The 107,341-nt window shown below is 49.4% G+C and overlaps 2 protein-coding genes and 1 non-coding gene across 5 annotated transcripts; all 3 read left to right on the top strand.

Annotated features, from left to right (window-relative positions):
- The first annotated feature begins 41 nt into the window (after positions 1 to 41).
- On the top strand, positions 42 to 152 carry LOC142246890 (small nucleolar RNA SNORD89). The gene has a single exon (XR_012724936.1). It is a non-coding gene; the product is annotated as a small nucleolar RNA SNORD89 (small nucleolar RNA).
- Positions 153 to 25,729: 25,577 nt separating this feature from the next.
- Positions 25,730 to 42,671, top strand: RETREG2 (reticulophagy regulator family member 2). Its single transcript, XM_075317098.1, has 9 exons — positions 25,730 to 26,494; positions 26,837 to 26,943; positions 30,190 to 30,220; positions 31,228 to 31,366; positions 31,879 to 31,963; positions 32,040 to 32,171; positions 37,230 to 37,324; positions 37,471 to 37,606; positions 39,979 to 42,671. Exons 1-9 carry the CDS (start codon positions 26,223 to 26,225, stop codon positions 40,434 to 40,436), a joined length of 1,455 nt encoding a protein of 484 aa, XP_075173213.1. The 5' UTR covers positions 25,730 to 26,222; the 3' UTR covers positions 40,437 to 42,671.
- Positions 42,672 to 57,165: 14,494 nt separating this feature from the next.
- On the top strand, positions 57,166 to 99,910 carry ABCB6 (ATP binding cassette subfamily B member 6 (LAN blood group)). 3 transcript variants are annotated; one of them, XM_075317095.1, is made up of 20 exons: positions 57,166 to 57,236; positions 67,053 to 67,592; positions 68,352 to 68,489; positions 71,611 to 71,794; positions 72,226 to 72,318; positions 78,419 to 78,611; positions 78,695 to 78,816; positions 81,055 to 81,164; positions 81,291 to 81,356; positions 81,616 to 81,741; positions 81,821 to 81,897; positions 83,174 to 83,237; positions 83,608 to 83,693; positions 85,860 to 85,917; positions 87,641 to 87,745; positions 87,821 to 87,995; positions 88,211 to 88,323; positions 88,561 to 88,655; positions 96,800 to 96,868; positions 97,797 to 99,910. In XM_075317095.1, the coding sequence occupies exons 2-20, from the start codon at positions 67,074 to 67,076 to the stop codon at positions 97,951 to 97,953; spliced, it is 2,550 nt and encodes an 849-aa protein (XP_075173210.1). In that variant the 5' UTR covers positions 57,166 to 57,236; positions 67,053 to 67,073; the 3' UTR covers positions 97,954 to 99,910. The 3 variants fall into 3 exon arrangements, with proteins under 3 accessions (XP_075173210.1, XP_075173212.1, XP_075173209.1); XM_075317094.1 differs by lacking the exon at positions 57,166 to 57,236 and adding an exon at positions 57,791 to 58,500; XM_075317097.1 differs by lacking the exons at positions 57,166 to 57,236; positions 97,797 to 99,910 and adding an exon at positions 57,790 to 58,500 and having other exon boundaries at positions 96,800 to 96,872.
- Positions 99,911 to 107,341: the final 7,431 nt, after the last annotated feature.

Genomic DNA, 107,341 nt, shown 5'->3' with positions numbered 1-107,341 from the left:
TGGTCACTAAGGGGTGCAACTTCACATATGTAAAACTGAATGCTGAGGAATGATGACATAAAAGGCCGAATTACAGTGCCCCCAGAGCAGCGCTCTCTCTGTGAGGGGCATAATGACAAAAACCCTTGAAGCGAAATCAAACTGACCTCAGCTCGGCCTGATCGGCTTCACTTGTTCCTCCTGAATGCGTCCATGTTCACGTGTCTTCTCTCCAGCAGGACGGGGCTGATACGGCAACTTCAACTGGTGAGAATAATCACGGGAGCCCCACAACAGGAGGGGTCCTGGGGTCCAAGATCTGGGCCGATTTCCTCAACCGGCTCTCACATGGCTTTATTTAATTGGCTGCAGATTTTCAGCAGGAGGGCTGCAAACCCGAAAATGGCCCCCAACAGATGGAACAGTGAACCACAAATATGGTGTTGTGCGACAGCTCCGAACCTTGTATCTGCTCCTCTGTGGAATGTGAATAAAATGCATTTAAAACAAAGTTTTGGAACTTTTTTTGTTTATGGGGGGCTGACTGCATTACACTTAATGTAGTAATGTTATTTATATAGCACCAACATATTCCGAAGCACTTTACAGTTTAGCAAGGAAACATACAGACCATACTGACTAACGCACAGGGGGAGTGAGGGTCCTGCTCACAATCTATAAGGAAATTGGGGGACATAGGTAGAACGCACTCATCACGTACGGCCATCATTATGATAAATAGGGGTCTTTAGTGTTGCGCGAGTAGTGGACAGTACTCACTAACTACTTGCTCAATACTACTTTTCTTACCGGCTGATGACTGCTCCAGCAGCTTTGTATCAGTATATGTAACAAAAAAATTGAGGTTTAGCATACAAAAATGGCCATTTCTTTGTCGCTCCATTGGGAGACCCAGACAATTGGGTGTATAGCTACTGCCTCCGGAGGCCACACAAAGTATTACACTTTAAAAAGTGTAACCCCTCCCCTCTGCCTATACACCCTCCCGTGCATCACGGGCCCATCAGTTTTATGCTTTGTGTTGAAGGAGGCACACATGCACGCAAGCTCCACATTTTAGTCAGCAGCAGCTGCTGATTGTATCGGATGGAAGAAAAGAGGGCCCCTAACAGGGCCCCCGGCATGCTCCCTTCTCACCCCACTGAGTCGGCGGTGCTGTTAAGGTTGAGGTACCCATTGCGGGTACAGAGGCTGGAGCCCACATGCCGTTTTCCTTCCCCATCCCTTAGGGGCTCTGGGAGAAGTGGGATCCTAACCGGTCATCCAGGCACTGGGACCGGGCTCCATCCGCAGCCCCTGGGGGAATCTGACGGACAGGAGACTGGATATCATCAGGGACAGGGCCCTGCATCCATGAGGTACTCTGTGTCCCCTTAGGGACGGTACATGCAGCGCCTGTGTTACAGAGGCCGCAGCGGCTCCTGTGTGGTTTGTGAGACCGGGACTACCGCGCCTGTTTGCCGGCCGCGTTTTTAACTTTAGTCCCCGGCTTTTGCGGCCTAGTACCATATAGTCCCGGGCCTGCCAGTCAGGGGTAAGGGCGGGACGGCCGACTGGATGTCGGCAGTGAGGGCTGGAGCATACTTTGGTATCCTCCTCCCCCCTCACTGAGCACTGTGGGGCACCAGTTTCCCGCACTTTATTAGGCATGCCCACGGCTCCATCCTCCCCTCAGAACGCTGGCAGCCATTGTTATAATCACTTCTGCCGGTGGGGGATTTCAGAACGGGCTCCGCAGTTCTGGGAGAAGTGGGATCCTAACCGGTCGCCGGTCACTGGGACCGGGCTCCCTCCGCAGCCCCTGGGGGAATCTGACGGACAGGAGGCTGGATATAATCAGGGACAGGGCCCTGCATCCATGAGGTACTCTGTGTCCCCTTAGGGACGGTGCATGGAGCGCCTGTGTTACAGAGGCCGCAGCGGCTCCTGTGTGGTTTGTGAGCCGGGACTACCGCGCCTGTTGGCCGGCCGCGCTTTTAACTTTAGTCCCCGGCTTTTGCGGCCTAGTACATGTACTCCCGCCCCCGGGCCTGCCAGTCAGGGGTAAGAGCGGGACGGCCGACTGGACGTCGGCAGTGAGGGCTGGAGCATGCTTTGGTATCCTCCTCCCCCCTCACTGAGCACTGTGGGGCACCAGTTTCCCGCACTTTATTAGGCACGCCCACGGCTCCCCTCAGAACGCTGGCAGCCATTGTTATAATCATTTCTGCCGGTGGGGGATTTCAGAACGGGCTCCGCAGTTCTGGGAGAAGTGGGATCCTAACTGGTCACTGGGACCGGGCTCCCTCCGCAGCCCCTGGGGGAATCTGACGGACAGGAGGCTGGATATCATCAGGGACAGAGCCCTGCATCCATGAGGTACTCTGTGTCCCCTTAGGGACGGTGCATGCAGCGCCTGTGTTACAGACGCCGCAGCGGCTCCTGTGTGGTTTGTGAGTCGGGACTACCGCGCCTGTTGGCCGGCCGCGCTTTTAACTTTAGTCCCCGGCTTTTGCGGCCTAGTACATGTACTCCCGCCCCCGGGCCTGCCAGTCAGTCACTTCTGCCGGTGGAGGATTTCAGAATGAGCTCTGCAGCTCTGGGAGTCCCAGGCAGGGAATCTGGTGGACACACCACCGCTTGGGGCGGTTGGTAAGCCACACCAGTTGTCAGGTGCTGGACCCCCTTGGGTCCCGTAGTGTGTATATATATATATATATATATATATATATATATATATTGTATACATTTTCTCTATTCGGCAGCATTATTTGCTTTCTTTGTCGCTCCATTGGGAGACCCAGACAATTGGGTGTATAGCTTCTGCCTCCGGAGGCCACACAAAGTATTACACTTTAAAAAGTGTAAACCCCTCCCCTCTGCTATACACCCTCCCGTGCATCACGGGCTCATCAGTTTTTATGCTTTGTGTTGAAGGAGGCTGACACTCACACAATGCTACACATTTTAGTCAGCAGCAGCTGCTGATTATATCGGATGGAAGAAAAGAGGGCCCTAACAGGGCCCCCGGCATGCTCCCTTCTCACCCCACTAAGTCGGCGGTGTTGTTAAGGTTGAGGTACCCATTGCGGGTACACAGGCTGGAGCCACATGCCGTTTTCCTTCCCCATCCCTTAGGGGCTCTGGGGAAGTGGGATCCTATCCGGTCATCCAGACACTGGGACCGGCCTCCCTCCGCAGCCCTTGTGGGATTCTGCCGGACAGGAGACGGAGTATCATCAGGGACAGGGCCCTGCATCTACAGGTACTCTGTGTCCCCTTGGGGACGGTGCATAGAGCACCTTGACCTCAGACGCTGCAGGGACTGCGGTGATTGGTATGACGCCGGGACTACCGCGCCGACCGCGCCTGCTTGCCGGCCGCGGTTTTAACTTTAGTCCCCGGCTTTGGCGGCCTAGTGCCTTACACTCCCGCCCCCGGCCCTGCCAGTCAGGGGGAAGGGCGGGACGGTCGGTCTAACGCCGACAGTGAGAGCTGGAGCACACTTGGCTGTCCTCCGCCCCCCTCACTAAGCACTCTACGGCACAGATCCCCGCACAGGTACTCAGTGTCCCCTTGGGGACGGTGCATGGAGCACCTTGGCCTCAGATTTGGCAGCGACTGCGGGGTTGGTACGGGACTACCGCGCCGACCGCGCCTGCCTGCCGGCCGCGGTTTTTAACTCTAGCCCCCGGCTTTTGTGGCCTAGCGCCTTAAACTCCCGCCCCCGGCCCTGCCAGTCAGGGGGAAGGGCGGGACGGTCAGTCTGAGGCCGACAGTGAGGGCTGGAGCACACTCGGCTGTCCTCCGCCCCCCTCACGTTTCACTCGGGGCACCAGATTCCTGCACTTTTGGGGTTACGCCCACGGCTCCCTCCTCCACTGTAAACGCCGACAGCCATGTTTTTAAGCAGCACACACTGCTTGAGCGGTCAGTACGCCAGGGGGCTTCTTCTCGGTGCTGGGCCCCCTAGAGTGCTGAACTGTATATATAGATATATAATGTTTGTATGCATTTTCACAGTTCGGCTGTACATATGTATCCCTCAGTGATCACTGTGAGCATTGCTCGGGCCATGTGGCACTCGCTCAGCCGGAGCCGGGGGCACTGGTTGAGCTCCGCCGGCGTCCCCTGTCCAGGCGGCAGGGACAGAGTTGCAGCTTTTGCTGAGAAACTCTCTGAGTCATTTTCACTATCCATGTCTCAGGCTATGGACAAATGGTCTGCTAAGATACTAGGAGCTTGCAGTCCAGACCGGCCCCTTACACAGGCCCCGGGCACTGCGGGATCGCCCCCAGGCCTCTCGCGGTCTGCGACGAAGCGTGCTCCTGCGGTGGCCTCTAGTTATTACGTGGTGGACTCCGGCACGAACCGCAGTCCCAGACCGGCTAAGCGGCCTTGCTTAGAATCTTCCCCGACTTCATCAAGGGTCTCAGCTTGAGGACTCTATAGAGGATGAGGCGGAGGTCGCAACCCAGGACTCTGTCCGGACGTGGCTCTCAAGGCTTCAGAGATGCTGTCCAGAAGCACAGGGCTTTCCCGGACAAGCGTTTTTACTAAACGCCTTATAACACACGTTGTCCCTTCCCCTCTGACGTTGTTAAGGGTTGGGCTCAGTGTCCCAAGGTGCCCCTCCAGTCTCTTGACTGGCGGCTAGATCAGTAGTAGCAGTGGCTGACGGTTCAACGCTCAAGAATGCCACGGACAGGCAGAGCTCCTAATGAGATCCATCTATGAAGCCATAGGTGCGTCCGTTGCCCCAGCCTTTGCAGCAGTGTGGGCACTCCAGGCTATCTCAGCTTGTCTGTCTGAGATTAATGCGGTCATACTCTGCTCCGCAATTAGCGTCTTTGACGTCTCAGGCGTCGGTATTTTCATCCTCCGCCGTGCATGCTGTCCTGGACTCGGCTAGCCGTACAGCGGTAGCATCCGCCACTCCGGTGGCAGTCCGCAGGGCCATGTGGCTACGCGAATGGAAGGCAGATTCTGCTTCCAAGAAGCTCTTGTCTGGTTTGCTTTTTCTGGCGACCGATTGTTTGGCGAACAATTGGATGAAACGATTGAGCAGTCCAAGGGAAAGGACTCGTGCTTACCCAGCCCAAACCAAAGAGACCTCAGCACCTTCAGCTAGGTCCCAATCCTCATCGTCCAACGGGCCACAGAAGAGCCAGAGAACCTCTTCTGCATGGCGGTCCAGGTCAGGGGAGCGGTCCCCACATGTCCAAGACCGATGGATGAGACATTCTGCCTTACGGTTACAGGATAGAGCTCAGTTCTCGTCCTCCGACTCGTTTCTTCAGAGCATCTCCGCCCCCCGAGCGAGCCGATGCACGTTTTCAGGCGGTGAACACTCTGACGGCAGGAGGAGTTGCGATCCCCGTTCCCCTTCAAGAACGTAGTCGCGGTTTTTACTCCAGCTTGTTCGTGGTACCAAGATAGGACGGATCACTCCGCCCCGTTCTGGACTTCACACTGCTCAGCAGACAGAGAACCTGACGGTTCCGGATGGAATCTCTCCGCTTTGTCATCGCCTCGATGGCCCAAGGAGACTTCCTAGCATCAATCGACATCAGGGATGCTTATCTCCATGTGCCGATTGCACCAGAGCATCAACGCTTCCTGCGTTTCGCCATCAGGTCGAGTCTTCACCAAAGTCATGGCAACAGTGGTGCCGGTCCTACGCTCTCATGCCTCGGGATGGAGTTTTATACTCTCTCAGCGATAGTGAAGCTTCCGCTGCATAAACAGCGCTCACTACAGACAGGGGTGCACTCTCTCCTTCGGACCCAGTCACACCCCTTAAGTCGCCTCATACACTTCCTAAGGAAGATGGTGGCAGCAATGGAGGCAGTTCCCTTGCGCAGATTCGTCTGCGTCCGCTTCTATCGGACACCGCAAATGGGACAGGAGGTCGACGTCCCTAAACAAGAACGCCTCTATTTGCCTTGCAAATCTTTCCGGCCCCAGCCGGGGCTGTGGTCACGACGGACGCGAGTCTGCCAGGGTGGGGAGCGGTCTTCCTCCGCCACAGGACTCAGGGAACCTGAACTCCGACAGAGTCCTCCCTTCAGATCAATGTTCTGGAGATAAGGGCAGTGTCTCTAGCCCTAAAGGCGTTCCAGCGGTGGCTGGAAGGCAGGCAGATCCGAATTCAGTCGGACAACGCCACGGCGGTTGCGTACATCAACCACCAGGGCGGCACACGCAGTCGTCAAGCCTTCCGAGAAGTTCGGCGGACTCTGCTGTGGGCGGAAGCCACAGCCTCCACCACCTCCGCAGTTCACATCCCGGGCGTAGAAAACTGAGAAGCAGATTTCTCAGTCGCCAGGGCATGGAAGCAGGGGAATGGTCTCTTCACCCGGACGTGTTTCTAGAGATCTGTTGCCGCTGGGGAACACCGGACGTCGATCTAATGGCGTCTCGGCACAACAACAAAGTCCCGGCATTCATGGCTCGGTCCAAGGATCACAGAGCTCTGGCGGCAGACGCGTTAGTTCAGGACTGGTCGCAGTTTCGACTTATGTATTTCCTCCTCTGGCTCTACTGCCCAGAGGGTTACGCAAGATCAGGTCAGACTGCCGCCGCACCATCCTCGTCGCTCCAGACTAGCCGAGGAGATCGTGGTACCCGGATCTGTGGCACCTCACGGTGGGTCAACCGTGGGCACTCCCAGACCGACCAGACTTGCTGTCTCAAGGGCCTTTTCTTTTTCGCTCCTAATTGGGAGACCCAGACAATTGGGTGTATAGCTACTGCCTCCGGAGGCCGCACAAAGTACTACACTTAAAAGTGTAAGGCCCCTCCCCTTCTGGCTATACACCCCCCCGTGGGAGCACGGGTCCCTCAGTTTTTGCTTTGTGCGAAGGAGGTCAGACACGCACGCATAGCTCCACTGTTTAGTCAGCAGCAGCTGCTGACTATGTCGGATGGAAGAAAAGAAGGCCCATATAGGGCCCCCAGCATGCTCCCTTCTCACCCCACTTTCTGTCGGCGGTGTTTGTTAAGGTTGAGGTACCCATTGTGGGTACGGAGGCTGGAGCCCACATGCTGATTCCTTCCCCACCCCCATTAGGGCTCTGGGTGAAGTGGGATTTACCGGTCTCCAGGCACAGGAGACCGTGCTCCATCCGCAGCCCCTGGAGAAGCCGCTGGATATGGAGCTGAGTATCGTCAGGGACATGGCCCTGCTCCGTCAAGGTACTCTGTGTCCCCGTGCATACGCGCGCACACCGCAGCATTGCTGGGTGTGTTAGTGCGCCGGGGACATCAGCGCTGCTGCGCTTGTGCCACTTCCTCACTACAGCTCGGCTGAGTGGGTAGATCAGGGCGAACGGTCGCGCCGGCCGCTGGGGTCAGTCGCACTGTGACACAGCTGGGACTTACAAAGGAGGGGTCAGTCTGGTTTTCGGTCCTTTCGAGGCTCAGGCAGGTCCCAATTCTCCTCGTCCAAAAGGACTCAAAAGGATCAGAGAGGCTCAGATTCTTGGCGGACTCAATCACGCCCAAAAAAGACAGCAGGAAGAACCGTTACCAAGACGGCTTCCTCATGACTCTCAGCCTCCTCTCTCCGCATCCTCGGTCGGTGGCAGGCTCTCCCGCTTTGGCGACATTTGGCTGTCACAGGTCAAAGACCGTTGGGTGAGGGACATTCTGTCTCACGGGTACAGGATAGAGTTCAGCTCTCGTCCTCCAACTCGTTTCTTCAGAACTTCTCCACCGCCCGACCGGGCCGATGCTCTGCTGCAGGCGGTGGCCGCTCTAAAGGCGGAAGGAGTGGTGACTTCCGTTCCTCTTCAGGAACAAGGTCACGGTTTTTACTCCAATTTGTTTGTGGTGCCAAAGAAGGACGGGTCGTTTCGTCCCGTCCTGGATCTAAAGTTGCTCAACAAACACGTAAAAACCAGGCGATTCCGGATGGAATCTCTCCGCTCCGTCATCGCCTCAATGTCTCAAGGAGATTTCCTAGCATCAATAGACATCAAAGATGCTTATCTCCACGTACCGATTGCGCCAGAGCATCAGCGTTTTCTACGCTTCGTTATAGGAAGCGAACACCTACAGTTCGTAGCGCTTCCTTTCGGGCTGGCAACAGCCCCTCGGGTCTTCACCAAGGTCATGGCAGCAGTAGTAGCAGTCCTGCACTCACAGGGTCACTCTGTGATCCCGTATCTGGACGATCTGCTGATAAAGGCACCCTCTCTAGAGGCATGCCAACACAGTCTGAACGTGGCACTGAAGACTCTCCAGAGGTTCGGGTGGATTGTCAACTTTTCAAAGTCAAATCTAACCCCGACCCAATCACTAACATATCTTGGCATGGAGTTTCATACTCTCTCAGCGATAGTGAAACTTCCACTGGACAAGCAGTGCTCTCTGCAGACAGGGGTACAATCTCTTCTTCAGAGCCAGTCGCACTCCTTGAGGCGCCTCATGCATTTCCTAGGGAAAATGGTGGCAGCAATGGAAGCAGTCCCTTTCGCGCAGTTTCATCTGCGCCCTCTACAATGGGACATTCTCCGCCAATGGGACGGGAAGTCGACGTCCCTCGACAGGGATGTCTCCCTCTCTCAGACAGCCAGGGACTCTCTCCGGTGGTGGCTTCTTCCAACCTCATTGTCAAAGGGAAGGTCGTTTCTACCCCCATCCTGGGCGGTGGTCACGACAGATGCGAGCCTATCAGGGTGGGGAGCAGTGTTTCTTCACCACAGGGCTCAGGGTACGTGGACTCAGAAAGAGTCCACCCTTCAGATCAATGTTCTGGAAATCAGAGCAGTTTTTCTTGCCCTGCGAGCCTTCCAACAGTGGCTGGCAGGCAAGCAGATCCGGATTCAGTCGGACAATTCCACAGCGGTGGCGTACATCAACCACCAAGGGGGAACACGCAGTCGGCAAGCCTTCCAGGAAGTCCGGCGGATTCTGACGTGGGTGGAAGACACAGCATCCACCATATCCGCAGTTCACATCCCAGGCGTGGAAAACTGGGAAGCAGACTTTCTAAGTCGCCAGGGCATGGACGCAGGAGAATGGTCCCTCCACCCGGACGTGTTTCAGGAGATCTGTCGCCGCTGGGGGATGCCGGACGTCGACCTGATGGCGTCACGGCACAACAACAAGGTCCCGGTTTTCATGGCACGGTCTCACGATCACCGAGCTCTGGCGGCAGACGCCTTAGTTCAAGATTGGTCGCAGTTCCAGCTACCTTATGTGTTCCCACCTCTGGCATTGTTGCCCAGAGTGCTCCGCAAAATCAGGTCCGACTGCCGCCGCGCCATTCTCGTCGCTCCAGACTGGCCAAGGAGGTCGTGGTACCCGGATCTGTGGCATCTCACAGTAGGCCAACCGTGGGCGCTACCAGACCGTCCAGACTTGCTGTCTCAAGGGCCGTTTTTCCATCTGAATTCCGCGGCCCTGAACCTGACTGTGTGGCCATTGAGTCCTGGATCCTAGGGACCTCAGGTTTATCTCATGAAGTTGTTGCCACCATGAGACAGGCTAGGAAACCATCCTCCGCCAAGATCTACCACAGGACGTGGAAGATATTCCTATCTTGGTGCTCTGCCCAGGGAGTTTCTCCCTGGCCATTTGCATTGCCTATTTTTCTTTCCTTCCTGCAGTCTGGGTTGGAAAAAGGTTTGTCGCTTAGCTCCCTTAAAGGTCAAGTTTCCGCGCTATCCGTATTTTTTCAGAAACGCCTAGCGCGACTTCCTAAGGTACGCACGTTCCTGCAAGGGGTTTGTCATATCGTTCCCCCTTACAAGCGGCCATTGGAACCCTGGGATCTGAACAAGGTTCTAATTGCTCTCCAGAAGCCGCCTTTCGAGCCTATGAAGGAGATTTCTTTTTCTCGACTTTCACAGAAAGTGGCTTTTCTAGTGGCGGTCACGTCTCTTCGGAGAGTGTCCGAGCTGGCGGCGTTATCTTGCAAATCTCCCTTCCTGGTGTTTCACCAAGATAAGGTAGTTCTGCGTCCAATACCAGAGTTTCTTCCCAAGGTGGTATCTTCCTTTCATCTCAATCAGGATATCACTTTACCATCCTTGTGTCCGCATCCAGTTCACCAATTTGAAAAGGGTTTGCATCTGTTGGACCTGGTGAGAGCACTCAGGATCTACATTTCCCGCACGGCGCCTATGCGCCGTTCGGATGCACTCTTTATCCTGGTCGCTGGTCAGCACAAAGGGTCGCAAGCTTCCAAATCCACCCTTGCGCGGTGGATCAAGGAACCAATTCTTCACACCTACCGTTCTGCTGGGCTTCCGATTCCATCTGGACTGAAGGCCCATTCTACCAGAGCCGTGGGTGCGTCCTGGGCATTACGGCATCAGGCTACGGCTCAGCAGGTGTGCCAGGCGGCTACCTGGTCGAGTCTGCACACTTTTACCAAGCATTATCAGGTGCATACCTACGCTTCGGCGGATGCCAGCCTAGGTAGACAAGTCCTTCAGGCGGCGGTGGCCCACCTGTAAGAAAGGGCTGCCTGACAGCCCGATCACGAGGTATTCTTTTACCCACCCAGGGACTGCTTTTGGACGTCCCAATTGTCTGGGTCTCCCAATTAGGAGCGAAAAAGAAGAAGGGAATTTTGTTTACTTACCGTAAATTCCTTTTCTTCTAGCTCCAATTGGGAGACCCAGCACCCGCCCTGTTTTTTTCTTAGGGTATTTGTTTTTCGGGTGCACATGTTGTTCATGTTGATAAGTTGTGTTCTCCGATATTGTCTATCGGATTGAATTTGTTTTTGAAACAGTTATTGGCTTTCCTCCTTCTTGCTTTTGCACTAAAACTGAGGGACCCGTGCTCCCACGGGGGGGTGTATAGCCAGAAGGGGAGGGGCCTTACACTTTTAAGTGTAGTACTTTGTGCGGCCTCCGGAGGCAGTAGCTATACACCCAATTGTCTGGGTCTCCCAATTGGAGCTAGAAGAAAAGGAATTTACGGTAAGTAAACAAAATTCCCTTCTTTTCCATCTGAATACTGCGGCACTCATCCTGATGGTGTGGCCATTGAGCCCTGGCCCCTAGCGTCATCAGGGTTATCTCAAGATGTCATCGCCACCATGAGACAGCCAAGGAAACCAACGTCCGCCGAGATTTAGCCCAGGACTTGGAGGATCTTCTTATCCTGGTGCTCTGATCAGGGTTTTACTCCCTGGCCGTTTGCCTTGTCCACTTTTCCTTCTTTCTTTCACTTCAATCCGGAATGGACAAGGGCTTGTCTCGGCTCTCTCAAAGGGACAAGTATCGGCGCTTTCCGTGTTTTTTCAAAAGCGTCTAGCCAAGCTTCCGCAGGTCCGCACGTTCCTGCAGGGGGGTTGACCACATAGTCCCATATTACGAGCGTCCGTTCGCACCCTGGGATCTTAACAGGGTGCTGATGACTCTTCAGAAGCCATCTTTCGAGCCGATGCGGGAGGTCTCTCTATCTCGCCCTTCGCAGAAGTTGGTCTTCCTAGTGGCAGTCACATCACTCAGGAGAGTGTCTGAGCTAGCAGCGCTATCATGCAGAGCCCCCTTCCTGGTGTTCCACCAGGATAAGGGGTTCTGCGTCCGATCCCGGACTTTCCCCGTTTCATCTCAAGCAGGATATCTTCTTACCCTTGGGCCCTCATCCAGTTCACTAATGTGAAAAGGATTTGCATTTATTAGATCTGGTGAGAGCACTCCGGCTCTACATTTCTCGCACGGCGCCCCGACGCCGCTCGGATGCACTCTTTGTCCTTCTCGCGAGCCAGAGTAAGGGATTTCAGGTTTTCAAGTCAACCTTGGCTCGGTGGATCAAGGAACCGATTCTTGAAGCCTACCGTTCTTGTGGGCTTCCAATTCCTGCAGGGCTGTAAGCCCATTCTACCAGAGCCGTAGATGCTTCCTGGGCATTGCGACACCAGGCTACGGCTCAGCAGGTGTGTCAGGCGACTACCTGGTCGAGTCTGCACACTTTCACGAAAAACTATCAGGTACATGCCTCTGCTTCGGCAGATGCCAGCCTAGGTAGGCGACTCCTTCAGGCGGCAGTTGCCCACCTATAAGAGGGGGCCGTTTTCGGCTCTTTTTATCGAGGTATTCTTTTACCCACCCAGGGACTGCTTTTGGACATCCCAATTGTCTGGGTCTCCCAATGGAGCGACAAAGAAGAAGGGAATTTTGTTTACTTACCGTAAATTCCTTTTCTTCTAGCTCCTATTGGGAGACCCAGCACCCGCCCCTGTTCCCTTCGGGCTGTTGTTCTTTGTGTACACATGTTGTTCATGTTGAATTGTTCTTTTGGTTCATGGTTTCAGTTCTCCGAACATCCTTTGGATTGAATTTACCTTAGACCAATTTATAAGTTTTCTCCTTCCTGCTTTGGCACCAAAACTGATGAGCCCGTGATGCACGGGAGGGTGTATAGCAGAGGGGAGGGGTTACACTTTTTAAAGTGTAATACTTTGTGTGGCCTCCGGAGGCAGAAGCTATACACCCAATTGTCTGGGTCTCCCAATAGGAGCTAGAAGAAAAGGAATTTACGGTAAGTAAACAAAATTCCCTTCTTTGGCTATATCTCTAAGAGGAGACAACAGCATGTCGTCCGCAGAAAGCAAGGGTGCCAAGGCACAGGCTTATTTTCAACCTGTACCTCTTGTGCGGCTATGTTACCTGCAGGTCCCACCTACCCTCATTGTGACAATGCTAGGCCCCTGTGGCACTCACTCAGCCGGAGCCTCCGGCACTAGTGGGACCCTCGGCTCAGGTGGTACCGCCGGTTTCCACTGCACAGATGGAAGGGACAGAGTTTACAATTTTGACTGAGAAACTCTCTGAGTCGCTTCACATTCCATGGCTCAGTCTATGGACAGATGGTCTGCTAAGATACTAGAAGCTTGGCAGTCCAGACCGGTAACACAGGGCCAGGGCACTGTGAGTTCATCGTCCCCAGGCCCCTCTCGGTCGGTACAGCAAAGGGCTCCTGGGGTGGCACCCAGATCCCACGGTGAGAACTCTGACACGGACCGCAGCCTCAGACAGGCTAAGCGGGCTTGCTGGGAACCTTCCCCGGCTGCATCACGCGGTTCGGGGTCTCAGCATGAGGACCCTCTGGAGGATGAAGCGGAGGTCGCAGCTCAGGGCTCTGATCCTGACGTTGCTCTCAATCTGGATACACCTGAAGGGGACGCCATAGTAAATGACCTTATAACGTCCATCTACCAGGTGCTAGTCCTTCTCCCCCAACTCCACCTATAGAGGAGTCGGCTTCACAGTAGGAGAAACACCAGTGTAGGTTTCCCAAACGTACCCGGGGTGCGTTTTTCGATCACTCTAACTTCAGAGATGCTGTCCAGAAGCACAGAGCATTTCCGGACAAGCGCTTTACTAAGCGCCTTAATGACACACGTTACCCTTTCCCCCCTGACGTAGTTAAGGGTTGGGCTCAGTGTCCCGAGGTGGATCCTCCAGTCTCCAGACTGGCGGCTATATCCGTAGTATTAGTGGCAGATGGTTCATCGCTCAAGGATGCCACTGACAGGCAAATAGAGCTCATGATGAAATCCATCTATGAAGCCATAGGCGCGTCTTTTGCTCCGGCCTTCGCAGTCGAGCGGGCACTCTAAGCTATCTCAGCTTGTCTGTCTGAGACTAATGCGGTCGCACGTACCTCTGCTCCGCAGGTTGTGTCTTTGACTTCTCAGGCGTCGGCTTTTTCGTCCTACGCCATGAACGCCGTCCTGGACTCTGCGAGCCGTACAGCGGTAGCATCCGCCAATTCGGTGGCAGTCCGCAGGGCCATGTGGCTACGCGAATGGAAGGCAGACTCTGCTTCCAAGAAGTTCTTAACCGGTTTGCTATTTTCTGGCGACCGTTTGTTTGGCGAGCAATTGGATGAAAAACCGATGGGTGAGAGACATTCCGTCTCACGGTTACAGGATAGAGCTCAGCTCTCGTCCTTCGACTCGTTCCTGCAGATGGAGTTGTGATCCCCGTTCCGCTTCAAGAACGTGGTCGCGGTCTTTACTCCAACTTGTTCGGGGTACCAAAAAAGGACGGATCATTCCGGTCCGTTTCCGGGCCTCATTCTGCTCAACAGACACGTGAGAACCAGACGGTTTCGGATGGAATCTCTCCGCTCAGTCATCGCTTCGATGTCCCAGGGAGTCTTCCTAGCATCAATCGACATCAGGGATGCTTATCTCCATGTGCCGATTACACCAGAGCATCAACGCTCCCGGTGTGTCGCCATCCGGGTCGAACACTTTCAGCTCGTGACTCTGCCTTTCGGCCTGGCGACAGTCCCACGGGTCTTCACCAAGGTCATGGCATCAGTGGCGATGGGCCTACATTCTCAGGGACACTCGGTGATCCCTTACTTAGACGATCTCCTAAGTCAAGGCACCCTCCCGGGTGGCACGTCAACACAGCCTGAACATTGTTTTGGAGACTCTCCAGAGGTTCGGGTGGATCATCAATTTCCCAAAGTAAAAATTGACACCGACCCAATCACTGACTTACCTCGGGATGGAGTTCATTCTCTCTCAGAGATAGTGAAGCTACCGCTGGACAAACAGCGTTCGCTGCAGACAGGGGTGCACTTTCTCCTTCGGGCCCAGTCTCACCCCTTGAGGCGCCTCACGCGCTTCCTAGGGAAGATGGTGGCAGCAATGGAGGCAGTTCCCCTTGCGCAGTTTCATCTGCGTCCACTCCAATGGCACATTCTCCGCAAATGGGACAGGAGGTCGACGTCCCTAGACAGGAACGTCTCTCTTTCACTGGCAGACAAAACCTCTCCTCAGTGGTGGCTTCTTCCCACTTCTTGGTCGAAAGAAAAGTCCTTCCTGCTCCCATCCTGGGCTATGGTCACGACGGACGAGAGTTTGTCAGGGTGGACAGCGGTCTTCCTCCACAACAGGTCTCAGGGAACCTGGACTCTGACAGAGTCCTCCCTTCAGATCAATGTTCTGGAGATAAGGGCAGTGTAGCTAGCGTTAAAGTCGTTCCAGCGGTGGCTGGACGGCAGGCAGATCCGGATACAGTCGGACGACGCCACAGCGGTCGCGTACATCAACCACCAGCACAGAGCGCTGGCGGCGGACGCATCAGTTCAGGTCTGGTCGCAATTTCGACTGCCTTATGTATTCCCTCCTCTGGCGCTGCTGCCCAGAGTGTTACTCAAGATCGGGTCCGACTGCCGCCGCGCCATCCTCGTCGCTCCAGACTGGCCGAGGAGGTCGTGATACCTGGATCTGTGGCACCTCACGGCGGGTCGACCGTGGGCACTCCCGGACCGACCAGACTTGCTGTCTCAAGGGCCATTTTCCATCTGAATTCTGCGGTCTTCAACCTGACTGGGTGGCCATTGAGTTCTGGCTCTTAGCGTTCTCAGAGTTATCTCTATCACGCCTTTCGCAGAAGGTTGTCTTCCTAGTGGCAGGCACATCACTTCGGAGAGTGTCTGAGCTAGCAGCGCTGTCATGCAAAGCCCCCTTCCTGGTGTTTCGCCAGGATGAAGTGGTTCTGCGTCCGGTCCCGGAATTCCTACTTAAGGTGGTATCCTCCTTTTCTTCTCAATCAGGATATCTCCTTACCTTCTTTTGGCTCTCATCCAGTTCACAATTGTGAAAAGGATTGCACTTGTTAGATCTCGGGAGAACACTCCGGCTCTTCTTTTCGCACACTGCGTCCCCGCGCCGATCTGATGCGCTCTTTGTCCTGGTCACTGGCCAGCGTAAGGGGTCGCAGGCTTCCAAGTCAACCTTGGCTCGGTGGATCAAGGAACTGACCCTTGAAGCCTACCGTTCTTCTGGGCTTCCGATTCCTTTAGAGCTGAAAGCCCATTCTACCAGAGCCGCAGAGGCATCCTGGGCATTGCGTCACCAGGCTACGGCTCAGCAGGTGTGTCAGCACTACCTGGTCGAGTCTGCACATTTTCACGAAACACTATCAGGTGCATACCTATGCTTCGGCAGATGCCAGTCTAGGTAGGCGAGTCCTTCAGGAGGCGGTTGCTCACCTGTAAGAGAGGGCCGTTTTTTCGGCTCTTTTTATCGAGGTATTCTTTTACCCACCCAGGGACTGCTTTTGGACATCCCAATTGTCTGGGTCTCCCAATGGAGCGACAAAGAAGAAGGGAATTTTGTTTACTTACCGTAAATTCCTTTTCTTCTAGCTCCTATTGGGAGACCCAGCACCCGCCCCTGTTCCCTTCGGGCTGTTGTTCTTTTGTGTACACATGTTGTTCATGTTGAAGGGTTCTTTTGGTTCATGGTTTCAGTTCTCCGAACATCCTTCGGATTGAATTTACCTTAGACCAATTTATAAGTTCCTCCTTCCTGCTTTGGCACCAAAACTGATGGGCCCGTGATGCACGGGAGGGTGTATAGGCAGAGGGGAGGGGTTACACTTTTTAAAGTGTAATACTTTGTGTGGCCTCCGGAGGCAGTAGCTATACACCCAATTGTCTGGGTCTCCCAATAGGAGCTAGAAGAAAAGGAATTTACGGTAAGTAAACAAAATTCCCTTCTTCTATACCTGTGCCAAGACATATCTCCTATACTGGGTACCTACTGTATATGTGAAGTCACCATGTGCTACTTTTGTGCATAGACGATGTGTAGGTAGATGCATAGGAGGGTCAAGAGTAACATATAGGAGGAGGGAGAGGTGGGTCAGTGAGGTGATATCTGAAGAGATGGTGTGTGTCTTTAAAGCATGCTTCAACATTTGGGGGTTAGATATTAGTCCCAAAAAACTGAGGCAGCACGAGAAAAGTCTTGAAGTGAGGTTTGGATTATGGAGATGTTAGTTTAAGGATTTGCTCACATGAGCGTATAAATAGGACGAGTGCCATGTAAGAAAAAAAAAAAAATTGCATTGCACTTAGACCAACGATATTCAGTCAGGCAGAGCCGACCTGGGATTTAGTTATTCTCGTCTGTATTTGGGATGCGAAAGAAATCGCTGCACACTCTGGAGGCGTAAATCAGACACCCCTCTGCAATGCAAGTCTATGGGTGTGAGGGTTAAAATTTGATGTCACACAGACCACCTGTCTGTTGTTTTTTTATGGATACATTACCATTCTTTAGCATAGAACACTGGTCCTCTAATGATGGTGGAATAATGGCTGCTGAAAAAAGAAAACCCGGATGCTAGGACAGGGGAAAAAATTCCAGACCCTCACATGACATATGGAATACAAAATGGATTTCATACTCTCCTGGATGAAAGTCGGGGCAGTTTCTCACCCCTCCTGTTTGCAATGGCTATAGAGCCCATGGCAGAGATCCTGCGTAGACATCCAAAAATAACGGCCTTCAGAAGAGGGGATCGAGAGGAAAAAGTGGCTCTGTATGCGGACGATACTCTCCTCTTTTTGTCAGACGCATCGGATTTGTTGCCAGTGGCCATGGAGGTAATTCAGAGGTTTGGGAGTTAACTCCGGGTTAACTATAAATTGGGGGAAGACTGTATTACTCCCTGTGGATAACTTGGCTGATATTCCTAGATACACTCCTTCAGGACTGCAGATATCTCCGCAGTTTAAATACTTGGGAATTAATGTTACCGCCAGAGTGAATGAATATACCACACTTAATTTGTCCCCAATCCTTAAAAAATTTAAGGATAAAATTGACATATGGACCCGGCTACCTCTATCGGTGGTGGGACGGGCGAATCTGGTAAAAATGATCTGGATGCCTCAGCTGCTGTACGTTCTGCATAATTCTCCACATTGGATACCCCAGAGATATCTTTATAAAGTTAACTCGCTCTTCAGGGAATTGATTTGGAGGAGGCGTAGTCCAAGAATTAAATTAGAAACGTTACAGAAGAGCAAATGTGATGGAGGACTCTCTGTGCCAAATCCATGGGCATACTTTGCAGCCGCCCAGATGCAACATATCCGAGGGTGGGAGGACCCGGGGGGGGGGGGCTCGCAAAGACTATTACTGCAGCAATATTTCAGGTCACTTAGTCTTTATGAGACCCTAGAAGCAGGTGGTAAATTTAACACATCATCGGAATCTATGCCTACCCTTCTGTTGATACATAAGTTGTGGATTAAAATCAGAGATATACAGGACATTAAGGGGCCAACGCAGTTCACCTCTATCTGGGACACTCCGTGGCTGCCCAATGTAAATAAGCTGGAGGGGTTTGGAGGGAGGGGGCTGGCTCGACTCACACAGCTAATGGAAGGGGATAACTTTAAAGAATTCTCCACGCTACAATCAGAGTTTGGTTTTTTGAATAGCGAATTCTAAAAATACCTCCAATTAAGACACGCATACCATGCTGAGGCTGGCATGGCTGGCCGCACAATTCATAGTAATAAAATAATACAGAGAATTGCTTCTTCAGGAGGCTCATCAGGCTTGATATCAGTATTATACGGCAAAGTACTGGACAGGTTATTAACACATCATTTACCAAACTCTAAGCAGAGGTGGGAGCAGGAGATAGGGCCTATTGAGGACAATCAGTGGGCGGAAATATTGGAAAGAACACCCGCCCTGTCCCTAGGGGAAGCCTACAGGTTGTCTCATCTATATGTCATCCATCGAGTCTATCGAACACCAAAATTTCTATTTGACATAGGTGCCAGACCGGATCCCACCTGTCCACGATGTGGGGCGGACTCAGCGTCCATGCTCCACATGTTGTGGTCCTGCCCTAGCTTGGAGGCGTTTTCGATGGGGGTGACTTCAATTATTAACAGAGTGTACATCACAGATCTAAGTCTTACCCCCTTGGTGTGTATCCTGGGATATATTGAAGACCTGAAATTGGAAGAAGAGGGTAAACTGGCGGCTGCCCGTATGCTATACATGGCTAGAAAATTAATTGCACAATACTGGATTACTGATCAGGTCCCCACCATATCAGAGTTTGTTAACAAGGTCAACTGGATAGTAAATGTAGAGAAAGGAATAGATTTAAAAAGAAACTGTATGGCCAAATTTGAAAAGATCTGGGCCCCGTGGATAGACGACTCTGGTCTGGCATCTAGAGATTTATTTAGGTTCCGGCTGGGCTTGTTTTAAAATCATGGATAAAATTACTTTCTGTCTATTATAGCGCAATAAGGACGCTTGCTGGTATTATTTGTTGTACTTTAATGAGTAAGTACTCCTATCAATACTCATTAAAGTACAACAAATAATACCAGCAAGCGTCCTTATTGCGCTATAATAGACCGAAAGTAATTTTATCCATATACCCTCTCCCTAATGGGAATCGGTAATAGCTGCAAAGGACCTGCTGACCCATTATAGAATCCAGCTGGAGGATCGAGGAGGAAAACCTGAATTCCATGGTGCCGGTGGAGCTCAGGAGCCGACAACGATGCCCCAAGTCTGGATTCTTTAAGCCTGAACACAGGATTTAGATCGGAGGATAACTCCAGACTGATAAGCTTTCACTGAAGTTGTGCGGGGGCGCACAACCTGCAAAGGTGAGCAGTTCCCATTATTTAAATGCTAAAAGTTTTCCACGGATGCTTCTCATAGTGCGCTTGTTCCCTTATCTATATGTTTTAAAATCATGATATAAATAGCTGAGAGGCAATATGACTATAGGAACAATATCCCTCTACCACGAACTCTTTTCCTGTCTGTGTCCGGCTATGAGATATACATGATGGTACTTGAGATAGGAGCATGGAGGATCCAGATCCTCTAATATTCCATAGGTTAGAGGTTTCATGGGGGGAATTATGGCATCTATATGACACATGTATGATATGGTCAGATATATGTTTATGGTTTCTAGGTTTCTCATGTGGGGGGGAGGGAGGGGTGGGACTGTAGGGGTTATGTTGACCCCGAATTGTATGTTTTATGTACTTTACAAAATTTCTAATAACATTTTGGTTAAAAAAAAGTCGGTGCAGTTTATTATATGCTCATGTGACCCCGGCCTTAGTGCAGTTGCAGAATGGAGAGGATATGTAAGTGATAAACCGGGATAAGGGACTAGATGTTTCTTATAAATGAAATGAGCTCCCTCTAGTGGTGGTTGAAGGCTGACAGAATCTGTCATAAATGTGTTTGCTGCAGGGCTGATGAGTACCTCTCTAGTTGTGACCACCGCCGGCACACTGCAGGGCTGATGAGTACATCTCTAGCTGTGACAATTGCTGGCACACTGCAGGGCTGATGAGTGCCTCTCTAGCTGTGACCACCGCCGGCACACTGCAGGGCTGATGAGTGCCTCTCTAGCTGTGACCACCGCCGGCACACTGCAGGGCTGATGAGTACATCTCTAGCTGTGACAATTGCTGGCACACTGCGGGGCTGATGAGTGCCTCTCTAGCTGTGACCACCGCCGGCACACTGCAGGGCTGATGAGTGCCTCTCTAGCTGTGACCACCGCCGGCACACTGCAGGGATGATGAGTGCCTCTCTACCTGTGACCACCGCCGGCACACTGCAGGGCTGATGAGTGCCTCTCTAGCTGTGAACACCGCTGGCACACTGCGGGGCTGATGAGTGCCTCTCTAGCTGTGACCACCACTGGCACACTGCGGGGCTGATGAGTACAGCTCTAGCTGTGACAATTGCTGGCACACTGCGGGGCTGAGTGCCTCTAGATGTGACCACCGCTGGCACACTGCAGGGCTGATGAGTGCCTCTAGATGTGACCACCGCTCTCACTGATCATCTGGGTGGTGGATCACAGACACATCCTGCCTGTGCTCTAATAGGCTGACTGGATCCCACTATTGCACTTTCTATGCTCAAAGATCGGATGTTATGAATGTCCAGCGTTCTCATCTAGCTATACAATGTGATAATTTACGGATTGTGGGAGAGCCGGCTGCCAGAACCCGCACCGGGGCACTAACTTCTCTTGGAATGATGCAGCAGTGAGCATGTGCGACCGCTGCTCCATGGGCCAATCACAGCTCTGGTCTGCCTCATAAAGAGTGGAGCGGAGGTCGTGTGCACTGCTGCTGCAATGTAACGGACCAGTGTCCTGCTCTGCCAACAGCCTCGGACCCCCACCATCAAAATCATCACCTTTCCCCTTCACTTGACGTCCCCTTAATGTCAAAGCCATGAAAAACACTTTACGTTGCAGTATCTTCAGGCGCGTCTTGCCCTGCGCTTTCTTTGTTTGTTCACCAGTTTTACAGTGAAATATAAAAGTGTAACATTTCTTTTTGCAGATTTTCCATTTTATTTTAGATTTATATATAATGTGGCAGTGACGACGTTATCACACGGACTCTGCAGTGTGTATTGTGTCTCAGGCTCCAGAGCGATACTCGATTCCACCATGTGTCTGATATTTAGTGGCACCGAGTATTCCCAGGCCGCACTGGTAAAGTGAAAATGTAAATGGTGTTCCCCAAAAATACCCCAGTTTGTAAGTTCCACCCCACTAATAATTCATTGTGCCTCCAAGGTGTGATTCCCCCCCCCCCCCTTATATACAGTATCCCCCTCCTCTTGTCAGGGCAGGTGATAAATTTCTACAGCCGGCATCTGCTCCAAATGGAAGTGACCGGAGAGTGCTTTGATTTCTGCTGGTTAACCGTTAAGATGCCGCTATCAATGGCTGACAGCGGCATTTAAACGGTTGTGATTGACACAATTGTAGCGCACCGATTGGTTGCTGTGGTTCCCTCCAACTTGTGTCTCTGGACTTTAAAAGAGATCGGTGTGTGTGTGTGTGTATGTGCATGATTTTTTTTTATATATATGTATATATATATATATATATATATATATATATATATATACTGTATATATAATGTCATAGCTGAAAGTGTTGGCACCCTTGAAAGTTTTCCAGAAAATGAAGTAATTGGGCATCATGTCTATCCCTCATGAAGCCTCCTGATGATCCGCTAGGGGGAAACGCGTGGAGGAGAGGCAGGAGGACGAGGCAGCGCTGCTCCCTGATAAGTAAAATTGTCTACCATCTATTTTGCATTCTCTTGGATTTTGGCGGGTCACTGCATTTATCTTTAATCCAGATATAGGGTAATCCAGGGTGAGTGACGGACAGCCGCCTTGTAGCGAGGACACCACTTGCCTAGGGTGTCTAACCTCCGCTGATTGGAAGCCTTGTGTGTGATAGGTCTACGCTCAGGGTCAGTAGAGTATCCGATATCTGGCATTAGTGACGTTCATCTATTTCTATGTGTTGTTAGTCCAGTTTTCAATGTAGATCTATTAAAAAGTGTTTTTATCTTTGTGATGGCGGAACATGGGGGGTTGTGCATCATTTTGCGTAGGTTCGTACTTTAGGCGTGGTGCACTGTCCATTCTGTGTACATTGTCCTGTTTGCAGATTAATCACCCCCTGCAGTGCTTTTGTCCCTAAGGGGTGCTTCACACACAGCGAGCTCGCTGCCGAGATCGCTGCTGAGTCACGCTTTTTGTGACGCAGCAGTGACCTCATCAGCGATCTCGCTGTGTGTGACACTGAGCAGCGATCTGGCCCCTGCTGCGAGATCGCTGCTCGTTACACACAGCCCTGGTTCGTTTTCTTCAAAGGCGCTCTCCCGCTGTGACACACAGATCGCTGTGTGTGACAGCGAGAGAGCGACGAAATGAAGCGAGCAGGGAGCAGGAGCCGGCGTCTGGCAGCTGTGGTAAGCTGTAACCAAGATAAACATTGGGTAACCAAGGTGGTTACCCGATATTTACCTTAGTTACCAGCCTCCGCAGCTCTCACGCTGCCTGTGCTGCCGGCTCCGGCTCTCTGCACATGTAGCTGCTGTACACATCGGGTTAATTAACCCGATGTGTACTGTAGCTAGGAGAGCAAGGAGCCAGCGCTAAGCAGTGTGCGCGGCTCCCTGCTCTCTGCACATGTAGCTGCATTACACATCGGGTTAATTAACCCGATGTGTACTGTAGCTAGGAGAGCAAAGCTAAGCGGTGTGCGCTGGTAACTAATGTAAACATCGGGTAACCATACCCGATGTTTACCTTAGTTACCAGTGTCCGCAGCTTCCAGACGCCGGCTCCGTGCAAGCGCAGCGTCGCTTGCACGTCGCTGCTGGCTGGGGGCTGGTCACTGGTCGCTGGTGAGATCTGCCTGTTTGACAGCTCACCAGCGACCATGTAGCGATGCAGCAGCGATCCTGACCAGGTCAGATCGCTGGTCGGATCGCTGCTGCATCGCTAAAGTGTGAAGGTACCCTAAGTCTGGGGGAGGGGGGCCTGGGATCCACCAAACTCTCTGCTTACCTGAGGGATTTTTCAGTCTGGCTGAGAAAGACACGAGAGAAGGAGTAAGATTGATCCTCTGAGGGAGAAGCTGACACCCCAAAGAGACTGAGAAACCTCGATTTACCAGGAAATGGACTACTGGAGGATTATGCCTGACCTCCTGGGACATTTATCCCATTACTGGACTAATTTACCCTCTGTGTGCTGGATTATATTATGGACATTCTGATTTGCTTAGAATAAATATTCTTTGGATTGCTCAATCATCTCTCGCTCTGTTGTGTGATATCGGAGAAGGACCCCGTGACAATCTTCAACTGGGTTTTTTTCTTTGTAAGTTAATATTATTTAAACCTTTAGATATTCATATTCATAGTCATTGTCCTGCTGGAGACCCCTGACCTAGGACTATATTCAGCTTCTAACACTGGGCTCTACATTGCCACCCAAAATCCCCTGTTAATCTTCAGATTTCATGATGTCTTGCACACAGTCAGGTCCTCCAGTGCTGGAGGCAGCAAAACAACCAAAACATCTCTGACCTCCACCATGTGTGCCTGTAGGTGCTGTGTTCTTTACTTTGTAGCCTCTTTCCGTTTACGGTAAACAGAATGATGCGCTTTACTATAAGGCTTTATCTTGGTCTCATCTGCCCACAAGACACTTTCTCAGAAGGATTTTGGTTACTCAGATACATTTTGGCTTTTTTCTGTCCTGTCTCTGTGTCAGCAGCGGGGTCCTCCTGGCTCTCCTCCATAGTGTTTCATGTCATTCAGATGTGGATGAATAGTTCTCGCTGACACTGATGTCCCCTGATCTGCAGGATGGCTGGAATTTCTCTGGACCTTGAATTGGTCTTATCCACCATCTGGACTATCCTCCGTTTCAACCTTTCATCAGTTTTTTTCTGCCGCCCACATCCAGGGAGATTAGCCACAGCGCCATGGGGTGTAAACTTCTTTATTATGTTGCACACTGTGGACAAAGGAACATCAAGATCTGTGGAGATGGAATTGCAACCTTGAGATTGTTGATAATTTTCAACAATTTTAGCTCTCACATCCGAAGACATTTCTCTCCTTCTCTTTCTGTTCTCCACGCTTAGTGCGGCACACACAGACTCACAATGCACAGATTGAGGCAACTTCTCCCCTTTTTATCTGGTTTTAGGTGTGATTTCCATATTGCCCACACTTGTTACTTCCCACAGGTGAGTTTACACGAAAATCACATAATGGAAACAAAGTTGTTTTCCCACAATTTTGTACAGATGACAACAATTTTGGGAGTTTTGTGTGAATTATGTCCAATTTACCTTTTTTCTTTTTGTGTTGTTCCAATAAACAGAAAGGAAATAAACATATGTATAAACAAAACGTGTGTAATGCAATACTTTCTGGAACGAGTTCATGGTGCCAATACTTTTGATTCTAGTGTAAATGTCACGTGGGACTGATGCAGAGTGACCTGTTGTGTTTTGGACAAGCCCTTTAAGGTGTCTGGTCGATAAGGGGTTAATGCTGACACTACTAGAGGACGGTTCTGCGCCGTCACGTGACACCCGGAGCTCCTCACACCCCGCCCCCTCCTGATCTTTACTACACACGGAAGGGCCGCCCCCGTCCGGCCATGTGACCCCCTACGTCATCAGGAGCGCCGGCACAAGCCGCAGACAGCGGTCACGTGGTCCGGAAGTAAACCACAGACTGACGTCACGTCCGCTCAGTATCATAACAACAACATATCCCGGCTGAGCGGAGACCGCGCACCTGGGAGCCGTCACTACCGGGGGTCAGATCTGCACCGGGGCTGTGAGGGGACGAGGCACGGGGAGGGTGAAGGAGAACCAGTGAGGGATTAATGGGGCAGAGGTTGGGGGTGTAATGCAGTGACCCCTATACAGTCATGACAGGCGGCAGCGGATAAGGGAAAGGCCAGGACGGGGGAGGAGGTAGGGGTGTAAGGTGAGGAGGGGGGAGCAGGCACGGGGCAAAAAGGAGAGGAGGGGAAGGTGACAGGGGGCAAAAAAGAGGAGGGGGTGCGACAGGAGGCAAAAAGGAGAGGAGGGGGTGCAAAAAGAGGAGGGGGAGCTGACAGTGGGCAAAAAAGAGGAGGGGGTGCGACAGGAGGCAAAAAGGAGAGGAGGGGGAGCTGACAGGGGGCACAAAGGAGAGGAGGGGGAGCTGACAGTGGGCAAAAAAGAGGAGGGGGTGCGACAGGAGGCAAAAAGGAGAGGAGGGGAGCTGACAGGGGGCACAAAGGAGAGGAGGGGGAGCTGACGGGGCACAAAGGAGAGGAGGGGGAGCTGACAGAGGACAAAAAAGAGGAGGAGGTGCGACAGGAGGCAAAAAGGAAAGGAGGGGGGCTGACGGGGCAAAAAAGAGGAGGGGGTGCGAAAGGAGGCAAAAAAGAGAGGAGGGGGAGCTGATAGGAGGCAGAGAGGAGGGGAGCTGATAGGAGGCAGAGAGGAGGGGAGCTGACAGGGGGCATAAGGAGAGGAGGGGGGAGCAGGGAGGGGGCATAAGGAGAGGAGGGCAAGCAGGAGGGGCAAAAAGAAGTGAGGGGGCAAAAGGAGGAGGAGCTGACGGTGCAAATAAGAAGAGGAGGGGGAGCAGGCAGGGGCAAAAAGGAGAGGAAGGAAAGCAGACTGGCAAAGAGTCAGGAGAGGGAGCGGATGGGCGTAAGGTGAGAAGGGGCAGTGACAGGAGTAAGGTGAGGAGGGGGACAGACTGGTGTAAGGAGAAGAGGGGAGCAGACAGGGGTGTAAGATCGAGACTGAGAGCAGAAGGGTGTACGTTTGGAACAGGAAGCATTACATGTTCGGTTAGGCGGAGCGGTCAGAGTTGATGCCGGTAGATGCGGCGTGCCAGTAAATCCCTTTCATTGTGATGACATGTAGCAGGAGCCTCCGGCCGCTCACACATTTCACACTTATGTTGGTGGAAGCTGCAGGGAGGGATTAGCACAAGGGGGATGTTGCTGGAGACTCGGGAGGGGCTGCGCCGTGTCGGAGGATTGATGCTGCGTTACTTCTGTGGAGATATAGAAAGTGCTGGAATCTGATATCGGATTCACCCATCTGATCACAATGAGCGGCGCTGCTGAACCGTCAGCTCCTGGGCTGAGGAAGATGCCCAAAGAGGAGGTGATGCTTTGGTCTGCAGGAGATCCGGCCCAGGGTGACGAGAAAAGTGTCCGGGACTCTGGTGCCTCTGAGGAGGACATGAAATCCTTGGAGGCCAGTCTACACCAGCAACTCAGCGAATGGGCCCCGCTGATTACGGCCGTACAGCGGCTTTTAGTGTGGGAGCAGCCGTTGCCAAGTCTTCTAACGGCCGCGGCTCTACATGGGGCTTTCTGGTGAGTCTGCACCCCACCAGCCTAAAATGGCTAAAAGCTAGTGATGGGAGAACGTGCTCGCCACTGCTCATTTCTCGATTGAGCATCGGGACTCATTGACACAATTCAAGTACCAAGTATAATGTAAGTCAATGGGAAACTCGAGCATTTACAAACTCACATGCTCGAGCGAGTAATGCGCAGTGGTCTCACGTTCGCCCATCACTACTGATAACAGGGAACAGTAGATTGCAGCTGCATAGTGTCTCTGTGCATGTCTTGACCTTTATAACATGGGGGCCCCTTTAGTCTCATGAAGTTGTTTCCTCTCCTTCTGATGCAGTTTTCTTGTCTGTCTTGCAGGTTATTTTCTTACCTGTCGCTCAGACCTGTTTTTTTATTGAGCTTCTTTCTGCTGTGTCTGCTGGGTGTGGAGCGCTGGAAGCTGTGGCTGCTGCGTCACTGCAGAGGTGACTCCCTGACATCTTATGTAATGTGTGGAGAAATCTAATAAAGCAGTGCAAAGTAATGACAAGATCATTGATTAAATTATCTGTGTGTTAAACTCTTCCTGATCAGTGCCATATAATTCTGGCTGGTGGCACAGCCCTGTATGCAGCACTTGAATGGTATCGGACTGAAAACTGAGTTTGTAAGGCTAGGTTCACACTTCCGTTAAATTGTATCAGTCACAATCCGCAGCTCTGGTAAACAACGGATTCCGTTGTTCCCATAGACTTGTATGAGCGGCGGATTGTGACTGATGATGCTGCGTTGCACCCTCCGCCCGACTGACCAGTCGTGGAACGACTGACCGCCGGGCGGGAGGAACGTAGCATGTAACGTTTTTTGAGCAGCGCGATCCGTAGGATTTTGCTGCGCATGCGCTCTCTGGCTCCCTGCACCCGTAACCAGGATACACATCAGGTTACTAAGCAATGCGCTTTGGTTAGTTACCCGATATTTACACTGGTTACGTGTGCAGGGAGCCAGCGCTAAGCGGTGTATGCTGGTAACCAAGATAAATATCGGGTAACCAAGCAAAAAGTGCTTTGCTTATACTCGATATTTACCCTGGCTGTGCAGGGAGCCTGACACTTCCCCGCTCGGCTCCGCCCCCTCCCGCACTCCGCATGTGTATACACTCACACACACTCACCTGTCCCCAGCCCTGCAGTCCCCGCGGCACTGACGTCCTCAGTGCCACGGCCCCGCTCGGCTCCACCCACCCCGAACTCAGTCCCCCGCACACAACGGAGTCCGACAAAGAATTCTGTTCTTTGTCATCCGTTGTACAGCGCATCAGTCACATGCGTCAAGCGACGCATGTGACTGATGCAAAACAACGGAAATGTGAACTTAGCCTTAGTTGAAACATACCGTTGAATGCGGTGGTAGATGGCGACTGCGGCGGCCATGACAGAAGGCCCCATCGCCAACATGTTAGCAATCTTAGGATTCACTGTAATCTCCTATGAACTCTGCTATCAGCAATTAGATGAGAAACTATTTAAGTCCCCTGGAGAATGAGCTATAAATATGTGAAAAAATAAAATAAAAAAGTGTAAAATAAACTGTTTAAAAAGGTTATAAAAAAAGGTCCAATTACCCCCACTATTTTTTGCAAATTCCAAACAAAATAATATTGATTAAAAACAAAAAAAACAATTATGTATACATGCACCTGTAAAATTAACCTGCATGGTGAATGCAATAAAGCAAAAAAAAATAAAAATATATATATATATATATAGATAGATAGATAGATAGATATATATGATCAAAATTGTGTTTGTACCTGAGCTGCATCATTAAAAGTTAAGTTCGCCAGGCAAGAAATAAACCCTCACCAAACTCCATTCATGGAAAAATAAGTTATGTATAAAAAGGCAACACAAAAGCTTTATTTTTTTAAGTTCTGAAAAGCAATTAATTTTTTTCATTGCATTATTTGGTAAAGTGAATGGGGTCGTTCAAAACTATAACTCGTCCCTCAACATTCCAAGCCCTCATATGTCTGCATGAATGAAAAATAAAAGTTTTGGCTCTGAGAAAATGGGACGGATAAAGCAAAAGTGAAAATTGGCCACAACAGGGAGGGGTTAATGTCGGCTCACTTAAGGCCGCTTTACACGCTGCGACATTGCTCAAGCGATCTCGTTGGGGTCACGGAATTTGTGATGCACATCCGGCCGCATTAGTGATGTCTTTGCGTGTGACACCTATGAGCGATTTTGATTCGTCGCAAAAACGGTCAAAATCGCTCATCGGTGACATCCCCCCTATTCTCGAATATCGCTGCTGCTCGGTGTACGAAGTAGTTAGTCGCTCCTGCGGCAGCACACATCGCTATGTGTGACACCTCGGGAACGAGGAACCTCACCTTACCTGCGGCCGCCCGCAATGCGGAAGTAAGGAGGTGGGCGGGATGTTACGTCCCGCTCATCTCCACCCCTCCACTTCTATTGGGCGGCAATTCAATGACGCTGCTGTGATGTCGCTGTGACGCTGAATGAACCGCCCCCTTAGAAAGGAGGAGGTTCGCTGGTCACAGTGACGTCGCAGAGCAGGTATGTGTGTGTGACGCTGCTGTAGCGATAATGTTCGCTACGGCAGCGATCACACGATATCGCATGTACGATGGGGGCGGGTGCTTTAGCGCTCGACATCACTAGCAATTGCTAGCGTTGTCGTAGCGTGTAAAGCCCCCTTTAGGCTATGTGCCCACAGGAGAAAATACCTGCGGATATATCCGCTGGTACATCCGCAGGTTTCCCGCAGCTGCTCCCTGGAATCCGCAGCTATCCATAGCTGCGGGATTCCAGCGGAATAGCTGCGGTAAACCTGCGGACATTCGTGTGACTTACCTGCGGAAGTCCCGGCCTCTATCTCCATAGTGGAGGGTCAGGAATTCCGCAGATATTTCCGCAGGAATAATGACATGCAGTTATATGCGGCTACGGGACATCCGCAGCATATTCTGCAGCCGCACACTCTTCAGCGTGGACACAGCACTCCCCATGTCCCATAGGATAACATGGGGGGTGTCTGTACTTGCTAAAACCTGCGGAATTATCTAGAAAATCCAGATAAATCCGTAGGTTTTCCACAGCAAAATCCGCAGGTACATTATCCCATGGGCACATGGCCTTAGGGCAGAGTAGGGACGAGGTGCAAAACTGCAAAAGAAGAAAAGTCACAGTATGGCTCGAGGCATAAAACTCAGTGCAGTGATGCATGGCATATTGAAAATTGCTGCAAGTTTCTCATATGATTTGTTTCAAGATCTCTGTTTGCTGTCAATAAGTGAGGACACCTGTAGCAAATGGGACGGGAGATGGAGGCATGTATCTGTCATCCTGTGAATGGGATCACTGTCAAGAAGGATGTTTCCATTGACTGACAGCAAACAGAGATCTTGAAAACGGTGACATTTTTATAAAAAATTGTTTAAAAGAACTGAAGTGTTCAGTGGTTGATACCTTTTAATGGTAACTGAAAAGATGGTAATAATTGCAGCTCCAGACTGCTCAGGTCTCTTCATCAGGCTCATTAAAAGGTATCAACCACTGAGGACTCTCAGTTCTTTTAAACAATTTTGTATCTCTACTGGCTAACACGGTACAAAGATATATTTGACATTTTTATAAACATTGTACATGTATTTTTTAGTTTTCCATGTGTTGCTGAATAATGCCGTGTCTTCTGATTTACAGTTCAGCCTCGGGGAGATCCAGCCACTGACAGGTATATATGTCTGATGTGATCTGTCCATCTGGGGGCGCTCTATGTCATTGTAACGCTCCTGCGGTGGGTACAGAGGGCTGGAATTTTTATTGTAATGTGATAGAGAAACAGACCATGTTTTTTCTCTGCAAACCACTTTGGGGCGCTAAACTGCTTTAACACGTTCTGTTATTTTCACTCTATAGATTTGTATCACTACTAGGGATGATCGAATACCTCAAATATTTGGCTTCGCGTATATCCGCCGAATAGGTCGCCGTAAGTTCATGGGAAGCCCGAAAAGTTCTGAATAGTTGCAATTAGGGTTTCACATAGACTTACATTGCAGTTGAAAAGTCGCAAATAGTCAAATAGCTGTGACCTATTCGGCAAATATTCGCGAAGCTGAATATTTGAGGTATTCGATCGTCCCTGATCACTACCTAATGGGACCTCCCGGCTTTTCCTGTGGTTTCTTTAATACCTGAATTAGGCTGCTTTCACACATTCGGTTTGAGCAGTGCGGCTCAATCCGGCTGTGAAGCCTATGCAACGGATGCGGTGAAAACACCGCATCCTTTGCATAAGTTTTTTACATGCGGCCGGTCCGGTTTTTGCCGCTTACGGCATGCTACTGAGCATGCACAGTGGCAAAAACCGCATGCGGCGGCCGGATGCGGTTTTTGCCGCATCGCGCCGTATCCGGCATCCATAGGGATGCATTGGGAAAAGCGCCGCATCGGCCGGATGCGGCGCGATGCGGTTTTTTTAGCCGGAGCAAAAAACGTGCCAGGGAACGTTCCATCCGGCCGCCGCATCGGCTAAATCTGCCGCATGCGGCAAAAACCGGACCGAACGCAAGCCCATGCGGCACAATGCGGCACTAATTAAAGTCTATGCAGGAAAAACGCAACCGGCAGAAAAAAAAACCGGTTGCGGTTTTCCTGCAAAGTGCCGGAGTGTGCCGCATTGCAAAAGCCGGATGTGTGAAAGCAGCCTCAACCACGTTTTTTTTCCTCTGTTTGCAGTGAGACTACGGTTGGAGGGACGGGACATCACCGCCTGCTGAGCCTCCCGGAGCTGTGCCACTGTCTGGCCGAGACATGGTTCACCTCGCAGCAGTTTCTCCAGGAGCTTCTGCTCTACAAAAAGCAAAACCCAGGAAAGGTGAGAGGATGAGGGTCATGTAATACAAAGTACAAAATGGATACAGCCGCACACTAACCTAGGTTAACCTAGATAGTGGCATTTTAGTTAGGGACCCAGAATATTGAGATTTACCTTGCCGTTTGGTTTCCGGGCTTACATGCATTGGCCAATTCATAAACTAAAAATCTCATTTTATCATATAGCAGTAATGCAGTACCAGAGTTCCCTTATACATTGATGGCATTTAGTGTGCGACTGTATCCATTTTGTATTTGCTAGGTTTTTTCAGCTGGCACCTATACACACTTGTAGGATGTGCGGGTCAGTCTTTTGAAATATATGTAATATAAAGTGACTCCTACATACCACCAGTTTTATTAGCAGTCGTTGTTTACTTAGATGGTGTCCACATGAGCACATGCTGTGGGTGTGATTAGAGGAAGGGGCTGCTGCTGGTGGAATAACGTCTCGGGGCTGGTGGTCTCCCTTCCGCAGAGAGGGTTCATTCATTCTCTCTTCTGTCTCCGCAGTTCTGTGCCATGGTGTGCTCGTGCTGTGCCGTGCTCGCTGTTGTTGGACATTACGTTCCCGGCATTATGATTTCCTACATTATATGTAAGAACCGATCCTTTGCTATAACCATCGTGTACAAGGCGAGACTCTCACGTGACCGCGGCTCTCTTTATTACAGTGCTCAGCGTGCTGCTGTGGCCGCTGGTCGTGTACCGGGAGCTCATCCAGAGGATGTACACCGCTCTAGAACCCGTCCTCATGAAGCTGGACTACAGCATGAAGGGAGAGGACCTGCCACGTTCTCATAAGAGTAAGTGCTGGGGTCAGTGGGGAAGAAGGGGCCGACACTTGTCATCCTGAAAGCTATAAAACAGCTGGAAAGACATTGTCCTCCCAGAGATCATGTGTACTACTGATTTCTGAAATAAAGTTAAAACAACAGTTACTCTAAAGGTGGGAAGCAGGAAAAAAGTGCACAAGTAAAAATCTGAGCATCTGACGAGAACCAAACAGTCGTAGAAAGATGGCTGCGTTAGAACATCTCCAAATTTGCGGGTCTTGTGAAGTGTCTGATGTCAGGTCTAGCGGGGTGTTCCCTGTATACGGCAGGTCTAGCGGGGTGTTCCCTGTATACGGCAGGTCTTGCGGGGTGTTCCCTGTATATGGCAGGTCTTGCGAGGTGTTCCCTGTATACGGCAGGTCTTGCGGGGTGTTCCCTGTATACGGCAGGTCTAGCGGGGTGTTCCCTGTATACGGCAGGTCTAGCGGGGTGTTCCCTGTATAAGGCAGGTCTTGTGGGGTGTTCCCTGTATAAGGCAGGTCTTGCGGGGTGTTCCCTGTATAAGGCAGGTCTTGTGGGGTGTTCCCTGTATACGGCAGGTCTAGCGGGGTGTTCCCTGTATAAGGCAGGTCTTGTGGGGTGTTCCCTGTATACGGCAGGTCTAGCGGGGTGTTCCCTGTATAAGGCAGGTCTTGTGGGGTGTTCCCTGTATACGGCAGGTCTAGCGGGGTGTTCCCTGTATAAGGCAGGTCTTGTGGGGTGTTCCCTGTATACGGCAGGTCTAGCGGGGTGTTCCCTGTATACGGCAGGTCTTGCGGGGTGTTCCCTGTATATGGCAGGTCTTGCGAGGTGTTCCCTGTATACGGCAGGTCTTGCGGGGTGTTCCCTGTATACGGCAGGTCTAGCGGGGTGTTCCCTGTATACGGCAGGTCTAGCGGGGTGTTCCCTGTATAAGGCAGGTCTTGTGGGGTGTTCCCTGTATAAGGCAGGTCTTGCGGGGTGTTCCCTGTATAAGGCAGGTCTTGCGGGGTGTTCCCTGTATACGGCAGGTTCTGTGGGGTGTTCCCTGTATACGGCAGGTCTTGTGGGGTGTACTCTATATACGGCAGGTCTTGTGGGGTGTTCCCTGTATACGGCAGGTTCTGTGGGGTCTTCTCTGCATATGGAAGGTGTTGTGGGCTATTCTCTGTGTACGGCGGGTCCTGTGGGATGTTCGCAGTATATGACGGGTCTTCTGGGGTGTTCCTTATATACAGGGGGTCTTGTGGGAGTGCAATATTAGTATTTAAAGGGAACCAAACATCAGGATTTTCGTGCATAAGCTGCAGCCAGTGCAGCACTGGCACTATCAGGCACAGTGTGTACATACCATTAGGGTGTAGCTCGGGTGATTAGTCAGTGAAATCCAACTTTATAAAGTTTGAAATTTCGTGCACTTTTTGATTGACGTGTGCACCTCTCTGTTAATGTCCGGGCGGGTTATGCACGTGTTCCCCGCCCCCCCGCGCCGCCTGTCCCTCCCTCCATCTGGCTGTATGTAAATATCTAATCTTCATAAACATGGCGCCGGAGTGGACCTCTGCGCATAGCGCTTATCTCCGGCGCCATGTTTCTGAAGCCCCTGCATTACACAACTTGGTGTCTGAGAGGGCGGCGCCACAGCGATGTCACACCGGCTGGTGTGTTGGCCCGGTGTCCTGGGGCGGCACGATACAGGAGCAGCAGGTAATCGCGTCCTCCGGTCAGCTGTTCTGTCCTGTTCTAATCGCGCGCGCTCCCGCGGTCACAACGGGCTGTGAAGAAACGAGGGCGCATGCGCCACCCTCTAACACCAAGTTGTGTAATGCGGGGGCTTCAGAAACATGGCGCCGGAGATAAGCGCTGTGCGCAGAGGCCCACTCCGGCGCCATGTTTCTGAAGATTAGATATTTACATACAGCCGGAGGGAGGGAGGGACAGGCGGCGCGGGGGGGGCGGGGAACACGTGCATAACCCGCCCGGACATCAGGAGAGAGGGAGGAACAGGCTGGTGGGGGGGCGGGGAACACGTGCATAACCCGCCCGGACATCAGGAGAGAGGGAGGAACAGGCTGGTGGGGGGGCGGGGAACTCCTGCATAACCCGCCCGGACATTAACAGAGAGGTGCACACGTCAATCAAAAAGTGCACGAAATTTCAAACTTTATAAAGTTGTATTTCACTGCCTAAACACCCGAGCTGCCCCCTGATGGTATGTACACAACGTGCATGATAGTGCCAGCACTGCACTGGCTGCACCTTATACACGAAAATCCTGATGATTGGTTCCCTTTAACAAAAATCATCCCAGAAAGGAGAACTTTAGACGGGGTGATTGGTTCCATGTCTTCTGATGCTCTTCAGTAGTGACGCCGCCCGGCTGATCCAACCAAAGAGTGAATGTAGAGCAAATTCCAGAACACGCAGAGCATCACAGCCATGATAGGAAGATGTCCAGGACACGCAGAGCATCGCAGCCATGATAGGAAGATGTCCAGGACACGCAGAGCATCACAGCCATGATAGGAAGATGTCCAGGACACGCAGAGCATCGCAGCCATGATAGGAAGATGTCCAGGACACGCAGAGCATCGCAGCTATGATAGGAAGATGTCCAGGACACGCAGAGCATCACAGCCATGATAGGAAGATGTCCAGGACACGCAGAGCATCACAGCCATGATAGGAAGATGTCCAGGACACGCAGAGCATCGCAGCCATGATAGGAAGATGTCCAGGACACGCAGAGCATCGCAGCTATGATAGGAAGATGTCCAGGACACGCAGAGCATCGCAGCTATGATAGGAAGATGTCCAGGACACGCAGAGCATCACAGCCATGATAGGAAGATGTCCAGGACACGCAGAGCATCACAGCCATGATAGGAAGATGTCCAGGACACGCAGAGCATCACAGCCATGATAGGAAGATGTCCAGGACACGCAGAGCATCACAGCCATGATAGGAAGATGTCCAGGACACGCAGAGCATCACAGCCATGATAGGAAGATGTCCAGGACACGCAGAGCATCACAGCCATGATAGGAAGATGTCCAGGACACGCAGAGCATCACAGCCATGATAGGAAGATGTCCAGGACACGCAGAGCATCACAGCCATGATAGGAAGATGTCCAGGACACGCAGAGCATCACAGCTATGATAGGAAGATGTCCAGGACACGCAGAGCATCACAGCCATGATAGGAAGATGTCCAGGACACGCAGAGCATCGCAGCTATGATAGGAAGATGTCCAGGACACGCAGAGCATCGCAGCCATGATAGGAAGATGTCCAGGACACGCAGAGCATCGCAGCTATGATAGGAAGATGTCCAGGACACGCAGAGCATCACAGCCATGATAGGAAGATGTCCAGGACACGCAGAGCATCACAGCCATGATAGGAAGATGTCCAGGACACGCAGAGCATCACAGCCATGATAGGAAGATGTCCAGGACACGCAGAGCATCACAGCCATGATAGGAAGATGTCCAGGACACGCAGAGCATCGCAGCTATGATAGAAAGGAGTCAGGAGACGCAGAGCATCGCAGCTATAATAGGAAGATGTCCAGGACACGCAGAGCATCGCAGCTATGATAGGAAGATGTCCAGGACACGCAGAGCATCGCAGCCATGATAGGAAGATGTCCAGGACACGCAGAGCATCGCAGCTATGATAGGAAGATGTCCAGGACACGCAGAGCATCGCAGCCATGATAGGAAGATGTCCAGGACACGCAGAGCATCACAGCCATGATAGGAAGGAGTCAGGACACGCAGAGCATCGCAGCTATGATAGAAAGGAGTCAGGGCATGCAGAGCATCGCAGCTATGATAGAAAGGAGTCAGGACGTGCAGAGCATCGCAGCTATAATAGAAAGGAGTCAGGACGTGCAGAGCATCGCAGCTATAATAGAAAGGAGTCAGGACGTGCAGAGCATCGCAGCTATAATAGGAAGCAGTCAGGACACGCAGAGCATCACAGCTATAATAGGAAGGAGTCAGGACACGCAGAGCATCGCAGCTATAATAGAAAGGAGTCAGGACACGCAGAGCATCGCAGCTATAATAGGAAGCAGTCAGGACACGCAGAGCATCACAGCTATAATAGGAAGCAGTCAGGACACGCAGAGCATCACAGCTATAATAGGAAGCAGTCAGGACACGCAGAGCATCACAGCTATAATAGGAAGGAGTCAGGACACGCAGAGCATCACAGCTATAATAGGAAGGAGTCAGGACACGCAGAGCATCACAGCTATGATAGAAAGGAGTCAGGACACGCAGAGCATCGCAGCTATAATAGGAAGCAGTCAGGACACGCAGAGCATCACAGCTATAATAGGAAGCAGTCAGGACACGCAGAGCATCACAGCTATAATAGGAAGGAGTCAGGACACGCAGAGCATCGCAGCTATAATAGAAAGGAGTCAGGACACGCAGAGCATCGCAGCTATAATAGGAAGGAGTCAGGACACGCAGAGCATCGCAGCTATAATAGGAAGCAGTCAGGACACGCAGAGCATCACAGCTATAATAGGAAGCAGTCAGGACACGCAGAGCATCACAGCTATAATAGGAAGCAGTCAGGACACGCAGAGCATCACAGCTATAATAGGAAGGAGTCAGGACACGCAGAGCATCACAGCTATGATAGAAAGGAGTCAGGACACGCAGCGCATCACAGCTATGATAGAAAGGAGTCAGGACACGCAGAGCATCACAGCTATAATAGAAAGGAGTCAGGACATGCAGAGCATCACAGCTATGATAGAAAGGAGTCAGGACACGCAGAGCATCGCAGCTATAATAGGAAGGAGTCAGGACACGCAGAGCATCGCAGCTATAATAGGAAGGTGTCCAGGACACGCAGAGCATCGCAGCTATAATAGGAAGGTGTCCAGGACACGCAGAGCATCGCAGCTATGATAGAAAGGAGTCAGGAGACGCAGAGCATCGCAGCTATAATAGGAAGGTGTCCAGGACACGCAGAGCATCGCACAGGAGGTGATAGTCTACACTACATAGACTGTTTATGTTGTTTTTTGTTTTTCATCCTTTTCAGAAAGACAAACCAAGAAGGAGCCGGAAGAGGGACAGGAGGAGTCGGCGGATACAGACAGCGAGAGCGAGATTGAGCTGTCCGGCTTCTCCCCCGAGGTGGGTGCACCTGATTGCATTAAGTCCGGCTTCTTTTAGCTGCATCCGGCTGTATGCGGCCACTTCCGTCCATGGCCGCTCTGAGACCCCAGTGTTTAGTTATGAGAGGACTTTCAGGATAATGAACTGTTTTTGTCCTCTTGAAGCTGGACGTGAGGATCACCGCCCTGGCCCTGTCTATTACTGACTCTGAATTGTCGGATGAAGAGGCTTCCATCCTGGAGAGCGGAGGATTCTCAGTGTCCAGAGCGACCACCCCACAGCTGACGGATCTGTCTGAGGGTACGGTACTAATATATCGCTGCATGGCTACATTACTGACCACCTACTGCACACAGACTGCACTGCTAGTCTGTCCACATAGAAGATATAGACAGCAATGGAAAAGGCTTAAAGGGATTGTGCAGCGCCACCCATCACAGCTTCGGGCATGGAGAAATGCCGCTCCAACCTGGGCAGCACAGCGACCAGCGTAGCAAGTCCATAGCTGAAACACGTGTCCTGATCCAAAAAATAGAACAAGTAAATGATACCTGGTGAGACGCATAGTCCTGCCCAGATAGGAGCAGCATCTGTGGGGAACAAAAAAGAGGCGCTGCATCACCCTATAAAGTGTGTCTGTCAGGTGGTTTACGCTTATTAAGTAGCGATGAGCGAACACTACCATGCTCAGGTGCCTAGTAGTTGTAAGGAGCAGTTGGACAAACGTGACTCGTGTATCAAGTACAAAGGAAGTCAATGGAAAACCTTCCTGGAAAAATGCTTAAGTTCCCCATTGACCTCCATTATACTCTGTACATGAGTTGCTCCCATCTGAGCGTCTGACTGTTCATTATGAGTACTGAGCATGGTAGTGCCCGCTCATCACTAGTTACCAGTACCGAGCACCTGAGCATGGTAGTGTCCGGTCATCACTAGTTACCAGTACTCAGCACCCGAGCATGGTAGTGTCCGCTCATCACTAGTTACCAGTACTGAGCACCCGAGCATGGTAGTGCCCGCTCATCACTAGTTACGAGTACTGAGCACCCGAGCATGGTAGTGCCCGCTCATCACTAGTTACCAGTACTGAGCACCCGAGCATGGTAGTGCCCGCTTATCACTAGTTACCAGTACTGAGCACCTGAGCATGGTAGTGCCCGCTCATCACTAGTTACCAGTACTGAGCCCCCGAGCATGGTAGTGCCCGCTCATCACTAGTTACCAGTACTGAGCACCTGAGCATGGTAGTGCCCGCTCATCACTAGTTACGAGTACTGAGCACCCGAGCATGGTAGTGCCCGCTCATCACTAGTTACCAGTACTGAGCACCCGAGCATGGTAGTGCCCGCTCATCACTAGTTACCAGTAATGAGCACCCGAGCATGGTAGTGCCCGCTCATCACTAGTTACCAGTACTGAGCACCCGAGCATGGTAGTGCCCGCTCATCACTAGTTACCAGTACTGAGCACCCGAGCATGGTAGTGCCCGCTCATCACTAGTTACCAGTACTGAGCACCCGAGCATGGTAGTGCCCGCTCATCACTAGTTACCAGTACTGAGCACCCGAGCATGGTAGTGCCCGCTCATCACTAGTTACCAGTACTGAGCACCCGAGCATGGTAGTGCCCGCTCATCACTAGTTACCAGTACTGAGCACCCGAGCATGGTAGTGCCCACTCATCACTAGTTACCAGTACTGAGCACCCGAGCATGGTAGTGCCCGCTCATCACTAGTTACCAGTACTGAGCACCCGAGCATGGTAGTGCCCGCTCATCACTAGTTACCAGTACTGAGCACCCGAGCATGGTAGTGCCCGCTCATCACTAGTTACCAGTACTGAGCACCCGAGCATGGTAGTGCCCGCTCATCACTAGTTACGAGTACACAGCACCTGAGCATGGTAGTGCCCGCTCATCACTATTAATAAGTTATCCACAGCTTCAGGATGAATAAAGGGGTAAAATGTACCTGTGTGGCTGCATTTCAGTGTAAATTGTATGTGAATTAGGTGCCAGGTGCTCCGGCTTCTCCCCATTATATAACCTAATACCTCCACATTGGACTTGTAGACAGCTGCAGCATTGTGACACGTGACGGTGGTCTGTGCAGAAGTATTGCACATGCATGTTTTGTTCCTGGTACTGTTCCTTATGATGAATAGCACTCGCTTTCCTTGGTCTTCATAGACAGCTGCAGTGTTGTAATGTGTCATAGTGGTCAGCATTATCTCACATGCTCCCGCCACATGCACGGTACTGTTCTTTCTGTGGGCACCGGCCTCCTATATACAGGACGGACGTTAGGCCGGTACGCACGGCAGGAACAATACTAGGTATGTTCTGTCCCGGGAACACAGGGTGTATGCACAATATACATGCACATTTTCTGCACTGACTCCTCACAATGCTGCAGATGTCCATGAAATCCATTGGGTTCACCTCACAGAAGAACGCTGATCAGGGTTTGTTTGTAGTGTGTAACTATGGAGACGCATAAATCTGCAGCACCGCTGTATACAGAAGACATTAGACCTACAATCATAAGTAATTGCCAACAAGTTTTATCATCACCTATTCCAATGATACCACCGCATGCCGCCATAATGGTTGATCCATCCACATTGGAAACGTTTGTTTTTGGTCTTTTCACTGATCAGTTTCTCTGTTTTAGACGTGGACCAGCCAGGAGCCGTCTGTGAAGTCCCCCTTGCTGCAGACCCCCCAGAATCCCCTCTGTGGCTGAGGCCTGGTGACGCCGAAGAGAAGCCTTTACCACCGTCTGAGATGCCGTCACTTTTGCCCGCAGAACAGCTCGCCCTAAGTCCAGAAGAGCTGCTGCCCTCGCTCACATCACCCCTGCATTTTGTCAACACGCACTTCAATGGGAAGGGTCAGCCCCCCCATCCGGAAGGTGAGGTCCACCCCCCGAGCGAGGACGTGGCCAGCGGAGCCGTTGGTACGCCGCTTTTAGCCAGTGTGGAACTTTCCGCTCCCGTAGAGCCGGGGGGAGATGGGGAGGATTTTGAGCTTCTGGAGCAGGGCGAGCTGGATCTTATGCGGAAGGAGCTGGAGGAGGCCGAGAAGCAATTATCCTCTCCTAAACCCCAGCAGCAAGGGCCGGATTCTTAAGGCTGGCGAGCAGGAGCCAAAGTGTGTCTGACTTTTTGCAAATGGCGTCCTCTGCAGCATGGAAGCGGTATGACACGTGGGCATTGGCCCAAAGCACAGATCTTCGCCAACCTTCTCGTTCGAGACTTATCTATTTGCAGCACCATCCCCCCCTTCCCCCTCCTGGCCCTCCATTTAGTGTTATTACATTCACTTACTAGGCTTCTTAACCTCCGAAGCAGCTGGGACCCCATTAATTGAATAAGAAGCTGTTCTTGTACGAGTGTTACCTTGGGTTTGCACTTTCTTTTTTCGTGATACAACTCCTCAAAAAAGAAGGAAAAAAAATATATATCAGCCCCCTGTGTGGTCACCCGACTCGATTCTATATGCTTCTATCACTATTTTTAATTTTTTTCTAGTTTCTTGTTCTGATTCTGAGTTACACATCTTATACTCCAGTCACAACCAAAGCTGCAATCACTTGTGATTCTGTGCGCAAGGTTCCATTTCCCGCTGTGCAGAACACCGGGCACAGGATGCTCCAACTGGAAATATCTACATTGTGAATGCAGCTTTGGATGTGAATAAGGTATGGACTCCAGATCACATAAGAAGGCCGCCGGCGAACAGCGTCATCTGTGTGTAAATGAAAAGCGGGATAGGTCCGCTGATGTGGTGACGGCGGGCGCGGGCCTAGGACTGATCAGCACAAGCACAAGCGCGTCCGTCCTACATCCACCTCCTACCACGCAGATTATCCTATGAGGAGCGCAGATTCTGACTACAAGGGGGTGGACATGTAATAGAATGGACCCGGAGGATTCACCCTCCCATCGGCTCCCGTCTCTTCAGCGAAGGCGATGATATGACCGGCCGCTCAGTGGTGATCGCACCTCCTAAGACTGAGCTGATCCGATGTGAGAATAGTTTATAGTGTTAATATTTATTGCAATGTTATAGTCGTATGGAGCGGATCGTGAGGACGTCTCGCAGGAGATTCCTAGATGATCCATGAATTCTGAAGACGCCGCCCGCCATAATGTTCCTTTTAATCAGCCACATTCTGAAGTGCAAGACTTGTGAATATTTATATGTAAAAAGCCCTTATCCACCTCCGACCAGCACAGTTCACCTATAGATATCATTTATATGTAAATTCACTCACTGCTTATACATTACTGATTCGGAGTTACATCCTGTATTATACTCCAGAGCTGCACTCACTATTCTGCTAGTGAATAACTCAAAGATCAGTACAGGATAAGTAATGTATGTACACAGTGATTCAACCAGCAGAATAGAGAGTGTAGCTCTGGAGGATAATACAAGATGTAACTCAGGATCAGTAATGTAATATATGTACACAGTGACTGCACCAGCAGAATAGTGAGTGCAGCTCTGGAGGATAATACAAGATGTAACTCAGGATCAGTAATGTAATATATGTACACAGTGACTGCACCAGCAGAATAGTGAGTGCAGCTCTGGAGTATAATACAGGAGGTAACTCAGGATCAGTAATGTAATGTATGTACACAGTGACTGCACCAGCAGAATAGTGAGTGCAGCTCTGGAGTATAATACAGGATGTAACTCAGGGTCAGTACAGGATCAGTAATATATGTACACAGTGACTGCACCAGCAGAATAGTGATTGCAGCTCTGGAGTATAATATAGGATATAATTTAGGATCCATACAGAATCCGTAATATCCTGTATTAACTGCAGAGCTGCACTCACTATTCTGCTGGTGCAGTCACTGTGTATATTTATTATATTACTTATCCTGAGTTACATCCTGTATTATACTCCAGAGCTGCACTCATTACTTAGCTGGTGCAGTCAGTGTACATACATTATATTACACAGTGACTGCACCAGCAGAATAGTGAGTGCAGCTCTGAAGGCTAATGCAGGGTAAGTAATGCATTTATAGATTTCTTCATGCTTTTTGTACATTATATCTGTAGATTAGCTGTGTACAGGGTCAGAGGTGGACAAAGCCATTTCCGATGTAGGTCATGTTATGTTTTAATAAGCCGATGTAGCAGTAGAGGGGTCTCTGTCCTCTGTGGGTGTATGTGGTGTGTACGTCTGTAGTGGTGACCTAGCTGTATCTGTAAGTCTGTGTGTAGGTGTGCGGCTCTGGAAATGTACAATTTCTATGTGTGTACAGTGTACAAATAATATGACTAACACCCCTCCCCGCTACCCCCCAAAAAAATGAAATAAAGAGCAATGTATTTAGCGTCCGCTCGCCTTGTTCTGCTTCTCTCTGAATATAAATCATTGCAATGTGCTACAATCCTGGCAGCTCCTCCATCGAGCGACCACTGTCCTTCCTCAGGTCTGTCTTGTGATCGCTGTGTTCATACGTCGGCGTGCACACGTGTAGACCCCATACATGATCCAGTAGCAGTGTCGGGGTATCGTACATGGTATGCCAGACGTGCCCCAATTTTTGCAGACCATGCAATCTTTAAATGGAGTTTTCTTAACTTCATAAGCGCTGGCAAAACAAACAACTTTACAATTCACTTATTAAAAATCCTTTTGTGTGTGGCATTTAGTAAGTTGTTCAGTAGTGGACATCCCCTTTAAGCCTTGCATGTGAGTAACATTTACTTGTGCTGCTCCTGTTTTATCGTACGGCCATGTGCTTTTTCTTTTGTTATTTTTTTTAATGTTCCATAGAGAACATTCAGATATTCAGGAATATTTCCCGCACTAGTGATTTCATCATTACACAAGCGTCATCTGCTCCGTCCTGATAAAGTGGTGTCAGGGCGTGGGCCGACGTCAGCAGATCCCTGCACGGAGTGAAGCTCTCCGCACGTCTGCGGTCACCGGCGCCTGTACATGGTGATATATAATATATAATGCAGGTGCTACAGTCAACTTCTTTTAGGCCTCCTTCACTGATCCGTGTCTCCGGTATGTGTGATGTCCGTTTTCGCACATACCAGAGACACGGACTCACGTAGACCCGTTAAAATCAATGGGCTTCGTCACACATTTGTGTTGTCACACTATCCAGGTGGAGCACATGGCAAAATATCCATTTTTCTCCAGCAGTACGGGTGTCATACGGGCCCGCACACTGGTGTGATCCGTGTGACACGTACCGGAGAAAACACAGGTGACATAAAAATAAAGAATTTTTATACTTACCTGTCTCCGGCGCTGCCGTTGCTTCCAGGTTCTGCTTATTATGCTCATGCATATTCACTGCACTGACTGCAGACCCGAAGGTAACAGCAGCGCTGGAGACAGGTAAGTATACCAGCTCATGCTATCCGGATAGCACACTCACACACATACGCATCTTCACCCCAGACATTTGTGTTTTGCACGGATATATGAATATAGGAAGAGGTTGAATACTGCCCTGATCAAAGACATCACAGATCCCAGATATTACTCCAGACTTGTTATTTTAACCCATGCTGAGCTGCCTCAATTTAAAGCAAACCGCATTTTACTTAACTTTTCCCAGTCGAGCGCTGTCTGCGGCGCTTCCATAGTCTGTTATTTGGTTGTAGCCGCGTCACCACTGCAGCCTTTCCCATCTATGGTGATTGGCAGCAGCGCTGTCAACATGACGTCACCACCGAGCTGGCAGGCAAAAGTATTCTGAAAGTGGACAACTTGTCAAACTGTAAGATGCGATGTTATCTTCTGTCAAAATTGTAAAAATTTGATTGTACGTTCACATATTGGAAAAGTTGTATATTGTGCCCCTGGATTTTCAAAAGCTAAATCCGCACGAGTGAAGAGGAGCCGAGAAGTGGCGGAGATTTGTGCAATTCTTATATAAATGCTACAGACGTCTTCCACGCTGAGGAAGGACCTGCTGCAGATTGTCTTGTTTATGTGATGTACAGTGTGTCCACCCATATCCTGTATACACCGCACCTATATACAGTGTGTCCACCCATATCCTGTATACACCGCACCTATATACAGTGTGTCCACCCATATCCTGTATACACCGCACCTATATACAGTGTGTCCACCCATATCCTGTATACACCGCACCTATATACAGCGTGTCCACCCATATCCTGTATACACCGCACCTATATACAGCGTGTCCACCCATATCCTGTATACACCGCACCTATATACAGCGTGTCCACCCATATCCTGTATACACCGCACCTATATACAGCGTGTCCACCCATATCCTGTATACACCGCACCTATATACAGCGTGTCCACCCATATCCTGTATACACCGCACCTATATATAGCGTGTCCACCCATATCCTGTATACACCGCACCTATATACAGCGTGTCCACCCATATCCTGTATACACCGTACCTATATACAGTGTGTCCACCCATATCCTGTATACACCGCACCTATATACAGTGTGTCCACCCATATCCTGTATACACCGCACCTATATAACAGTGTGTCCACCCATATCCTGTATACACCGCACCTATATACAGTGTGTCCACATATCACAGATGCTTGTGCAAACGTGTCACCTACCATATTGCACAACGTGCCTCAAGGTACAGTATGCTGTGCAGAGGCCAGATGTGCATTGCAGCAAGATACAGTATGCTGTGCAGAGTCCAGATGTGCATTGCAGCTGACGGGGGACACTTTGAGCGCCATATGCGTGACCAGCATTCAATGTTTTGGGGGGGTCATGGGTTTCATATCATAGCATTTCTGCATGTAAGGTGTCGATTCATATTGAATTGATGATGCCCTGCAATTTTTTAATTCACTTTTTTTCTCTATCTCGTTCCGTTTTCAAGATAAAAATGCTAGCTTCGTTGTTTTCCACCAGGTGGCGCTATAGGTGGTTTCATTGTGTAGCACATGGCTACTTTACTATACCTAGACACCACTTCTATGCCTATAGCTGCCGCCGTTCTCAAGTTAATGGCGGTGGACAGGATATGGGTGGACACACTGTATATAGGTGCGGTGTATACAGGATATGGGTGGACACACTGTATATAGGTGCGGTGTATACAGGATATGGGTGGACACACTGTATATTTGTGTGCGGAAAATGTTTCTTTGGCAATCTACACGTCGGCAGCGCAAAGTTTGAAAGTCCTCGTCAATTATTTCTGGATTTCGTCTTTCACAGTGCCTGTAATAAGTTTGCATTTTATTGCAGATTTTGATACATAAATGTGGTTCTGAGAAATCTGCAGCGAGTCTGCTAAGTGTGAACGGTGCTGAAAATTTCTGCACAGATTTTTACATCTTTACAACTATGATGTAGCTGTACGTCAGGATTAGGGGGGCACAAGTACGGAGCGGGGTCCTGTGACGTAACATACAGCAACTGTGTAACTATCTAGATGCCAAGTCAATCACTGACCGCAGCGTTGAAATGGCACGATCATTGCTGCGGTCATGCACATACTGAAGGCCCCTATCGCTGCCATGTTGGAAACTTCAATGTAAAATGTCAATTTGATTATAGACTCTGGTGATATAAAAGTGGTCAAAACGATCGCAGGATCAAATCCCCTAATGAGAACAAAAACTAAAGGTAAAAAAAATACAAAAAAAATCACCCACTAGGTACTTGAAGGCACAAAACTCTCAAGTCTATTCAATTCTATATGTACATTTATATTATATACGTACACACACTACTGACAAAAAGAGCGGGATATTTGGCTTTCAGGTGATATTTCAGGATAAACCTTAAATGCCCTCTGACCCTTTCAGGTGACCTTCTCTAATCTTTCGGTTGCTCATGTCCATCTGTTCAATGTTTCAGGACTTTTTGCACAACTTGCTGGTCTCTAACAAGGAGCTTAATGGCAAAATTCACTACAGATGTTTGATCCATGAATCCCCCGATAAATTTTGGGGTTCAGTTAGAATTGTTATTAATCAGTCCTCCTCATCACGCTTTTCACATTCTGACATCATGAGACCAAGACGACACCTAATTGATCAACAGTAGTGCGTCATTGTGAGGCTTCAAGCAGCAGGTTCTCAAACGGAAAAAGCCACTGAGCTTAGAGTGTCACCAACAGGTTGTACAGAGACACAGAGAGACTGGAAGAGTCACAGGAAGGCAGAGAAGTGGATGTCCTCTGGCCACATCCCACACTGATGACCTCTCCATTGTGAACAATGCCCTTCAGAACTGGTGCATGAATTCCACACAACTCCAGGCATATTTACAGTAGGTGACAGGCCCCCAGGTGTCATGTCAGAGCATTCAAAACCGTTTACATCAGTGTGGCCTGCGTGCTAGACGACCTGCAAGGTACCTGACTGCACCACCAGGCACAGGAGTCATCTATGTACCTGACCACAGCACCAGGAACAGGAGTCATCTATGTACCTGACCACACCACCAGGCACAGGAGTCATCTATGTACCTGACCACAGCACCAGGAACAGGAGTCATCTATGTACCTGACCACACCACCAGGAACAGGAGTCATCTATGTACCTGACCACAGCACCAGGCACAGGAGTCATCTATGTACCTGACCACACCACTAGGAACAGGAGTCATCTATGTACCTGACCACAGCACCAGGCACAGGAGTCATCTATGTACCTGACCACACCACCAGGCAGGGCTGTGGAGTCGGTAAGCCAAACCTTCGACTCCGACTCCGACTCCTCAAATTCTCTTGCACCGACTCCGGCTCCGACTCCGGCTCCGACTCCGACTCCTACATATATTGCTTATAGTTAGGTGAAAAATTTATTGTAGTACATGAATATGTGTATGTGAACATTAGACATTTAATAATTTTTATGATACAATAATCAAGATATTTGGATAGAACATAAAATATATTTATTGGATACAACTTTAGAACACAAAAAACTGTAATAAATTGTAAATATGTAATACACTATGTAATATACAGTAGATTACATATATATCTTGTGTGTGTATATACACTGTGTATATATATATAATATTACATATTTACAATTTATTAGTTTTTTGTGTTCTAAAGTTGTATCCAATAAATATTTTATGTTCTATCCAAATATCTTGATTATTGTATCATAAAAACAATTAAATGTCTGATGTTCACATTATACTACAATAAATTTTTCACTTAAATATAAGCATTATACTAAATGTTATTATTTAGTAAAATATTCAGCACATTCTGCATTGCACTCCTGTCCCCAATTTATTATATATTTTAGGAGTCGGAGTCGGTGCATTTTATACCGACTCCAACTCCGACTCCGACTCCACCAAAATGAGCTCCGACTCCGACTCCACGACTCCGACTCCGACTCCACAGCCCTGCCACCAGGAACAGGAGTCATCTATGTACCTGACTACACCACCAGGAACAGGAGTCATCTATGTACCTGACCACACCACCAGGCACAGGAGTCATCTATGTACCTGACCACACCATCAGGCACAGGCGTCATCTATGTACCTGACCGCACCACCAGGCACAGGAGTCATCTATGTACCTGACCGCACCACCAGGCACAGGCGTCATCTATGTACCTGACCACACCACCAGGCACAGGAGTCATCTACGTACCTGACCACACCACCAGGAACAGGAGTCATATATGTACCTGACCACACCACCAGGCACAGGAGTCATCTATGTACCTGACCACACCACCAGGAACAGGAGTCATCTATGTACCTGACCACAGCACCAGGCACAGGAGTCATCTATGTACCTGACCACACCACCAGGAACAGGAGTCATCTATGTACCTGACCACAGCACCAGGCACAGGAGTCATCTATGTACCTGACCACACCACCAGGAACAGGAGTCATATATGTACCTGACCACACCACCAGGCACAGGAGTCATCTATGTACCTGACCACACCACCAGGCACAGGAGTCATCTATGTACCTGACCACACCACCAGGCACAGGAGTCATCTATGTACCTGACCACACCACCAGGCACAGGAGTCATCTATGTACCTGACCACACCACCAGGCACAGGAGTCATCTATGTACCTGACCACACCACCAGGCACAGGAGTCATATATGTACCTGACCACACCACCAGGAACAGAAGTCATCTATGTACCTGACCACTCCACCAGGCACAGGTGTGATCTACATGTCTGACCTTACCACCAGGCACAGGAGTCATCTACGTTCCTGACCCCACCACCAGGCACAGGTGTCATCTACATATCTGACCACTCCACCAGGCACAGGAGTCATCTATGTACCTGACCACACCACCAGCCACAGGAGTCATCTATGTACCTGACCACACCACCAGGAACAGAAGTCATCTATGTACCTGACCACACCACCAGGCACAGGAGTCATCTATGTACCTGACTGCACCACCAGGCACAGGAGTAATCTATGTACCTGACTGCACCACCAGGCACAGGAGTCATCTATGTACCTGACTACACCACCAGGCACAGGAGTCATCTATGTACCTGACTGCACCACCAGGCACAGGAGTCATCTATGTACCTGACTACACCACCAGGCACAGGAGTCATCTATGTACCTGACTACACCACTAGGCACAGGAGTCATCTATGTACCTGACTGCACCACCAGGCACAGGAGTCATCTATGTACCTGACTACACCACTAGGCACAGGAGTCATCTATGTACCTGACTGCACCACCAGGAACAGAAGTCATCTATGTACCTTACCACTCCACCAGGCACAGGCGTCATCTATGTACATGACCACACCACCAGGCACAGGAGTCATCTATGTACCTGACTGCACCACCAGGCACAGGAGTCATCTATGTACCTGACTACACCACCAGGCACAGGAGTCATCTATGTACCTGACTACACCACTAGGCACAGGAGTCATCTATGTACCTGACTGCACCACCAGGCACAGGAGTCATCTATGTACCTGACTACACCACTAGGCACAGGAGTCATCTATGTACCTGACCACACCACCAGGCACAGGAGTCATCTATGTACCTGACTACACCACCAGGCACAGGAGTCATCTATGTACCTGACTGCACCACCAGGCACAGGAGTCATCTATGTACCTGACTACACCACTAGGCACAGGAGTCATCTATGTACCTGACCACACCACCAGGCACAGGAGTCATCTATGTACCTGACTGCACCACCAGGCACAGGAGTCATCTATGTACCTGACTGCACCACCAGGCACAGGAGTCATCTATGTACCTGACTACACCACCAGGCACAGGAGTCATCTATGTACCTGACTACACCACTAGGCACAGGAGTCATCTATGTACCTGACTGCACCACCAGGCACAGGAGTCATCTATGTACCTGACTACACCACTAGGCACAGGAGTCATCTATGTACCTGACCACACCACCAGGCACAGGAGTCATCTATGTACCTGACTGCACCACCAGGAACAGAAGTCATCTATGTACCTGACCACTCCACCAGGCACAGGCGTCATCTATGTACATGACCACACCACCAGGCACAGGAGTCATCTACGCTGGACGAGGGACCCATGGCCTCAGTGCTGGTCTCTGATGAAACTCATTTCACGCTGATCAGAAACAATGGAGGAGATTTCAATGAGAGCACTATACAACAGCCACTGTTGTCACCAGACGAGCCTTTGGTGGTGGTGGTGTTAGTGTGGGCTGGTGTGTCTGGTCAGTACAGAACAGCCCCACCCTGTGTGACTGGTGCAGTGACAGCCTCTACTACCGGAATAACATCATTACTCCAGTCATTGTGCCTCTGCATGTACAACACAGGAATAATCTAATCTTCATGGAGGACAATGCTCCAGCTCATTGAGGTCACATCATTAGGGAACGGCTGCTGGAGACCGGGGACTTCAAATGGAGCGGCTGCACTTTCTCCAGACCTGAACCCCATAGAAAACCTATGGGATCAGCCGAGCCGCCGTGTAGAGGCCGTAACGCTGTACCCCAGAATCTCAATGACCTGCGAGTCGTCCTTCAAGAAGAGTGGTATCCCAGCCTCTGCAGACAATAACTCCACTGGTGAGCAGCAGGAGGCGCCGCTGTCAGCTGGAATTTATCAGCTAAAAATGATTTCTGCAATTGTTTCATTAAAAATGTTGCACCATTTGGGTTTTTGGGCTCTTTCTTCACCTGCTCATTTGTCTGTAGCAGGTGCATAAAAGAGCTACAAAATTTCCCATTGGATCATTAGAAGGCGCTCACTGACGGATCCTCAGTTAACTCATTTTGCAGTCAGCAATAAACAAAGAGGCCATGGAAGACAATCGGTGCAACACTTTTAATGAAACATCAAAGAGAGAAATTTATTTTTACCCCAAAAGACATGTATTTATATATGATACAAAAAAATACAGGACAATCCCTTTAAATCCTCAGTGTCTTGGTTCTTGACACCGGATCTCTTGGGCATTTTAACCTTTGCAAAGCAGTGGGTGAAATCTGGTAAATCTGCAGTATTTCAGCAGTGGAATTTAGGTACACATTTTGCTGGTGGGATTTTTTATAGCAAATATGTGGACGTCACCGGACAGCAGCAGGGTTGGCCTCCTGACAACTGAAATGTCTTAGTTTTGCGTCAGAGTGGGACTGGTTGTCACCCAGCTTTTCTACGCGTATACACAGCAAAGGACTCCGTTACACAAGTGACCAGTATCCACCCACTATGACCCAGTTCGATATCTGGCTTGTACAAAGACAGGACTGTGATTGATGGCGGCGGCTCTGGGGCCATCACTGATCACTTATTACCGCTCTGATTTGTGACTTTTCAATATCTGACGGCTACAATGAAGCTGTAGAACCTCTGGCTCCATGTCCGGCCGCCTGTATCACCCCCGACTATGAAGTCTTCCTCTAAATTATCATAGAATTCAATAATTTACAAGCCCAAAACTCGAGGCGCGAGTCCAGGGACTCTCCAAAGGGCCGATTACCTTTCTTTTTTTTTTCCCTTGTGGTATTTGATGCTGTTTTTAGTGTCAAATTCTTCAAAATACTTTTGTCTTTTACCTTTTTGGTGCTTTTTTAGAGCAAAAAAAAGTATGATACATTAAATAGGGCCACAACAATATTATAATGAATCATCTGCAAATATCTGGATTACAATAACCAGGGACAGTGCTTTACAGTTATTTGCCAAAAAACTTGCCTCCATTAAAGTCAGTGGAGCTGGGAGCCACAGTGCAGCCAGAATGTCAGAAGAATGTTGGTGTGTCACAATGTAGTCAGGGAAAGAGACAGGCAGACAAAGAGACAGAAAGGGAAAGAGACAGAAAGGGAAAGAGACAGACAGACAAAGAGACAGAAAGGGAAAGAGACAGAAAGGGAAAGAGACAAACAGGGAAAGAGACAGGCAGACAAAGAGACAGAAAGGGAAAGAGACAGAAAGGGAAAAGACAGAAAGGGAAAGAGACAGAAAGGGAAAGAGACAGAAAGGGAAAGAGACAGAAAGGGAAAAGACAGAAAGGGAAAGAGACAGAAAGGGTGTAATACTACTGTATGTTCTGAGGATTTCGATTGCGTTAGGGCAATGACAACAGAGACGAGTTCTTGGTACAAGATGTTATATAATATGTCACCACGGTAGATACACAACGGGAATAAACACAGTAAAACAACACACAAAACGGAGCGAAGGGGATTCCCGGGGCCACGCACCGGACTCCCCCAGGGAGACCACCAGAGCGAACCCCTGTACAGGGACTGTCCGGCAATCAACCCCGGAAGGCCTAAATGTGCGGCAGCCGGTACACAAGGGGCAAGTGGTATAGTCCAGGAGTGTCCGTACGGGATGATTGTCCAGAGTGGTTACGAACCGGGCAGAGTGCTGATCAAAGACGGCAGACGGAGTCCGGGCACAGCTTGAAGAAAACCGGGTATGGTCCAGAGTCGGTCGGTAGAGTTTCAGGAGAATCCAAGGCAATCAGGAAGTAGAAACAGCAAAGCAGGAGCACACAGCAAGCAGTATACTCAGGCACTGGACTGGGCTGAGAGGCGGCCTTTTAAGCAGCTGGACAGGAAGTAGGGCAACAGAACCTTAAACTCCATGTTAACTGAGGGCAAGCTCATTCAAAAGAGAACTGGAAAACCTGGAAACCTGACAAAGGGAAAGAGACAGAAAGGGAAAGAGACAGACAGGGAAAGAGACAGAAAGGGAAAGAGACAGACAGGGAAAGAGACAGACAAGGAAAGAGACAGACGGAAAGAGACAGAAAGGGAAAGAGACAGAAAGGGAAAGACAGAAAGGACAAGGGACAGACAGGGAAAGAGACAGAAAGGGAAAGAGACAGACAGGGAAAGAGGCAGAAAGGGAAAGCGGCAGACAAGGAAAGAGACAAACTGGGAAATAGACAGGGAAAGAGACAGACAGGGAAAGAGATAGAGAGACAGAAAGACAGACAGACAAAGGGATAGAGAGACAGACAGAGACTGGGAGAGAAACAGAGAGACAGTTACTATCCTGGGCAACACCAGGTGCTACAGCTATTGATCTATAGAGTCCAGTCTGTACATAGATGGCGGTGTCAGGGACCTTCAGTTAAATGTGTTCCTTCTAAAATAATATGGCCTCAAAACGTACAGATATAAGATTATACGAAAACTAGGATACTTTTCATATTAAGGGTCAAACAATTCAGTATTGTGTTCACAAAATTATATAATCATTAACCCCTTCCTGTAAAATAGCAGACATGACCACAACAGCTCGGATTAAAGAGAACTATGAATTTGGATGTTTATCCCCCTTAGATGCTGTAATGAATAACAACTGTAGCATCTAAAGGGTTAAACTGGAGCCTCAGTCTGTCACCTTATTACACCCAAGAATTGCAGCTTATTATATGAGAAATAAAGGTGCAAACAAGTCTCCAAGGGGAATAAATAACTAATGTAAGAGAATAAATAAACGTGTGTGTGTGTATATAGGGATAAAACAATGTTAACAAATGACAAAGTCATTTATTTCAGTCACCCAAAAAGAGATGGGAAAAGTTATATAAAAGTCACATGTGCCCTGAAACTGTAAAACTGGGAATGTCATCTAATCCCACACAAAAAAATAAGCCCCAAAGGGCTTCATTCTCAAGAAAGTAAAAGAAGGAAACCATCATGAGATCCCGGGTCACACACATTAGGGCTGGGGGTTGTTACATTTGTATCCACTTAAGGGCAGTACTTTATAAGATAAACAGATCAGTAAAAAAAGAGAAAACATCAAAACATACTGTATATATACATATTTATTTATTTTTGTTTGTTACAATGTATCAGTGCAGGTAAACAGTATAAGCTTTATAGGAAATATATTATGTTTGCGATTAATGGAAATATCCAAAATAATTTTCAAGGGAAATCTATGTCATAAATCCGCATTTAATCTGGGATTTCTGCTGAGGATTAGGCTGTTTCACACATCAGTCTTTTATTTTCCCATACGTGAAAACCTGTGCATGTTCCTCTTCAGCCCATTAAACCCTTAATGGCTATTTTCCATTTTTTTTTTTTGTTTTCCTCTTTTTCTTCCAAGAGCCATAACTTTTTTATTTTTCATCAGTACAGTTATACCAGGGTTTGTTTGTTTTTTGCGGGACGAGTTGTCCTTTTGAATGACACCATCCATTCTGACACATATTGTATTGGAAAATGTTAAAAAACAAATTCCAATTGCAAAAAAAAGTGCAATTTTACAATATTTTTTTGGGAGTTGTATTTACCATGTTCACTATATAGTAAAACTGACCTACCATTATGATTCTCCAGGTCAGTATGAGTTCGTAGATACCAAACATGTATAGATTTTTTTTATTATTTAAGTGGTGAAAACAAATTCAGAAGTTTGTAAAAAAAAAAAAAAAAAAATAAAAAAAAAATAGTTTTTGGCGCGATATTCCAAGAACAGTAACATTTTTATTTTTTGAGATCTGGGGCTGAGTAATGGCTTATTTTTTTGCGTTCTGAGCTGTCATTTTACGGATACCATTTTGGGGCAGATGCGATGTTTTGATCGCCTTTTATTGTATTTATTGTATTTTATTGCAATGTTGCAGAGGCCAAAAACAATGTAATTGTGGAGTTTTTTTTTTTTTGTCATTGCGCTCTTTACTAATCGGATTAATTTATTTTATATTTTGATAGATTGGATATTTCTGAACTCGGTGATACCAAATATGTGTATATTTTTTTTTTATTGTTTTATTTTCCATGGGGCAAAAGATGGGTGATTTGAAGTTTTATCGGAATTTTTGTGTTTTTTTTTTTTAATTTCTAAACTTTTAATCTGCTCCTCTTTAGGCCGGTTTCACACATCCGGCTTTTCGCCGGTTTGCCGGATCCGGCGCTCTCCCGTACAGACAATACAGTACAGTGACAGCGCTGTAACCTCCGGGTCAAATGCGGTGGTCACATGACAGCATGTGACCGGCGCTTGTTGCGCTGTCACTGTACTGTAGTCACTGTATGGGAGAGCTCCGGATCCGGCAAACCGGCGAAAAGCCGGATGTGTGAAACCGACCTTAGCCTCTGAACTAAAATCCGTCAATAAGTGACAGCTCAGCAAGATGGTTTCTCCATTGTGAATCCACAGTAAAAACTCCCCTCTACATTAACCAATTTTCCATTGCAATCACTGGTTTCAAGCGGATTTTACACTGATTTTGGATTATACGGCTGTGAGGATCTGACACAACGGTGATCCCTGCCATTCAACGCCTGAAATGCTGCGGTAACTGCTGACTGCAGGTAATCAGCAGAAGGTGAGGGCCCAGTGTCCACCGCGCACCCACCACCATCCGCGACCCAATCCAGTCTCTCAGGATTGTGGCTAAAGACATAATACCCTGCAGTACAGATGTAGTGTAATGTATGGACTATACTCACTTCACCATGGGCAAACGATGACTGGCTATGTTGTAACACACTGGTCACCGCTGCAGCCCATCCACTCTACAAAAAGCTCAGGAGACCGTGCTGGGATGAACAATCCCTTTAAACTAGAAAGAATTGTTATGATCAACACATGTGGGAGGGCACCAAAGATAAAGCTTCCCCTGAGGAAGCTACAACTCTGTGTAGCGATACGCATGGGGTCACCACCCTACCCCTCTCACGCACCCTCTTTGCCCTCCACCCCTTGTAACCTTTTTGGGTATGTGCTTTGTTCTATACTTGGCTCTATGCATTTTTCTCTAATGCAGGTCACTATTTTGTGGCTTTGGTTTAATTGCATGTAATATATCTCTATTTTGTCATCTTTGAGCTTGACACATTGCACTGTATTTATTGCCTGTTACAGATTGAACAAATTTGGGCTTGGCCATTTAACATATTTGCCTTGGTATCTTATCTTGGGGTTCTGTGGCTTGTTGAGGGGGTGGGGTGTATTTTGGTGCCATAGACCATTGGCACCAAATATGTGTATTAGCTTTTTGCTTTTTTATTGTTTTTATCTTACATCTGTGTTTGTATGTCTTTTTCATATAATAAATATTGTTTGCTATATTTGGTGATCCCACTTTTTTGTGCATTTTCTTTTTCTTTTGCTCTTTAAAACTAGAAAGAAGACTCAATGCCTTTGAAATGTGGTGCTGGAGAAGGAGGTTATCAATATCATAGATGGCAAAAAGAACAAACAAATCAATTCTGGAACAAATCAACCCGGATATGTCAGTGGAAGCAAGAATCACCAAGATACGACTCGTCTACACATCATACAAAGGGCAATCACTGAAGAAGGACAGCACGGTCGGAAGAATAGAAGGAACACGGCAAAGAGGAACACCAGCAACCTCAGGTGGAGAAGGCCCTGGAGGACCTATTTAGGTGAAGACCCTGGTGGACTTATTTAACTGTAGAAGACCCTGGTGGACCTATCTAGGTGGAGAAGAGCGTGATGGACCTATCTAGGCAGAGAAGACCCTGGCGGACATATCTAGGCGTAGAAGACCCTTGTGGACCTATCTAGGCGGAGAAGACCCTGGTGGACCTATCTAGGCGGAGAAGACTCTGGTGGACCCATCTAGGCGGAGAAGGCTCTGGTGGTCCTATCTAGGCGGAGAAGACCCTGGTGGAGCTAACTAGGCGGAAAAGACCCTGGTGGACCTAACTAGGCGGAGAAGACCCTGGTGGACCTATCTAGGTAGAGAAGTACCTGGTGGACCTATCTAGGTAGAGAAGACCCTGGTGGACTTATCTAGGCAGAGAAAACCCTGGTGGACCTATGTAGGCAAAGAAGACACCGGAGGACCTATCTAGGCAGAGAAGACCCTGGTGGACCTATCTAGGCAGAGAAGACCCTGGTGGACCTATCTAAGCAGAGAAGACCCTGGTGTACCTATCTAGGGAGAGAAGACCCTGGTGGACCTATCTAGGGAGAGAAGACCATGGTGGACCTATATAAGGAGAGAAGACCCTGGTGGACCTATCTAGGCTGCACAAGATCCATCTTCCTACTGTGCATTCATTCATCAAGCCGTCATTGCTCGAGATTGAGCTGAATGCTGGTAAAAGGAAAACAAAATTCCATGTAATGACGGTAAGCAGATATTATGAGCAAAGGGAGAAACTGGTACAGACAGTATTTCTAATAATTACTATAATAATAGACCTGGGTCAGATGCAGGCTGCGCTCAGCGCTGGCTCATGGTGACAGAGGTGGCAGTGATTGATCACACTGTGCAGGTGCAGCCGCTGAGTCACTGTACGCGGCGCTGTACACAGGTTCCTGCTGAGTCACAGCTAACACGGCGGCGCAGGGACCCGGGGGCGCGCGGCCAGCTGCAGGAGAGCATGCGCCGTGCAACACACTGACACAGAGAGACACAGGCTGAGAGCCGGGGTCACCGAGACAGCCGAGCATGCACCGGAGACAGGCGAGTGCTGGAGGCAGGGACACGGGGGCAGGCTGAGAGACAGCAAGAGACAAGCACAGGGACTGCAAGAGACTGCAAGAGACAGGCACAGGGACTGCAAGAGACAGGCACAGGGACTGCAAGAGACAGGCACAGGGACTGCAAGAGACAGGCACAGGGACTGCAAGAGACAGGCACAGGGACTGCAAGAGACAGGCACAGAGACTGCAAGAGACAGGCACAGAGACTGCAAGAGACAGGCACAGAGACTGCAAGAGACAGGCACAGAGACTGCAAGAGACAGGCACAGAGACTGCAAGAGACAGGCACAGAGACTGCAAGAGACAGGCACAGAGACTGCAAGAGACAGGCACAGAGACTGCAAGAGACAGGCACAGGGACTGCAAGAGACAGGCACAGGGACTGCAAGAGGCAGGGACTGCAAGAGACAGGCACAGAGACTGCAAGAGACAGGCACAGAGACTGCAAGAGACAGGCACAGAGACTGCAAGAGACAGGCACAGAGACTGCAAGAGACAGGCACAGAGACTGCAAGAGACAGGCACAGAGACTGCAAGAGACAGGCACAGGGACTGCAAGAGACAGGCACAGAGACTGCAAGAGACAGGCACAGAGACTGCAAGAGACAGGCACAGAGACTGCAAGAGACAGGCACAGAGACTGCAAGAGACAGGCACAGAGACTGCAAGAGACAGGCACAGGGACTGCAAGAGGCAGGGACTGCAAGAGACAGGCACAGAGACTGCAAGAGACAGGCACAGAGACTGCAAGAGACAGGCACAGGGACTGCAAGAGACAGGCACAGGGACTGCAAGAGACAGGCACAGGGACTGCAAGAGACAGGCACAGGGACTGCAAGAGACAGGCACAGGGACTGCAAGAGACAGGCACAGGGACTGCAAGAGACAGGCACAGGGACTGCAAGAGACAGGCACAGGGACTGCAAGAGACAGGCACAGGGACTGCAAGAGACAGGCACAGAGACTGCAAGAGACAGGCACAGAGACTGCAAGAGACAGGCACAGAGACTGCAAGAGACAGGCACAGAGACTGCAAGAGACAGGCACAGAGACTGCAAGAGACAGGCACAGAGACTGCAAGAGACAGGCACAGAGACTGCAAGGTATAAGCTGAGAGAACCAGAGACACTGCAAGGGACAGCTGAGAGACTGCCAGAGAGACCGCTGGATAAAACTGGTGGATTACATTCCCGCAAGAGACTGAAGCCTGAATGTGACTGCTGAACATCCAGAGGAAGGTCCAGGTAAGAGACTGCTGCATGCAGAGAGACACCCAGCTCAGAGACTGCTGCATGCAGAGAGACACCCAGCTCAGAGACTGCTGCATGCAAAGAGACACCCAGCTCAGAGACTGCTGCATGCAAAGAGACACCCAGCTCAGAGACTGCTGCATGCAGAGAGACACCCAGCTCAGAGACTGCTGCATGCAGAGAGACACCCAGCTCAGAGACTGCTGCATGCAAAGAGACACCCAGCTCAGAGACTTCTGCATGCAAAGAGACACCCAGCTCAGAGACTTCTGCATGCAAAGAGACACCCAGCTCAGAGACTGCTGCATGCAAAGAGACACCCAGCTCAGAGACTGCTGCATGCAAAGAGACACCCAGCTCAGAGACTGCTGCATGCAGAGAGACACCCAGCTCAGAGACTGCTGCATGCAGAGAGACACCCGGCACAGAGACTGCTGCATGCAGAGAGACACCCGGCACAGAGACTGCTGCATGCAGAGAGACACCCGGCACAGAGACTGCTGCATGCAGAGAGACACCCGAAACAGAGACTGCTGCATGCAGAGAGACACCCGAAACAGAGACTGCTGCATGCAGAGAGAAACCCGGCACAGAGACTGCTGCATGCAGAGAGACACCCGGCACAGAGACTGCTGCATGCAGAGAGACACCCGGCACAGAGACTGCTGCATGCAGAGAGACACCCGGCTCAGAGACTGCTGCATGCAGAGAGACACCCGGCTCAGAGACTGCTGCATGCAGAGAGACACCCGGCTCAGAGACTGCTGCATGCAGAGACACCCAGCTCAGAGACTGCTGCATGCAGAGAGACACCCAGCTCAGAGACTGCTGCATGCAGAGAGACACCCAGCTCAGAGACTGCTGCATGCAGAGAGACACCCAGCTCAGAGACTGCTGCATGCAGAGAGACACCCAGCTCAGAGACTTCTGCATGCAAAGAGACACCCAGCTCAGAGACTTCTGCATGCAAAGAGACACCCAGCTCAGAGACTGCTGCATGCAAAGAGACACCCAGCTCAGAGACTGCTGCATGCAGAGAGACACCCAGCTCAGAGACTGCTGCATGCAGAGAGACACCCAGCTCAGAGACTGCTGCATGCAAAGAGACACCCAGCTCAGAGACTTCTGCATGCAAAGAGACACCCAGCTCAGAGACTTCTGCATGCAAAGAGACACCCAGCTCAGAGACTGCTGCATGCAAAGAGACACCCAGCTCAGAGACTGCTGCATGCAAAGAGACACCCAGCTCAGAGACTGCTGCATGCAAAGAGACACCCAGCTCAGAGACTGCTGCATGCAGAGAGACACCCAGCTCAGAGACTGCTGCATGCAGAGAGACACCCAGCTCAGAGACTGCTGCATGCAGAGAGACACCCGGCACAGAGACTGCTGCATGCAGAGAGACACCCGGCACAGAGACTGCTGCATGCAGAGAGACACCCGGCACAGAGACTGCTGCATGCAGAGAGACACCCGAAACAGAGACTGCTGCATGCAGAGAGACACCCGAAACAGAGACTGCTGCATGCAGAGAGAAACCCGGCACAGAGACTGCTGCATGCAGAGAGACACCCGGCACAGAGACTGCTGCATGCAGAGAGACACCCGGCACAGAGACTGCTGCATGCAGAGAGACACCCGGCACAGAGACTGCTGCATGCAGAGAGACACCCGGCTCAGAGACTGCTGCATGCAGAGAGACACCCGGCTCAGAGACTGCTGCATGCAGAGAGACACCCGGCTCAGAGACTGCTGCATGCAGAGACACCCAGCTCAGAGACTGCTGCATGCAGAGAGACACCCAGCTCAGAGACTGCTGCATGCAGAGAGACACCCAGCTCAGAGACTGCTGCATGCAGAGAGACACCCAGCTCAGAGACTGCTGCATGCAGAGAGACACCCGGCTCAGAGACTGCTGCATGCAGAGAGACACCCGGCTCAGAGACTGCTACATGCAGAGAGACACCCGGCTCAGAGACTGCTACATGCAGAGAGACACCCGGCTCAGAGACTGCTGCATGCAGAGAGACACCCGGCACAGAGACTGCTGCATGCAGAGAGACACCCGGCTCAGAGACTGCTGCATGCAGAGAGACACCCGGCACAGAGACTGCTGCATGCAGAGAGACACCCGGCACAGAGACTGCTGCATGCAGAGAGACACCCGGCTCAGAGACTGCTGCATGCAGAGAGACACCCGGCTCAGAGACTGCTGCATGCAGAGAGACACCCGGCTCAGAGACTGCTGCATGCAGAGAGACACCCGGCTCAGAGACTGCTGCACAGAGAGTGAATAGAGACTGTCTGATGCACTACACAGAGAGTAGGAATGATCTGACCCTGGGAGACGCTCACAGACTGTCCTGACACCCATAGTTCTACTACAGAAAGTGACTGCTGACATTCCAGCGGCCGGAGAGACAAGGACACAATGTGAATTATTATACAACCTGTGTCTCGTAAAAGGACGGTCCCTGCAGGCCAAGGGTTGCATATCTGGAATGTGTATAGTGGGTTGGATACATTGTATCAGTGTGTTGCTAGGTTACTGGTTGTTGTCACTCTGACATCTGTTCTTTAGAAACCAAAAAAAAATCTATATACATTAAACAATGGCGCACTGGATGACATTCCAGAGCGGGCAGCGCTCGCGTGCGTCCAGTGTGTGATATCATCAGGAAAAATGAATGATTTCCATGTTTTCTGCATCTCTATATTGATGATGACGATGATGTGATTTCTATAATAGTAATACAATGTGCTGAATATGTAAAATCCCTCCTATCATCTGTGAATTGGAGTATTTATTTTGTGAGCAATTTTTTTGGGTCCCGGCTCCATAATAAAGGTGTGCTGTGTGGCAGTGATAGAACATGGGGGATACAAAATGGTACATGTGCTTCACAAAAAAACTGCATGTGAAATGGCCTATAGACTGTATTGGCTGCGTCTTCTATGTGAGAACAATGGACGTCAGAACAAGGCTTTAGCCCAGGGATGTCAAACTCAGATACACAGAGAACCAAGATTAAAAAATCGCAGTTCCCACATAGTCTTCTATACAGAATAATGAGCCCTACATAGCCCTCCATACAGAATAACGGGCCCCACATAGCCCTCCATACAGAATAACGGGCCCCACATAGCCCTCCATACAGAATAACGGGCCCCACATAGCCCTCCATACAGAATAACGGGCCCCACATAGCCCTCCATACAGAATAACGGGCCCCACGTAGCCCTCCATACAGAATAATGGGCCCCACGTAGCCCTCCATGCAGAATAATGGGCCCCACGTAGCCCTCCATGCAGAATGGGCCCCACGTAGCCCTCCATGCAGAATAATGGGCCCCACGTAGCTCTCCATGCAGAATAATGGGTCCTACGTAGCCCTCCATACAGAGTAATGGGCCCCACGTAGCCCTCCATGCAGAATAATGGGCCCCACGTAGCCCTCCATGCAGAATAATGGGCCCCACGTAGCCCTCCATACAGAATAATGGCCCCACGTAGCCCTCCATGCAGAATAATGGGCCCCACGTAGCCCTCCATGCAGAATAATGGGCCCCACGTAGCCCTCCATGCAGAATAATGGGCCCCACGTAGCCGTCCATGCAGAATAATGGGCCCCACGTAGCCCTCCATGCAGAATAATGGGCCCCACGTAGCCCTCCATGCAGAATAATGGGCCCCACGTAGCCCTCTATGCAGAATAATGGGCCCCACGTAGCCCTCTATACAGAATAATGGGCCCCACGTAGCCCTCCATGCAGAATAATGGGCCCCACGTAGCCCTCCATGCAGAATAATGGGCCCCACGTAGCCCTCCATGCAGAATAATCGGCCCCACGTAGCCCTCCATGCAGAATAATGGGCCCCACGTAGCCCTCCATGCAGAGTAATGGGCCCCACGTAGCCCTCCATGCAGAATAATGGGCCCCACGTAGCCCTCCATGCAGAATAATGGGCCCCACGTAGCCCTCCATGCAGAATAATGGGCCCCACGTAGCCCTCCATGCAGAATAATGGGCCCCACGTAGCCCTCCATGCAGAGTAATGGGCCCCACGTAGCCCTCCATGCAGAATAATGGGCCCCACGTAGCCCTCCATGCAGAATAATGGGCCCCACGTAGCCCTCCATGCAGAATAATGGGCCCCACGTAGCCCTCCATGCAGAATAATGGGCCCCACGTAGCCCTCCATGCAGAGTAATGGGCCCCACGTAGCCCTCCATGCAGAATAATGGGCCCCACGTAGCCCTCCATGCAGAATAATGGGCCCCACGTAGCCCTCCGTATAGAATTGGTTTGTGGGCCAAATAAAATCAGCCTGCGGGCCAGAGTTTGAGATATGGTGTCTTAGCTCCTCGCACGGCCGTGATGGGAAGTGTTCCTATATCTGCTTATAAGTCCATGGATTTCTTCTGTTGAGCCAGTAAACCCAGTGAAGACAAAATGGCAGGACAGGGAAGAAGGATTAGGCTATGTGCACACCTTGCCATTTTTTTGTGACTACAAAGATGCAGTGTTTTTGGCCGCAAAAAAACACACAAAAACGCACCCGCGGCAAAAAAGCATCGGTAGAAACGCATTTGTTTTGCCACGTTTCGGTGCGTTTTTGACTGCGTTTTTGATCTCTGCGTTTTTCCTATGCATTGCATGGGTGGAAAACACAGTAAAGCGCAGAAAAGAATTGACATGACCATTTTTTTTTCAGCTCAAAAATGCAGCTAAAAAAAATGTGCAGACAGCAAAAATGAAAAGTCAAAGACTTTGTTGGGGAAGCAAAGTCATGCAGTTTTGAGCCCAAAAACGCACAAAATCGCATTTAAAAATCGCACTGTGCGCACATAGCCTAAGTGTGATCTCAGCCTAATGGAGAAAGTGCAGCCTTGTTCCCATAGCAACCAGTCATAGCCCAATGCAAAATGATTCCAGGGCGGCTAAAAATACAGATTTGACTCTTTAATTGTGGCCTGCTGTGATGCCCTTGCCACCTCCTATGATGGTAAATGCACATAATCTAGTCAGGCTTGTATGTGCGCACTAGGCCTCAGTATCATCGTCTCCATAGTGATGAATCATCCGGCTTCTATTGTGGAGTGATGCATCACTATGGTTATAATGTCGCTGAGGTGACGTCCATGTTGTAGATATCGGCCTTTTGCAGAATCGCTCCGCACTCGGACATTGTGGGAACAGGAATTGTTTATTTGGGACATAAAGCAAATAAGTGATTCCCAAATGACAGAAGTAGTGAAAAGTAACCGATCGTCTTCACCCTCCCGGGGTCCAGTGCCAGATCTCTGCACTGCTTCTGTGACAGTGATTGGCTGGTGATGTGCGCTGTCAATATTACGTCACCGCTGCAGCCAATCCCTGAGAAAGAAGCAGTGGCAGAGAGCTGGCCTGGGAAGGGGCAGTACTGTCTATCATTTGTGGACAAGTTTTTTTTATTTTTATTTTAATAGTGAAAAAATTATAACTACATGATGACAGAGATGGAGGATTGAAGGATGAAACAAAACCAGAGGCCCTAGAGGACAGTGTAGAGGAAACACACACACACACACACACACACACACACACACACACACACACACACACACACACCCCGTATACGGTCAGACCAAGCCAGTCCCTCCACAGCATAACCCTGTAGCTGTTGTAAAAGGCTCCCTCCATTGGGCCAATCTCTTCATCAGGCCAGAACCGCTCTCTGCAGTCGTGTCCTCAGTTGGGCAGTGCAAGAAGTCTAGAAATCCTTGTACTTGAAGATCCTTCAAATTTGGGACTTCACCTCAATCTTCTTGGTTCTTGGGTTGCCATCTGCTCCAGTGTCCGATGTTCGTTTTTTTTTTTTGTCCTTTGGAGCCTTTATCTAGTTATTGTTTGTTTTGGGGGGGTTTTCTGAGACCTGAGATGTGCAGTATCTCCCAATGAGAGACATGGTTTACTTTTGCTTTCTCTTATTGAGGGACGTGTAGGGGGTTTACCTTTTTATATGAAGGATGTACAGGGGGTTTACCTTTTTTATGAGGGATGTACAGGGGGTTTACCTTTTTATATGAGGGATGTACATGGGGTTTACCTTTTTTATGAGGGACGTACAGGGTGTTTACTTTTTTATATGAGGGACCTACAGGGTGTTTACCTTTTATATGAGAGACGTACAAGGTGTTTACCTTTTTATATTAGAGACGTACAAGGTGTTTACCTTTTTATATGAGGGACCTACAGGGTGTTTACCTTTTATATGAGAAACTTTCTGGGGTTTTACCTTATGTGAAAAATGTACCTTTTTGTTTTCTGTTGTTGAGCTCCTTGGTTCTGTATCTGTTCTGTTGTATTTGCTCACTTGTAGCTTTTGGCCTTGTGCTGCTTTTGCCTTTTGTTCGCTCTTCTGATCACTGTCCGGTTTTTTTGTTCTTACTTTCAGGGACATTATCACTTTGTCTTCTTGGGCCTCAATGAAACTAGAAACTGTTTTGAGGTTTTAGGATTCTGTATCTTTATTATTGTCACTGTAGCAATCTGTTGGGATATATTTGATTTTTACATTCTGGGTCCGATACTTTCGTTCAGCCACCGCTCAGTTGTGGATGGGACTTTCTGTAGTTGCTGTAGCCCATTTTAGTTTAGGTAGTATAACATTTGTCACACTAATTTTCCTCCATTGTCAGTGTAGAGGATGAGGGGCTTCTGCGGACATTTGTCACTTATCTTAGTTACTTAGTCTTTTAGTAGAGATGTTTACAGGAATCTGGATCAGCAGTTACATCAGTAGCCCGTGACCACTGGATGGGAGCCCATTAAACCCCATCGTACCTTCTGGAATCTGCAGATCCTCTTCGGGTTTGTAGGTCCGGCACAAGCTCACAGGACATCGTGGCTGGTCAGGTAATCGGAGCAGGCCCCGGGAATGGGGTTGGTACGAGGTTTGCAGAACTCCCGTCCGGTGGCCACAGAATAATAACATGGCCACTGCAATCAAATCACTGACCTCCATATTTTATTTTATCCAAATTTTCACTTTTATTTTTCATTACACAAGTGACTGTATCCTGAATAGTCATCGTCCGGTCACTATATACTCGCTGCCCCCTGGGTCAAGCTGGCTCATTCCAGGGTAACTTACGTTACATTCAGAAGCCAAAAACGGAGTTAATAATGGCTACAGACTGTTCTCTGAAAGCAGGCACAAAAAAATGAGTGAATGTATATTATATATTGAACTATTCTCAATAGATTTCAACACAGTTTAATTTTTCAACAATACAAATTAAATATAAAATACAATGTTATTACTTGGTAACTTACTTGGTAACTTACGTTACACAAAAAAGAAATGTAATAACATTGTATTTTGTATTTAATTTCTATTGTTGACAAATCAAACTGTGTTGAAATCTATTGAGACTAGTGCAATGTACAATATGCATTCACTTATTTTTGTGCCTGCCTTCAGAGAACAGTCTGTAGCCATTATTGACTCAGTTTTTGGCTTGTGAATGTAACGTAAGTTACCATGGAATGACCCAGCTGCTGTATACTCCTACAGTCTATACACTCCTACAGTCTATACACAAGCCTGCACACGTGATAACAAGCCTCGGTGCCGGGTTGGGGGGGTTCGGCTGTAAATATGTGGTAATGGGAGCTTCGGCAGCAGTTATGTGATGTCTGTGGTCAGGAATTTTATGGGATCAAATACACTCGCACAATCTTCTTTTGAGTTTCCACTTACTAAACCGGCTCAGAAAAACGGCGGTCAGACAATAACATTACACAACCATGGTGAGGAGCGGTATTGCCTAAATAGTGAACTCTGGTAATGGCGTCCATATTGTGCCCCTCCCCCAATCCAGGTATAATGCTGATCTCATCGTGACTGGGCGCAAAAAAAAAATCATCCTGGAGCTCTCTGCATTCCTTTATCACTCAGAGAGAAAAAGAAGACAAAAAGTAGTAAAAAGTTTCCCTGCAGGGTCACAACCTGTATGATCACCGGCACAGTTCACATCATAGAGGACACGTCTATTGTCAGGGGGTTTTGCTACCAGCCCGAACATCGTCCGCTCCAGCATGGCTGCTCCAATCGTCTCTACTGGAGCCTGTTAAGGTTGCCATATGCAATAGGTTTCGCCGTCTTGGCTTCGTCTGGGCATTCCTATGGAACGACAACTACAATGCTCATATATCATGCAGTATATTTTTTCTTTAGAATGGGAGTAAATGGGTGACTTGGCTACCGTATACAATATCTCCTACTATAGGAGGTATATAGGGCAGTACGTCCAACATATTCTGTACACCCGACACAAGGCTCAGACCTGATGTAGAACTATGTACAGCCTCTGTATATAGGCAGGAAGACTTTCCCTTATTGACAGCAAGCAGAGGTCTTGAAATCATTGCGGAAATAATACACAATGTATTTTGGAAAGTTACAGAACTTTTTTTGTGCAGTGAATAAACTTTCTTTAATGTAAAAGCAGAACTTCACTCCTTTTAACATTAATAACGGTAATATTTGTATTTTTTAGGCATTTGGCTCCTATTGAAGAATGGCAGCGTTAGGAAGTTACTGTGAGCACAATGGCAGCGTGTCCCAGGCCTGGCTGGACCATGGACTGTCTCCTTGCTTTTACTTCACCTTGGTCCCATCCGTTCTTCTCAGCTTCTCTTTTCTTCTGGGGACCTTACAGTCGGTCTTTTATGTCAAGCATAGCCGGACAATGGAGCCCAAGTATGTCCCCAAGTCCCGGCTGTACCGCCTGCAGCTGGCCCTGACCATTGTGCTGATATGCCAGGCCCTGGGAGGTCTGATCTGGCAGGCGGCGGGCACCGAGCTCCTGTATGGGTACATGATTGTGCACGGCTGTCTGTCCGCGGGGGCTTGGGGCTTCAGCATCTGGCTGCTTCATTTGGAGCGGACACGGGCCCTAGAGCGAGAGCGGACCAGGGGCCACGGAGTGGTGCTCCTTCTGTTTTGGGCACTGGCCTTTGCTGCAGAGAACTTGGCATTTATATCATGGATGAGTCCGCACTGGTGGTGGACATCGATGGACGATGTGCCCCAGAAGGTGAGTCCTGCAATTTCTATATGTTCTATATAGATACAAATCTATAATCGTTCTCTACCTCTGAGCTTGGTCCACGGCTGCAAACAGAGCATTGTAATGCCACAATTTTAGCAGTAATTATAGCACTACAGTCCCGGTCCGTGGGAATACACTGAAGGGGTTAAGCAGTACTGAGATATTGATGACCTATCTCCAGGATTACGCACCACCTCCACCATCACTCGCCACCTTCGTCACGGGCCCGCCACCTTCGTCACGGGCCCGCCACCTTCGTCACGGGCCCGCCACCTTCGTCACGGGCCCGCCACCTTCGTCACGGGCCCGCCACCTTCGTCACGGGCCCGCCACCTTCGTCACGGGCCCGCCACCTTCGTCACGGGCCCGCCACCTTCGTCACGGGCCCGCCACCTTCGTAACGGGCCCGCCACCTTCGTCTCGGGCCCGCCACCTTCGTCACGGGCCCGCCACCTTCGTCACGGGCCCGCCACCTTCGTCACGGGCCCGCCACCTTCGTCACGGGCCCGCCACCTTCGTCACGGGCCCGCCACCTTCGTCACGGGCCCGCCACCTTCGTCACGGGCCCGCCACCTTCGTCACGGGCCCGCCACCTTGTCTGCTCAACTGAGCCTTGCAGCTCCAAGAATTTTAACGTGTACGAAGCTGGAACACCACAGCTCCACACACTGAGGAGTGGCCATTCCAGGGTACTGCAGCTTGGATCACATTTACAGGATGAACTGATATTATCTTTATTTACAGGTGCAGTTTGGCCTATGGACTCTACGATACCTCTGCACGTTATTCCTATTCATGCTGGGTTTTATGGCCCCTGGGCGGCCGCGCAAGCCATATGTTATCCTTATCAATGAAGATGAAAGAGATATCGAAAACACCCAGGTGAGAAAGGAAGATAAAAGTAAGAGAGATTAAAATCATCAAATGTTATTTCATGACAAAATAACTACTATAATACTGCCCTATATACATGAATATAACTACTATAATCGTGCCTCCTATGTACAAGAATATAACTACTATTATACTGCCCCTATGTACAAGAATATAACTACTATAATACTGCCTCCTATGTACAAGAATATAACTACTATAATACTGCCTCCTATGTACAAGAATATAACTACTATAATACTGCTCCTATGTACAAGAATATACCTACTATAATACTGCCCCTATGTACAAGAATATAACTGCTATAATACTGCCCCTATATACAAGAATATACCTACTATAATACTACCCCCTATATACAAGAATATAACTACTATAATACTGCCCCTATGTACAAGAATATAACTACTATAATACTGCCCCTATGTACAAGAATATAACTGCTATAATACTGCCCCTATATACAAGAATATACCTACTATAATACTACCCCCTATATACAAGAATATAATTGCTATAATACTACCCCTATGTACAAGATTATAACTACTATAATACTGCCCCTATGTACAAGAATATAATTACTATAATACTCCCCCCTATGTACAAGAATATAACTACTATAATACTGCCTCTATGTACAAGAATATAATTACTATAATACTCCCCCTATGTACAAGAATATAACTACTATAATACTGCCCCCTATATACAAGAATATAACTACTATAATACTGCCCCTATGTACAAGAATATAACTACTATAATACTACCCCCTATATACAAGAATATAACTACTATTATACTGCCCCTATATACAAGAATATAGCTACTATAATACTGCCCCCTATGTACAAGAATATAACTACTATAATACTACCCCCTATATACAAGAATATAACTACTATAATACTGCCCCTATGTATAAGAATATAACTACTGTAATACTACCCCCTATATACAAGAATATAACTACTATAATACTGCCCCCTATGTACAAGAATATAACTACTATAATACTGCCCCCTATGTACAAGAATATAACTACTATAATACTGCCCCCTATGTACAAGAATATAACTACTATAATACTGCCCCCTATGTACAAGAATATAACTACTATAATACTACCCCCTATGTACAAGAATATAACTACTATAATACTGCCCCTATGTACAAGAATATAACTACTATAATACTGCCCCTATGTACAAGAATATAACTACTATAATACTGCCCCTATGTACAAGAATATAACTACTATAATACTACCCCCTATGTACAAGAATATAACTACTATAATACTGCCCCCTATGTACAAGAATATAACTACTATAATACTACCCCCTATGTACAAGAATATAACTACTATAATACTGCCCCTATGTACAAGAATATAACTACTATAATACTACCCCCTATATACAAGAATATAACTATTATAATACTGCCCCTATGTACAAGAATATAACTACTATAATACAGCCTCTTATCTACAAGAATATAACTACTATAATACTGCCCCTATGTACAAGAATATAACTACTATAATACAGCCTCTTATCTACAAGAATATAACTACTATAATACTGCCCCTATGTACAAGAATATAACTACTATAATACTGCCCCTATGTACAAGAATATAACTACTATAATACTGCCCCTATGTACAAGAATATAACTACTATAATACTGCCCTATATACATGAATGCTGCACATTCCCTATAAACAGTTTGTTCTCTATGACCCATGAGGACCTGTAGCGGCTCTCGGGAGGGGGGGTGATGCAGCCTCACAGACCTCTCTGTAGCCTCATGCTTTGCAGATGAGATTATGGTGCTTTGTTGTCGGCACTACATGCCGGGTAGAGCAGGATTAGTAGCGCTGATGTTACAGTTTTCAGCTGGACATCTTGCATCATGGTGAGTGGCGGTGTTTTTAAGGAGTTGCTTTCCAGTGGCTTCATTAGCGGAAAGGTTTCTTTTCTATGTAGCAGAGTTGTTGGTGCGATACTGTGTAAATTTACTGCTTTATCTTGATTTGGCATCCGGACTTACATTACAAACTCCCCTCTGCTACATGTGACCGCTCTCTGCTGATCTTTGTCTCTTGGCGCAGTAAAGCTAGGTCAAGTTTTGATTTAGTTATAATCAACTAATCTGAGCAAGCAGGGCTGCAGTGTAAAGCATGGCGGGAGGGACATGGCAATAGCCTCTGATGAGACTGGAGGTGGATTTTCAGGTTACCTTAGGCTCTAATTGACACTGGATAATAGTAGATGTCACTATTTTAGTGGCTCTGCATGAGGCAGTGAATTTTGTCAGGTGTGGAATGGCTTGTCATCACAGATGGGTCATCTTCACAACTGCTTGAAATCCACAACTTGAAGACGCTACGTGGTGCATACTGGGAGTTGTAGTTCTACAGCAGCTGCAGGAATTGCAGCAGGTTGCAAACCACAGTCATTATTTATTGGCTCTGTAATCTAAGAAAAAGACTGATGGCACATCATTTCTAATGTGAACAAAAGCAAACACTGAACATGAAACATGGTAACAAAGAAGAGACAGTTGCTCTCTGTAGAGCTAAGATATGTGGAATAATGAATAGGGGAATATAGACATGTATTACTGCTATGAAAAACATGTAAAAATTGCGATACTTAGCACACAATAATGGCCCGTTTTATGTGAGCCCAACAGCCAGCGGCAAGGCGACTTATTTTTGTTGGGTCCCTATCAAACTAATCAGAAGGCATGACATTGTAATCTAAGAAAAAGCCTTGTGATTGAGCCTTAGGCGATTTTTATTCTCCATTTGCAGGTTCCTGTGTCCGCCCATAAATTGTAGGTTTTTTAACCCAAAGAGAGGCATTAGTTTGATATGGCCCCAACAGAAAGAGGTCACCTTGCCGCTGGCTGTTGGGCTAACATACAATTGGCCATTTTTGTGCGCTAAGTAGCTTAATTTTTGCATGTTTTCCATAGCAGTAATTAAAGTCTATATTCCCATATTCATTGTTCGACATATCTTAGCACTGCAGAGTACCACTGTCTCCTTTTTGTTATTATTTAATGGCTCATTTGCTATCATTCTCTTTTATCAGCCGCTCTTGAGAAACCCTAATGAATCCACGTGGCAGGGCTTCTGGAAGAAGGTCCGTCTTCTCGTACAGTACATGTGGCCTCGAGGGAACGTTCTGCTGCAACTCCTGGTTCTCCTCTGCATGGGACTGATGGGTACAGAACGCGCCATCAATGTGTTTGTTCCGATCTACTATAAGAACATAGGTGAGCTGCGGGCGATGCTCTGATGTCTGATGGCTTCTTTCAGGACTCATTTCTTACATCCAGACACTGAAGACCCCTCCCGTCTGTCCCCGGCCGGCGTCTGCTGGGCTCTGCTACACTGTAACGAGCTCTCACATCTTCAGCAGCGGGTTTCAGCCTTGCTATGTGCAAACTATTTTCATTTTCTGACAGTAAGCAGTGAAAAATGACTTGCGCTGTAAAATCCCACGGCGCATGTATTTTAATAAAGTCCGGCGTAAATTTGCACTTTCTTCCTCTCTTAGAAAAAGAGCAGTGAGTGGCGCAAAAAGTTGCAAATAATTGCACGTACGTGGTGTGGCCACAATGCACCAATTTGGGGCCAGAAAACTGGTATAAGGGGAACGATAAATGACTAGCTGTAAGTGTTAATGTCCTGTCTCTTGTCGCAGTGGACCAGCTGACGGAGGGCGCGGCGTGGCAAGCACTGGCCTTCACCGTCTGCATTTATGTCCTGCTCAAGCTGCTTCAAGGAGGAGGAGCAGGTAATGTGCGGAATCCGATAGTGATACATTGTAACAACTTACCATCCTCGGACACAGCCAATCACAGTGTGGATCACCCCCCCTCCTGTGTCTCACCATAGGCTGTAAGGGGGGCTGCGCTCAGGTGACAGTCTGAACTGAACACCAACACTACAGATTTTGTCTATAGCACATTTGAAATCATTCAGACCCTTAATCAGACCTTAAAATTAATCAAATCCCTGTATTGACCGGTCTCCAAACCAAACCTTCTCCTTTCCAAGCCGTCCTGAATGTGGCAGCCAGGGTCATATTTTTGTCCAGCCGCTTCACTGATGCCTCCACCTTGTGCCAGTCGTTACACTGGTTGCCCATCAGCTACCAAATACAGTACAATCACCCACAAAGCTCTTCACAGCTCTTCACCACCATCTTGTTTCTCTTTATCACCTGAGCTCTCCATTCTGTAACTGATCTCCACCTCAAATCCTCAGTAATCCAAACATTGTATTTCCGGTTCCAAAACTTCTCTCGTGCTGCACCAATGTTCTGGAATGCACTACCGAAAACGGTCCATCTAATATCTAGCCCTCTTGTCTTCAAGCGTTCTCTAAAAGCACATTTCTGAAGACCAGCTTATCACCTCAACTCACTAACCTAAGTCTCCCCTGTCCCCTCCTTATAAATGTTAATCTGCTCCCTCCTATTCATCTTTTTCCGCATCCTCTGTGCACACGATAACTGCACCTGCCATTCTGGCTGATGACCGGATCCTGCAGATTTACATGAAATCCCCTATTAATCACAATGATGGCTGGACCATACACAAGAATTTTCTACGTATTGTTTCCCCCCTTTTTCCTGTTAGATGGTAAGCTTTTGAGCAAGACCCTCGCTCCTCCTGGAACTGTTTGAACAATTTGTTACTTTTTGTTTTTATTGTTTCTACATGTCCTGGTTTAATTGAATATGTTTTGTCGCTATATAAATAAAAAATATTATTATTCAATCCCAGATGAGACCTCTAAAAAGAATTGAACCCCAGATTAACCCCTAAAATAATTCACACTCCAGACCAGGCCCCTAAAACTAATCAGATCCCAAATAAGACCCCTAAAATTAATAAGACTCCTTATCAGACACCTAAAATAAATTGTCATTCAAATATTCAGATCTCTAAAAATAACTTTGGGTGCCAGACCCCTAAATGTGATCAGATCCTTAAAATAAATTCGACCCTAGATCAGACCACTAATTTTAGGGGACTGGTGTCTAAATTATTTTTAATTGGTCTCCAGACCAGACCCCTAAAAATAATTTTAACCTTAGAATAGACCCTTGAAAATAATTTAGATTTAAGATTTGGTCCCTAATCTTCACCAAACCCCATAACTGACCCTAAAATGAATCAGATCAGAGTTTGGATCTTAGGCCGGACCTTAGGCCTTTTGAGGACGGGGTTATCCTTTGTTCCGACGACAAAATTCGATGCTTTTAATTGGATCAAAGACCTCAATCTCTTCATTAGAAAACTAAAATGGAGGAAGTACTTTACATCAGTGGAGAAAAAGAGGTGTCTTGAACTTGGTGTCTCACATGACATACTGGAAGACATGGATATATTGATTGAGTTAGAAAACGAAGGACTGAGAACTCAGGGTGAAGGCCCCTTTACGAACCTTAGGAATGCAAGCAAAAAGGCCCCCCCTCTAGGTGACTATGCTGCTATTGATATTTTTTGCAAGGTAGTTACAGAAGAGATTAAGAGAATTGATCCTAAAAAAAACGCATCGATACCCAACTTGACGTCTGATGAAAGGGAGGCATTACGTAATCTCGAGTCCAACAAATCGGTGGTAATAAAACCCTCCGATAAAGGAGGAAACGTAGTTATCTTGGACCACGATGCGTATGTTGGTATGTGCGAGGCATTAATTAAGGATCGAACAAGTTATGAACAACTTAGGGAGAACCCCACCCCAGTATATCAAACGGAATTGAGAGGACTTCTTTTGAAGGCCAAGGAGGAGAAGCTGATTTCATCAGTTGAATTTGATTTTCTATACCCGAAGTTCCCTAAATTGGCGACCTTCTATGCCTTGCCTAAGGTCCACAAGGGTACTAGTCCCATAAAAGGTAGGCCGATCGTCTCAGGTGTTGACTCACTTACTCAAAACTGTAGTACGTATGTAGATCGTATTTTAAGACCATTTGTGACATCACTTCCTTCATACATACGGGACACGCTAGACCTTTTGACTAAACTTGATGGGATAGTTCTGGAGAAGGACATGATTCTTACGTCTATTGATGTAGAATCCTTATACACCAGCATCCCCCATCAAGCTGGACTAAGAGCTATTGAATACTTCCTGCAAATGAGAGGTAATCAGTTTAGAGCACATAATGGATTTATTGTTGAACTTATGAATTTCATCCTCACGCGTAACGTATTTCTCTTTAACTCAAAATTCTACCACCAACTCAGGGGCACAGCGATGAGGAGCCCCTGTGCTCCCACATACGCTAATTTGCTCCTGGGTTGGTGGGAGGATACTGTGGTGTTTGGGGATGAGGAAGCCAATTGGCACCCCCAGATTTTCTTCTGGGGTAGGTACATTGACGATGTGCTGCTCATTTGGTCAGGTAGTGTTCAATCCTTTGAGGCATTTGTGGGTGAGTTAAACAATAACAACTTGGGACTTCGTTTCACTTATGAAATTGGAGTGGATAAAATATCCTTTCTTGATATTTTTATCAAGAAGGGTGATGATGGTCTTCTGGAGACGACGTTATATAGAAAACCGAGTTCAACAAATAGCTTTCTCAGATGGGAAAGCTATCATCCCTTTAATTTAAAGAAAGGAATCCCGAAGGGACAATTTATGCGTGTTCGCAGAAATTGTTCAAATGATCAAGAGTTTGAACGACAAGCGTCCCAATTGTCCAAAAGATTCTGTGACCGGGGTTACCCGAAAAAAATTATAAACAATGCCTTCAGTCAAGCAGCTCGTACGGATAGATTGAGCCTTCTACATAACACCAAGAAGAAGGAAGAAACGACTAGGACTAGACTTATAGCTACGTTCGACGATCAGAACCACCAAGTCATGAGAATTCTGCGGAATCATTGGAGTATATTACAACAGGATAGGGACCTGGAGGAAACCATCTTCCCTTATCCTGCAGTGACGTTTAGAAGAGGATGTAACGTCAAGGATATGGTTGTTAAAAGTCACTTCTCTCCTCCCGTGAAGTCGGGTTCAACTTGGCTAGAACATAGGGAGCATGGTACTTTTAAATGTAGGTCGTGTAAATTCTGTATTTACATTGATCCTTCCAAGGAATTCCGGAGTGCGCAGACTGGTAGGGTCTATAGAAACAGATCGTTTGCAAATTGTAGGACCCAAGGGGTAATTTATCTCTTTACGTGCACCTGTCCGAAAAATTACGTTGGAAAAACCAAGAGACAACTACGTGTTCGGATAGGGGAGCACCTTGGGGACATCCGTAATAAGAGAGATACCCCAATTGCAAGACACGTTAACTCGGAGCATGGAGGTCTTGTTGATGATGTTAGGTTTAAATGTATTGAAACTGTCCCTGAACCTGTACGTAAGGGTGACTGGGACAGAATTCTATTACAAAGGGAGGCCAGATGGATTTTCTGGATGGAGTCCGCGTTCCCAGATGGCCTGAATGAGCAAATTAGCTACACTAGCTTTTTATAATAGGATAAATTGAGATCTGGCCATTTTTCTATATCATCATGGTCCGTAGTGGACGGTGAATTTTTACTGTATCCCAACATTATTTGGTTGGGTTGTCATTTCTTCACTATATATATATGTAATTGAACAGTGTAGGAGCATTAGTAAGTAATTTTTCTAGTGACGTTTTTTTGAATAAGCTTGATTCTCTATAATTGACCAATGAAACTAGTTGTTTTTCCATGCGGATATATGAATTATGTGTATATCTGTGGGAATCCATATTTTTACCTATATGACCATTTGTTTATATATACTCTAGGTCTATGATTATATACTGGGATAGGCCACCTGCGAGTGTATATGGGTTCTTCAGTGATTTAATTGAAATACCTCCCCATTTTATGTGTACTTACCCAGATCTATTTTTGCGCACATTCCTCTGCCTGGGTATATTGTATATACTATTCATATTATGTATACTCCCTGGTTAGTTTATCGCCCTTTGTATGTCAGAACCATATAGGGATATGTCCTAACAGCGCTTTTCCCCTATCCCAATGTGTCTGCGCATGTATTCTGGCGTGAGCATGTTGTTTCATTATGCTCACGCGCACGCGCAGTATATGGGAACTGTTCGTGTCGGAACTATTGGTAAGGGCGATTGAACCGTGGGGATTATTTGTCGGTTGCACTGATAGACGCGGTCAATGTGACTGTTAATCACAGTGCGCAGGCGCGAGATGGATAACGCGCTTGCGCAGTCTATAGGAACGTTTCTACGTCGGAACTACCGGTGGGGGATCGAGATGGCAGAAATTGGTGGTTGCACGGCCCAGACAGGAAACTTCCTCTCCTGTGTTTTGGCGCGACTTTTGACTATTTAAATGGGATATGGAGTGTCAGTCAGTGAGTGGACGCCCAGATGGAGTACATATCGTTACCTGGGGACTGTTTCCTTCATGATATTCAGGTATTTGGATTCTCTATGCTGTATGGTTCTGTTATTTGATGTATGGGCTCTTGTGCAAACATTATGATTTCTGCCAACACTGTTTTTTATATGATTGGCATTACAGAGGGCGCAAATGCTATCATAGGACTCTGTTTAAATCGTTGCCTTCTTGAAATCCTGGGTATGTATATATTCTATCTGGTGTGATGTACACATCATGAGTGTTTAGGTGGCATGGGAACTAAGCATTTCTTTTCACTATTATACTGGTGGGGTGCACGATCTATTGGTGCCCAATTGAGGATGGCTCTGACTGGTTTATTTGTTTTTATTGTTAAGGTTGTGTACTATATGTGACTCCAAAAGTTTTTCTGGACATATAAAAATTCTGTGGACATATAAAAAAAAAAAAAATTTTCTGGACATATGGATACTGTCTGTGGGGGCAATCTAGCCTGAACTTTATCCAGACTTTACGGTTAGCAGCGATTCTATCAGGTATCGGACTGTATTATTATTATTATTATTATTTTTTCAGTTAAAGATATACTCCACAGAGCCTATTCATTTCCTATAAGAGAGAAATGCCTCTTCTGTTTCTGATTGTCAGGTGCTTGAAGTGGTGTTGTACTACTGCTCTCTGGAGGACGTACCATATTATCTAATGGTCTTGGTATGGTTTTATAATGGTCAGTGCTGATTATCCTTACCTTTTGTGCTATATTATGGTGATCACAACATTTCTTTGGTCTGAGATGAAACAAATTCTTTGTTCTATTTTAGGTTTGAAGCTGTGTGTTTCAAGGATCCATGCTGTTATACCCCTGATGAGCCCCCTTTTTGCTGACTAGGGGGCGAAACGCGTTGGGTGAATTCTGGACAAATAACAGCTTAATTCAAATATCTCAATTATATCAAATAACAGCTTATGTCAAATTTATCAAATATATCTTTTATTACATGTCGACTTGATGACATAGTTTGGCCCATCCCTGCTAGTCTATGACAGACGATTAGTGACGGACGTAGTGTCTTTCCTTGCACGATTTATTTGTGCTTATAACTCTGTGGGCCTTCGTTTTGGTGTCACACTTTACCCACTGCTATTTAGACACACTCTATGTCCTCTTGAAAGTGAGTGGAGGGTCAGTATAGGACATCAGTCGACGAGGAACGGGGGCGTTATGACCAATTAGAACGCCGACCTCCGTATGCTAGGAAGGGTGGAGGAAGGGAAAAATTTCTCGCCTTCCTTTCTGATATCTATTTAATATAATTTTACGTTTGTATGTACTCTGTTTGTGGCATATATGTCTAATAAATATTGTGATTTTAAGGTAATAGAATTATTCGGTTTTTGTTATCTTAGGCCGGACCCCAGACAAAAAAAAAATCTGGATTTCTCTGTGTTTAAAGGTGGTCTCATTTTTTGTTTCCTCCACCTTCTTTCCTGTAGGAGCGACCGGTTTCGTCAGTAACCTCCGCACCTTCTTGTGGATCAGGGTGCAGCAGTTCACCAACCGCGAGGTGCAGATCCGCCTGTTCGCCCACCTGCACTCCCTGTCTCTGCGTTGGCATTTGGGGCGTAAAACGGGTGAGGTGCTGCGCAGCGTAGACAGAGGCACCAGCAGCATCAATAGCCTCTTGAGGTAAGGACCCCAGAGATTGGCTCTCGGGGGGGCCGCACTGCTGGAGCCCCCTATTTATAATCGCTCTATGTGTCTCTCTGCAGTTACATCGTCTTCAGCATCCTCCCCACCATCGCGGATATCATCATCGGCATCGTCTACTTCACGTCCTCCTTCAACGCCTGGTTTGGACTCATCATTTTTGTCTGTATGACATTGTACCTGAGTAAGTATTTTGAAGATATCATAGACCCCAAAATACTAAGTGGCCGGGAATCTTGGATCCCCAAATCTTATGCTTAAAGATACATTTTATTTTTAAAGCCGCATATGATGGGTAAACATAATAAAAGCAGCATACTCGCCCATTCCCCCACCGCCTCTGTCCTAGTCCATCCCCGGCCTCCACCTGCTGATTAATTCACATCACAGTGACATGTGACCGCTGCAGCCAGTCACTGTTCGCAGTGGTGATCCGCTAACTGTCCATTTTGTGACACCATCGCTGCAGCGGGCGGTAGACTGGACTGCTTTTCAAAATACTTTTCCCTCGAAGGGGAAACAAAACCCTTTAAGGGGCCAGGATTCTTGGACCCCCAACTTTGTGTTTAGTCAATTGTGCAAATTCTAACCCCACCAAAAAAATCTTAGACAATGGGGCTTGGAAGTGGAAGTTTTACTGGATAAATTTGGGAATCTTAGGGTGCATTTATACAATATAGTGATACCTGACCAATTTCTGTCCAATCAGACCAAAATTGTTGTGTGTATCTCGCAAGTTACTGATTTAAATCTGTCTTTTTGGACAGAAAATTGATCCTGTATTCTTAAAAATCTGCAACGTTTAAGTGCAAATTGTACAGCAACAGAACAATTGTCCTGCGCATGGTGTGTATCTGCGGCCGTAATCGAGCAATGGATGACTTCTGTTCAGTGACTTCTTGCTGAAATCTGAGACCAATGTGTGACGCCCCTGGACTAGTCAGGGTGTCACAGCGGACTGCACTCCTTTTTATTATAGTGCAGAACCCACCCTCCATGGTTCTGGGATCCTAACCTTTTGGTGTTGCTTCTATCAGCATTCAAATCCTAGTCACCTCACACCACACCCTGTCAGGCACACCAGTGGGCGGTCTAGCTGGAATAGGGCCATCCGCCTAGGGGTCAGGCAGACTGGTGGGAGGGACTTAGGTCAGTTCAGTGTCAGCTTTCAGTGAGAGAGGAGCTGAAGTGGCAGCTCCTGGGGAGCTTGGAGTTGAGTGGTAGCCCTCAGAGAGTGAGGAGCTAGGGGAGTTGGAGCTCCCTGGGAGACATTGACTAGGTCGCAGACGATGGTCTGGAACCGGAGGAGTCGAGACCCGGTCGCAGGGTATTAGAGAAAGGAGCCAGACTTAGTTTTGGAGAACGGTTGGCACCAGAATATCTAGTAACTGGACTGGTACCAAGCACGGCGGGGTACTGGACCCTAGATCAGGGAGTAGCTTCACGCAACCTGATAATTAACCTGTGGAGGATAGTCTCTTTATGAACTTTCCCCAAGAGCTCAGAGGTTGAAGGCACCAACACAACGAGGGGGATAGGGCTTTCCAACCCATGCAGCCCACTGTGATCCCAAGTGTCAGCCATCGAGAGCACAGCTCCTCTATTCAAATATAGGGAGTGGGACCCCGAAAGCTCCAGGCTGAGGGGTCACTCAGAAACATCTAAAATTAGTGCAAGGAGGCAAGTCAAGACCACCAGTAATATCAACGGGGGCGGATTCCCGGACGAGCCCCCCCCCCTCCTCCCCGAGAGGCAGCGGCACCCAGAGACTTGGTTTACTTATGTGTCGGAGTCTATTTGATGGTCACACCAACACCCACACAGCCTGAGTGAGTACACTGCTTCCCTGCACCCCGCATCCCTGCACCTCCACCATCCAGAGTCCCGGGGCCTGCCCTACCCGTGGAGGGAACGTCATCTGGCTGCCCCCCGCTCCATCTCCCCCTGGTACTCCCATCAGCAGCGGCGGTACTCCCATTTACCGCGAACCACGGGTGGTGTCACGAACTAATACCCTCCCCTGTAAATAGCCCCCTTCTTATTTTTGAGTGTCCGCGAGCACCCGGGTCCGGAGACCCTCGAGCCACAGGAAACCCCGGATCCGAGCAGTCCTGACTGCTGCAGGGCGGTAGAAATGTAAGATTCAAGAAGCCCCATACACGTCATATGGTCGGCCAATTTTCATCTTGAAGTCCTCAGGCATTGGGGGAGTCTCGGGACAGAAATATTAAGCGATGGGCGCTGGGAAATTTAGTCTCTGAGATCTTAGACAATGAAGAGTCCGAAAATATTAAACTCCGAAAAGCTTTGACAATGGGGACCGGGAATTTTGGAACCTAAAATCTCAGCATTGAGGGCTGATAATCGTGGACGTTGGGGGCTGGGAATTGTAACTTCTCAACGTTCTTCTTCCCGTTTTCAGCCCTGACCATCATCATCACTGAGTGGAGGACTAAGTACCGGCGGGACATGAACACCAGAGACAACGAGGCCAAATCTCGGGCCGTGGACTCCTTGCTGAATTTTGAAACGGTGACCACCCCCTCCCCCCGCCCCCCCACAGTCCACTTCCCTGCGCCCCATCCTGCCATCTCTGAGCTCTATATTACTGAATGTAATGTGACCGTGTGACCCTGACGTCTCCGTCTTCTCTGCCAGGTGAAGTACTACAACGCCGAGTCTTACGAAGTGAACAGATTCAACGATGCGATAGTGAAGTACCAGGTACGGCAGAAACATTGCTTTCATCTGGAATTAATGGGCGCCGGATTATCAGATGGTCCACACTACGTGGAAAGAGATAAACTTTAGCCGTCACTTTGTTGTTTCAGGAGCCTCGCTCTTTGTTAATTCTGCTCCGTCTCCAGCTTTAGTCCAGTTTTTCTTGCTTCGTTGTGTCCTACATAAGTGTTGTTAGATTATCAGAATTTCTGGATTATTGGAGGCACAATTTAGGACATTCGGTTATTTTTCGTCCTTGCAGGTGTCGGAGTGGAAGGTGAACGCGACGCTCGCCTTCCTCAACCAGACCCAGAACCTGATTATCGGGCTCGGGCTTTTGGCCGGGTCACTGCTCTGTGCCTACTTTGTCACCGAGAACAAGTTTAAGGTAAGTGGTGTCAGATGGAGCCACGCTCAGTGTAGTCCGCACAGGTTCACGCTTCTGACATTGCCTCTCGCACACACAGGTCGGGGATTACGTCTTGTTTGGAACCTACATCATACAGCTCTATACACCGCTGAACTGGTTCGGCACATACTACAGGTGGGTGACGTGTCCAGCTCCAGTATACATGCTGTAATATACAGTGTGTCCACCCATATCCTGTCCACCGCAATTAATTTGAGAATGGCGGCAGCTATAGGCATAGAAGTGGTGTCTAGGTATAGTAAAGTAGCCATGCGCTACGCAATGAAACCACCTATAGCGCCACCTGGTGGAAAACAACGGAGTTAGCATTTTTATCTCGAAAACAGAACGAGATAGAGGAAAAAAAGTGAATTACAAAGTTATAGGGAATCATCAATTCAATATGAATCGACACCTTGCACAGAAATGCTATGATTAGAACGTGTAAAACTCACAAGGCTGCGGACGTGAAGCGATGCCTCATGGAGACCTTCCTACAAGTCATTGGGTATGGTGGCTGTGTGGAGTGGCCTCCGCTCACCTGACCTGACCCCATTGCACTTCTTTCTGTGAGGTCACATCAAACAGCAGGTGTATGCGACCCCTCCACCAACATTGCAGGACCTACCACCACGTATCACAGATGCTTGTGCAAACGTGTCACCTACCATATTACACAGCGTGCAGCAAGATACAGTATGCCGTGCAGAGTCCAGATGTGCATTGCAGCCAGATACAGTATGCTGTGCAGAGGCCAGATGTGCATTGCAGCCAGATACAGTATGCTGTGCAGAGGCCAGATGTGCATTGCAGCCAGATACAGTATGCTGTGCAGAGGCCAGATGTGCATTGCAGCTGACGGGGGCCACTTTGAGCATGAAAGTTACATGAGCGCCATATGCGTGACCAGCATTCAGTATTTTGGGGGGTCATGTGTTTCATATCATAGCATTTCTGTATGCAAGGGGTCGATTCGTATTGAATTGATGATGCCCTACAATTTTTTAATTCACTTTTTTTCTCTGTCTCGTTCCGCTTTCAAGATAAAAATGCTAACCCTGTTGTTTTCCACCAGGTGGCGCTATAGGTGGTTTCATTGTGTAGCGCATGGATACTTTACTATACCTAGACACCACTTCTATGCCTATAGCTGCCGCCGTTCTCAAGTTACTGGCGGTGGACAGGATATGGGTGTATATCGGTCCCTCCATGTACTGACTGCCTACTGAGCTCCTGCCTATACTCAGCGAATAATCTAATCATGGAGCTGCAGTGTAAAGCATAGTGAACAGACCAATAGGCTGAGCCTCTGATGAGACATGGGGCAGACATTAGACTCCCAAGAGACATTGCAGCCAATGGAGGAAAGCCACTGATAAAATAAAGTTGTACATTTCCTATATTCCATCAGGATGATCCAGAATTCCTTCATTGACATGGAGAACATGTTTGAGCTGTTCAGCGAAGATCAAGAGGTAAGGGGTCAGCGCGGCCGGCTTCATTCCCTCGGGCGTCTCTGGTTCATCATCAGGACTCTGCTGCTTTGTGTTCAGCTCACAGAGGATTGTCCGGACTGGACGCAATTGTAGCAAACCCTCAGCGGCAAGCAGTGTTGGGTCCGGATGGATTTTCAAACTTGAGCTGAGATTTGAGAATGGTGTTGCAGAAACTCTTTGTAAAACCAGAAAACTCCTTAAACAGAACCTCCATCTTTTATCATTGTGTCGGTTTTGGGTTTTATATTGGGTTTTCCTTTAACCCAAAGCAGCTTGTCACCTAGAAATGATTCCCGCATTGCCGGATGAGGTCTCCTGGTCACTTTTCTCCTCTATTCCTCGTCTGCAGGTGAAGGATTCGGTGAACGCCCCGGCGCTGAGATTCCGCTCTGGAAAGATAGAGTTTGAGAATGTCCATTTCAGCTACACAGACGGGTACGGGGGGTCTGCGGCCCCAAATATCCTATATTTGCTCTTATTCTACAATATAATCTCTGCAATTCTTGCCGGTAATGTAGAATGGCGCCCGTATTCACCTTGCCGGTAATGGGGAATGGCTCCCGTATTGACCCTGCTGTTAATTGGGAATGGCGCCCATATTGACCCTGCCGGTAATGGAGAATGGTGCCCGTATTGACCCTGCCGGTAATGGAGAATGGCGCCCGTATTCACCTTGCAGGTAATGGGGAATGGTGCCCATATTGACCCTGCCGGTAATGGGGAATGGCGCCCGTATTGACCCTGCCGGTAATGGGGAATGGTGCCCGTATTGACCCTGCCGGTAATGGGGAATGGTGCCCGTATTGACCCTGCCGGTAATGGAGAATGGCTCCCGTATTGACCCTGCTGGTAATGGGGAATGGCGCCCATATTGACCCTGCCGGTAATGGAGAATGGTGCCCGTATTGACCCTGCCGGTAATGGAGAATGGCGCCCGTATTCACCTTGCAGGTAATGGGGAATGGTGCCCATATTGACCCTGCCGGTAATGGGGAATGGCGCCCGTATTGACCCTGCCGGTAATGGGGAATGGTGCCCGTATTGACCCTGCCGGTAATGGGGAATGGTGCCTGTATTGACCCTGCCGGTAATGGAGAATGGCTCCCGTATTGACCCTGCTGGTAATGGGGAATGGCGCCCATATTGACCCTGCCGGTAATGGGGAATGGCGCCCGTATTGACCCTGCCGGTAATGGGGAATGGTGCCCGTATTGACCCTGCCGGTAATGGAGAATGGCGCCCGTATTGACCCTGCCGGTAATGGAGAATGGCGCCCGTATTGACCCTGCCGGTAATGGGGAATGGCTCCCGTATTGACCCTGCTGGTAATGGGGAATGGCGCCCGTATTGACCCTGCCGGTAATGGAGAATGGTTCCCGTATTGACCCTGCTGGTAATGGGGAATGGCGCCCGTATTGACCCTGCCGGTAATGGAGAATGGTGCCCGTATTGACCCTGCCGGTAATGGAGAATGGCGCCCGTATTGACCCTGCCGGTAATGGAGAATGGCGCCCGTATTGACCCTGCCGGTAATGGAGAATGGCGCCCGTATTGACCCTGCCGGTAATGGAGAATGGCGCCCGTATTGACCCTGCCGGTAATGGAGAATGGCGCCCGTATTGACCCTGCCGGTAATGGAGAATGGCGCCCGTATTGACCCTGCCGGTAATGGAGAATGGTGCCCGTATTGACCCTGCCGGTAATGGAGAATGGCGCCCGTATTGACCCTGCCGGTAATGGGGAATGGCTCCAGTATTGACCCTGCCGGTAATGGAGAATGGCGCCCGTATTGACCCTGCCGGTAATGGAGAAAGGCGCCCGCATTGACCCTGCCGGTAATGGAGAATGGCGTCCGTATTGACCCTGCCGGTAATGGAGAATGGCGCCCGTATTGACCCTGCCGGTAACGGAGAATGGCGCCCGTATTGACCCTGCTGGTAATGGAGATTGGCGCCCGTATTGACCCTGCCGGTAATGGAGAAAGGCGCCCGTATTGACCCTGCCGGTAATGGAGAATGGCGCCCGTATTGACACTGCCGGTAATGGAGAATGGCGCCCGTATTGACTCTGCCGGTAATGGAGAATGGCGCCCGTATTGACCCTGCCGGTAATGGAGAATGGCGCCCGTATTGACCCTGCCGGTAATGGAGAATGGCGCCCGTATTGACCCTGCCGGTAATGGAGAATGGCGCCCGTATTGACCCTGCCGGTAATGGAGAATGGCGCCCGTATTGACCCTGCCGGTAATGGAGAATGGCGCCCGTATTGACCCTGCCGGTAATGGAGAATGGCGCCCGTATTGACCCTGCCGGTAATGGAGAATGGCGCCCGTATTGACCCTGCCGGTAATGGAGAATGGCGCCCGTATTGACCCTGCCGGTAATGGAGAATGGCGCATGTATTGACCCTGCCGGTAATGGAGAATGGCGCCCGTATTGACCCTGCCGGCGCGCTGCTTTGTATCTCCACTTACGCTTTTTTTTTCGCAGGACCGTTAAGAGTCACTGGTGTTTGTACTGGACTGTAGTGGATCGGCCCCATATCTTTGCTTTCTTCTATATCACTATATCTCTTTCATCTCCATTGTTTTCTATATTGAAGGAGGGAGATTCTGCGCGACGTCTCGTTCACCGTGATGCCGGGACAGACCGTCGCACTGGTGAGAGTTACTCATTTGTTAACTTGCGTTGTTCACCCTGTATAACAATAGTCAGTACACCAATCACATCCAACAAGGTGGGACGTTCAGTATATAGTAGCAGAATCCTTCCTATCTGGCAGCATGTATAACAATAGTCAGTAAACCAATCACATCCAGCAGGATGGGACGTTCAGTATGTAGTAGCAGAATCATTGCTATCCGGTATCATTTATAACAATAGTCAGTACACCAATCACATCCAGCAGGGTGGGACGTTCAGTATGTAGTAGCAGAATCCTTGCATCTCGGCAGCATTTATAACAATAGTCAGTACACCAATCACATCCAGCAGGGTGGGATGTTCAGCATGTAGTAGCAGGATCATTGCTATCCGGTATCATTTATAACAATAGTCAGTACACCAATCACATCCAGCAGGATGGGACGTTCAGTATATAGTAGCAGGATCATTGCATCTCGGCAGCATTTATAACAATAGTCAGTACACCAATCACATCAGCAGGGTGGGACGTTCAGCATGTAGTAGCAGGATCATTGCTATCCGGTATCATTTATAACAATAGTCAGTACACCAATCACATCCAGCAGGGTGGGACGTTCAGTATGTAGTAGCAGAATCATTGCATCTCGGCAGCATTTATAACAATAGTCAGTACACCAATCACATCCAGCAGGATGGGACGTTCAGTATGTAGTAGCAGGATCATTGCTATCCGGTATCATTTATAACAATAGTCAGTACACCAATCACATCCAGCAGGGTGGGACGTTCAGTATGTAGTAGCAGGATCATTGCTATCCGGTATCATTTATAACAATAGTCAGTACACCAATCACATCCAGCAGGGTGGGACGTTCAGTATGTAGTAGCAGAATCATTGCATCTCGGCAGCATTTATAACAATAGTCAGTACACCAATCACATCCAGCAGGGTGGGACGTTCAGTATGTAGTAGCAGGATCATTGCTATCCGGTATCATTTATAACAATAGTCAGTACACCAATCACATCCAGCAGGGTGGGACGTTCAGTATGTAGTAGCAGGATCATTGCTATCCGGTATCATTTATAACAATAGTCAGTACACCAATCACATCCAGCAGGGTGGGACGTTCAGTATGTAGTAGCAGAATCATTGCTATCCGGTATCATTTATAACAATAGTCAGTACACCAATCACATCCAGCAGGGTGGGACGTTCAGTATGTAGTAGCAGAATCATTGCATCTCGGCAGCATTTATAACAATAGTCAGTACACCAATCACATCCAGCAGGGTGGGACGTTCAGTATGTAGTAGCAGGATCATTGCTATCCGGTATCATTTATAACAATAGTCAGTACACCAATCACATCCAGCAGGGTGGGACGTTCAGTATGTAGTAGCAGGATCATTGCTATCCGGTATCATTTATAACAATAGTCAGTACACCAATCACATCAGCAGGGTGGGACGTTCAGTATGTAGTAGCAGAATCATTGCATCTCGGCAGCATTCTCCTCTCTAGTTGCCTTTTGTTGAAGGTTCTCCGCTTTGTACTATTCCTACTTGTTAGCAGGTCCCATTAGCTAAAAGCCATAAGGGGGTCTCCAGCCATCAGATGTATTCGGTGACAGTCAGTGTTCAGTGTCCCTGCAGTGCCCCCACAGGCGAAATGAAGCATTACACATTCACAGCACGTATGGAGCATTGCGCCTCACCCCGTGTTGTCATCATTAGGTGGGACCGTCCGGCTCTGGAAAAAGCACGGTCATCCGGCTGCTCTTCCGTTTCTATGATGTAAGAGGCGGCAGCATCCGGATAGACGGACAAGACATCTCTACAGTAAGAGCCAAGCTTCATTAATTCTCCATATTGAGTCGGTCTATACATCCGCGCTCATGTCTGTCCATCTTCCAGGTGCAGCAGGCGTCTCTGCGCTCACATATCGGCGTGGTCCCCCAGGACACCGTGCTGTTTAATGACACAATCCGCAACAATATTCGCTACGGACGGGTCACGGCTTCCGACGAGGAGGTGGAGCAGGCGGCAATAGCGGCCGATATCCACGAGCGGATCCTTACTTTCCGCGATGGTGAGTGATCGACTGGAGCTGATGACGGCACCTTTACCTGATGGTCGTAGAAACGAGGAGGATGAGGATCTGCGAACAGTCGGGCGCCTCGTAGCCGCCAATCTTACCAACGACCTGAAATAACCCGCTCATTTATCGGGCACTCGGGGATTTTTGCTGAACGTTTATAGCCAAGATTTAGATGACATCTTTACAAAATCCTTCCCCGCCTGCAGGTTATGACACTCAAGTCGGGGAACGCGGGCTGAAGCTGAGCGGCGGAGAGAAGCAGCGAGTCGCCATCGCCCGCACCATCCTGAAGGCTCCGCAGATCGTGCTGCTGGACGAGGTGACGCGCAATGCGTTTTCTGTATTCTCGTCTCGCACTAATGTCTTTGTGAACGATTTTTCTTCCTTCGCTATCGACTCAGCAGGAACTTTTTGAAACCACTAATTCTGGATAATAACAATTTATGAAGAAATTGCTATTTATGCAGTTCCCAAACAAAAATACGGCCGCTATTTATAGCTGGACGCTGATTTTTCCTTTTTTTTTTTTTTTATTTCTTATTTTCTTTCTTCTCAGGCCACTTCAGCGCTGGACACGGAAACTGAGCGCAATATCCAGGCATCTTTAGCCAAAGTCTGTGCCAACCGGACGACTATCGTGGTCGCCCATAGGTAAGACATTGCAAGAGGCGTCACGTATGGGGCCACTCTCTGACCCTTCCCTGCACCGCACTGTGATAACACATGGCAGTAAATTAGTGGTTCCAGCTCCACGCTGTGCGGTGACGTGGCTCTGTGACATCCGCATTGGGTGTCGGCTGTAATACACAGAGGACACTCATTTGCGACAATCCTGACTGTTTAACCCCCTCAGATGCTGATTTTGCCACCTTAAGTGATTTTGCACAAGGATCGGGGCTCAGTCTATCCCCCATTGGCCTTGTGGGTTGACACAAATTTGTAAGACCGCAAGACATAAGACCGCGGTGCAGGAGGGGTGAATTATATCATAGAAGGCTTCCCCGGGCAGGATGAAGAAATCTAAAAAGTTCTAAAGAGTTTTAAATTTTTATTTTTATTTTTTTTACTCCTTTTCACAAAGTTTTTTTATTAGGAAAGAATATTAGGAGAAAAAAAATGTATAATTTGTATTTCTGAATCGGTGGAGACCTGGACCATATAGTGCACACAATATTTATCATGCAGCATGATGAACAACATTAATTAACAAAAAAAAACACATACATTCGCTTTTCTTTGTCGCTCCATTGGGAGACCCAGACAATTGGGTGTATAGCTTCTGCCTCCGGAGGCCACACAAAGTATTACACTCAAAAGTGTAACCCCTCCCCTCTGCCTATACACCCTCCCGTGCATCACGGGCTCCTCAGTTTTATGCTTTGTGTGGAAGGAGGCACACATCCACTCACACATCTCCATTTTAGTCAGCAGCAGCTGCTGATGGTATCGGTTGGAGGAAAAGAGGGCCCCCACGGGGCCCCCGGCATGCTCCCTTCTCACCCCACTAAGTCGGCGGTGCTGTTAAGGTTGAGGTACCCATTGCGGGTACGACGGCCGGAGCCTCATGCCGTGTTTCCTTCTCCATCCCTTAGGGCTCTGGTAGAAGTGGGATCCGAAGCGGTCATCCAAGTTCTGGGACCGTGCTCACTCCGCAGCCCCTGAGGGAATCTGCTGGACAGGAGCTTATCTATCCTCAGGGACAGGGCCCTGCATCCACGAGGTACTCTGTGTCCCTATGGGGACGGTGTATGGAGCGCCTGGTTTCCAGACGCCGCATCTGACTGCTGAATAGTGAAGACCGGGGACTACCGCGCCGACCGCGCCTGCTTGTCGGCCGCGGTATTAAATTTTGTCCCCGGCTTCATCGCGGCCTAGTGGAAAAACTCCCGCCCCCAGGCCTGTCTATCAGAGATAGGGGCGGGACAGCCGACCTGACGTCGGATGTGAGGGCCGGGGCATCCTGTATGCTCCCTCCCCTCTCACTGATCACTGTGGGGACCCCAGATTCCCGCACTTTTCCTAACGCCGCCCATGGCTTCACTCCTCCCCTGAGAGCTCCGGCAGCCATCTTTAGGACATTCTGCCGGTGGAGAATCACAGAGAACAGCTCTGCAGCTCTGGGAGACCAAGGCAGGGAATCTGGAGCACACACACCCCGCTTTTTAGCGGTCGGTAAGCCGCACCGGTCACTCGGTGTTGGTCCCCTTGGGTGCCGGTATAGATACGTATATATATACTTATTTCTGTTCGGCCGGGGTATACCCCTTTTTTCTATATACCCTCAGTGATCACGCTCCTGGGACACAACAGCATGTCGACCACAAGGAGCAAGGGCACTAAAGCACAGGGGTTTTTTGCGACATGTACCTCTTGTAGGGCCATGTTACCTGCGGGTTCCACCTACCCTCACTGTGAGCAATGCTCGACCCCTGTTACGCTTGCTCAGCCGGAGCCTCGGTCACTTGTGGGCCCCCCGGCTCAGGCAGACCCCCTGCTTCCACTGTCCAGGTGGCAGCGACAGAGTTTGCAGTTTTTGCTGATATGCTCTCAGTCACTCTCACAATCCATGGCTCAGTCTATGGACAAATGGTCTGCCAAGTTGCTGGAAGCCCTGCAGTCCAGACCGGTCCTTACACAGGCCCCGGACCCTGTTAGATCGGCGCCTCCAGGTCCCTCTCGGTCCACCCCGGCCGGGGTGGGCCCTAGGTCTCACGTGGAGGACTCCTCCACGGACCACAGTCCCAGACCAGCTAAGCGGGCTCGCTTGGCATCTTCCCCGACTTCTTCACGCTGCTCAGGTTCCCAGCTTGAGGACTCTCTAGAGGATGAGGCGGAGGTTGCAGCTCAGGGCTCGGACCCTGATGTTGCTCTCAATCTTGATACACCTGAAGGGGACGCCTTAGTAAATGATCTTATCTCGTCCATCAATCAGGTGTTGGATTTATCCCCCCCGCCTCCACCTATAGAGGAGTCGGCCTCTCAGCAGGAGAAACACCAGTTTCGGTTTCCCAAACGTACACGGAGTGCATTTTTTGATCACTCTAACGTCAGGGATGCTGTCCAGAAGCCCAGAGCGGTTCCGGACAAGCGCTTTACTAAGCGCCTTACTGACACACGTTACCCCTTCCCCGCTGACGTAGTTAAGGGTTGGGCTCAATGTCCCAAGGTGGATCCCCCAGTCTCCAGATTGGCGGCTAGATCTGTGGTTTCGGTTGCAGATGGCTCATCACTAAAAGATGCCACTGACAGGCAGAGCTCCTGGTGAAATCCATCTATGAGGACACGGGAGCGTCTTTTGCCCCGGCTTTTGCAGCCGTGTGGGCACTCCAAGCTATCTCAGCTTGTCTGGCTGAGATTAACGCGGTCACACGTACGTCTGCCCCGCAGGTTTCATCTTTAACCTCTCAGGCGTCGGAGTTTTCTTCCTACGCCATGAACGCAGTCCTAGACTCTGCTAGCCGTACAGCGGTGGCATCCGCTAATTCTGTTGCAGTCCGCAGGGCCATGTGGCTGCGCGAATGGAAGGCAGACTCGGCTTCCAAGAGGTTCTTAACCGGTTTGCCGTTTTCTGGCGAGAGATTGTTTGGCGAACCATTGGATGAGATTATTAAGGAATCCAAGGGAAAGGACTCCTCCTTACCCCAGTCCAAACCTAAGAGACCTCAGCAACGAAAAATACAATCGAGGTTTCGGTCCTTTCGTCCCTCCGCCAAGCCACAGTCCTCTTCGTCCAATAGACAGGACAAAGGCCAGAGGAACTCCTATGCGTAGCGGTCTAAGTCACGCCCCCAAAAGGCCGCCGGAGGCACCGCCTCCAAGGCGGCCTCCTCATGACTCACGGCATCCCCGAACCGCATCCTCGGTCGGTGGCAGGCTCTCCCGCTTTCGCGACGCCTGGTGGCCACATGTTCAAGACCGATGGGTGAGAGACATCCTGTCTCACGGTTACAGGATAGAGTTCAGCTCTCGTCCTCCGACTCGTTTTTTCAGAACATCCCCGCCCCCCGCGCGAGCAGACGCACTTTTTCAAGCAGTGGACGCTCTGAAAAAAGGAGTCGTGACCCCCGTTCCCACTCAGGAACAGGGTCGCGGTTTTTACTCCAACTTATTCGTGGTGCCAAAGAAAGACGGATCATTCCGTCCCGTTCTGGACCTCAAATTGCTCAACAAACACGTGAGCACCAGACGATTCCGGATGGAATCTCTCCGCTCGGTCATCGCCTCGATGTCACAAGGAGATTTCCTTGCATCGATCGACATCAAGGATGCTTATCTCCATGTGCCGATCGCACCAGAACATCAACGCTTTTTGCGTTTCGCCATCGGGGACGAACACCTTCAGTTCGTGGCATTGCCCTTCGGCTTGGCGACAGCCCCACGGGTTTTCACCAAAGTCATGGCATCCGTTGTGGCGGTCCTGCATTCTCAGGGACACTCGGTGATTCCCTACTTGGACGATCTCCTAGTCAGGGCACCGTCTCGGGCGGCGTGTCAACACAGCCTTACCGTCGCTCTGGAGACCCTCCAGCAGTTCGGGTGGCTCATCAACTTCCCAAAATCCAAGTTGACACCGACCCAATCTCTGACCTTTCTAGGGATGGAGTTTCATACACAGTCAGCGGTAGTCAAGCTACCACTAGACAAACAGCTGTCACTGCAGGCAGGGGTGCAATCTCTGATTCAGACTCAGTCACACCCCTTGAGACGCCTCATGCACTTCCTGGGGAAGATGGTGGCAGCGATGGAAGCAGTGCCCTTCGCGCAGTTCCATCTGCGGCCACTCCAATGGGACATTCTCCACAAATGGGACAGGAGGTCGAACTCTCTCGACAGGAACGTCTCTCTTTCCCCTGCAACGAAGACGTCTCTTCAGTGGTGGCTTCTTCCCACTTCTCTATCACAGGGAAAATCCTTCCTGCCCCCAACCTGGGCTGTGGTCACCACGGACGCGAGTCTGTCAGGGTGGGGAGCGGTGTTCCTCCATCACAGGGCTCAGGGAACCTGGACTCCGATAGAGTCTTCCCTTCAGATCAATGTCCTGGAGATAAGGGAAGTGTATCTGGCCCTATTGGCTTTCCAGCAGTTGCTGGAGGGCAGGCAGATCCGTATCCAGTCGGACAACGCCACTGCCGTCGCATACATCAACCACCAAGGCGGCACGCGGAGTCGTCAAGCCTTCCAGGAAGTCCAGCGAATTCTGCAGTGGGTGGAAGCCACAGCATCCACCATCTCCGCAGTTCACATACCGGGCGTAGAAAACTGGGAAGCAGATTTTCTCAGTCGTCAGGGCATGGATGCGGGGGAATGGTCCCTGCACCCAGAAGTGTTTCGAGAGATCTGTCGCCGCTGGGGAACGCCGGACGTCGATCTCATGGCGTCACGGCACAACAACAAAGTCCCGGCCTTCATGGCCCGGTCTCAAGATCACAGAGCTCTGGCGGCGGACGCATTAGTCCAGGATTGGTCGCAGTTTCGACTGCCTTATGTATTTCCTCCTCTGGCAATGCTGCCCAGAGTACTACGCAAGATCAGGTCTGACTGCCGTCGCGCCATTCTCGTCGCCCCAGACTGGCCGAGGCGGTCATGGTACCCGGATCTGTGGCATCTCACGGTGGGTCAGCCGTGGGCGCTGCCAGACCGCCCAGACTTGCTGTCGCAAGGGCCGTTTTTCCATCTGAATTCTGCGGCCCTCAACCTGACTGTGTGGCCATTGAGTCCTGGCTCCTAGCGTCTTCAGGATTGTCTCAAGATGTCATTGCCACTATGAGACAGGCCAGGAAACCGACGTCCGCCAAGATCTATCACAGGACTTGGCGGATTTTCTTGTCCTGGTGTTCTGATAACGGTTTTACTCCCTGGCCTTTTGCCTTACCCACTTTTCTTTCCTTCCTTCAATCCGGAATGGATAAGGGGTTGTCACTTAGTTCTCTCAAGGGGCAAGTTTCGGCACTCTCAATATTCTTTCAAAAGCGCCTGGCCAAGCTTCCGCAGGTCCGCACGTTCCTGCAGGGAGTTTGCCACATAGTCCCACCTTACAGGCGCCCGCTTGAACCCTGGGACCTTAACAGGGTGCTAACGGCTCTTCAGAAACCGCCTTTTGAGCCGCTGCGGGATGTCTCCTTATCACGTCTTTCGCAGAAAGTGGCATTTCTAGTAGCAGTTACTTCACTCCGTAGAGTGTCGGAGCTGGCAGCACTGTCATGCAAAGCCCCCTTCCTGGTTTTTCACCAGGATAAGGTGGTTCTCCGTCCTGTTCCGGAATTTCTCCCTAAGGTGGTATCGCCCTTTCATCTCAATCAGGATATCACCTTACCTTCATTTTGCCCTAATCCAATTCACCGCTTTGAAAAGGATTTGCACTCATTAGATCTAGTGAGAGCACTCAGATTCTACGTGTCTCGCACAGCGCCCCTGCGTCGTTCAGATGCGCTTTTTGTCCTTGTGGCTGGTCAGCGTAAGGGTTCGCAAGCTTCCAGGTCAACCTTGGCTCGGTGGATCAAGGAACCGATTCTTGAAGCCTACCGTTCTTCGGGGCTTCAGATTCCTTCGGGGCTGAAAGCCCATTCTACCAGAGCCGTGGGGGCGTCATGGGCATTGCGGCACCAGGCAACGGCTCTACAAGTGTGTCAGGCAGCTACGTGGTCTAGTATGCACACTTTCACAAAGCACTATCAAGTGCATGCCTATGCTTCGGCAGATGCCAGTCTAGGTAGGCGAGTCCTTCAGGCGGCGGTTGCCCACCTGTAAGAGGGAGTCATGTCGGCTCTAGTTATCGAGGTATTCTTTTACCCACCCAGGGACTGCTTTTGGACGTCCCAATTGTCTGGGTCTCCCAATGAAGCGACAAAGAAGAAGGGAATTTTGTTTACTTACCGTAAATTCCTTTTCTTCTAGCTCCTATTGGGAGACCCAGCACCCGCCCCTGTTCCCTTCGGGCTGTTTGTTCTTTTGTGTACACATGTTGTTCATGTTGAATTGTTCTTTTGGTTCATGGTTTCAGTTCTCCGAACATCCTTTGGATTGAATTTACCTTAAACCAATTTTTAAGTTTCCTCCTTCCTGCTTTTGCACCAAAACTGAGGAGCCCGTGATGCACGGGAGGGTGTATAGGCAGAGGGGAGGGGTTACACTTTTGAGTGTAATACTTTGTGTGGCCTCCGGAGGCAGAAGCTATACACCCAATTGTCTGGGTCTCCCAATAGGAGCTAGAAGAAAAGGAATTTACGGTAAGTAAACAAAATTCCCTTCTTTCGGTTCATCCTGCCTCAAACCCCCCTCCCAATCACCCCCCCCCCCCCAAAAAAAAGTGTAAACTGATCAAAAAGTTGTATGTACCCAAAAATAAAAATCACAGCTCAACCTGAGAAAAAAAGAAAAAGCCTTCCCTGAGCGGCTCAATGGATAAAGTGATAAAATGTAGCGGATCGTTTCAATGTAAATGTAGTGATAAAAAAAAAGATACAAAAGTGAAAAAAAAACATTGTGTTATCGTGACATATACTACCTGGTTAATGCATTAAATCATCCCCTTCCCTTAACAATAATGGCGTTTGTTTGTTTCATAATGCTGTGTATGTATTCTGTAATGGTGCCAGGGAAATGTGTAAATGGAAAAACTAAAAATGGGCTCAATCATGATTGTCAGATTGGTCGGAGTCCGGCGCTCCCCACCAGTCAGTGTGTGGTGCTGGACAGCGCAGCGCCATACACCATGTAGTGGCCGTTCTCGGTACTGCAGCTCGGCTCCTAAAGGCCCAGTCACACTAAACAACTTACCAGCGATCCCAACAACGATCCAACCTGATAGGGATCGCTGGTAAGTTGCTAGGAGGTCGCTGGTGAGATGTCACACTCCAGCGATCCCACCAGCAGCCTGACCTGGCAGGGATCGCTGGAGCGTCGCTACACGTGGAAGCGATGCTGCGCTTGGTAACTAAGGTGAATATCGGGTAACCAACCTGATATTTACCTTGGTTACCAGCGCACACCGCTTAGCGCTGGCTCCCTGCTCTCCTAGCTACAGTACACATGGGGTTAATTACCCGATGTGTACTGCAGCTACATGTGCACAGAGCAGGGAGCAGCGCACACTGCTTAGCGCTGGCTCCCTGCACTCCTAGCTACAGTACACATGGGGTTAATTAACCCGATGTGTGCTGCAGCTACATGTGCACAGAGCAGGAGCCGGCACTGACAGTGAGAGCGACGGACGCTGGTAACGAAGGTAAATATCGGGTAACCAAGGACAGGGCTTCTTGGTTACCCGATGTTTACTGTGGTTACCAGCCTCCGCAGAAGCCGGCTCCTGCTGCCTGCACATTCAGTTGTTGCTCTGTCGCTGTCACACACAGCGATCTGTGCTTCACAGCAGGACAGCAACAACTAAAAAATGGCCCAGGACATTCAGCAACAACCAACGACCTCACAGCAGGGGCCAGGTTGTTGCTGGATGTCACACACAGCAACATCGCTAGCAACGTCACAAAAGTCGTTCCTTAGCAGCGATGTTGCTTAGTGTGGCGTGGCCTTTATGATGTGAATGTGATCTGAGCTGCAGTACTGAGAATGGCCACTATATGGTATACAGCACTGTTCTAGCCTCATCCAGCCAGTGCTGAAAACAGCTGATTGGTGGAGGTGTCGGGTGTCGGACCCCACTAGTCTGATATTGCGGACCATCTCGGCAGTGCGTGGTGCATGATAGATTGCAAAATTTTAAGCCCCCCCTTTATGACTAGCGCACCTTTATATCAGTTTTCACACTTTACTCTCTTGATTATAAATCTCCTTTTCAGACTTTCCACTGTGATCAGTGCAGACCAGATCCTGGTCCTGAAGGAAGGGCAGATCATAGAGAGAGGACGGTAAGAGCACTCGGTCTGTGGGGGGCTCGTGTCAGAGTCTCAGCCCCCATACAACCGACCATAATTGTCCATAATACAACCATAAAGTGCGATCATTAAAGCCCTTTTGTGCACACACCGCGTTATTTGGTGCGGTTTTTGATGCAGTTTTTTTTAAACTCTGCATCAAAATCTGCATGCCTCTCCTGGAGCCAGCAAAGTCTATGGGATGTTAGATTTGCTGTGCACACGGTGCGTTTTTCTTCTGTGCAGTTTTGGTGCAGATTTTGATGCAGAAACAAGGTGCAGCGTGTCAATTATTGGTCCGATTTAGCAGCGTTTTTTCACTCATTGACTTCATTGACTTTACTGAAGGCCCAAAAAAACTGCATTAAAATACGCACCAGGTTTTGACGTTTTGTTTTTTTTTGCCACACCTTGCAATTTCTGCACTAAAACTGCAGCGTGTGCACATAGCCTAAATGTAAAAAAACTATTGCTACCAAATTACTGAAATGAATCCCATTGTTCAACGCAGTCTCTAGTGATTAGAGGGTGTGTAGACTTTGGCAACCTTGTTGCAAGTCATATTAAATATCAAATAAATCAACTTTTGACATAATCTTGAATAAGTATCTTTTGCCGTTTGGTGCATACAGCTCTTTTGCTGATCTATGTGTCTCCGTCACTCCAGATTCTGTAGTCACACGACCGTCCACCCACCAGCTATCATTTGACAAGACCAATCTACACAGAGGGGTTTTTGTCTTTCTTTTAGGACACATTGCTCCGCAAAGGAGCTGTACATACATAACGGCAAATGTTTTTTGTTGTTGTTTTTTTATAGCTCTGTGCAAATTTATTGGAACAATTTAAAAATGTTTGCAAAAGTCTACACACCCTTTAGTTCTCCATGATTGTAGAATTCACTTTACAATTCTTCCTCCAGACATGACGAGCTTCTCGCCAAGGGAGGTGTCTACGCGGGAATGTGGCAGAAACAGCAGAGCGGCAATGAGTCGTCATCTGACTCCGAGTCCGAGAGAAAGGACCGCGCGTCCGAGAAACTGCAGGAGCCAAAACCAGCGCTGAGGAGGCCGCATTAGAGCGCACGAGCCCCGGCCGGAGCCGAAGATGAAGATGGCGGCTGCTGGAATAGACTCGCTCCTCAGCATTCTGGGCCGATCACATCTCCTGCCTCCATCTGATTTCTGGGGGCTGAAAATCGCTTCCAAAGACGTATTGGGGTCCCCAGAAATCACTTACGACGTCGTATTGGGCCCCCGGGAAAATTGCTTCCAAAGACGTAATGTTCAAAAGGAGATCCCCCTCCTGCTACGGCCGACATAAGACACTAAACCTAAAATTGTTCTTTTTTTTTTTTTATTTTGCACAGTTGACTCTATTGTCTGCTGTTATCAGCCACTTGTGTGGGGGCGGCTGACGGCAGGAATGACTGACAAGCAGTGTAGAAAACCCTGTGCCCCGGCGATCACTACTTTCTCACATTTCTCTTTTAATTCTCCACTTTCACGAACTTTTATAAACTTCTCGTCGGCCTCTAGTGGCTGCTGAGGACTTAACGTTCACTGCCCCCCACAACCTGACCGTTAAAGGGGTTGTTCACTACTTATATATTGATGGTTTAGCCTCGGGATCAGTCATTAATATCAGATCGCTGGGGGGGGGGGGGTCAGACACCCGACGCCCTAATGGTCAACTGCTATCAGCTTCGGGGGTGGCGGGATGTAAAATTCGCAAAGCAGGAACAGCACAGCGCCATACACTGGGTAGTGGCCGCCGCCGGTACTGCAGATCAGGTTAGGTTTACTACAAGAGCTGATCTGCAGTACCCTGAAGCCACCACTACACAGAGTGCGGCACTGTTCTATTCCTGCTTCATGCAGTTTACACACGGCCGCTGCTGGACCTGTAGTAGCGGATTGTGGGGGTCCGAAATTCGGCACTCCCACCAATCTGATATTGATGACCTTACAAAGTCATACAGTCTCTGGGCTGCCGCAGAAATGGTCCTTGTCTCTGTGGGACTAAAAGAAGCACATTTAGGGCCCCCTGCCGTCCCCCTGAATCAGTTCTCCGCACCCTACATATGGTGGGCTACATGTCTGCTTAAAGGGCTATTCCATTTTACGTGATGGCACACTCCTAGGATTTGTCATACTTTCATGACTGGTGGGGTCTGATCTATGGGAGTCCTACAATCCTGAGAAAAAAAAAGATCTGGTGGCGGTGCTGGTATAGCGTTCACTTCAAGGGGTCAAATGTAGACCCCAGAATAGCCGGGGCCCCACTGTGCAGGAAAAACAGTGACGAGGGAGATAAACCAGCGCTGTGGCCCCTTTTATTTTCACGACCCGTTGGGGTATTTGGGTTTGGACCCCTCCAAGTATTTACAATGAGGACACCGCTAAGATATACAGCCCTTTATAAAATGGGAATACGCGTTTTGGAGGGTTTGTTTCTTTAATAAAATCCTTGTCCTTACGTCCTCTAGGACAAACGGACATCACAGACGGGAGCCCCCTTTAGTAGCCGGAATGAAAAGCCGCTCCCTTTATGGCAGCCACGTAGTAAACATTTCCCCTGCAGGCTGCGGCTTGCGTTTTTTTTTGGAGTCATCTCTGTGTAGATGAGCTGATCGGATGTGATCTGAACTCAGGTGTGAACAAGCGGCAATCGACAGGACGCCGCTTATCTCACAATGATGGGATGGGTCTGACGTCCAGGATCTGTCTCCTTCGATGGCCGCCAGCAGCAGCCTGCGCCGTCACCAGCCATTATATAGGGGCTCTCCGCCTACACCATACCTCGTACACCCGTGTATGCGGAAACCTCTACTGCGACCTCAGGGTTACATTTCTTTATATCTCCTCCTCCGCTTTTTTTTCTTTTTTTTTTTTTTAAATTGAAGTTTTGTATAATAATGACGCAGGTCGGGTGATTGCTCAGCGGAGGAGGAGGAGGGAGAGTGAATATTTATTCAATGGACGCAATAGTGGATTGTATGATATGGAATAAAAATAAAAAAATTCCTGCACTTTGTCTGTGTGGTCCAGTCTGTGTGCGGATTATTAGAACTGTTCATCCTGAGCTTGCTGATTCATGAGGCAGGACAGAGCTGCTGGATTTGCACTTTTTGCGGCCGGTGACCTCTCTGACGATCACTGCGGTCGCTGACTACTCCTTGGGTGACATTGAGCTGTGGGGCTGCTCTGGCTAAGGGAAACAACCACTCCGATTGGGGATGTTTAACCCCTTAGCTGTCATAAAACAAAGAAATCGGCATCATGTGCCCGCTGGGTCCCCCCTGTACCAAAGTTAATGGTCCCCCCGGCCATCAGTGACCGCTAAAGCTCACATGTCCAGCACTTGGCTTCAGAGGTCATCACTTCCGGTACTTTACCTACACTTTGCCCAATGATTAAAAATCCTCAAAGAAAAGACCTAAAGTTGGCCTATTTTATAGGATCATTCCCATTGTAGACATTTTGTGGAGCAGCAGACGCGGGGTCATAACAGGAACCTAAGGGACTCAAAATGTCCCTGTGCCCAAATGAGACCAATACTATTACTGGGCCCCCAGCTCGGATGTTTATGAGAATCCCATATAACAGGAGAAAACTGGGTACATCCGCGGCTGTCTCTCCATTTACAACCAGGCGGATCGGGGTGTGGTGGACTCAGGCCTGGACAGAGATGCAGGTCCTACAAGGGCTCCATATTCCGTTGAGCTGGAGTGAAAGAACGGACACCAGAGTAGGAATGTCAATCAAACCTGAAGAGGTGTGGTTATGGAGCTGACTGACTCCTCCCACATCGCAGAAGCTTAGCATAGACTGATGGCTCCTAACCTCATCAATACCAGTATGGGTCACAAGGGTGGTTACGGGTTCCCTTCAAAGACAGCCAGTCACAGATCAGAAGTGGCCGGTATTTTCTCTTATTTTATTCCTGCTTCTGAGTTTTCTAGGGCTGGGGTGGGGGGTTGTTTTGTTTTTAAATCTAGCATAAGGATCAAAAGATTGGGGTCTTTTTTTTTTTATTTAAACAAGAGGGTGGTGCTTACAGGTGAACTATGCAGAGCAGCTAAAGACACGCCCCTGAGGAGTCATGTGAGCCACGCCCCTGAGGAGTTCTGTGAGCCACGCCCCTGAGGAGTTCTGTGAGCCACGCCCCTGAGGAGTCCTGTGAGCCACGCCCCAATGAAATGACCAGAGCTAGGAGGATGGTGCTCGCCGAAAAAATGTACTAATGTAAAATAATGTTTATTAATATTACTTAAAATTCATATATCTGTTTAATAAAAGTACTAGAGCTTCTAGTGAAGGCTGCCTCCATCAATTACTGGTTTATTAGAGAAATGGAGCCAGAATGGTGATATGAGGAGGTCCATTATCCTGATCTGTCTCACGCCCTGCCACTGAGGATTGCACCCTAAATTTACAAATGGCTCCCCCACTCAAGAAATCCTCGCCCTGCTGCCCCAAGTGTCTATGTGTAATAAGACCACTTTACTAAGTCAGTCACAAGATAATCGGCCCCTTTTGAGTCCTGGCATGGTATAAATTATAATATCCGTGTTCACAAACTCTCGGTAAGACTTTTTAAAAGCTCAAATATAAACACATAGAACTTGAATAGCTCTGAAGTCTTGCTTCCTATAAATCCAATATACAAGTTTCAAATTCAATAACCCCCCCCCCTCATAGGCAGAGCGAGTGCGGGGGAGATCCGGGCAACAGAGCCAGTGCGGGGGGGATCCGGGTAACAGAGCGAGTGCGGGGGATCCGGGTAACAGAGCCAGTGCGGGGGAGATCCGAGCAGCAGAGCGAGTGCAGGGGGGATCCGGGTAACAGAGCGAGTGCTGGGGGGATCCGGGTAACAGAGCCAGTGCGGGGGAGATCCGAGCAGCAGAGCGAGTGCAGGGGGGATCCGGGTAACAGAGCGAGTGCGGGGGAGATCCGGGTAACAGAGCGAGTGCGGGGGAGATCCGAGCAACAGAGCGAGTGCGGGGGAGATCCGAGCAACAGAGCGAGTGCGGGGGGGATCCGGGCAACAGAGCGAGTGCGGGGGAGATCCGGGCAACAGAGCGAGTGCGGGGGAGATCCGGGCAACAGAGCGAGTGCGGGGGAGATCCGAGCAACAGAGCGAGTGCGGGGGAGATCCGGGCAACAGAGCGAGTGCGGGGGAGATCCGAGCAGCAGAGCGAGTGCGGGGGAGATCCGAGCAGCAGAGCGAGTGCGGGGGAGATCCGGGCAACAGAGCGAGTGCGGGGGAATCCGGGCAACAGAGCAAGTGTGGGGGAATCCGGGCAACAGAGCGAGAGCGGGGGGATCCGGTCAACAGAGCTAGTGTGGGGGGATCCAGGGAACGGACCTTCTCATATTGCCCCTCTACTGGCTCCATTTCTGTAATAAATCCCTAATTGCTGGAGGCAGCTGACAATACAATCTCTACTATATTTATTAGACCTGAATTTCTACATGCAGTAAATGGGACACGTGCACCCTGCAGTTTTGTTACAAAACCTGCAACCAAAACTGCACCTTGTCCCAGAGAGCCTGAAGATGTAAAAGAAATCCAGGTTTTTTTTTTGTCAGATGTTTGTGACAAACTGCAGACAAAAAAACTGCACCGTGCGCACAACAAATCTGACTTCTCATAGACTTTGCTGGGAAGTCAAAAGTCAGAACTTGCTGAAAACAAAACTGCAGCGTGTGCATGTAGCCTAACCATCCGACACGGCACACCACACTTGAACAGAGAAGTGCTGGAAGTGCCCAATTAGTGGCCACCATGATGAATGGTGAAAAGTGGCGCAACATGTGCACAAGGGTTTTGCTCCCCTGAAGATTCTGCCCAGAAGAAACGCGTTGGGAGCGGTTTTTGTTCCCCTTATTATTCCGGCCCTGATCATGATTCAGTCAATAAGGAGGAATCTGCGGGGGCTGCAGCCTCATGTCTGGGGGAGAGCGGTCCTTTATTATACATTATGTGAACTTATGAAAAACTCATCTAAACAGATTGCTCTCCTCAGGGTTTAATATTTTTTCATACTGACCCTGACTTAGGTTTGATTTTACACATACCTGACGAGCGGTTCCCGTGTATTTGTGAGGCTATATTTATATATACTTAGGAGGCATCGGTCCGTTGTGGGACGGCTCCGAGGGGGGGTTCATTATAGATTAAGGTGGTCACTTCTCTTTTATTGTGCCACAGCATACATCTGGACCCATTTTAGCTTACTGGTCCAGATGTTATGCTTAATGTTCGTTTATTCTGTGTTTTTTGTTTTTTTTTTTTTTAGAATGGACCAAGGTCATTTTATATATTGAGCTTTTTAAAAGTTGTTTTAGGACTTTTTTATTTATGTACACGCTTTGCTATTATGATATATTATCCTCAATAGGTGTAATGGGAAGATATTTCTACTTTATTCTGGTATCTTGCTATCTTGTCATATAGCCTTACCATAAACCACAGCCGGCACACGCCTCTCCGACCACCCCTGACCATAAACCACAGCCAGCACACGCCTCTCCGACCACCCCTGACCATAAACCACAGCCAGCACACGCCTCTCCGACCACCCCTGACCATAAACCACAGCCAGCACACGCCTCTCCGAACCACCCCTAACCATAAACCACAGCCAGCACACGCCTCTCCGACCACCCCTGACCATAAACCACAGCCAGCACACGCCTCTCCGACCACCCCTGACCATAAACCACAGCCAGCACACGCCTCTCCGACCACCCCTGACCATAAACCACAGCCAGCACACGCCTCTCCGAACCACCCCTAACCATAAACCACAGCCAGCACACGCCTCTCCGACCACCCCTGACCATAAACCACAGCCAGCACACGCCTCTCCGACCACCCCTGACCATAAACCACAGCCAGCACACGCCTCTCCGACCACCCCTGACCATAAACCACAGCCAGCACACGCCTCTCCGACCACCCCTGACCATAAACCACAGCCAGCACACGCCTCTCCGACCACCCCTGACCATAAACCACAGCCAGCACACGCCTCTCCGACCACCCCTGACCATAAACCACAGCCAGCACACGCCTCTCCGACCACCCCTGACCATAAACCACAGCCAGCACACGCCTCTCCGACCACCCCTGACCATAAACCACAGCCAGCACACGCCTCTCCGACCACCCCTGACCATAAACCACAGCCAGCACACGCCTCTCCGACCACCCCTGACCATAAACCACAGCCAGCACACGCCTCTCCGACCACCCCTGACCATAAACCACAGCTGACCCGATCCACGGGCAGCACACGGCTCTCCTGTCACACGTGATCTTATACTTCGGCCAGTAAGCACCTCTCCAACCACCCGTGACCAGAAACCACAGCCGCCACGCACCTCTCTGGCTACCTGGACCATAAACCACAGCCGCCACGCGCCTCTCTGGCTACCTTGACCATAAACCACAGCCGCCACGCGCCTCTCTGGCTACCTGGACCATAAACCACAGCCGCCACGCACCTCTCTGACTACTTGGACCATAAACCACAGCCGCCACGTGCCTCTCTGGCTACCTGGACCATAAACCACAGCCGCCACGTGCCTCTCTGGCTACCTGGACTATAAACCACAGCCGCCACGCGCCTCTCTGGCTACCTGAACCATAAACTACAGCCGCCATGCGCCTCTCTGGCTACCTGAAACAAACCACGGCTGGCAGCGCCTCTCTGGCTACCTGGACCATAAATCACGGCTGGCAGTTCCTCTCTGGCTACCTGGACCATAAACCACAGCCGCCACGCGCCTCTCTGGCTACCTTGACCATAAACCACAGCCGCCACGCGCCTCTCTGGCTACCTGGACCATAAACCACAGCCGCCACGCACCTCTCTGACTACTTGGACCATAAACCACAGCCGCCACGTGCCTCTCTGGCTACCTGGACCATAAACCACAGCCGCCACGTGCCTCTCTGGCTACCTGGACTATAAACCACAGCCGCCACGCTCCTCTCTGGCTACCTAAACCATAAACTACAGCCGCCATGCGCCTCTCTGGCTACCTGAAACAAACCACGGCTGGCAGCGCCTCTCTGGCTACCTGGACCATAAATCACGGCTGGCAGTTCCTCTCTGGCTACCTGGACCATAAACCACAGCTGGCAGCGCCTCTCTGGCTACCTGGACCATAAATCACGGCTGGCAGCTCCTCTCTGGCCACCTGGACCATAAACCACAGCCGCCATGCGCCTCTCTTGGCTACCTGGACCCTAAATCACGGCTGGCAGCGCCTCTCTGGCTACCTGGACCATAAACCACAGCTGGCAGCGCCTCTCTGGCTACCTGGACCATAAATCACGGCTGGCAGCTCCTCTCTGGCTACCTGGACCATAAACCACAGCCGCCACGCGCCTCTCTGGCCACCTGGACCATAAACCACAGCCGCCACGCACCTCTGGCTACCTGAAACAAACCACGGCTGGCAGCGCCTCTCTGGCTACCTGGACCATAAACCACGGCTCGCAGCGCCTCTCTGGCTACCTGCACCATAAACCACGGCTGGCAGCGCCTCTCTGGCAACCCGGACCATAAACCACGGCTGGCAGCGCCTCTCTGGCCACTTGGACCATAAACCACGCCTGGCAGCGCCTCTCTGGCCACCTGGTCCATAAACCACGGCTGGCAGCGCCTCTCTGGCAACCCGGACCATAAACCACGGCTGGCAGCGCCTCTATGGCTACCTGGACCATAAATCACGGCTGGCAGCTCCTCTCTGGCCACCTGGACCATAAACCACAGCCGCCATGCGCCTCTCTTGGCTACCTGGACCCTAAATCACGGCTGGCAGCGCCTCTCTGGCTACCTGGACCATAAACCACAGCTGGCAGCGCCTCTCTGGCTACCTGGACCATAAATCACGGCTGGCAGCTCCTCTCTGGCTACCTGGACCATAAACCACAGCCGCCACGCGCCTCTCTGGCCACCTGGACCATAAACCACAGCCGCCACGCACCTCTGGCTACCTGAAACAAACCACGGCTGGCAGCGCCTCTCTGGCTACCTGGACCATAAACCACGGCTCGCAGCGCCTCTCTGGCTACCTGCACCATAAACCACGGCTGGCAGCGCCTCTCTGGCAACCCGGACCATAAACCACGGCTGGCAGCGCCTCTCTGGCCACTTGGACCATAAACCACGCCTGGCAGCGCCTCTCTGGCCACCTGGTCCATAAACCACGGCTGGCAGCGCCTCTCTGGCAACCCGGACCATAAACCACGGCTGGCAGCGCCTCTCTGGCAACCCGGACCATAAACCACGCCTGGCAGCGCCTCTCCGGCCACCTGGTCCATAAACCACGGCTGGCAGCGCCTCTCTGGCCACTTGGACCATAAACCACGGCTGGCAGCGCCTCTCTGGCCACCTGGTCCATAAACCACGGCTGGCAGCGCCTCTCTGGCCACTTGGACCATAAACCACGGCTGGCAGCGCCTCTCTGGCCACTTGGACCATAAACTACAGCCGCCATGCGCCTCTCTGGCTACCTGGACTATAAACCACAGCCGCCACGTGCCTCTCTGGCTACCTGGACTATAAACCACAGCTGCCACGCGCCTCTCTGGCTACCTGAACCATAAACTACAGCCGCCATGCGCCTCTCTGGCTACCTGAAACAAACCACGGCTGGCAGCGCCTCTCTGGCTACCTGGACCATAAATCACGGCTGGCAGCGCCTCTCTGGCTACCTGCACCATAAACCACGGCTGGCAGCGCCTCTCTGGCAACCCGGACCATAAACCACGGCTGGCAGCGCCTCTCTGGCTACCTGGACCATAAACCACGGCTGGCAGCGCCTCTCTGGCTACCTGGACCATAAATCACGGCTGGCAGCTCCTCTCTGGCCACCTGGACCATAAACCACAGCCGCCATGCGCCTCTCTTGGCTACCTGGACCATAAATCACGGCTGGCAGCGCCTCTCTGGCTACCTGGACCATAAACCACAGCTGGCAGCGCCTCTCTGGCTACCTGGACCATAAATCACGGCTGGCAGCTTTTCTCTGGCTACCTGGACCATAAACCACAGCCGCCACGCGCCTCTCTGGCCACCTGGACCATAAACCACAGCCGCCACGCACCTCTGGCTACCTGAAACAAACCACGGCTGGCAGCGCCTCTCTGGCTACCTGGACCATAAACCACGGCTCGCAGCGCCTCTCTGGCTACCTGCACCATAAACCACGGCTGGCAGCGCCTCTCTGGCAACCCGGACCATAAACCACGGCTGGCAGCGCCTCTCTGGCCACTTGGACCATAAACCACGGCTGGCAGCGCCTCTCTGGCCACTTGGACCATAAACCACGCCTGGCAGTGCCTCTCTGTCCACCTGGTCCATAAACCACGGCTGGCAGCGCCTCTCTGGCAACCCGGACCATAAACCACGGCTGGCAGCGCCTCTCTGGCAACCCGGACCATAAA

The sequence above is a fragment of the Anomaloglossus baeobatrachus genome, chromosome 7 (genome assembly GCF_048569485.1).
Source record: "Anomaloglossus baeobatrachus isolate aAnoBae1 chromosome 7, aAnoBae1.hap1, whole genome shotgun sequence".
Taxonomy (NCBI): Eukaryota; Metazoa; Chordata; class Amphibia; order Anura; family Aromobatidae; genus Anomaloglossus; species Anomaloglossus baeobatrachus.
This window is presented reverse-complemented; position numbering and strand designations above follow the sequence as displayed.

Excerpts from the sequence above, each read along its gene's own strand:
- RETREG2 (XM_075317098.1), top strand. The coding sequence starts at position 26,223 with ATGAGCGGCGCTGCTGAACCGTCAGCTCCTGGGCTGAGGAAGATGCCC. Across the intron at positions 26,944-30,189 it reads GCTGCTGCGTCACTGCAGAG|TTCAGCCTCGGGGAGATCCA; the intron begins GTGACTCCCTGA and ends TCTGATTTACAG. Across the intron at positions 31,367-31,878 it reads AAAAGCAAAACCCAGGAAAG|TTCTGTGCCATGGTGTGCTC; the intron begins GTGAGAGGATGA and ends CTGTCTCCGCAG.
- ABCB6 (XM_075317095.1), top strand. The coding sequence starts at position 67,074 with ATGGCAGCGTTAGGAAGTTACTGTGAGCACAATGGCAGCGTGTCCCAG. Across the intron at positions 67,593-68,351 it reads TGGACGATGTGCCCCAGAAG|GTGCAGTTTGGCCTATGGAC; the intron begins GTGAGTCCTGCA and ends CTTTATTTACAG. Across the intron at positions 78,817-81,054 it reads CTGTATGACATTGTACCTGA|CCCTGACCATCATCATCACT; the intron begins GTAAGTATTTTG and ends TCCCGTTTTCAG.